This window comes from Capsicum annuum, chromosome 2 (assembly GCF_002878395.1).
Source record: "Capsicum annuum cultivar UCD-10X-F1 chromosome 2, UCD10Xv1.1, whole genome shotgun sequence".
Classification (NCBI taxonomy): Eukaryota; Viridiplantae; Streptophyta; class Magnoliopsida; order Solanales; family Solanaceae; genus Capsicum; species Capsicum annuum.
The window spans coordinates 138,120,399-138,226,997 of NC_061112.1; the positions used below are offsets into that span (position 1 = coordinate 138,120,399).

The 106,599-nt window shown below is 35.9% G+C and overlaps 6 protein-coding genes across 13 annotated transcripts; 1 reads left to right on the forward strand and 5 right to left on the reverse strand.

Moving 5' to 3' along the window:
• The first annotated feature begins 20,632 nt into the window (after positions 1 to 20,632).
• Positions 20,633 to 22,275, forward strand: LOC107859812 (protein GRAVITROPIC IN THE LIGHT 1). Its single transcript, XM_016704924.2, has one exon. It carries the CDS (start codon positions 20,724 to 20,726, stop codon positions 22,164 to 22,166), a length of 1,443 nt encoding a protein of 480 aa, XP_016560410.1. The 5' UTR covers positions 20,633 to 20,723; the 3' UTR covers positions 22,167 to 22,275.
• Positions 22,276 to 23,227: 952 nt separating this feature from the next.
• LOC107858272 lies at positions 23,228 to 24,339 on the reverse strand. Its single transcript, XM_047407176.1, has one exon. The coding sequence runs from the start codon at positions 24,117 to 24,119 to the stop codon at positions 23,529 to 23,531; it is 591 nt and encodes a 196-aa protein (XP_047263132.1). The 5' UTR covers positions 24,120 to 24,339; the 3' UTR covers positions 23,228 to 23,528.
• A 5,775-nt stretch (positions 24,340 to 30,114) lies between these two features.
• Positions 30,115 to 30,978, reverse strand: LOC107861301. The gene has a single exon (XM_016706643.2). It carries the CDS (start codon positions 30,976 to 30,978, stop codon positions 30,175 to 30,177), a length of 804 nt encoding a protein of 267 aa, XP_016562129.1. The 3' UTR covers positions 30,115 to 30,174.
• A 2,089-nt stretch (positions 30,979 to 33,067) lies between these two features.
• On the reverse strand, positions 33,068 to 33,463 carry LOC107858271. The gene has a single exon (XM_016702951.1). The coding sequence runs from the start codon at positions 33,461 to 33,463 to the stop codon at positions 33,068 to 33,070; it is 396 nt and encodes a 131-aa protein (XP_016558437.1).
• A 20,308-nt stretch (positions 33,464 to 53,771) lies between these two features.
• LOC107861300 lies at positions 53,772 to 55,159 on the reverse strand. Its single transcript, XM_016706642.2, has 2 exons — positions 54,413 to 55,159; positions 53,772 to 53,897 (listed from the first exon to the last, which is right to left on the reverse strand). The coding sequence occupies exons 1-2, from the start codon at positions 55,157 to 55,159 to the stop codon at positions 53,772 to 53,774; spliced, it is 873 nt and encodes a 290-aa protein (XP_016562128.2).
• A 3,810-nt stretch (positions 55,160 to 58,969) lies between these two features.
• Positions 58,970 to 105,313, reverse strand: LOC107859811 (vacuolar sorting protein 3). 8 transcript variants are annotated; one of them, XM_016704921.2, is made up of 14 exons: positions 103,881 to 105,313; positions 101,423 to 101,698; positions 100,059 to 100,255; positions 98,159 to 98,300; positions 92,033 to 92,305; positions 91,871 to 91,943; positions 89,051 to 89,099; positions 84,559 to 84,847; positions 84,379 to 84,434; positions 84,027 to 84,095; positions 83,828 to 83,939; positions 80,978 to 81,067; positions 60,003 to 60,173; positions 58,970 to 59,767 (listed from the first exon to the last, which is right to left on the reverse strand). In XM_016704921.2, the coding sequence occupies exons 1-14, from the start codon at positions 104,847 to 104,849 to the stop codon at positions 59,675 to 59,677; spliced, it is 2,859 nt and encodes a 952-aa protein (XP_016560407.2). In that variant the 5' UTR covers positions 104,850 to 105,313; the 3' UTR covers positions 58,970 to 59,674. The 8 variants fall into 8 exon arrangements, 4 of the variants coding, with proteins under 4 accessions (XP_016560407.2, XP_016560408.2, XP_047263133.1 ...); XR_007052438.1 differs by lacking the exon at positions 58,970 to 59,767 and adding an exon at positions 77,878 to 78,052 and having other exon boundaries at positions 60,035 to 60,173; positions 103,881 to 105,311; XM_016704922.2 differs by lacking the exon at positions 80,978 to 81,067 and having other exon boundaries at positions 103,881 to 105,310.
• Between the last annotated feature and the right edge of the window lie 1,286 nt (positions 105,314 to 106,599).

Here is a 106,599-nt window from a genome sequence, read left to right on the forward strand (position 1 = left end):
ATATATATATATATATATATATATATATATATATATATATATATAATTTTTCCTTAAAATAAGAAGATACTCAACAATTATAAAAAGAAACAAATTAATGCCTATTGACACCTCTCCAACCATATGGTTAAAATAAATAAAAATTATCGGGCTTAGCAAATATAAGCACTTAATTAACCTATTTAAGCTTTAATTAGTTACAATTTATAGCATAATATAACTATATTGCCTCCTCGTTAATTACAACTATAGCATAACATAACTATATGGCCCCCTCGTTAACTGTATGTTCCTTGTATTTTTTTTCGTAATTTAATGAAAAAGTTGATATGGTAAGGTCACTGTAAAAAAGATGAGTTATATACTTTTGTAAGTTATATGTTAAATAGAAGATCGAAAACATTTTTCATTGTTAAATGTTAAAATGAAATACTCACAATTTTTGTGAGTTATGTTAAAATAAAAATGGATAACTCACAAAAATTGTGAGTTATGTTAAAACAAGAATGGACAACTCACAATTTTTGTGAGTTATGAATTTTCCAAAAAATCTGCCGATATTTGTAGTCTGTCGTTAAAAATTTTGTGCATAACTCACAAAAAATGTGAGTTAAGCATAGTTTGGTACTTTTTAAAATATATGACATATTTTGGTACAATATTTAGTTTGGTGGCATAGTTTGATTCTGGACTTGAGAAAATGGGGGTGGGCTCCCAAAAATTGTCTGGATTGGAAGTACTCCCTCCGTCCCATTTTATCCGTTTCAAATTGGGATGACACAGCTATTAAGAAAACAATGATTGGTAATGTAACTTTATTATTTTGTCCCTCTTAATTGTGTCTTGTTGTTAGTTCCAATATTGATGGATGACTAATACTAAAGCACCATTTATATTTTTAATGGTGTACTCTTAATGGTACTTCTTTTTGCAACATTTTTCGAGAGTGCTAATAACAAGGAGTAATCAATTACACTAAGGGTATAATGTGCAAATTTTTTTTTGTCTTGTCTTAATAAATAAAAAAAAACAAGTAAAATGGGATATTAAATTAAAAAATTTGAGACAAATAAAATGAGACGAAGGGAGTACTTTGGATTGGACATTAAATTAAAGCATATATATGTACAGCCAAAGATTGAATTTAGAGTGTGAGATCTAGAGAGATCAACAAGTTCTACTGGTGCATATGGTGGTTAGAAGAGATATATAGTTGGATACTATGGTTTATTGAGACAACTCATGATGTTACAAGCTAAGGTTGGTACTACATCATTGTGCACGTATGAGTGGCATGTTCTCTCACTGTTCACAGGTCCACGTACCAACCAAATAATGTTAGTAGTCCTTAGTCTCAATTCATGTGATGGTATTTGATTGGATACGGGGAATTAGGAATAAAAGAAAGTTTATGAAATTTATAGTTTAAAATAAATTATAAATATTTATGCAATTATAAATCAAATTCTAAAAAGAAAGAGTGTAGCTGTATAAATTGAAACAAAAGGATCGAAACCAGAGTATCATTTACACCATGGTTGGTTCTTGAATCGTAATGCGTTTCATTGCATTGACTTTGATTTTGTATGGGCGAATTCGTTTACGTGCATATTCTTTTAGTCGTCTACAAATGTAACCTAAAATTTTAGATAAAAACTATCATAGTTTATCAACAATGATTTCAAGAGTAGTTGCAAATTTGTACAAGTAATGCAATATGAGAACTATTATAGTTGATTCGTAAATAGGACTCCCATATTTGGATGTTCGTGTGGGGTGAAAAGAAGTTTCTAGGATCATAACAATTCAGAGAATATATAATAGAGAATATATACGAAGATAAGCATAAAAGTTTATGAGGTGGTGGACGCTCACTTTGCTTAGCTATAGCTAGCTAGCTAGTAGTTGGGTATTAAATGTCAAATGGGAGGGCACTTGTCACAGACTCACAAACAATGAATTTGTCTATAGGTTGATGGTCCTTTTCTTGACTCTCTCTCCTCCATACCATACTGTTTGGACAAGCTATACATATCTCAATAATTTATGAGAGCATTAATGCACTTCAATGAAGCAAATCGATTGGTAAGAGTTACTTATTTTCTTGCATTACTTGCAACGACAGCTAAATAGTTCATAACAATATTTTGATAGTAGAAAAAATATTTATTTCTTTTCGAATACTAAATTCTATGTATTATATAGTGTAAGAACATTTAAAAATATAACTAAAGCAAGCTCCCACTTGCCTTGAAATCCCAAATATTAGTGGAGAAAGATTAGAGACGTTTGCTTTGATGGGAAGAAAAATTTTGAATAGGGGTAAATATAAGCATCTAGTGCGATGTTCCTGTGTATACTGTACTGTGCCTGCATTTCCTTATATCAAGGAAATAGGGGATGAATAAAGTACATTTTAAATAATTTAATCTTCATTTTTGGAGTATATCTCAGTGGTTAATTTATTCTATCTGAAGATCCGCACAAAATCCCATTTAGATCTCCCTTTTAACACTTTATCCAAGAGCTTAATTATATTAAGTATAGATGTACTTAATTAGCAATCAACAAGAAGTGTCCAGGGATAGCTTTACTTTGTAGCTTAAAAAGGGTCATATACATTGTTCAGTATTTATTCATCACGGAATGACACGTTATATACCTTGTTGCATCTGAATATGTTATGTACTTTTCTTTTTAACTTTTGTTTGTTTAAAATTATTCTTGGCATGGATATTATATTGGTAGCAAGGATATGCTTGATTCTATCTACACCAAAATCATCATACACTATGATTAGTTGTTTTGCAGGAAGTGGAAATATTTGTACGATGCATCCAAAAGTAGTCTAATAAAGATATTCTTGACGTGGAAGGATATGCTCCTATATATCTAGATTCTTCCTACTCTATGATTATTTCTTTTGCAAAAAGTGGAAACTTTTGTTTTATAAAATCCAAAAGGGTTAGATATCAAAGTAAAGGTGTCAAGTGGGCCAGCCCGGGCCAAATCAAAACCGGCCTGTTTAGTTTAACCAGGCTGTGGATTGGTTTCGGTCCAGGTTGGAGTTAGGTGGATCGGATCGATTTTGGGTTCAACAGTAAAAATGTTGAAAACAATCTTGAATCGGTCCACTTAACTCAACCCGGTTAAATCCATCTAAACCCGATTAAAAATCGGTCAAATTCGTTTTTAAAAAAATGAAAAATCCAATATACACTACATACACTACAATTATATACATTATATACACTTCAATATACACTACAATTATGCAATATATATTTTTTAAAATATATATAAACAATTACACATATATACGTATCATTCAATATATAATTATATATGACTATACGTATTACTTTAAATAAAACATATACTACAAATCTACAATAGTACAATATATATATATATATAGTTATATACTAATTTATAAAACATATACACATATATACGTTAAATATATACGCTTATAGAAGATATATACACATATATACGCACCATTCAATATATATGTATTGCTTTAAATAAAATATATACTACAATAAACATATATATACACAACAATATGTATATATATATAATTACATACTAATTTATAGAACATATACACTTGTATACGTTAAAGATATACGTCTATAGAAGATATATACACATATATACGCACCATTCAATAGATATGTACTACTTTAAATAAAGTATATACCACAATATATATATATATATATATATTTACTACTATATATATATATATACTCATATACTAATTTATAAAATATATACACTTGTATACGTTAAAGATATAAGTCTATAGAAGATATAATATATACACATATATACGCACCATTCAATATATATGTACTACTTTAAATAAAGTATATATATATATATATATACTACAATATATATATATATATATATATATATATATATACACACACACACACACACACACACACACACACTTACATACTAATTTATAAAACATATACACATGTATACGTTAAATATACACGTCTATAGAAGATATATACACACCATTCAATATATATGTACTACTTTAAAATTAAATAAACTATATACTACAATATATAGATAGTTATATTATACTAATTTATAAAACAAATACACATGTATACGTTAAATATATACGTCTATAGAAAATATATACACACCATTCAATATATATGTACTACTTTAAATAAAATATATATTATTCTACAATATACATTTATATATACTACAATATGTATATATATATATATAGTTATATACTAATTTGTAAAACATATACACTTGGATACATTAAATATATACGTTAAATATACATGTGTATAGAAGATATATACAATAATATACAAAACATATACTACTTAATATAATAAATTAATAATACTTGATAGTTAATTAATGAATGTTGAATTTTATTGATTGCAAAATGATCCAAAATTTATAATTTACATGAATAAAAAATCTACAAACTATGCATCATTTTTTTCAAATCATCCATGTTAATATTAACGGGAACTTGCATAGGATAGTCAAAGTCAATGGGGGCAAACCCATGCATTAGACTTGATTCTGCTGAGTTCTCCCGCGAAGTCATAATTTCTTCAAGTTTTTGCTCATCATTCGGCTCCGGTTCCATTCCTTGATTTCTTCTTTCTGCTCTAATCCAATCTCTGAGGCAAACTAGAACATTCATTGCATTGCTTCCCAATGAGTGTCGGTTGTCTCCAAGTTGCTGTCATCCCTGACTAAAGGCGCTCTCTGATGCAACGGTTGACATTGAACGTTCAAGATATCTCTAGCTAATGTTGAAAGCACAGGATATTGTGATTCATTATTCCTCCACCAATCCAACGTGTTGATCCATCGTCTGTGATCCTCTGGCGGCAACCGAAGATAATACATAAGCTCTTCCCGATAAGTTGATGTGTAAGCTCCCTCGTCAACACTGTTCCAACAAGGTAAATCATAAAAGGAATCAGGAAAACCACAATGTGCCGGCCTTTTAGAAAATGATGGCACCTCAGGAGGATAAGGAGCGACAGTTGGTCTGATATGTGTCGGTACAACTAAATCAACTAAATCAGCATAGTGGTTATATAATTTATCTATGTAAGAATTCGCATCAGACGTAGCCTTCCACAAATCAGGTTGTACTTGTTCAGAATCATTGTTAGTATTTATTTCTAAGTTACAATAAATAAGAGTACTAAAGTGGCACATAGTATGGTATTTAATGCACGGATTCAGCATAGCACCAACCAAGAAAATAGGGGGAATCGAAAAAAAATATTTTTTAAATTTAGTAAACATGGCTTCAACAACATTTTCATAACCTTCTTTATTTTTATATTCTTTGAGCAAACCAGAAATATCGGTTATATATCCCAAAATATTACAAACAGTAGGATAATAAGCACAAAAAAATTCAACCGTAGCTACATAAATTTTTTTCAAAAATTTAACAAGATCATTAATTACAACCCAATCAGAATCAAGTAGCATGCAATCGGCAGAATCAACAAATGTACCACAATGTTGGTTAAAAGCTAATGTAATAGGAACTCTATATTTATAACAAGTTTTTAAAAAATCATACGTAGAATTCCATCTAATATTAATTTCCTCAGGCATCAATATCGGTGTAAGTCCATTTTCTTGACATTTAACTTTAAATTCTTTAATTCTCGATCTACGATTATTTCCTTGTATAAAACCAGCAGCAAGACGGATTTTTTCAATATAAATCTCAAAAAACTCAAGACCATCTTTTACAATTAAATTATATATATGACATGCACATTTAATATGAAAAATTTCAGGTAACAGTGGTGATAGGTTAGATTTCAACTTTGTTATAGCAGCCTTGTTAACAGAAGCGTTATCAAAAGTGATACATACAATTTTATTTTCGATACCATAAAATGCTGCAACTTTATGTATCGAGTCAGCAATAAATTGTCCAGTATGTTTACGATCTTCATCATATAAAAAAGTAAGAATACGTTTTTGCATCACAAAATTACTATCCATCCAGTGACAAGTAACGGTTAAATAATTATTTTTATTTACAACACGACCAAGATCAGAAGTTAGGGATATTCTAAATTGGATATTTTTTAACAATGTAGATAAATAAAAATAATATTGTACATGAAGTCTAAAAATATCAGACCGACAAGTACTTCTAGGAATACCATTAAACATAGGATTATAAATTGCTTGAATATAATGAATGAAAGCATCAGAAGAAGGAAAACTAAAAGGCAAACAACCTACAATTATTTTTGCTATTTCTTACCGGTCCCTCAATTTATTATACTTCTTCATTACGTGGCCGATTGTTGGGTCCATTCTAGTTTGTGTGGGCCCACCAACAGCCTCACCACCTTGTATAATTTTTAACTCTCTTTCGTGGTCTTCAGCTAAATGTCTCATTAACGTACCCGTACCCTTTGCTTGCCTCCTCTTTTATGCTTATATATTTTTTTGACAAATATTGCATTGCACCGATATACGTTTAAAAATTTCCATGCAACACTAGTTTGTTTACGAGCTCTTGCGGCACGGGGAGGACGGGGAGGGAGATTAATCGATTCGGATCTAACGTTAGCATTTCCTACTTCGGGTGGCTCACCAATATTTTCATCATCTTCATCTAAATCAACCGCATCTACTTCATTTTCTTCTTCTATACATAATTTTCCTAAACTTCTAAATAATCCATATCGTAAGCACCTACTCCTATTTCTTCCTCAAAAGGTTGACTAAGTGGTACCGGAGGCGAAGGCACACGGGTATATCTAGTACTTGAAGTACCTCTACAGCTAGTAATTTGATTTTTGCTATCACTACCACTTTCAGGACAAATTTTTTTGACACTTTTACCGAGGTTTCTTAATTTATCCATATTATAAATCAAACTAAAAAATATTCAAAATACACAAAAAGTAATAAAAATAAATATTCAACAATTAATACACTAATTATAAATTAAAAGTAAGAGATGGAACGACAATACCAAATTTTGAAAGTATCCGAAGGTTGCGACTTTAGAAACTTCCACTCATACTTAGTAATCGCAAAATTAAAAAAATTAAGGTGAGCACTTTAGAAATTAAATATATAGAATATTTGAGAATTGAGAAATAAAATTTGAGAGAGAATGAGATTTGAGACTTGAGAGGACGAAAAATTGTGTGAAAAATGATTTGAAAGTGTAGGGTATTTATAAAATTTTTTTTGGGATTAAAAAATAATTTTAAATATATATTTTTTTTTTATTTGGGCCCAAACTAGCCGTTATAGCCGTTGGGCCAATGGCTAGTTTGGCCCAATTTTCCAAAATCTTAAAAAAAAATTAAAAAATTAAATAGGCTTATCCGGGCTTATCCTGGCCAGGCCAAACCGGTTAACCGGCGGGCCCTAACTGGGTTGAGTTCGGTCCGAGTTAACCGGGCCCAAATTCAAAACCTAATCGGACCGGAATCCGAGCCCTTAAAGCCCTTGGGCTTATCGGACTGGGTCAAACCGGTCCGATTTCCTTTAGTGGGCCGATTCAGATTGGTTAAAACCGGCCGATTTGACACCCTTACATTGGGCCAACGGCTAGTTTGGCCTAATTTTCCAAAATCTTAAAAAAAAATTAAATGGGCTTATCCGAGCTTATCCAGGCCCGGCCGAGCCGGTTAATCGGCGGGCCCTAATCGGGTTGAGTTCGGTCTGGGTTAACTGGGCCCAAATTTAAAACCCAACCGGACCGGGACCCGAGCCCTTAAAGCCCTTGGGCTTACCGGGCTGGGTCAAATCGATCCGATTTCCTTTAGTGTGCCAGTTAAAACTGGCCCGTCTTCTACGTACTTGAAAGAGTTAAGAGTGTCTTCATTTGACACATCAGACGTTCTCCTTTAATATGGAAAATAAGCCCCTCAAGAAAGCAAAATAAAATAAGCTGTTTACTCCAAAATATCAAGGTATTTTGATTTTAAGATCATGAAAGTCATTGATAGGTAAGTCATGTCTCATATATTCTGTAAAATACTCGCTTTTCCGAGGGCGTCCAAACACATCATAAGCTAAATTGGTGCTGACAAATAACCAACCTACAATGAATAGGGAAGGTATAGTAATGCTATGAATGACCCAGTATCGAATATTGGTAGTAGTATCAGCAAACAAATGTTTTCCTCGACTTTCAGATATGCTGAGATCCACATATTCTTGTACAGTGAAAGAGGATCGATTCAAGAGAAATAAAAAGTCATCTAAAAAATTCAAAAGCAGATTCATGTAGAATTGAGAAGGATATAAAAAGGAAAATATTGTCATTTGCTTGAGGATTAATGTATTTTTTTTATATGTGCAAGTATTCATGATTGTTACTCTTATATAGAAATAAAGAGGGTGTAACGACTATTTTGTCTTACTTGAGGATATTTTCGTTAATAACATCAACATTAATGATTTTTTTTAACTAAAGTCTTCAATCAATGATACTTCCACCTGCCTTTTGTCTCTACTGTTTTAGTTCCCCAAAATCTTCTTCCATTTCCATTTTCTCTATTTTCACTTCTCCTCACTTTATTCCCTACGCACCTTGACACCAAAATACATGCTTCAAATAAATTTTTTTGTTGGATTCATTCTACTTTAGGGTATTATTGTTTGCAAGTTGATAGCTAAGAGTAAAGCTAAAATCTTGAGTTAGATGAAGATCTGTCATAAGAGAAGAAACATTCAACTTTCAACTCTGATTACGACCCGAACAGAGGATTGATTAGTTGCCTTTCCAAAAAACTTTGTAATCGTTCTCGCTCAAAGATCAATAAACTAAGTTCTAATTTCAATATGTAAGTTATTTTTTAGTTCGTCTTAATATTATTAGTATTGATGTTGTTTTTTCTTGATTGAGCAGTCACTAATTTCGGGCAATTATGGTATGAGGTTTGTAATTTTGAATGAAGTAGCAAGAAGTAACGCGTGCATTACACACGTCAATGCCGGGTTAGATTTTGTGAGAAGTTGTTTAACATCCATTAGAGCTGGATCTGGAGCTTGAAAGGAGGATGTTAATATGGCATATTTGCAAAGGGTGTATTTTTTGGAATTCCACAAGTTCTTTTGCAGCAATGGATCAAAGAAAAGAAGCGAGAATGACTACTTACGCATTTGGTTTGTTTGTTTTTTTGAGTTTTGGTGATGGATCGTGATGGTTGTGTTTTGATTTTTGTACTTTTATTTCAAATTTGTTATTATTATTGTTCTATTATATCAATTAATTAGTCCAATTTTTAATCTATTTTCTCTAGATCTGTAGTTAATATTGTTATGATACTAACTAATTCAATTATTCTTTGGATCTCTTCTTAGTGTTGTTCTGTGATACTAACTAATTAAAGTTTTGATCTTTTTATATTAGGATCTGTAATTAGCTTTGTTTTTTATAACTTAAATTAAGGTTAAACCTCTATAATTGTTGTTGTTCTATGATGCTAATCGACGACATAGTTCCTAACTTTGCTATATTGTTCATCTTTAAAAATGTCTTTGCTGAAGAATCTTATGGTGTTAAGCTGTGCTTCTTCTGGTTGTTGATTGTCAGATATCCGATGGTTTTATTGCAGATATCTCTTGAAGAAGTCATAGGATATGTTGCTTTCGATGAGCTTATTGAGGTATCTTTTCTATTTTAACTTCAAACATGATGTAATGACTCCCCGTTACGGATAACTTTCTATATTACTTATTTCGAATAATGGGTTGTTCGGATGAATATTTGTACCTTGGTATCTAGAATAAAGCAAGCCTACGCTAATGACAACTTTGTTACCCATACTGGAAGTTGAAGTTCACTCAAGAGTTCAGGTTGTGATGTGATATTATATTCTAGGAAAAATTAGACAGGACATCTTTATAATTGCCTGCTCTATGTTAGCAAAGTTAATATTTTATCAATATAGGTCACTTTAAATTATTTTAACCCCTTATTGTAAATTGTAAAAAATCTTATCCCCTTTATCTAATGATTCCAGTTTATAGGTTTCTTTTGGTTTCCCTGTTGCTGAATTTTTGAAACGGAATCTCTCCTAATATCTCTAATGTACTTGAATGAAATTCCATCAAATGATTAACTACTGTCAGTTTGTTACTTGTCACAAGTTTGATAGCAAGAGGTTTTGTTGAGATTGTAGAAGAAATGTTATCCGTAATTTCAAGGAGTTGAAAGAATTGAAACGCATGCGCAGAGAACCTCATTACAGTAGTTGGTTTTGTGTTGTTGATGCAACATTCCAGTATGAGGTGCGATCAATTCTTAAGTTCATCTGTTTCATTATTCATGTGGTGTGCAAAGTATGAAGTGGACGCACTGCTAAATTTGTGTCTGATATCATTTTTGCATCCATATCTTATAGGGGACTGACATTTGGCTTTTTTACCCTTTAGTTTTTAACTCATTTTACCTTTTTCTTCCACCCTTTTAATTTTTAGATTTATGGATTATTAGTAAATCGTTGCCACTATGGTTTATAATCGTTTCTGCATATCATATCATTGATGGTATTTCAATTGTGAAAAACTCGAGAGTGAATCACTTGCTCCAATTTTTCTCTTCCACTACATCACCCCAGCTACCCACCAAATGCTGAATTAAAAAAGAGCAAAAACTATGGAACCGTGAGGCCTAACATACTAATGCTACCGATCAAAATATGCTACCACTCAGCTTAGTGCATATAAAGTGAAAGTGGTTGTTATATGCCACAAAATTAATGTCATTTTGCTTTCTTGTGTTCAGGTTTCTCTTTTGGGCTTATGAAAACTGCTTCTAATAGAGGGAAGAACTCTGTGGTCACCAAGCTAGCTGGAAATTTTATATATCTAGAACCAGAATATACCAGTAAGCATTTCATTTTCCTGTTAATCTACTCGCAAACATTTGTGGTGATTTCAGTAGTATATTCAAGCTTTTGGTGTTCTAATACATCTTATAATGATTCATTTCATTATCATTCCACATAAATAACAAGGATGGTTGAAAAATTGCGAGAATCAACATCTACACTATTTATTCATTGTGTAAATCTTATGCCCCGTAATTAACTGTGGACAGATGAGATGATTTTAAAAGGGTAGTCCGATGCACTAAAGCTACCGCTATTGAAAATCACAAAGTTTGAAATTTATATTCGTGGACAAATTTATAGTGATGACATTGTTGTATTGTCCTGTGGAAAGTCATATTACAAATGCATCGCAAGTGTTCACCTTGTGAGTTACTTACCTAGAGCCTCGGGCTATTTGTATGGAAGAATTTGTAGAACTTGATGAAAATTTGTCATAGTCTAATAAAAGTACATTGAAGGATGTTATCACGTCAACTCTACATGGCTGTACCTTTTCTTGGCAAATTTTTGTATTAGCTAACTATTTATATTGCAACTTTTTGGTCATGCATTTTAGGTTTGCATTGTACTTTGTATAGCTTCATGAATCAAGTTGATGGAGATATTCAAAGTAGTAGTTGTGGTGGCGGCTATGGTGATGATGAGGGCAGCAGAAGCAATATGGCTAGAATTTCCAACTTCAGCTGACAAAGAGTTGTCATACATGATAATGAGCACTATCAAGCTGATGTTCTACCTACTATGTCTGTTCAGGTAATTAAATAAACCCATGATTGGAATATGTTTCATGCATAGATTTGGGGATTCAGTTTGCATATTTATGAACCTTAGATACAGTTTTTGTTGTGTGTATATATATGAAATATTGGTATTGTAGCTGAAGGAAGATCAGATGTGTAAGAACAATTCTGATTAATATCTTGAAGGCACTATTGACGAAAAATGGAGGAGACAGTTTCAGAATTTAAGTTTTATGAATTTAATATTTAACGTTCTTAGGATTGAACCCATTATATATTTAAAATCGTATGTGTACTATTCATTGCAATTTTCATGAATTTTTACATATAAATTTGTGCTTCCTTTAGAAATTCATAATCTAATGACAGATTTGGAAATGGTTCATAGATATGCTCCATCCACCGCGACAACATTCCCTGCATGAACAACAATGATCTGTGTAAAGAAAAGTTGTCACACCACGAGGTATTTAGCAAAAATGCCACTGGTCTAACTGGTTATTCCCTTTTAGCCTTTACATTTGAGCATATTCGTACTCTGTCTTGTAGAATTTTCCTAGATTGTACAATGAATATAACAGAGTTTGTGCATCTTCTTCTCACTTACAAATAGCAGTGATATATTTTACTTAATAATAAAGTAAAGTATATTGCAAGATGTGGCCATGTGGGTAAGACTACATACAATAGATATTTGTGGTTTGACATTTTTTTGGACTCCGCACATAACAATACTTTAATACACCGGTCTGTCATCATTCTTAATTATAAGGATTGTGTTTGCTACTACCATTTAGAAAGTATTTTGAAAAAAGGAACAAGATTTGTCTATGAAAAAAAAAAGAGCCTTCAGCTAGAAAAATCACATTTCTAGAATGTACATTGGGAAGTTTAATTCACAGCTGATCATTTTATATTTATAAGATTCTCTAATTTTGACTTGATATGGAGTTAATTTAAGAAAGTATAATGACTTTTCAATCTTATGGTCTGCTAGGCTAAAGATATGTAGAATGTCCAAAATAAGTTAGAATCTTATTCTTTCTGAGAAATGTAGGTTGCAGAAACAAAAGGATGGAAAATCTGAATTTCGAAGAACAGTGGAAAAATTCTTACAAAACTCAGTGGCCTCCCTGTTGTCGGTTTTGTAAGAATTTCAAAAGTAAATTATTTAGCGGATCAGCAAAAGAAAAAGAAGTAGAATGTGAATGCGCAAATGACTGGCAACAAATGTACTGGGAAGCACAGTTGCAAAGGTACGAACATCAAATGATCTACTTCTTAGGGCTAACAACTATTTTACATGGTTTCAATTAACCTGTAATGTGATGATTCCATTTTGAGTTTTTGGAATGTTATCCCTGCTATAAGAACTTTGCTTCATTATTTGTTTTTCCTATTCATATATCAGTGTGTCTAGCTGTTCCTGATTATTTGTGGTTATTTTTTGATTCCTTAGTGTTGCATGTTGATATTGCCATGTAACTCTATGGTTCCCTCATGTTTAAGATATTCTTACGTTCAAGCTATGAACTTGACATGTTTTGATGAAAACCTATGTCCTATTTCAAGCGAATTACATGTGAATTCTCCAATTTATGATTTTAGTTATGTAATCATGCAACTCTCTCATGTTTAAGATATTCCCATGTTTAAATTCATGATCCCCATGTGTTTGGAGAATTGCCCCATGTTAAAGTATTAATCCCTACGTGATTGATAGAATGCCCGTGTGTGTTGAATAGAGTAATAATGACATGTTACCATGTGTTCTCATTCATCTACAAGTCCATAACCTCCAAAAGTTTGATAAAATGTCTCAGTGAATAATTATGCTGGAGATTTTAATTTTGATTAATAGATAGAATTTGAAAAACACTATTGTTTTCACATATTTACTTAGTACTTTTACTTTAAAAAAAGCTTTTTACTTACTTTTTAGGATTTCTAGATAGATGAACCAAATATAATTGAAATAACTCAATTTGAAATTGATTATTCTTTTTCAGTTCAATAGATAGAATCTGGAAAACATTATTGTCTCCACATATTTACTTTCTACTTTTATTTTAAAATAAACTATTCACTTACTTTTTGCCTTACAACTATTTTATTTTCACATGTGTCATGTCTACTTTCTTTTTACCTGAAATCTGAATTTTGAGGAAGAGTGGGAAAAACCTTATGAAACTCAATGGCCTCTCCGTTGCCAGGTTTGTAAGAATTTCTAGAGTAATTTTTGAACATTAAGGAATTTGGGATTTTAACTTTGATTACAAACTTTGCGGACTTTTAGATGGATGGACCAAATAATTGAAATAATCCAATTTTACATTGGATTCCTCTTTTTTCAGTTTAATAAATAGAATTTGAAAAACACTATTGTTTCCACATATTTACTTTATACTTTTACTTTTTTTTTTTAAAAAGCGTTTTACTTACATTTTAGGATTTCTAGTTACACATCGACATTGTTCAACAAACTTAAAAATTAAATCTCTTTTTCCATAGAATGACTCCCAATTAATACAACATGCTGAAATGGAGTTAAGAGCTTAAACGGTCACTCAACTTTGAACTTTTATCCCAAAAAGTCACTTAACTTTACATATTTTACTCAGAAAGTCAACCAACTCATTTTATTATTTTTCTAAATAACTTTTGCTTATGTGGAGTTTAGTTTTGTTTCTTGATTATTTCTTCTAATTTGTGTGAGCCTTGTATTTCCTGCTGCTGCTTTGTTACTACCATTGTTTATATTTTCTTATATTTTCTTATAGTAGTGGCTATGGGCATTGATGGTTGGATAGGGTCATGTTTGCGGGGGTTGGGGCGGGCGGTTGTTGTGGGGGCGGGGGAAGAGGAAAGGGCGGGGGTGGGAGGAAGGCCAAGGTTTGGCCTCAAGGGCGGTAGAGGAAGACGTGTTGATAGAGTTGGTAGGCTGAGGGTTGGGTCTTGGAATATAGGGACTCTTCAGGGTAAGTCCATAGAGCTTGTGAAGATTCTTAGAAAGAGGAGGATTAATATTGCGTGTGTTCAAGAGACCAAGTGGGTAGGGTCTAAGGCTAGGGATGTGGATGGTTACAAGATTTGGTACTCTGGGAGCGAGAGGCGTAGGAATGGAGTTGGCATCTTAATAGATGAAGAGCTTAGAGGTCAGGTAGTAGAGGTCAAGAGGATCAGCGATAGGTTGATGACTATTAAGTTGGTTATTGGGGGGGTTTACCCTGAACGTGTGTAGTGCTTATGCGCCGCAAGTAGGCTTGGATGGGGAGGAGAAGATACGGTTTTGGGAGGATTTGGATGAGGTGGTGAGAGGCATGCCTAGCTCAGAGAAGATTGTCGTAGAAGGAGATTTCAATGGGCACATCGGGGCGTTATCGGGAGGCTTTGGTGATTTGCATGGTGGTTTTGGTTTTGGGGAAATAAATGAATAGGGGGCTACTCTATTGGATTTTGCGAGATCCTTTGAGCTGGTGGTGGTGAACTCGGTCTTCCCGAAGAAGGACGATCACCTGATCACCTTCCAAAGTGCGATAGCCTAGACCTAGATTGACTTTTTATTGCTTAGGAAAGGGGATAGGGTGTTGTGTAAGGACTGTAAGGTCATCCTGAGTGAGAATTTTTTGACCCAGCATAGGCTCTTGGTTATGGATTTGGGTATAAAGAAGGATAGGAGGAAAAAGGGTGAGGAGTGTAGACCTAGAATTAAGTGGGACGGCTTGACATCAGTGAATGCGTGGGAGATAGGGGAGAAGTTAGCGGAAATGGGAGTGTGGGAGTGTAGGGGGGACATGGATAGTATGTGGGATAGGATGACTAGGTGCATCAGGGAGAATGCTAGTGAGGTGTTGGGTGTTTCTAGGGGCCGTGCCGGGCATCATCGGAGGGATTGATGGTGGAATGAAGAGGTTAATAAGAAAGTGGAGACCAAGAACGGAGCGTATGCTAAGTTGGTTGAGAGTAAGGACGAAGAAGAGAAGCGGATAAACAGGAAAGAGTACAAATTAGCTGGGAAGGAGGCTAAGTTAGCAGTTACGGTGGCTAAGACGACAGTATTTAAGAGCTTGTATGCGGGGTTACAGGAGAAAGGAGGGGAAAAAAGTTGTTTAGACTTGCTAAGGCTAGGGAGAGGAAGGGTCGTGACTTCGATCAGGTGAAGTGAATTAAGGGGAAGGACGGTACAGTGTTGGTGGAGGACGGCCACATTAAGAATAGATAGCAGTCGTATTTTCATAGGCTCTTGAATGACGAAGGGTATAGAGCTATTGTGTTAGGGGAGCTGGAGCATTCAAAGGAGTGTCAGGATTTTAGTTATTGTAGACGTTTTAAGGTAGATGATGTTAGAGAGGCTGTTCGCAGGATGCGAAGGGGTAGGGTGACGGGGCCTGATGAGATACCTGTGGATTTTTGAAAGTTTTCTGGCGAGGCTGGTTTAAGGTGGTTGACTGGATTATTTAACGAAATTTTCAAGAGGCAAAAATGTTCGAGGCTTGGAGGTGGAGTACTATGATCCCTCTTTATAAGAACAAGGGTGACATTCAGAGTTGCAATAACTATAGGGGTATTAAGTTATTGAGTCACTCTATGAAGATTTGGGAGAGAGTGGCCGAGGTGAGGCTAAGACGTATAGTGTCTATTTCGGAGAACCAGTTTAGATTATGCCTGGCCGCTCGACGACGGAGGCAATTCACCTGGTACGGAGGCTGGTTGAACAGTATAGGGAAAGGAAGAAGGACCTGCACATGGTGTTTATCGACTTGGAGAAGGCATACGACAAAGTCCCCAGGGAGGTGCTTTGGAGATGCTTGGAGGTGAGTGGAGTCCCGGTGGCATATATCAGAGCAATTAAGGACATGTATGATGGAGCTAAAACTCAGGTGAGGACGGCGGGAGGAGACTCAGAGCATTTCATTGTCTTGACAGGATTGCATCAGGGATCCACTCTTAGTCCCTTTTTGTTTGCTTTGGTGATGGATGTGTTGACACGGCGTATTCAAGGAGATGTGCCTTGGTGTATGCTTTTTGCGGATGATGTAGTTTTGATTGATGAGACGCGGGGGGAGGGGGGTGTGAATGATAAATTAGAGGTATGGAGATAAACTCTTGAGTCTAAAGGGTTCAGGTTGAGTAGGAGCAAGACAGAGTATTTGGAATGCAAGTTTAATGACGTGAGGCTGGAGAATGAGGTGGTAGTGAAGTTGAAATCACAGATGGTATGTAAGAGGGATAGTTTCAAGTATCTCGGGGCTGTGATTCAGGGTAACGGTGAGATTGATGAGGATGTCTCGCACCGTATTGGGGCGGGATGGATGAAGTGGAAGCTGGCTTCGGGGGTGTTGTGTGATAAAAAGGTGCCACCCAAGCTTAAAGGCAAATTCTACAGGGTGGCAGTCCGTCTGATCATGTTGTATGGAGCGAAGTGTTGGCCAGTTAAAAACTCCCACATTCAAAAAATGAAGATGGCGGAAATGCGGATGTTGCGTTGGATGTGTGGGCTGACTAGGGGGGATAGAGTTCGGAATGAGACTATTAGGGAGAAGGTTGGTGTGACTCCAGTGGAGAATAAGATGCGGGAAGTCCGATTGAGATGGTTCGGACACGTAATGAGGAGGGGCATGGATGCCCCGGTTCGTAGGTGTGAGAGGTTAGCTTTGGATGGTTTTAGGCTGGGTAGGGGTAGGCCAAAGAAGTACTGAGGAGAGGTGATTAGGCGGGACATAGAGCAGTTACAACTCACTGAGGACATGACCCTAGATAGGAAGATCTGAAAGACGCGAATTAGGGCAGAAGGCTAGGGTCAGTTTGGGTCGCTAGTGTAGGGAATTACTTGGTGGGGGTATTATTCTTGTTATAATACCTTGTTTCATACTTTATTACGAATCTGTTTACTTTTCTCTGTTTACTATTACTTGTGGGTGTCGTATTTATGTTATGCCATCTTGTTCCATGCTTTACTATGAATTTGTTTAGTATTTCGTGTCTCGAGCCGGGGGTCTATCGGAAACAACCTTTCTACTTCTTTAGAGGTAGAGATATGGATTGCGTACATCTTACCCTCCCCAGACCTCACTATGTGGGAATACACTGAATTTATTGTTGTTGTATAAAATATCCATTTAATGAGCTTTTACCCTTTCTTTCATTCTTGTTTTTTTATTTGATACCTACGTTTCAATTTTGAAAAGTCAACCGCAATACAGTCTCCAGCACATGTTCATTGAATTTCTTTTAAAAAATTACGTAATCTACATATTAGTAGCACTAGAATTAAAAAAGAAATAATACAGTTATAGTACTAGTATTTCCATGGGCTGATTTAAGGACTTGCCACTTTCAGTTAGATTTTGTATTTATTTTCAAAAGTTATATAAATATAATTGTTGAAACTAACAAAACATTTGAATGTCATCTAACGTCTGTTAGATTTTGGATTATGGTTTATCTTTTTTTAAAAAAACTTCAAGTTTGCTTAGAAAATCTCTAAACCTAATTTAAAATTAAAAATTCATAAGTTATAATAGCAGAAATAATAAAAAGAAAGTTACTTATTATATAATTATGCCAAAAAAAAAGATAACGGGCGAACATTTCCCATTAAATACGAACTTGTTATTATAATCATAAAATAATATACCACCAATCGTGCTAAGGCCTTTCATTCCGCATGACTCTAAGCTCTCTTCCACTATATATAACTCAAGTCACATACGTGAGTTGTGTTTTATTGTCATGAACTATCTCAATATTTTTTCCATGTTTAGCAGAATACCAGCAAAAGAGTATAGTTAGGAAGAATATATTTTTAAGAAGTGATCATAAATCGTGAGTACGAAGAGTAAAACGATGATACAAAAGAAAGGCTACGGCTCTTTTCGAAACAGTGTGACAATTAAAACATAATAAACAACAGACTATGATAGTATTACAAGCAGGAATCATAATACTATGGCTAGTCAACGACGAACACCAACAAATCTAAACCTTAGAGACGGAAGACAATACTCCTACACGATTGATCTTTTACCCTCGAGATGCAAGACAAAATTTGATGTTGAAATTTAGTATAGATTTCATAAATAAATGTTGATTTCAAATCATAACTTGAAACTGGGGTCTCAACACCTATGGACAAGTACATATTAAAAATAGGATTGAAATTCGTGAATTTATAGGGCTAGAAGTTGAATACGTACATTGTGTGCGTATTTATATCAGTGGGTATAATTTATTTTTAAAATAGTCCTTTTAGCTATAGATACAGAGAGCATAAAACATTTATTATTTATTAAAAGAGGATTTAATAAATAAATTTATAGTCGATTTTAAAAGTCTAAATATTAGAAAAATTAACATAGAAGTGTACTATTATTTACATACATAGTTGAAATAAAAAAAAATATCTTGATAGGATAAATTCCTAATATTAAGACATCTGACATAGCTCAACTAAAAACCATACAATAATAAAAAATGAAGTTGATTTTATAATCTTAAATATTAAGACTATAATTAAATTATAAATTTCTCTAATATGTCTTTCTTTTGGAGGGTAAAAAAGTTGTGAGTATATGGTGTTAGAAATTTCTACTTCTATAATAATCATACAAGATAATACCCCTTTCTTTAAATGTAGGCATCAAATGAAAGAAAGGGTAAAAAGGTCATTAAATGAATATTTTATATTTTTCAAAATTTTGTTATTAAAAAAAAATTTATATAAACAAAAATTAGTTAAAAAATAATAAAATGAGTTGGGTGACTTTCTGAGTAAAACATCTAAAGTTGAGTGAATTTTTGAGTAAAGTTCAAAGTTAAGTAACTTTCTAAGATTAAAAATTAAAGTTGAGTGACCGTTTAAGTTATTAACTCTGCTGAAATGAGACAGAATCAGAATATGTTCAGAATTCGAGTGAAAAAAGTAATTTACCGCACTGATCATACAATCTCTGAAAAAGTCAACATTTTATCCTGTACTGAAAAAGCAAACATCATGCCCTCTCTTTCTGCACCATCCACATTCCATATCAAAGAAGGAAGCAAGAAGCAAAAAAAAAAGATTTCACTTCTTCTGTTGAACAGGCCGAACAACAAAGTGAATGCCAGAATATGCTCAAGATGAAACAAAAAATGAAGTCATCGACTCCAATGAAAACAAAAAAAAATGTTGCCAACACATTGCTTTCATATTATTTCTTTCAATAGTTATAATATAGCTTCAATATAATTTATACTATACTATTTTCTCACTACTTATATTACACTCTCTTTCATTCTTGTTAAATATATTTGTAGGTTGGTGAACCACATATTATAAAACATAATTGTATTACCTGCAAACATATCTTCGTCCGTGCACAGAACGTGCTCGGACTCACTAGTTTTTATATACGTGCAAATGTGCAACTTTATGGATTTCCATGATATAATTGTGATCGTATGAGGCCATAAGTACATTCTTGAATGTTGGGTCAATTATTATACAAGACTATTTCGATTAAATTGGACAACTCAAAATCTTAATAGCTCAATTTAATTGGATTAACTAATGATTGTTTCTTTCTTATACCGTGCTTAACTATTATTTGTTAAACTAGTTTTCCCAATGACTGAAGCACCACCAGATTCCTCTATTGCCATAGATAATAAATAAATGGACTCTATAAAGACCGTACGGGTATATTGTTGCTCCAACATTGTTGCCATTGCAGTGGTCTAAACTCTAAGTCCACTTTACTTCTTCATCCCATGGTCTGAGCCAACTTTTATATTTTAGTCCAAAAAGAGCACTAGAGAAAAGGTATGCAATTTATTCATTTTCCGTCCACAAAGAGAGCAAATTGGGCTTCCATTCATACCCCAATTGGATCAATCTTTCCTTAATTTGAAGTACTCTAACTGGATGGACTCAATTGTAAAATTAAGTGGTCCTGAGTGTAAATAATCAAACTTGATGGCCTTGACTTGTGAATCTCTTAACTAACTTCTCTTTCTGACCATATCCTCGTGGACTGTCAGTCTTCTTTCACTTTTGATCCAAAAATTGTTGTACTTTGTTTGAGTTACTAAAATGGCCAACAAAGTCTCCAACTTCTCGGATCTGATCCAACGTGTCACTGCTTCTTGCTTGCTCCACCCACTCTCCTCCAACGCCCACATCTCCAATGCTCATGACGAATCTGAAGATGACGACAAGTACACTACAGAAGACGAAGAACAAGAAGAAGAGGAGGAAAACACACCGTATAATGTGGAGACTGTGGAAAAGTTTGAGGTGAAAAAGGAGGACACACAAACGGAGAAAGTAATTGAAATGGAAATGCTGTTAGGTGAAGTGTTTGATGCAGTATCGGCAATGAAGAAGGCGTATGTTAGTCTACAGGAAGCGCATTGTCCTTGGGATCAGGATAAAATGCGCGTTGCTGACGTGGCTGTGGTATCTGAACTGCGAAGGCTTGGAGTGTTGAGGGAAAGATTTCGTCGGAATGTTGTTAGAAGTGGAAGCGGAAGAGGAGACTGGAGAGTCGGGGCGGCAACGTTGAGAGAAGTAGTGGCGCCGTATGAATCCGCTTTGGATGAACTGAAGCAAGAAGTGAAGACGAAAGAAATTGAGATTGATGATTTGAAGGAGAAGTTGAAAATGGCGACGCTGGTTAGCAGCAATAGTAATGGGAAGAAAAGTAAGTCGAAACGGAGAGTTAGCTGCAGCAGTCAAGCTCAGGTTAATGTGTTGCCGGCACCTGATTTGTTCGAAGCTACAGTGAGTTCAGTTAAAGAAGCGTCAAAATCTTTCACGAGTTTGCTTCTCTCTTTGATGCGTTCTGCTCACTGGGACATTGCGGCAGCAGTGAGATCCATTGAAGCTGCTTCATCCAACACCACCACTACACCAACGGCGGATTCAATTGTCGGAGCCAACCACGCAAAATACGCACTGGAATCTTATGTGAACCGAAAAATGTTCCAAGGATTCGATCACGAGACATTCTACATGGACGGAAGCTTATCATCACTGCTCCAGCCAGACCAACACCGCCGCGAGTGTTTTACACAGTACAGGGACATGAAAGCAATGGATCCAATGGAACTTCTGGGAATTCTCCCAACTTGTAGTTTTGGGAACTTCTGTTTCAAGAAGTATTTGGCTATAGTGCACCCCAAAATGGAGGAGTCTCTGTTTGGTGATTTGGAGCAGAGGCGTCAGGTGCTGGCTGGGAACCATCCAAGGAGTCAGTTTTACGGGGAGTTTCTTGCGCTAGCAAAGGCTGTTTGGCTGCTGCATTTGCTGGCCTTTTCTTTGGATCCTCCACCAAGTCATTTCGAGGCGAGCAATGGATCTGAGTTTCACCCCAAGTATATGGAAAGTGTGGTGAAGTATTCCATTTCCATGGGGATAGGAGGGAGAATGGGTAGTGGTTTAGTTGTCGGGTTTCCAGTTAGTCCCGGGTTTAAGCTCGGAAATGGATCAGTTGTTAAGGCCAGGGTTTATTTAGTCCCCAAAAATGGGTTTTAAGTTTTTTGGATGGACATAAATTAGTCCATGCACTACTTGCCTTGTCTATGTATTAGTCCTACTAGTTGGTATCAAAAATAACAAAAGGGTACATTTGGCTTTGGGATCATTTTTGTGCAAAAACAATGATTGAAATTATGTCTCTTGTTTACCGGTAAATTTAAAAAGCTTAGTATAATTTTTGCTCTGGTAGACTTAACAATGTAACGTTTGCTCGCCTTTGTGAAATGAATCTATCACCCAAATAACGGTTATCTTCGAACCTTAAATTCCACTTACTAATTTTTTGCAGTTTTTGGTACAACTTCACATATGCCCATCTTTTTTCTGTTTATTTTCTTGTTACTGATACATTGAGGTAATTTTGGACTTAGATTATGATGCTTCGAGGAAGTTAATGAAAGTCCCCTCTTTTGGGGACTAGGCCATAGGGTAGAAATTCTGTGTGCATATATATATATGACGTTCATTTTCTTTTCAAGGTCATTGCTTTTTGAGTTTTCTCTTATTCTCAAAGCTCGAGGATGAGTTCACCAATGTTTATTTTCAATTATACTTATAGATAGCTTCTTTCCATGTTGATCCTATCAAGAAGGTAGATTCAGTGGGAAAGAATATACAACATTAATCTTAACAAGAAAACAATGTTAAGGTTCTTGATTGGATCAAGCTCCGGAAGATAGACTGTTTTAGTCTGTATGCTGTTCTCAGTGTGTTCAATAGAGTCTGCAATGTCTCCTATTTGCTTTGTGCAAACCAGATTCTGTTATTTTGCAATTGTTCTTTACCTGTATCTGCATAAGCTACAGAGTGCAGTGTCTACTATCTCAAGCTCATTGCTGTCATCTTTTTTTTTCCCGGCTCACTTGCTAGACTTGCCTTGTGCATGAATCTTGAATCCATTGACTATCAACCTTCCTTAGGCTCAGAACTGGTTCTGACAATTATTGTTCACTCTATTTCAGGTATTTGAATTATAATCCTAGTAACACAGTTCATGGCGTTATTCATGCACTCTCCTTATATACAATAAAAATATAGATAGAGAAAGAGACATGAAATTGATGTATGCTCAATCACCTGAAGATTGTATATTTCTACATAACAACAAAACTGTGTATATAAAATTTACAGTAAATGGAATATCAACTGCTGATTAGCAGGAGAAAACATTCAGTAGTGAGCTTCTAGATCTAATCAGGCATCTAAATGTTGCTTCCAATCCATCTTCAAAGCTAACAAGATAAGCCTCTAAGCTTTTGAGCTTGGTTTCTAAGCTCATGTTTTCTTCTAGCGCTGCTGGTGCTATGCTTTCTTTGTTTATCAATCTTGAAAGCAGTGACCATTTAGATGGCTTAGGCTTCAAAAGTGGGGCACACAAGAAGGACAAAGCATTTGGAAAGTTGACAGGCATACTGCATTAGCTTTCTTTAGTGCTCTAATCACAGATACTGTAACTTGATCTGCCTCTAGCAAGACCGATACTGCAGTCTCTTGATCCATTTGCTTCAAAGTCGAGACTAATCTTTTGGCGTCCCGCTTGATCTTCTTGATGAAAGAGGTAAATCTTTCAACGCTGTCATCTGTAGTTGAATCTCCTTTTCTCCTTCTGAAGGAGGATTGAAGATCTCTTACATTTTCTTTACATCGTGAGACAAGTTCCTTTATTGTGCCACAAAGGTCAAGAAGCCTCACTGATTTATCCAATAAATCATCAAGCCATTTTTCATGTAGACTCTGGGAGAGGGTTTGAGGTAAGTTGAGAAAATCATCTATGCACTTGTACAATTTCTCCAAACTGAGGAGACCATTGCTCACAGCTTCTGGTGCAGTTGATACTTCCAATGATTTTAGCTTGTTTAGCTCCTCTTCAACTCTCTGGGTGGTTGGGTGTGATCTGCCAGGCAAACTGAGTGATCGAACGTGATTAGGTTTTGAAGAAAGAGCAGCCATTTCTTATGATTTTCTTTCTGATGTGGGGATTTCTAAAATTTGTGTTAGCATTGAAGATTGAGATTTGGTATTTATAGGCAGACAGCCATAGCAGTAGAGACAATGAACAATGGCCTAATTAAGTAAGCATGTGAGTGCTCCGCTGGATGCCGTATTTCTTCAGTTGTTTAGTTAGTTTCCGTCATGTAATAGGTGGCCAGGTAAGGTTGTCTCCTCCATAAATGCTTAAATCCATCAATTACTATAACACAGAATAATTAGATAATTGAGGTATAAATAATTACATACTAATGGGAATATTTTAAGGGGTCAAGACTTTCAAAAGGGGCTAGTTGGTCAATTATAAAATTCATAATGCACGATTGAAGTTTAGTTTATGGAATTGTACATGTATGGAAGTTTTTCTTTTGGATTTGTTAGGTAAGGGGTTGGAATCATATCTCTATAAGCTTCTCAACTAGATGTAATGTTTCCAATAATGCCGGGAAATTCAGAAAGGCCTTATGCATTTTTTCAAAGTAATGAGTGGTTTCCATGAGGAACTTATTAATAAAATGTAGAAGAGCACATATGAGCTGTATAATCTAATTAGTTAAATTGTGTTAAGATATGGTGTACAAGGTGATGTAACAAAAGAATACTTCATCATATGCAGGACGGGGCTTCTTGCCTGATGTCACCCATGCCTCAGTTTCTGGCATAGTTGGTGAGTTCTAATACCTGTGAAATATTGATCTATTCTCATGCTTAATCTTTTATACTCTTGATTTTAGTGAAGAACTAAACAATAAAATATTAGAAACAAAACTAAGAACTTAGAGTATGAAAAGTTTACTTTTCTATAGTTCATCAACCCTCATGTCTGGCACGTGGAGAAACACCAAAAGGTTCTGCGAAGATACATTAATCAAAGGAAGCTGAGTTTTACAGGACACGCACAGATCAATAATACATGCCAGTGCAATCATATCCTGTTAATTGTTCCCAAGATATGGCTATGATTTCCATCCTTTTAATCAGTCCAGCAGTACGTGGCTTCTGCTGGCTGCTCACTCAAGGAAAAATATTCAATCAAATCAATAATGGGAGTGTGTTGATAATTTAAACATTTAATTTTGTGCATACATGTCTGGCTGGTTATTTTCTGCTTGTTTAATGTTTACTAAATTATTGACTGAATAATTGTTCTCCTGTACAACTCACCCTCCAGAACAAAGAGAAGGAAAATTTACATTTTTTCAAACCTTTGCAAGTTATAACCATGAGTTTCACATTCTCTCTGAGATATCTTATTTATTTAAGTATGCTAGGAAAGGAACTCTTAAGAATGAAGAATGAACCAGATGGAGAGAATATATTCAGGAGAGAGCCCCTCAATCTGATCAGGCACCTAAATGCTCCTTAAAATCCATTGTTAAGGGTGACCATCGAAGGATTCCTGCCAAGTTTTAAAGTTAATGTTGTCTGCTTGACTTTCATATGCTGTTCTTAGCCTTGTGCACCAATTTTAAAACAAGAACCACTTAGATAATTTGGCTTTAAACTTGGAACAGATTAGAAGTAGCAAGAGCATTTGCAAAATTGGCTTCCCTTAGCACTACTCTAATCACATATGCAGTGTCCAAATCTGAATCTTGGAATTCTGATTCAGCAATCTCTTCATCCATTTGGTTTAAGAGTTAAGACGAGGACTAACTTTTGGGCTCCTCCTTCATCTTCTTGCTGATGAAGGTGATCTGGTGAATCTGGCTTTTGTACTTGAGTCTCCTTTTTCCCTTCTTGTTGTTCTATGGAACACAGAGAAGAAGAAAACGTTTGAGGATAAAAAAATATTCTGCTTGTTTACTCAGCCAAATATGAGAATATAACTAGACAAAAATACTCCTATTCTATTTCTAACTAGGAAACTAATAAAATTCTATTCTAACCTCAACTAGGATACTAATAAATCCTATTCTATATCAACTTAGATAACTGAATTTCAGAAATAAAATTACTAAACTAAAAAGAAAAATAACAGCAAATAACTCAATACTTCAACACTCCTCCTTGAGATATTTGCTGGTAACTCCAAGTTGTTCATTAAGAGTTTCAAATCCAAGATGTCTTTCTGGCCCTGCTTTATCCTAGTGACATAATCCTTCATCTCATCACCACTCTTGGTGGAATGGTAACGAAGGAGGTCAGCCAATTTGGCTTTGTTCTGGCTGTCTTTATGAATGCCCATCTTCAAGTTCTTTGAGAAAGCTTCATAGAACTTGTTATAGTCCTCTTTGTTCTCATCAATTTCATTGAACATCTCAATACATTTCTTCACAAGGTTCTTTCTAATCACCTTGAGAATGTTGTTCTTCTTTTTTCGAGTTTCAAATGCTAACATAGCAACTTGCTTCAAGAAAACTGCAAGCTCCTCATCTTCAGAAGCCTTGGCAAAAGTTGCAACAAACTTATTTGTACTGTGGAGGTATTCAGCCCTTGAATATTTAATCCAGAATTCTTTTCCTGACATCTTTTCAGGAACAAAATTTAAATATGCTTGGCAGAAAGCTAGTTTCTCAGGAAAAATCTGATGAATTACCTCTGAAAAGCATTCAATCAACAATTACAAATATCTTGTCCTTCAAAGTTGCACCAGCTAAGTTACCCCGTTTCTCTTTCAAACAAGGGCACATAGTCCATTCATCATTAGCTGGGTTGTACGATTCAACTGTGTCATACCACAAGTTTCCAGTTCCACCACCAAATACATAAAATTCTCCACTCAGTTTTGCAACAGAGGCATATGCACGAACTGAATTCATTGGTTTAAGTAAATTTAACACATCGAATGAAGGTAAATACGAGTCCAATGCTGATAACCATGATACACCATCATATCCTCCTGTTACGAAAATCATCTCATGCTTCAGGTGTCTATCATCAGTATGGTCAATCATTATTTCATCAGCACGTGTACAAACAGTATTTGAGGACTCCAACATCATACATCTATATTTTAACTGTTTAATTTCTTGTTCAGCGTGAGCCATCTTCTGCTCCAAATAATTCATCTTACGATTTTTCTCTTCTATAAAAGCTTTTAGTTCTTCCAAATACTCCAGCTGGTCTTCCTTGAGGAAGAGAGTTAATTTTGTTCCTTTGCCCAATTTCTCAACATTTACATCCCTCGTAACAGTGAATGAACCACCTGCTTGTGATTTGTCATTGTTTGCTTGGTGGCCAAAATAACCTGCTCATATTGACTACTTCGGAAAACTTGCTTAGAATTTAAGTTCCAATTCAAAGGAAAACTTCTTTTTATCATTTCAACTGTAATCACTTCTTGGCCGCTAGAATCAGAAACAACACATTTTTTTATCTTTGAACAGTAACATATAATCTCGTTCTAGCATTTGACCAACACTCAATAGATTTTGGTCAAGAGCAGGAACTAATAAAACATCTTGAATAAATTTAGTACCTTTGGGAGCTTTAATTGCCACAGTTCCTTTTCCAACAATCTCCAACGTGGTTTTATTGGCCAACTTGACACTACCTTTGGCAGATTCCAACTTCGTAAAATATTCTTGTTTGCTGGTCATGTGTTGAGTGCAACCACTGCCCAGAAACCATGTATTTTTATTATTCTATCTTGTTGCTGCCATCGCCGTAAGCACAAACTCCTCCTGTTCTTCAACTACCGAAAAGTTGGCTTTTTGAGTTTGTTGGTTGTTTTCCTTATTCACTCTGCAAAACCTTTCAATATGACCAAGCTTATTGCAATATCTACACTGGAGAGGTGGTTTATTCCCCTTAAACCAACAATCATCGTCTTTATGATTGTTTTTTCTACAATACTTGCATGGAGGAAAGTTCTCTCTCTTCTTGACTTCATTGCGAGAATCGCCTTGATTATTTCTACTAGAATTAGTAGAAGTTTCTGGGATTTTACCTTCCTCTTGCATCTGTATCTTCCCTTTGAACTTGGCTTGAAGAGCAGTTTCAGTAGCTTCTTTTAGTCTTAAGGATCTTCTTTGCTCTTGAGCTTGAAGAGCATGTACAAGTTCTGAAGGTGACAGTTTTGTGAGATCCTTCGAATCTTCGAGTGAGGAGATCTTTGCTTCAAATCTTTCCGGCAAACTCACAAGAACCTTTTCCACGATTCTTGAATCTGTAAGCTCTTCTCCCATAAGTCTGATTTGGTTTACAACCTTCATCAACTTGTTGGAGAATTCTTCACTAGTTTCTGAATCTTTCATTCTGAGAATTTCAAACTCTCTTCTCAGATTTATCACTTTTATTTGCCTAACCTTGTCACTTCCGTGAAATTCTTCTTTCAACTTATCCCAAGCCTCCTTTGCAGTCTCACTTGCCATAACTCTAGCGAAAATTACTTCTGAAAGTGTTGATTGTATGCAAGAGAGAGCCTTAAAGTTTTTTGCAACCTTTCTCTATGATTCTTAATTTGCGCTGTTGTTGGATTATCTGGCAAAGTATTTACCTCTCCTCCAACCTCTACCACTTTCCATAAATCATATGCTCACAAGTATGTTCTCATCTTGATAGCCCAAATTGGATAATTCTCACCAGAAAATATTGGGGGCGAAGGAATTGAAAAATTGTTGGAAGCCATAACAGTCTTGACTTTTATGCAGGGTTATTTTTGGGGTCTTCTCTCTCACAGATCCCTCAAGAAATTGGCTTTGATACCAATTGTTGTTCTACAGAACACAGAGAAGAAGAAAACGTTTGAGTATAAAAAAATATTCTGCTTGTTTATTCATTCAAATCTGAGAATATAAATAGACAAAAATACTCCTATTCTATTTCTAACTAGGAAACTAATAAAATCCTATTCTAACTTCAACTAGGATACTAATAAATCCTATTCTATATCAACTTAGATAACTGAATTTCAGAAATAAAATTACTAAACTAAAAAGAAAAATAACAGCAAATAACTCAATACTTCAACACTTCTAATAGAGGATTGAAGAGCTCTGACATAGGCAGAGAGACACTTGTACGTTAGCTTTGCAAAGTCTAGCAAGCCTGTCCATGGCACTATGCACTAGAAGCTAGCCACGGGGCGCCGTTAGGTACGACCAACAGGTAAAAGGGAAGGCTATTAAGCCCCCTGAACATTTTATATGTTAAAACTAACTAACCAACTCCACAATTATGCAATAGAATCCAATTAGAATTGGAAGATTTTAGGAAAGAAATCCATGATACAATCAGGCACTTATGTTCTTTCCAAATTATATTCGAACTTGTCAAGCTGAGCCTAAAATGAGTGCCAGCCAAGTTTTAGCCTAGTCAAGCTCCTTTTAAATCTATATTTGGGGAGCTTGCGGATCATTGTTTTCATGGACTGCTAGTGGACTTTTTGGGAGCAATGCACTTAAGCTTGCTGAGCAAGGACACAATAGTCTCTCAAATTAAACTGATATTGAGTCGAGCAAAATGGCAGTGTTAAATTTTCCATTTAATCATTCGAAAGAGTGCTATGTTTGGCTGCTTTGCCATGCTGATCTGGGGCCAGATCTTTTTGCTGGATCTTGATTTTCTTTTCTTTTTTTAATTTGGCTGAGTAGCTAGAAAAAAAAAGGACTAAATATTAGCCTCCTGATTTTATTTAATGCTTCCGATTATCTCAGAAGACATATGATGAAATCAAGATTGTCATAGTTACAGTGGTCACCACATCTATGGACTAAGATAAGCAGATCATAAACTATATTTCTACTTTATCAGTGATGCATAAAAATATGGTCGTTAAGTAAAATACTGAAGAAGTTATTCATGCTCATTCTGTCCCTTCATTAGCTTGATTTTTGGAGCCAATTACGTAAAGTATGTAATAAATGTACCTGATATAAGGTACATGGAGATACTGTGAAGTTCTTTCTTTGTGCTGAAACTCACAGGCATAACCTTTTAAATTTTGATCTGAGAGAGAGAGAGAGGCGGGGCAATAAGTGGTGTAAAATCTTTCACTTGAAGTTTATGTATTTCTAACATAACTACAAAACTGTTTGCATACAATTACAGGTGTGGAATAACAACCGCCAGATTAGCAAGAAAGAACATTGAGGAGCGAGCTTCTAGATCTAATAAAGCACCTAAATGTAGCTTCCAGTGCATTTTCAAAGCTGTCAAGGTAAGCCTCAAAAGGTTCCAGCCTGGTTTCTAAGCTTGTGTTTTCTTCTTGGACTTCAGCTGCTATTCTGTCTTTGTGTACCAGTCTTGAAAGCAATGACCATTTTGATTGTTTAGGCTTCAAAGGTGGCACAGACAGGAAGGACAAGACCATTTGGAAAATTGAAATGCATACTACATTAGCTTCTCTTAGTGCTCTAATTGTAGCTATTGTTTCTTCATCTGCATCTAGCAATACTGGTACCACAGTCTCTTGATCCATTTGTTTCAAAGTCAACTCTAATCTTTTGGCATCCCTCTTGATTTTCTTGCTGAAAGAGGTAAATCTTTCAGCGCTGTCATCTGTTGTTGAATCTCCTTTTCTCCGTCTGAGAGATGATTGAAGATCCCTTACACCTTCTTTGTATCGTGAGACAAGCTCCCTTGTAGTGCCGCAAACATCAAGAAGCCTCACTGATTTTTCCAATAAATCGTCAACCCATTTAGCATCTACACTTCGGGAGAGGGTTTGTGGCAAGTTGATAAGATCATCTATGCACTTGTATAATTTTTCCAACCCGAGTAGGCCATTGTACACAGTGTCTGCTTTTGGTGCAGCAGGTACTTCTAATGATTTGAGCTTGTTGAGCTCCTCTTCTACTCTCTGGGTGGTAGGGTGTGATCTCCCAGGAAAACTGACTGATCGAATGTGATTGGGTTTTGAAGAAAGAACAGCCATTTCTTAGTTTTTTTTTTCTCTGATGAGGAGATTTCTCAAACTGGTAATTGAATTGCAGCTTCAGAGTTGGTATTTATAGTTAGACAGACATAGGAGGAGACAGGTTGAGCAGTAACCTAATTAAATCAGCATGTGATTGCAATGCTGGATCTTTTTGGAACTCGTAAACCTGCTACACATTTGGCCAACAAAGGTTCTGGTGATTACTTTCATTAGTACTCGTAGTTATGGGATGAATGTGCGGCATCTAATAATCATGTGCGTGTTTAAAAGATTTGATCCTTTTTGTCTCCAGAAATGGTGCCAATACTCTGACGCACAAATTTTTTATAGGTATTATGTGATTGAAGATGCATCAGCTTCAAGGAGCCTGCTTTTTTTTGTTCAGTTGTTTAGTCGGTTTCCGTCATGTAACAGGTGGCCAGGTAAGCTTGCCTCCTCCATAAGCTCAAATCTGTCAACTACTAGAACACAAAATATTTAGATAACTGAGATACAAATGATTAAAAAGTGGTGGGAATATTATAAGGTTTCAAGACTTTAGAAGGAGCTAGTAGATCAAATATAAAATTCATATTGCACGATTGAAGTTTATTCTATGGAACTGTACACGTATGGAAGTTTTATATTTGAATTTGTGAGCTGTATTATCTAATTGATTAGGATGTGTTAAGATATGGTGCGCAAAGCGAATAGCAAAGAAATTTTTCATATTCAGATGTGCACGAGTACCTTCTTGTCTAGACATTACCCTTTATTCAGTTTCTATCATGGTAGGTGAGTTCTAATACCTCTGATATATTGAGCAGTTTTTTTTATGAAGCTTCATGCCTTTAATTTTTTACTCTATGCAACTTTGGAGAAGGTTATCTCATAAACAATAAAGTGAATTTGTTTCCTTTAACAAGGAACATGATTAAGAACTTGCAGTATGACATCATCTTGTAAGGTTTTCTACTTTTGGTATACTTCTTGTATACGGGCAAGCTTTTGCCCTTGTCTAATGAAATTTATTACGTTATTAATTAAAAAGAAAAAGAAAAGAACTTGCTGTATGACAATTTTAGTTTTCGCCTGTTCATCAATCCCGAGGGGGTTAACATGTACACGAAAGGTTCTTTGAAGACGAAATAATCTAAGATGAAGCTAATGAACAAACACAACAAAACTTTACCTATACGTCACACCTAATTAATATAAATTGTGTCCTTGAGATAATTTATCAATTTCTGTTTTGTTTAGGTCCCAAAATAGACTAAATCACTCAATATTCTTTGAATAGTTTTTAGTTTTATCCTTTCTTCTTTATAGAAATGTCTTACTTTTTTGAGTTACTTTTAGATGATCAGCCAATAAGTAAATAAAGATTTTCTTATAAAAAAATAGATGGAAAGATTTACAATTCGGAGGCCAAACTATCGCATGGCTATATCTTTATAGAAAATGACACATAAATTGGAGACTCATAAACTTATCCTGTAATAGAAAAAACCTACGGAGGATTTGCGGTTGAAACAGCCTTAGAAACTTGTAATATGTGAGAATAACATCAGTCTATTGTTAATTTAGATATCTGGTTATTGCACACGGATGGGAACAAAATCATGAAAAATGAGAGACACCGATTAGAATTGTCATATAATCTTTCACTTGTATATTGTCCTTTTCTATCATAACTACAAAATTGTATATACAAAATTCGGTCAACTATATAGTTTAGAAGGAAACTGTATTTAGGAGAGAGCTCCTTGATCTAATCAGGCACCTATATACTCTTTCCAATCCATTCTCAATGTTATCAAGTTGAGACTCGAAAACATCCAGCCTGGTTTTCATGTTCATGTTTGGTTCTTGGACTTCACATAATACTCTTCCCTTATACGCCAATCTTGAAACCAAAGACCACATAGATGACTTAGGCTTCAAGAGTGGCACACACAAGAAAGACAAGAGCATTTGGAAAATTGGAATGCATGATGTGCTGGCTTTTCTCATTCCTTTAATCACAAATGCTGTTTCCGTATCTGCATCTAGGAACACTGATCCTTCAGTCTCGTCATTCATTTTCTTTAAGTATAAGAATAATCTTTTAGCGTCCTTCTTCATCTTTTTGCTGAAAGAGGCAAATCTGACTATGCTGGCTTCTGTGTTTGAATCTTGTTTTCTCCTTCTGAAAGATGATTCTACATCTCTTACATTGTGACACTAATTCCCTTATCATGCCACAGACATCAAGAATTCTCATGCACTGTTCCGATAAATCTTCAAACCATTTTCCATGTTGGGAGAGGTGTGGCGAGTTAAGAAGATCATCAGCGCATTTGTATAGGTCTTCCAAAACAAGTAGACTACTGCAGATAGTCTCTGCTGTTGATGTAGTAGATACTTCCAGTGTCTTGAGCTTGTTGAGAATCTCTTCCACTCTATGATTATGCGGTCTACTGGGCAAACTGATTGACCTAATGTGGAACGCTGTAGTAGCCATGGCTGTAAGTGTTTCTATGTAGTGAGATAATCTGAACTGTGTGATGAACAAGAAGTACCAAGAAAGGTCATTTATATAAGCAAATAGGCATTCAAGACGAGAAAATGTGGTCATGTGGGTATCCCTTGGAATTTGGTAAATTGCTACGCATTTGGCAAACAAAAGCTCTAATAATTAGTCATCTAAATGAATAAAATATGTGGCTTTGCCTTCATATGGGGTTCAATTACAGGCTGCCCTTTCCCACACTACTAAGCGTTGTCGCATCATTTGGTGGAGCAATCACGATGCTAACAGCATGGCTCCATTGGCGCTGTCTCGTTTGGAGGAGCTGGTGTTCATTAATATAATACAAAATACAAATTAGAAGATCTGAGAAGATATTTTGGCCAATATTCAAATGGACATGTTGTGTATATTTAATTTATACACGTATGTCTGGTTGTTTGCTATATTTGATTTGGAAAAGGAAAATTAATTGATTACCAAATTGCACCATGTCCAATGAGTAATATTATTGCCTGAAATTTCTAAGCAACAAGTTATTTCTTATTCTTTTTATGGTTGCAGACTGGAAAACCAAAGGTGCAGTGTCAAAAATAATGTAAGCAATATGGAGGATGTTGTATTATTTACTATTTAAGGAATATGGAATTCAATTTTTATGGTTAATGGATGACTCTATTTTTGAGTAAATCGTGAAGAAAGGTGGTGATTAATATATAATTGTGCACGAGTGCTTAGCCTTCTTATGTCCCTGACATGTTAGCCAAATGGGCCTAAATTATCATTTTCCAGCTGTCACACCCCTATTTTTCACCGCATCCGATCCCGCTAGAGAGTTGGTTTTAGAGAAAATGGATTTTTCCAATTAAAGTGACGTTTTGAAAAGGGATTATTTTATTTACAGAGTCGCCACTTGAAATTGAGTTTGGGTGTTCCAAGTCACCTTATTGAATCCCTATTCAAAAGGAAATGACTCTTTATTTTTATTTTTTGGTCTGCGAACTAGGAATCCGGATAAGGAATTCTGTTGACCGAGGGGAAGGTGTTAGGCACCCCTCGAGTCCCGTGGTTCTAGCACGGTCGCTTTAATGACTTACGTCTGGCTTAAATTAATCTCTTGGATACATAGCATTTGTTGGCCTAAAAGTGACTTCTATCTCGCTTTTATTTATTTTTTGAATATATTTAAAACTGTATTGATGTGTGGCTTACCGATAGTAGTACTTTTCGGTCTTACCACGAGTTTTGGTATATTTCTCACATCTTTAAGGCATTTATGAGTCGTCCCCCCATTTTCTAATCTAAATAAGCACCTAATAGGTTTAGATCTACCTAACCCGATTCAAACGGCTTCAAATGGTATGTTAGATTTTATTACAATGAATGGTCGGTAGCAGGGCTTTCCAACTTCATCGTTAACTTTCACTTATATATTAAACTTTTAGTTTTCTTCTGATAAAAATAAGCTAAACTTATTTTGTTGTAACTTAAATAATCAAATGTAACCTGATTCTACATTATAAAAGTTATTCTACGATAACATATTTGATCAAATCAGCAATACAAATAAATCATCTAAACATAAATATGTGCAAGTTAAAAGTAAGGAACAAACAAAATAAGTTACTACCAGGAATGACCATTCAAGGTTCCTTTTCCTAAACCTAGTTTTATTACTAAGAACTCAACCATCATATCTATTAACGAGATTCATACATCATACAAGAAGCTTTGTATTTGCGGTAATTTCATCATCTCAACTACTTTATATTATAACAAAAATGACATGAATAAGTTGAACGTATACGAATTTGAGCATCTTCATAATATTGAAATCAAGTCTTACATAATCGCAATATCAAACTATACAAGAAAAATTGAAAGATGCCTTTTGAGAAAAATCAATTCACAATAATAAATCATTACAATCTATTGATTTTAAAAGTCGCGAACTTAAAACCGCGAATAAAATTCACGGTTTAGGACGTGAGGAAAATTTTTATTGTTGTGATTGCAATTGTTGTTCATTTGCTGGAACTGTAAAGAGGGAGCAATAATTATTTTTTTTTTTATCCTACTTCTTTTCCTTTTTCTTCTAATTTGTCTAAGCTTTTTTTTTTTTATTCATTTTTTCTGCATGCATGCGTTTGTGTTTCTTTCTCTTTTTCTTGGTTTTTTCGTTTTATTTTCCTACTTTTTTTTCTATTATTTTTTTTTTCCTCTTTGTGTTACCCTTTTTTTTTTCTTTTACTTTCCAGTTTTGCTCTATGTTTCTCTCCATCTACCTTCCTTTCATCCTTTTATATAGTTGATAGGAGTGACGTATGTTATACTCATATACTCAGAATTTAACGATATAAAAATTATGATACACATGCTATAAATATTCGTAATAGGTTAGACACATGTTAAACTTGAGTAACTTTATAATATTTAAATCAAACCCTGTATAATGGTGGTGTTACATAACGTAAAGAAGGATTGAGAGTTACCTCTAGCGAATGGTAATTTACAAACAAAGTCAATACAATTTTCTGATTAAGAAGCCACAAACTTGAAACAACGAACGATAACCTCTAAATTTAACTTGTGTGCTTGTTTTTCTCTTAGTTTTCTTCCCTCTTCTCTAGTTTCTCACTGTTTCTCCTCTCTTTTCTCTCTTTTTTTCTTATTCGTGTATCCTTTGTTTCTTGTTTTCAATGCTTTCTTTTCTTTCTGTTTTTCGTCTAAAGTTTCCTATTTGTTCTTTTGTGTTCTATTCCTCTGTAATGCCCCCCCCCCCCCCCCCCCCCCCCCCCGTGTGTGTGTTTTTCTGTGTTATATAATGAGTGTTGTGTGTGTGCTGAACATGAGAGACGTGAGGGGAGTTGAGGGAATGATGGGAGTGTGTTGGAGAGAAAATAGGGATGTGGTTTTAGGGTATGGGAATGGTAGTCTAGGATTTTTTTTTCTTTTAATTAATATCTTAAATAAAATAAAAAATAATAAAATCTATTTAAAACTAAAAAAATACAAAATAAGTTAATTAGCTAGTCTTAGGAATATGATTAAGAAATATTAATATCACAACATTCTTTATTAAAAGTTGAAAGAAGGAAACAAATATAATTTAGAAAAAATTCTTTCTTTTTTTTCTAAAAATAAATAAACAAATAAATAAACAATAAAATAAAAACTTATTTAAAATGTGACTCTATTTTTGTAGTTTTCAAAATTTTTAACAAATCTCAAAAATAAGATAAATTTAAAATGCCTAAAAATAAAAAAAATTAATTGAACATTAAAATGGTATAAAAACATTAGGTTTGGGTCAAAAATTAGGTGTTTACAGAATGCCCCTCTTTGCTTGGAAATATGGAGAATTTCCAAGCAAAGAAGTAAACATGACTAATTTTTGGCTCAACAATTTATTTACTAGTAAATAAGTAGAAAAGCGGTGCGACCGAGCCTTGGATTTAGACATCCTACATATCTCGGGTTATAAGAGAATCAGGTCACATGTAGTTCAAGTGGGTGTAGGAATGAAGGGATGAGTTGGAGAGTCGATTTGAGGTCCCGTCGAGTTTTCGGTTCGTGGCTCTTTTTATTACCTCAGAAAAATGAAACTAAAAATGAAAGATACAAAATCCTATCTATTCTAATTGTCTTGATTCTCTTGCTTCAGATCTTCTTCTTGGGTCCTCAGTTATCGCTTCACCTTCTTATGGTGGGTACCTTGATCTCAAGATTTGATCTTGAAGTTAGGATTTGAGACTTGAACTTGCAACTTGGATTGTGTCATTGACACTCTTCCAAAGGATGGTTCATAGAATACTTTTGGATGTTTGTTCTCCTGATCAGGAGTTATGCAAATGACTCTTGGGATGTTGGGCCGCTACAGATGCATAGATGACTCTGTATTTTCAAACTAATCATTCTCCACTACTCAAATCAGAGATGGAATGCCATTCTCGACATTAAACCTGTGTTTTACGAAAAACCTGCAAGCCATCAAAGAAAACAAAACAAAACAAACAAAATTTTTCTGCCCCAAGTTTGCACTAGAAAATTTTTGTGAGTTATTAGAAAAACTAGACAACAATTTAAAAATAAATAAATAAAAATGATAGAAATCAAAGCTAGAGATGCAATAAAATAAGATTCTTATTCTCAATAATGCAACCAAAGGAAGTTATGCCGTATGAATGCATGAAAAAGAGTTAGGATATTTGCTTCTTAAAATGCAACAAGATTTTGTATGCCCTATGAAGACATAAAGAAGAAAAATAGGAAGGTTTATTTCCTAAAATATCAACTAGGGGATGGCGCCCCATGAAGACGAAATACAATGTCAACTAGGGGATGGCGCCGTATGAAGACGGATAAGAAAAATTATGAAATGGTGTTTCCTAAGATGTCAACTAGGGGATGGTGCCCTATGAAGATGAATAAGATATCAACTAGGGGATGTCGCCCTATGAAGATGAGATAAGATATCAACTAAGGGATGACGCCCTATGAAGACGAATAAGATGTCAACTAGGGGATGGTGCCCTATGAAGACGAATAAGATGTCAACTAGGGGATGGTGCCCTAAGAAGACGAATAAGATGACAACTAGGGGATGACGCCCTATGAAGACGAGATAAGATGTCAACTAGGGGATGGCGCCCTATGAAGACGAATAAGATGACAACTAAGGGATGACGCCCTATGAAGACGAGATAAGATGTCAACTAGGGGATGGTGCCCTATGAAGACGAATAAGCTGACAACTAGGGGATGGCGCCCTATGAAGATGAATAAGATGTCAACAAGGGGATGACGCCCTATGAAGACGAATAAGATGTCAACTAGGGGATGGCGCCCTATGAAGACGAGATAAGATGTCAACTAGCGGATGGTGCCCTATGAAGACGAGATAAGATGTAAACTAGGGGATGTGCCCTATGAGGACGAGATAAGATATCAACTAGGGTATGGCGCCCTATGAAGACGAATAAGATGTCAACTAGGGGATGACACCCTATGAAGACGAGATAAGATGTCAACTAGGGAATGGTGCCCTATGAAGACGAGATAAGATTAGGATTTTTTTATTTTTAGTTAGAAGAGAAAAGAAAGAAAAATGCCCCAGTTTTGAATATGAGGGGTTTTATTATTATTATATTGATACGAACTTAGAATTATAGGAGTATAACAAAATAGAAAATTTAAGAAAACTTAGCTTTGCTATACTTGTTTTTTTTTCACCAAACTTCACAAGATTGCTTTGCCCCTGTTCAAGCAAGAGAGAGAGAGAGAAAGAATTGTGAGTTTTAAAATTGGTAGTTGGTTTGTGGCCTTGAATTCCTTAGAGATTTTCCTTATCTTTGCCCCAACTTGATACAGTTGATTCAACTAATTGGTTGGCGAGATTGAATCTTTGTCTTTCAAATTCTGTTGTATTTTTGTTTATTTCAGTACGATTCTGTTCTTCATTTTCAAATGCTTCACTCGTAACACTTATCTTAACTGGCTCCCTATCCTTGTCAAGGTGGTGAACGCCCAACAATCTCTGCTCAATTTCACTAGGAGCCCTAGTCAATTTTGCGCGTTTTTCTTTATTTTGCATTTGGTGCGAGACTTACCCATAAAAAACAGAGCGTGTAAAAATGAAATAAGGAAAAATCAAAAGAAGGAATAAAAGAATTATGCTTGAATAGAAGGTATTTCTACCAGTAAAGTAAGAAAGCTTATTTGGAGGTGTATATTGACTTCAATAACGCATGACACACAATTTGGAGTAGATATTTGATCCTTCAAAACTGTCTAATCTCGAATTAGGCTGCACCTTTCAATCAAATCAAATCATCCTCCTTGATCTTTGTCCTGTCATGATAAACTTTGTTTGACTAAAGTCATTCCTTCTGAGATTTTCTCAATTGACCTCTCTAATTTCGATTGTCTCGTTCATAATTGTCTTATGGCGCCCCTGACGGTTTTCACCAATAAGATTTTTTTTTCTTGTGGTGCCTCCATGGGTTTTCACCTACAAGCCCCTCCTCCCCCCTTATATATATATATATATATACAGCACACAAGGCTTGACATTCTCAAAAATTGATCAGAAGGTCTTTAATGGACAAAGGAAAAAGGATTTTTAGGATAAATTACAACTTGAGAGCCATATAAAAGTGACAATAGGATATATATATCTCATTTTTATTTTTTTTAAATACCAAGATTTTTTTTTCTCCTTTTGTCGGACCGAACCCCAAGATAGGGCTGCCTACGTATCCATTTAGGAATCAGGTTGAACGTAGTTCAATGCTAACGCATTATCTTCTTTTTTTTGACTCCAAAGAGGGTAAGCAAGGAAAGGTAAATAAGGCTCGAAGGGCTGACAAGGGATTAATGACATTTAGTTAAGTAGAATGATGGCCTTTCGTCATCTCAACTTGAGAATGTTAAGGACAAGTGTGTCAAATATAATATCTTTTCACTGAATCGGCATTGATAGATTTTTCTGTCAGTTTTCCATCCAGATCCGTAAGTTGCAAAGCTCCATTTGATAATACTTGTTTAACTATGTATGGACCTTGTCAGTTTGGAGCAAACTTTCCTTTAGCCTCTTCTTGGTGTGGAAGGATGCATTTTACAACAAGTTGGCCGGCCTCAAATTTTCTAGGACGTACCTTCTTATTGTAAGCTCGCGTCATCCTCTGCTGGTATAATTGACCAAAGCAAACTGCCATCAACCTTTTTTCATCTATTAACGATAATTGTTCTAGTCTAGACTTGACCCATTCAGTATCATCAATTTCGGCTTCACTAATGATTCGAAGCGAGGGAATTTCAACTTCTGTGGGTATCCCAGCTTCAGTCCCATAGACTAGTAAATAAGGAGTTGCACCAGTCGATGTCCGGATAGTTGTACGATATCCTAAAAGAGCAAACGGTAATTTCTCATGCCACTGTCGAGATCCTTGGACCATTTTTCTAAGAATCTTTTTAATATTCTTGTTTGCTGCTTTGATGACTCCATTTGATTTAGGACGGTAAGGGGTAGAATGATGATGCACGATCTTGAATTGCTCACAAACCTCCTTCATTAGATGACTATTGAGATTGGTTGCATTGTCTGTGATAATGGACTTTGGTATACCAAAACGACATATGATGTTCGAATGAACAAAATCCACTACTATTTTCTTTGTGACTGATTTGAAAGTAGCGGCTTCTACCCATTTGGTGGAATAGTCAATAGCGACCAGTATGAATCGATGCCCATTAGAAGCTTTTGGTTCTATTGGACCGATTACATCCATGCCCCAAGCAACGAATGGCTAAGGAGCAGACATAGGATGCAGCTCTGAAGGTGGCGAGTGAATGAAATCACCATGAATTTGACACTGATGACACTTGCGAACAAAGCGAAAGCAATCTCGCTCCATAGTTAACCAATAATATCCTGCCCGCATAATCTTCTTCACTAAAACATAGCCATTCATATACAACCACATACCCCCGAATGTACCTCATTCATGATTCTTTCAGCTTCCTGAATATTAACACATCTCAACAAGTTCAAGTCTGGGGTTCGTTTGTACAGAATCTCCCCACTTAAGAAGAAACCATTAGTAAGTCGCCTAATAGTCCTTTTTTGATCTGCATTGGCGTGTATTGGACATTCTTTTGACTTTAGGAAGCGTTTGATATCATATTACCAGGGTTCATTATCTGGTTCTGCATCAATTATATTGCAATAACCATGTTGATCTCGTATCTGTATCTCTAATGGGTCGATATGCGTATTTCCTGGGTATGGGAGCATAGAAGCTAGGGTATCCAGGGCATCAGCCAACTCATTATGGGATCTGAGAATATATCTAAACTCAATAGACTTGAACCTTTTGCTAAGGTCCTCTAGGAACTGTTTGTATGGAATAAGCTTGATATCTCTAGTTTCCCATTCACCTTGAATTTGTCGAATGAGTAATTCGGAATCTCCCGACACCACTAGCCTGTGTACATCCAGATTTATTGCCATATTTAATCCCATGATGCAAGATTCATATTTTGATGTGTTATTAGTACAAAAGAAACGGAGTCGTGCTGTGGCGGGATGATGATGCCCGGTCGGTGAGACAAGAACCTCCCCAATTCCTACTCCTTTGACATTGACTGCCCCATCAAAATATAATTTCCACGCATACATATCATCTTGAACTTCTTCCTCAATTGAATTTATCTCTTCATCAGGAAAGTAAGTTTGCAAAGGCTCATAATCATTGTCAACTGGGTTCTCTGCCAAATGATCGGTCAATGCTTGCGCTTTCATAGCAGTACGAGTAACATACACAATGTCGAATTCTGTATGTAAAATCTGCCACTTCGCCAATCTGCCTGTGGGCATAGGTTTTTGAAAAATATACTTTAAAGGATCCACTAGAGATATGAGGTAGGTTGTGTAGGACGAAAGATAGTGCTTCAACTTCTGAGCAATCCAAGTTAGGGCGCAACATGTCTTTTCTAAAAGAGTATGTTTTACCTCGTAACTCGTGAACTTTTTGCTCAAATAATAGATTGCTTGTTCCTTTTTGCTTGTGATATCATGTTGTCCTAAAACACAACCAAAAGAATGACACATCACTGACAGATATAGAAATAAAGGCCTACCAGGTTTCGGTGGGACCAGTACTGGAGGATTTGCCAAATATTCTTTAATCTTATCAAATGATTCTTGATATTCGTCTGTCCATTGGATAGCAGCTTCCTTTTTTAGCAACTTAAATATCGGTTCACATGTAGTGCTGAGCTGAGCGATGAATCTGCTTATATAATTCAGCTTTCCAAGAAAACTCATGACCTCAGTTTTATTCTTCGGAGGCGATAATTCTCGAATGGATTTTACCTTAGAGGGGTCCAATTCAATGCCTCTGCGGCTAATTATGAAACCCAAAAGTTTTCCAGATGGAACTCCAAATGCACACTTGGCTGGATTGAGCTTAAGGTTATACTTTCGCAATCTTTCAAAGAATTTCCTCAAGTCATATACATGATCGACTCGTGTCTTGGACTTGATAATGACATCATCAACATATACTTCTAATTCCTTGTGTATCATGTCATGAAAATAGTAGTCATAGCTCTCATGTACGTAGCTCCCACATTCTTTAAACCAAACGGCATGACCCTGTAGCAATAAGTACCCCACGGGGTGGTGAAAACAGTCTTTTCTGCATTTGTTTCATCCATCAAGATCTGGTGATATCCGTCATAACAATCCACGAAAGATTGGATCTCATATTTAGCACAATTATCAACAAGGATATGAATATTGGGTTGCGGAAAGTTATCTTTAGGGCTTGCTTTGTTCAAATCCCTATAATCAACACAAACTCTGATTTTGCCATCTTTCTTCGGTACGGGCACCACATTAGCCAACCATGTAGTGTACTGAGCGACCCTGATCACGTTCGCATTCAATTGCTTCATGATTTCCTCTTTGATTTTATCGCTCACGTCAGTTTTGAACTTTCTTTGCTTTTACTGGACTGGTGAAAAATCAGGGTATGTAGGTAGTTTGTGGACTACCAAATCCGTACTTAGACCCGACGTATCATCATAAGACCAAGCAAAAACATCCTTACACTCGGTCAAAATCTGGACAATATCATTCCTGATATTCTGATCCGCATGAATACTTATTTTTATTTCTCTAACCTCCTCACCAGTTCCTAAATTTATTATCTCAGTGTCATTTAAATTGGGTTTGGGCTTATTCTCAAATTGATCCAATCCTTTTTTGACTTCTTTATCAGCTTCACCTTCATCGTATTCATCTACCGTTTGGTTTGCTGATTCGAGATTAGACAACTTTTTAGGATCTAAATGTGAACTCCACGTACATGTCATGTTATCGAAGCCAGTATTAACATAACTGAAATAAGATAAAAAAAATAAAAATTAAAAGAGGGAAGAAAAGATAAATTTACTAGAAAACTTGAATTTCATTTAGTTGAATCGGAAAGGATAGGAGGGTTAACATGAAAGCAAAGCAACTAAACTATGTGGACTACAACCCTGAGAATAGTCCAAAATACAGAAGAAAGAAAAACGAAACAACAAAATAAACTACCAAGACTCCTTCCTTGTGGGGAGAGGAGTGACTTTCCAATTAGTGAGCTTGATATTTGGCCCGACGAACTGCATATCTGCATGGCTAGGGCCTTCACCCATCTAAACCATCTTTATTTCATAAAACATTTCCTTGAGACCTTGACATATTTCATCCACATCCTTGTTAGCATATGGGTATTGATTTTCTTCCTTTTGAGCTTTCGTGAAAGATTGGCTAATGTGTGAAACCGGACTTGTCAATTTCCAAGCCTTCTTCTTCTGCTCTTTTGCCCGTTTTCTATCTACTGCGGTAGGCTTAAAGCCTAAGCCAAAGGAGTTGTGGCTACCACATGGATCTACAGGGTTTATAATTCCTTGCAGCGAAACCCCTAATTCTTTTCCCGGTTCATAACCATTTTGTAGCATTTGGATAGCTACCATGATTGAAGTAGAAGAGAGATGAGGCCCTGGAATCGGTGTGTCTTCCACGACTTGATCAGCTGTCACAATTTCAAAGGCTTGATAAATGGAAGATTCACAACCCCCTTTTGTTTTGATACAGGGTACAGAAGGATCTCGATGTATGGGAAGGTCATCCTCTCCATGTACAATGATTTCCTGATTGTTGTGTTCAAACTTAACTAGTTGATGCAAAGTAGAAGGTATGGCTCTGGCCGTATGGATCCATGGTCTTCCTAAAAGTAGGTTGTAGGAAGTATCCATGTCTATTACTTGAAAGGTAATCATAAACTCAGCTGGTCCAATAACCAAAGAAAGATCTACCTCACCAGTTGTGTCTCGTTTTGCACCATCAAAAATCCGAACACATACATTATTGGACCGAATCCTATCTGGGATGATTTTTAATTTTTGCAAAGTAGAGAGAGGACAGATATCTACTCCTGAACCTCCATCGATCATTACCCCTTTTATGTAATATCCTTCGCATTTGATAGTCAGATGCAAAGCCTTATTGTGACCAGAACCTTCTGTGGGTAACTCATCATCAGTGAAAGTGATTCTATTTGCTTCAAATATTCTACGAACCATCCTTTCTATTTGACATACCGTAGTTTCCTTTGGGACGTATGCCTCATTCAACAACTTAATCAATGCCTGACAATGTTCTTTAGAATGTAGCAGCAGGGATAATAATGAGATTTGAGCCAGGGTTTTCCTTAATTGATCGACAATGGAATAGTCTTGGGTTTTCATTTTCTTCATAAATTCCTCAGCCTCTTCGTTTGTGACAGGTTTTTTCATTGGCCCTTCACTATCTTTAAACTATTTTGGTCTCCTTAATTCTTCTGGAACATAGCATCTTCCTGATCGAGTCAAACCCCCTATTTCGTTTGTTTCTTCCATGACCTCTTTTCCTTTGTACATCACCGTGGTTTTGTTGTAGTTCCATGGGATGGTTTTCGAGCTTGTCACTGGGAGCTGTGCTGCGTGTCTTATGACAATTGGCTCTATTATCTTTCTCATGTTGTTGCGCTGTTGGTCGAACCATGCGGGACCACTCGAAACATATAGTTTTGGCCCATCTTGTGCTATTTCCTTTAGCTTTGCAGAAACATACAATACCATCTTTTCTGAATCTCGGGGTCTTATAATGGAACTTGCTCCTTTCACGATCAGTGGTTCTCTTTACATATACTTCAGTGCTTCACCCGGGTTCTCCTTCAAGGTGCCTATTTCCATCAATGCTTGGCTTGTTGGCCTGTAGTCTCTATCATTAAAAATTATCCCCACGACGTGTGTGTTACTGTGATTAGGAAGTGGATTGTCGGTGATATTCGGTTCTTCTTCTTTTTGTATTACGATTGCCTTGCTTTCGATTAACTTTTCAATGGCTCTCTTCAGATTCCAACAATTTTCGGTACTGTGACCTTGGATGTTTGAATAGTACTCACACCTTACATTAGGATCAAACCAACTTGCATTCGGATCCACTTTGAAAGGCAAAACAGGTTCAATCCATCCTAATTTGACCAATCTCCGCAACAGGCTCGTATATGATTCTCCAATTAGGGTGAAGTTTTCCCTTGGCCTCTGTTCTCTTGTATAGTCTGCCTGAACATACGGACTACGAGGGGCTTGTAAATTTGGCTGTCGCGGACGAAAGCCTTGTGGCGCAGGTGCCCGCCATTGTGGACGCTGAGGAGGTCGGGCATACGCTTGAGCATTAAGAACAGTAGGTTGAGGTGTATAATAATGTTGAGGAGGGCTGGGTTGTCCCTTTTGGACATGAAGGTAAGGGGAGTTCCGTCCCCTTTGGGCATTGCCCGGTCCTAATGCCATCATGGATCCTTCCTCCTTCTTTTTCCGATTTTTGAAACTAGCTGATCCACTATGAATGGCTTGTGTAGTGGCCCTGAGGGCGGTTTGGCTCATGATTTTTTCTGATTTGATGCCATTCTCCACCATTTCCCCAATGTTTATTGCTTCGGTGAAAGGTTTACCAACCGCGGTAGTAAATGATGAAAATAATCGGACTCTTGAGTTTGGAGAAAAACGTCAATCAATTCCTGGTCCTTCAGTGGTGGTTTGACTCTAGATGCCTGTTCTCTCCATTTTATGGCAAACTCTCGAAGACTTTCAGATGGTTTTTTCTTCATATTAGCGAGAGAAGTGCGGTCAGGGATAATATCGAGATTGTATTGAAATTGTTGTACAAAATCTTGAGCCATATCATCCCAAACGTGCCAATGGGAGATGTCTTGATCGATAAACCATTTGGAGGCTATTCCCGTCAGACTTTCTCCGAAATAGGCCATAAGCAGCTCCTCTTTCCCTCCTGCTCCTCTGAGTTGATTGTAAAACCTTTTTAAGTGGGCCACTAGGTCACCATGACCACTATATTTGTCGAATTTTGGGGTCTTAAACCCTATTGGCAAATGAACATTAGGGAACATACACAGGTCTTTGAAAGAGACGCTTTTGTGTCCTCCCAATCCTTGTATGTTTCTCATACTCTGCTCCAGACTCCTCACTTTTCTAGCTATCTCTTCTCGTTCTTCATTCATAATAGCCTTCTCAATCACGATATGAGACTCAGGCTGATGAGTGGGCTGATATGAATTTACGGGTTTGAATGTCAATTCAGGAGGATAGACTTGATCATGATTTAGCTCGTTGATAGGCTTCTGTATCATTGATGGAGGATTTATATTAGTTGTCACGGCCGAAATAAAAAGCGGGTTGTTCGTGAATGATGGATTTGGAGGACGCATGGTGGATGTGCCAGCAGCGCTAGACACATTAGCGTATGGACCAAATCCAGGCGGATAAAGTAGATCATCGACTTGGGCTTGAGTAGAACTGGGATGATTTGCATCTGAAAGGCCAGGAATCGAGGAAGGTGGGGCTTGTCCATTCGCCCAGGCCTGATACATTTCCGCAATTTGTTGCTTCAATAACCTATTCTCCTCCAAAGATGCGAACTCTCGTGGAACTAACTGATCTCGACCTTCTTCATTATCAGATTCGGTTCCATCTTTTCGAGTCATCTTCCTTTTTCCTTTATACCTTGTGTTGTACGGGTGAGAGGCCAGCTTAACCACAACCAACCACCTTATTCTCTCTCTCTTATGAAACAGAAACAAATATGTTAGGATTTAGAGCTTTTATGAATATTGATACATTCATAACTAACTCAAATGTCATGCACCTAAGTAATTTCCTTCCCGAAATGGACTTAGGAAAACCCTCTTGTTTCATCCCGGCTTTGGTGAATTAATTTTTTCCCTCATTATTTAATGCCAACATCTTAAAATTGTTATTTGAAACTTGAAAAAATATTTGATCGCACCCGCTGAGGGGTGCCTACGTATCATGTTTTACATGAATCAGATCATCACGTAGTTCATGGATATAGTAAACATATGTATATATTCAGAAATAAAGAGGATAAAAACTTGAAACAAATGCGAAATTTTCCATACATTTCCAACTGTTCTTAAAACAAAGCTTTAATGAAAGGAAACTAAAATTATCTAAAACTAGAACAGACTCAAAATACTGGAGAAATACTAAAAACCTATAAAGAAACTAACTCTAAAAAAATAAGGTCTTTAATAAATATCATCAAGATGCCTTCCAAAGATGTCTTGCAACTTAATCCTCCCTCAGACTTGAGTAGATCGTGGATAATGCTTTTGGAAGATGTGGAGCGAGAGTACGTGCCTGACGGCCCAGATTTTCATCACCTCGGTGAAGATACTTAGCATAAACATTAATCAAGGTTTCACTGAGCTGAAGTACTTCTCCCCTGGCCTCGATCATACTCTTATGGCAGTTTTGCACCCAATGCTGCGTAGTGCGGACGGTATGCTTTAGGTCTCCTTCTTGTTCATGAAGGTCATCGATCAGATAGCGAAGCGCCTGTCGTTCGGTCATCCACTGGTTTTTCTCAACTTCAACTTCCTTCTGAAAAGTCGTGAAGCGTCTCGCTATTTCTCTTTCCCGTTCCATGAAAGCTTTTAGCTGAGCTCGAAGCTTCGACTGTGTACTTATTAGCAAGGCCTTCTCTTTCTCAAAATCACTCGATTGCTGCTCCATAGCACCGGTGGCAATATCCAGGTCTTCTTGTAGGGCATGTATGGCAACACGATTCTCTCTCTCAATCTCCTTACGAGCCGACCTAATTCTGGCCTCAAATCTCGCCTCATGGTGAACCAATTCTTCTCTAGCCCTTTCCAAATCATTATTTAAGATGTGCAGAGTAGACTGATAGTTCTCTTATACCTCTCATCGAGCCTGCTTAATTTTGACTTCGATCTCCGCTTCTCGATCCACAGGCTCTCTGGCTGACCTTTCTGGCATAGCTTTAGGAAGAGGCTGGTCATGAAACCATGGCAGATACCAATAGTCTACCTCGCCCTTGTCGCGGTCTTCCACCATGTGATCGAAACCTGAAAGTACACATCCTCCCCAAATCTTAAGTATCTCAGTCTTCCTTAGAGGGATGTCAGGGAGGAATTCGTACATGAACTCTTTCATATCCTCGAATGGCGGTATATGCTGACGTCGACCGAATTGTCGCATGACTCGGAGTGGCACGTAGGGCTGAACACCTCGGAGACCCATTAAGACGATGAAGGGTCAGAAAGTAGACATATATATCACCTCTTTTGAGGGGAACCAATGATAATTCCACACTATCTTGTCCGCCGTCAACCCCTCCAAGTACTCCTTCCAAGCTCCTATTCCTTCGGGAAAGTTTTGGTCCTCCATCCTCTTCTCATGGCCATTGATATAATCATTCCATTCGACTCGAAAATTCACAACAAATGGATGATGACGAATATGCTCGAGCATCCATAACTGCAATAGAATGTTACATCCTTCAAAATAGTCTGCCCCATTTTTGCACATCGTCAGGACCCGATAAATGTCTGCCAAAATCATGGGCACGAGGGTGACCTTAGGATTCTTCTCAAAAGCGGTAATAAACGCAGTCAGATTGGTGTTGATTTTTCCTCCTCTCTTTGGAAATACCATGATTCCCAAAAAAGCCACTATGAATGCTTCAGAACTGTGCTTTTTCCATGTTCGATAGCACCCTCCGTTGTTAAGTTCTGATCTAAACAACTCGAATCCCCTTTCCTGACCATATCTTTCGTACAAAAATTCTAGACGAACCCATCCATTTTCTAGGCAGCCTCCTATGTTCTTCTTTTTTATGTGCAATAGCTCGAAAAATCTTTCAGAAGTGACATGCTTCGGTATTATGGGTTCTCCTCGGTGAAGGTTCTTTCCCTTTCCAATAAATGCTCCTATTTCCTCCAGTGCGGGAGTGAGCTCAAAGTCGGAGAATCGGAATACATTGTTTGAAGGATCCCAAAACTGTACCAAAGATTCTATCACGTCTCTTCGTGGTTCAACACTCAACAGACTCCTTAAAAATCCCCCATGTTTATATACTTCTCCCTGTGCATAGTCAGTCATATTGTTATACCATATCCGCAATAGCTTTGGAACTTTATCCAGCACCATGAAATGGGGTACTTCGTCATCCCTCGGCCTCTTGTCACTCCTTCCGACTGAGTTCATATTGCCCTATAGGATAATGATGGCAAATAAGAATTCTATTTTAAATATCCTAAAGCAAGACAAAAATAATTTTCGCAAGAAGTTGACGGAATGACATGGAATAAGATTTCAAAATGAGCATGAGAAAATAATAACTGACAAAACAGGAAGTATCCTAAAACATGCTAGAGTAGAGACAATAATTTGATGACGTTTGAACCAGACATATCAGAAATAATTAAATTATTAAAACAAAATAGTGGACCAAATTATTTAACAAAATTTAATTGTGTTTGACAAAAATGGGCTCTATGATATTCCTAAGAGAGATTTTAAAACCAAAGAAAATGGACATAACGAGACCACGACGTTAAAACCACTCAATCTTTTCAGAAAAGTTTTAGGTAAAAATATTATATATTTTCTAAAATAAACCCTTAAAAATTTTTATTTAACCCTTTTTTTTTTAAATCAATTAATTCATTTAAAAGCCGGTCACATTCGATATGGCATTTCCTATAATGCAACAAGTAGCACATAAAATGTACATGATGGTCTCAAAAGGTGACACCTGACCTAGACGGACCCGACCCCAGGGTCGAGCCCCACTAAGTCAAAAATACCCGTGATACAAATAAAACGCAGTCTATTAGGGATAGCCATGTCTAAGTTTCAGTTATGTTAGGTTTAACCTGGTGGAGTTAGGTATCTAGACTGTCAATGAAACGAGCGGACAACTCGAGTCGGCAAGGGACAACTTTACCGGTAGCAGGGCTTTCCGGCCTCACTGTTGGTCCCTTCCCATCCTAAATCATGGGTGACTACAGAATCCTTCCCAAGAGCATTGCCGCATCTCTGGTATCTCAAGCTCGTGAGCGTATACCGCATCTCCGAATATACAGTATCTTAGAAGACTCAGAGGGGTACGCGAAAGAAGACAGTTTATAATGCAATTCAAATAATATCAAAGCAGTTGAACATGTAGGCAAATAACACATTTAGGCCAACAATATACAATATCAAAATTAAATAAAGCCAATTAAGTCAATATAAAAGCTCGAATTCTAATTATGTCTCCCCAGCAGAGTCGTCATCTGTCACACCCCTGTTTTCACCGCATCCGACCCCGCTAGGGAGTTGGTTTTAGAGAAAATAGATTTTTCCAATTAAAGTGACGTTTTGAAAAGGGATTATATTATTTACAGAGTCGCCACTTGGAATTGAGTTTGGGTGTTCCAAGTCACCTTATTGAATCCCTATTCAAAAGGAAGTGACTCTTTATTTTTATTTTTTGGTCTGCGAACTAGGAATCCGGATAAGGAATTCTGTTGACTGAGGGGAAGGTGTTAGGCACCCCTCGAGTCCCGTGGTTCTAGCACGGTCGCTTTAATGACTTACGTCTGGCTTAAATTAATCTCTTGGATACATAGCATTTGTTGGCCTAAAAGTGACTTCTATCTCGCTTTTATTTATTTTTTGAATATATTTAAAACTGTATTGATGTGTGGCTTACCGATAGTAGTACTTTTCGGTCTTACCACGAGTTTTGGTATATTTCTCACGTCTTTGAGGCATTTATGAGTCGTCCCCCATTTTCTAATCTAAAAAAGCACCTAATAGGTTTAGATCTACCCAACCCGATTCAAACGGCTTCAAATGGTATGTTAGATTTTATTATAATGAATGGTCGGTAGCAGGGCTTTCCAACTTCATCGTTAACTTTCATTTATATATTAAACTTTTAGTTTTCTTCTGATAAAAATAGCTAAACTTATTTTGTTGTAACTTAAATAATCAAATGTAACCTGATTCTACATTATAAAAGTTATTCTACGATAACATATTTGATCAAATCAGCAATACAAATAAATCATCTAAACATAAATATGTGCAAGTTGAAAGTAAGGAACAAACAAAATAAGTTACTACCAGGAATGACCATTCAAGGTTCCTTTGCCTAAACCTAGTTTTATTACTAAGAACTCAACCATCATATCTATTAACGAGATTCATACATCATACAAGAAGCTTTGTATTTGCGGTAATTTCATCATCTCAACTACTTTATATTATAACAAAAATGACATGAATAAGTTGAACGTATACGAATTTGAGCATCTTCATAATATTGAAATCAAGTCTTACATAATCGCAATATCAAACTATACAAGAAAAATTGAAAGATGCCTTTTGAGAAAAATCAATTCACAATAATAAATCATTACAATCTATTGATTTTAAAAGTCGCGAACTTAAAACCGCGAATAAAATTCACGGTTTAGGACGTGAGGAAAATTTTTATTGTTGTGATTGCAATTGTTGTTCATTTGCTAGAACTGTAAAGAGGGAGTAATAATTGTTTTTTTTTTCTTATCCTACTTCTTTTCCTTTTCCTTCTAATTTGTCTAAGCTTTTTTTTTTTATTCATTTTTTCTGCATGCATGCGTTTGTGTTTCTTTCTCTTTTTCTTGGTTTTTTCGTTTTATTTTCCTACTTTTTTTTTCTATTGTTTTTTTTTCCTCTTTGTGTTACCCTTTTTTTTTTTCTTTTACTTTCCAGTTTTGCTCTATGTTTCTCTCCATCTACCTTCCTTTCATCCTTTTATATAGTTGATAGGAGTGACGTATGTTATACTCATATACTCAGAATTTAACGGTATAAAAATTATGATGCTCATGCTATAAATATTCGTAATAGGTTAGACACATGTTAAACTTGAGTAACTTTATAATATTTAAATCAAACCCTGTATAATGGTGGTGTAACATAACGTAAAGAAGGATTGAGAGTTACCTCTAGCGAATTGTAATTTACAAACAAAGTCAATACAATTTTCTGATTAAGAAGCCACAAACTTGAAATAACGAACGATAACCTCTAAATTTAACTTGTGTGCTTGTTTTTCTCTTAGTTTTCTTCCCTCTTCTCTAGTTTCTCACTGTTTCTCCTCTCTTTTCTCTTTTTTTTTTCTTGTTCGTGCATCCTTTATTTCTTGTTTTCAATGCTTTCTTTTCTTTCTGTTTTTCTTCTCAAGTTTCCTATTTGTTCTTTTGTGTTCTATTCCTCTGTAATGTTCCCCCCTGTGTGTGTGTTTTTCTGTGTTATATAATGAGTGTTGTGTGTGTGCTGAACATGAGAGACGTGAGGGGAGTTGAGGGAATGATGAGAGTGTGTTGGAGGGAAAATAGGGATGTGGTTTTAGGGTATGGGAATGGTAGTTTAGGATTTTATTTTTCTTTTAATTAATATCTTAAATAAAATAAAAAATAATAAAATCTATTTAAAACTAAAAAAATACAAAATAAGTTAATTAGCTAGTCTTAGGAATATGATTAAGAAATATTAATATCACAACATTCTTTATTAAAAGTTGAAAGAAGAAAACAAATATAATTTAGAAAAAATTCTTTCTTTTTTTTCTAAAAATAAATAAACAAATAAATAAACAATAAAATAAAAACTTATTTAAAATGTGACTCTATTTTTGTAATTTTCAAAATTTTTAACAAACCTCAAAAATAAGATAAATTTAAAATGTCTAAAAATAAAAAAAAATTAATTGAACATTAAAATGGTATAAAAACATTAGGTTTGGGTCAAAAATTAGGTGTTTACACTAGCCTCATTGTAGCTCAATCAAGTTCTGCTTCAAGTCTATATTCGGAAGCATGCCAGGACATTGTTTTAAAGGACTCTAGTAGATTTATTGGGAGTAATGCAACTAAGCTTGCTGAGTGATGTCACTTTACTCGTTCATATAAAGATGATATTGTTCTGAGTAAAGTGGCATGGGTAATTGCTCTCTGTTGGCTGCTTTGCCTGTGATCTATGCCAAATCCTTGTGTTTGTGGCTTCAAAATCTTGCATTTCAATCTTGTTATTGTTTTTGTTTGATTTGGCTTGGGAGCTTGATGAAATTTAAGGATATAGTATAAGCTTATTGCTTAAGTCTACAGCTTCTAATGAACTCGAGAAGGGATTCAAACACGTAGTAAATCAACATGGTCAAGTTACGGTGTTCTCTTAGCTAGTTAGACTATTTAACTAAAGATGAACAGATCATGAACGATATCATCTAATTTATTTGTGATGTGTATCTATCTTCAATGGTGAACTCAGGTTCAAGGAGGCTGATCGAGGGGACCGGCATTTTGATCTTCCTTTATAGCGGGAGGTTTCTTTTATATCAAGAGCGTGTCAGGGAAGCCAGTGGAGTTCCCTGAATCCCTAGGATCACTGTGTCAGCAGATCTCCAGATGCCTGTGTAACGAGAGCTTATAGTGAAGCTGCCTCCACTCGGGACCTCATTCTTCTGCAATTCATGTTATGGATTAGCATCACTCTCCAGGTCAGCTATTTATCCGTCTAACTTCAGTGTGAAAATGCATACGTAACTCACAAAGTAAGATTTGGTGTGAGATTGAGAAATAGATTTTACGTCGGATGAGGAGAACAAAGAAGAAACACTTCATCTGACTGTATAGAGAGGTTTCCTTCATTTGATTTACGAGGCCAATTATGCAGAGAACGAATGTAATCAACGAGCTATGAGTTTCATCTTCTTCAAGACCACTCTAGTTTTAAGACTACCATTTCGACGAATATTTTGGGCTTTCGGTGAATTAGATACACACAACATTTTATATGGAGAGAGATATGAAATTGGTGTATACTCATTCACTTGAAATTTGTATATTTCTAGCACAACTACAAAACTGCCTATATACAATTTACAGTTACAGTGTTTGGAATATAACAGCTGACACATTAGCAGGAGGAAATATTTAAGAGCGAGCTTCTAGATCTAATCAGACGCCTAAATATTACTTCCAATCCATCTTCAAACCTGTCAAGGTAAGCCTCGAAAGTTTCCAGCCTTGTTTCCAAGCTCATGTTTTCTTCTTGGCATTCAGATTCTATTCTTTCTTTATGTACCAATCTTGAAAGCAATGACCATCTTGATGGCTTAGGCTTCAAAAGTGGAACACGCAAGAAGGACGAGAGCATTTGGAAAGTTGAAAGGCATACTGCATTAGCTTCTTTTAGTGCTCTAATCACAGATACTGTATCTTGATCTGCATCTAGCAAGGCCGGCACTGCAGTCTCTTGATCCATTTGCTTCAGGGTCGAGACTGATCTTTTGGCGTCCCTCTTGATCTTCTTGCTGAAAGAGGTAAATCTTTCAACGTTGTCATCTGTAGTTGAATCTCCTTTTCTCCTTCTGAGAGATGATCGAAGATCTCTTACATTTTCTTTACATTGTGAGACAAGTTCCCGCATTGTGGCACAAACATCAAGAAGCCTCACCGATTTATCCAATAAATCGTCAAGACATTTTGCATTTAGAGTCTGAGAGAGGGCTCGAAGGGTTTGTGGCAAGTTGAGAAGATCGTCTATGCACTCGTACAATTTCTCCAAACCGATTAAACCATTGCTCACAGCTGCTGGTGCAACTGATACTTCCAATGATCTGAGCTTGTTGAGCTCCTCTTCAACCCTCTGGTTGGTAGGGTGTGATCTCCCGGGCAAACTGATTGATCGAACGTGATTAGGTTTTGAAGAAAGAGCATCCATTTCTTATGTTTTTTTTTTCTCTCTGATTAGGGGATATCTCAGACTGGTGATGGCCTTGAAGCATATCAGAGTTGGTATTTATAGGTAGAATACATGCATAGGAGGAGATTAGGTGAGCAATGACCTAATAAAATCAGCATGTGATTGCACTGTTGGATCTTTTTGGAACTGGTAAACCTGCTACACATTTGGCTAACAAAAGGTTTTACTGATTAATTAGTCCTCTTAGTTATGGGATGAACGTGAGGCATCTAATGATCATGTGGGTGCTTAAAAGATTTGATCCTTTCTGTTTCCAGAAATGGTGCCAAATATTGCCACACTAAGGGATCGTTTGGTAGTGTTGTGTATTAGTAGTACCTAGTTTGGTATTATTTTTTAGACTATGCATAACTAATACTTGTACTAATTATACACTCTATTGTGTATTGAAATGTGTATTAGTAATACAGATCATTTTCCATGTATTAGTAATGCAAAGTTGACTTGTTAAATGACACTATCACCTCTCAAAATATTTTCGCTTCGTTTATCCCGCTATATCATATTTCCCTGTTCCTTTTCACCATATTAAAAAAGCTGTTCTCTCTCTCTTGTACTTTGCCATGGAAAAGACAGGGGCATCTTCTTCCTTTTCTATCAAAACTATATTTTTAGTGATTCGCTTGTTTTTCCTACCCCTATTCTAGTTTGTATCTTCAAATGTGATCTGAAGCTCCTTATCCAGCTAAGTTGTTTAAATCTGAAAGTAAATTTCAACTTTCACGTTTGACAAAATTGCTCACTTTTTTTTCTTTTGAAGTTTACATTCATTGACCATTTAGCATGTACATATTTTGCTGTTTCTTTTGTCGAAGTACTATCAATTACTTAAATAAAACATCCTGATAAAAATCAAATCAAGTTGAAATAGTTTCAATTCAAATCCATTTGCTCCGCCACTTTGCTTTAAACGTGACAGTGTGTAGTTAGCATTCTTATTTAGCTGCATTCCAAATGCTGCTTTATTTAAAAGGCAAAGGTCAAATTTACCGATAAATTAGCTAAATATATCCTTCGTCATACTTTGTAGTTAAATTTAACCTCATTGTCATACGTTGAGGCCAAATTTACCCCTTTACTTTAAAAAATTGGCTAAATATACCCTTCGTCCTACTTTGAGGTCAAATTTATCCTCGATTTCATACTTTGGAGCCATATTTACTCTCATGGCTCATGGTTATGAAACTTTTCATTTATGTAATCTTCCTTTAACAGAAAAGTCCAAATCAATGTTAAATTTTTTAATTTTTAAAATAAATTATATCCTGATCTAATTTGCCAGTTCTGGCCCATAAAAAATAGGATAAATTACATAAAACAACACCTTAAGTATCCTATATTAATTAAAATCCCATCCCACTAAACTAATTACAAAAATCCCTTCTAAATCTCTAAACAAGTCTTTTATCTAATACATAACACAACTCCTATTTTTAAGCCTTAAATCACGTTGATATTGTTGCAGATAAGGAAAATTTTGTTTTCCTTAGAAAACATGGCTATTAAATCATTAATCATTAAATAATAAAAGTTAGCAATAAATTCAACAATTATTAATTCTCATTGACAAAATTTCATAAATAAGCAAAAAGAAAAAAAGTCAATCTGTGTTATGGCCATTGACCGTCGGAAAAATTTCACAAACAACTTCCATTAACATACTTCTTCACAAGTCTGTTGTTGAAGTCGCAAAGAGAAAATAAAAAGTTGTGAAAAGAGACCCAAAAAAACTCGTAATATGTGTGTTACGGCCATTGTCCGCTAGAAAAATTTCATAAAGAACCTCCATTAACGTACTTCTTCATAAGTCTGTTGTTGATGTTGCAAAGAGAGAAAAAAAGTTGTGAAAAGAGACTCATTACTAAAGGTATGATTTTTATGTATCAGATTGATAAACATTCATATACATTCTATTTATGTATCATAATGTTCAATGAAACAAACGAAACTGTAAATATTATTTATGATACATAGATATTTTTTTGACAGAGATATTACATGTATTCTGATACATAAAACTATTTCTGACAAAGGTAATCAATGATTTCTGATATATTCAATGTATATTTCTTATTCTGATACATAAACATAAAGAAATTAAGTATTAAATTCGTTTTTTGATACATAGATATTTTTTTGACAGAGATATTACATGCATTCTGATACATAAAACTATTTCTGATAGAGTAATCAATGATTTCTGATACATTCAATATATATTTCTTATTTTGAGACATAAATATAAAGAAATTAAGTTTTAAATTCGTTTTCTGATACATGGAAAGATACATATATGTGATATGAGATTCGCCTGATATATCAGATTCTTATAGTATGTTCAATTTTTTTCTGAACGCAGGGAATGAACGAATGAAGAAGAATTTAGTTTTGAAAGATTATGATAAATGAAGATTGATTTGATTATTCAAATTTCAAATAATGAAGTTGTTGAGGATTTTATGTAATTAAATGGAAAATATGTTAAATTGAGTGTGTTAATTCCTCAATTGTAGGAACTTTTAAAGATTTTTGCCTTTATCTCCAACTAATTGGTTAGTAATGTATCTTATGTATAGAAGGTTAAATAATGTATCATATCCGGGATATCATGTAACTAATATAAAAGTTGGGAGAGAGGGTAATTAGGTAGCGAAGTGTTGGGATTTATGTTGTTTACCCTAAAAAATATACAAACAAATATACCTCTCCCTCAGTTCTGTTGGTCGAATTTTTTCAACGAACAAAAATACTTCTCTTTCAACGTGCAACACTAGTAGGTTGTTTACAAATGAACAAAACGTAAAAGAGAATAGGATAACGGAGAAGCATGACACTATAGAAAACGTCTATTATAAACTTTGCTCTTGTTCGATTATTTTCAAATTTCAAATTTTGGTATACAATTCTATGTGCATCAAAATTCTAGAACCAGTGAATAAATTTTCTGAGCAAATGACATAATGAAAAATCTGCATACATCTAAATTGCATATAAAGATATATGAATGAAAAAATGTCCGATTAACACATACGGAGACCTCTTAACTCAATCAATCCAGAGAAATATCCAATGGGCCTAATCTACTGCATTAGATCGAGGTTTGCACTAATGCAGATCTACGAACTAAGAGAGGAGTATGTTTCTTTGTGTTTGCACTAATTCAAATCATTTTTTCCATGAGCTATGCCTGATAAATATCTAGTGGCTTAATCTCGTTGGAAAATTGGCCAATAGAACTGAAGGGGTATATTTATTATTTGTCTTTTTTGTGGCTTGAGTCAGATCAGATAGGTAGAATTAAGGTGTATTTTATTTTTTAAAAAATGAGATATTTAACGTTGATTTGAGCTTTTCTATTAAGAAAGGGTACATATGAAAAGTTTCTTACCAACGAGGATAAATTTAACCAGAAAGTATGACATCAAGGGTAAATTTAACTCTAAAATACGACGAAGAGTATATTTAGCCAATTTTTCAAAATAGAGGGGTAAATTTAACCCCAAAGTATGACAGCGAGGATAAATTTGACTACAAAGTATGACGAAGGGTATATTTAGCCAATTTCTCAAAATAGAGGGGTAAATTTGACCCTTTTCCCTTGTTTAAATTTGATGTGAAGGACGAAATGCCTTCATAATTAATCAGGAAGAACATGTTGAAAGTGTTGCAAAAAAACAGAACTAGTCCAAATAGAAGACAACCTTGTGTGTCTAAATAGCTAAACCATTCTCGTTGATCTTACCAAGCGCTTCTAAAGAGACGCAGACATAGAACAATCACCCATAATTGCATCTCTGGATTTGTATGTTGTCAATACAAAGAATCGGATACGTTGAATTAAAACAAAGGGGCAAGTTTCTTTTTCACTTTCCGTCCCTAACCAAAGGATTGATTTATTCACACTCACAAACTTCAAACAATACAATACTCAATTTCCACTAGACAATATACAGAAAGAAAAATGATCACCTGCCTTGAAAAAAACAAGTGTTCTAGACAAAAATGATGATCTGTCCCAAAGGCTCCGGATTCTCGAAAGAAGATTCCAGCAAAAGACATTTCGACATCTTCACCGCAATATTGCATGTAATTGCTATATTAGAGTTTACTGCTGACTTCCAAAACTGAAGGATGATGTTCAATTCCACACCTAACCGCAGGAGCCACTATGCAAATTCAAAAACGCGGCGCTCTTGAGTACTAGTGTACAATAAATCACTCTTTAGATCTAGTATTGAGTTCTCATGAGTATGCACAGACGAAGACACTACCAAGGGCCTCTTGCACTTCTGTGTCTTCTACTAAACCAAATATACATCAGAGCCACATCATAATCAACTATGGGTGTGTAGCGGGTTCTTGTGAAATGAGCTGCGGGCACATTATAAATTAACCACATATGTAGCTAGGGCTAAAACAAAGCCAGTCCATGCTTGGATCATCCCAATCAAAATTACCAGGTCCTTAGCAGCATCACCTTGTCACTAACCAACCTGGCTTATATAAAATATCTTTCTTAAAATCGCGACCTGACACGGAGGTTGACTCACCTTGACGACGAAAGCACTGCGATGCAAGCATTAGAAAGGATCATGATCTAAATTTTAGCACAATAAACCTTGTAAATTACAAGTACCCCTATCCTTCCACGCAACTTTTCAAGCAGGTCAAATCAGTCGTCACAGATGACAAACATATATCTTTTTAACATGATATATAAATGTTTCTGCAACAAACCTCCCAATCAAACTACAAGTCCATGTCAGGCAAAAAAAATTCAATAAATGAAGACATGACAAACCTTGTAACAGACTATGGTATCATCTGGATACATCGCAAACAGTTTGGTTCCAAGTCGAGCATGGCAAGAATCGCAGACACTCTCGTCATTTATCAAGACATGTCGTGATCTTTCCTCAAACCTTGCTAATCTTGCATCAATATCCAATGCATGAGATAGATTATGGACAATCTGCAGAATCAAATATCAGCAGATGCCATGATCAAAGTACCTCAAGTATTCTATGTTGATTGTGGTAATTAATTAACATGAATATATAGGAACAAAATATTTCCTTTTAGTGTAATTGAGTTCCTACTTAATTATTAGTAAGGAATCGCCTGTATAAAACCGGTTCTCAGGAAATTTGAAGGCATTCTGAAATACAAAGGAAGTCTTTTTTTCTTTTCTCAGACTCTACATGGTACAAAAATCCATTGCCTTTAGAGGTGAGTTTTCCTCCCTCACGGCTTTAGGGTTCCCTCTTTTCAAAAAAGAAAAAAAGGTAAGAGTTTACTCCCTCCTTGAAGTTGTCCACAAAGGCAACTTCCAGTAGAAATTTTTTCAAGATTCTGTCTTCCTTGGGTTCACCTGTCAGTTCTATCCCCCAAGTTTCCGACTTCTCTGATCACCGGGCTAAGATTTCAGTGACACAGCTCTGTTGGCCAATATTTTCAGCTTTTCTTTTTCTTCTCGAAGGGATTAATTTGAAGATAATTTCCTTCTACAGTTCAAGAAAACTTTATTTTTGATTTGAAGTCCTATGAAAACTACGGAGGGACACAAAGGAGTTACAAAACAACTCTCTTCCACAAATCAGCGTTGTTAAACTAGTTGGGGCTGGTAAGTTTCTTACTTGATCAAGGTCTTGTTAGCTCTTATATTCAATCTAGAAAATTGTTTGGTTATATTCAAAATCATGGCTTTTAACTACTACGCACCCCAAAATCAAAGCAATATTTATCTACTGAAAAAAACACTGAAATTCAATAAGCACCACTGCACACTTTCACTTGCAAGGGTAAATATGCCCAGATCTGAGATTCAACATAAAATTCATGTTAATCTATGTTGCTCGGACTCTTCAAAAATGTCAACGGGTGCATGTCGGTTTCGCCAAAGCTAGTGTATTTTTGAAGAATCCGACACGGGTGCGGCATCAAAACTGAAGAGTCCACGCAACTTAGATGTTAATAAGCAAAGTGAGTTGACCATCACTAATTGTTATTCCGAGATAAGTGTGCTACAGCAGGAGATTGGCGATTATCAGGATCTTCAAGCAAAGTGTCTTTAAACAATTGGTTGAAACTTGAAAGGAAGGGTATGATTTTGAAGCGAATTTGAACCAAGGGTATGAGCAGATCAGGGTTCAAGTTCTTGGCAAAGTTCTTTTTTCTTCACTTGAGGATGCATGCTCCTACGTTCAACAATAAGAGAACTGATGAGGTGTCATGCTGTAACAAGCTCCAATAGAATAAGTCGGGGTTAACTGTCTCTCATGAATAGCCAAAAACGATCACTTCTGATAAAGATCACTTGCACTGTGATTATTGTGAAAGGTCGAGACATACGAAGGAGACATGCTGGAAACTACATGACAGACCGCAATACCAACAAAGAGGCCGTAGGGGAAAACGTGTAGGTCCCATCAAGGGGTCTGGCTAATATTGCAGAAAATGAGGCATGCAGGGAAAGAGCTTCGGGAGAAACTAGCTTAGTATTCACATACTCCTTGAACAAACTTGACTCACCTTGGTTGTCACAACTAAGTATATACAAAAACAACATACCCGGTGAAATCCCATAAGTGGGGTTTGGAGAGTGTAGAGAGTACGCAGACCTTACCACTACCTCGTGGAGGTAGAGAGGCTATTTCCGAAAGACCCCCAGCTCAAGTGCAGCAAAATCCAAGTACAAAAAAGAAGAAAAAAGCGGAGAAAACAGAACAACTAATAAGAGAAACAGCGCAAAACCTGCAAGAAAGAAACAAGAACAACAAATTAGTGTGATTGGATTGAAGGGATAGAAGACTTGGATTTGCATGATCCATGTCTGATTGGAGGGAAATTCACTTGGTTCAGGGGGGACAACCATCATAGTGCTGCAAGACTAGACAGGTTCCTATACTCTATGGAGTGGGAAGAAAGTTTCAAAAGCATCAACTGTGTCATCTCACAAGGATTCTAATACATAAAAGATTGTCTTGTGATCTTCTCAACTTATTCCTTTACGCCAAAAGTAGAACAGCCCTAAGCACTTCATCTTAATCTTCTGGAAAAGGTCGGCTTTATCTTCAAAACATCTTTGGTTTCTCTCTTCCCAAATAGTCCACCAAATGCAAGCTGGAATAATCTTCCATTTAATTTTCTGAATTGCATTACTGTATGCTAGCACATCAACTATATTACTTGGCATGGTCCACAGAATCTGCCTGAAGTCAAGGAACATCCTCCATAATTGTTCCGTTAGTTCACAGTGGAAAACAGAGGATTAATTGTCTCAGCTTTCTCCCCACATAAAAAACATCTGAAACATTGATGATGACCTCTCTTGCAAAGATTGCCCTGTGTGGGTACTTTTCCTCTAGCTAGTAACCAAGTAAAACAAGATACTTTATAGGGAATTTTGACTTTCCATATCATCTTCCAAGGCCAACAGCCAATCTGATTGTTGTAAAGATCGAATTCTTTGTAGGCTGATCTGACAAAGAATTCTCCTTGATTATTTCCTTGCCACTAGATGCTATCCTCCGAAGTTGTGATTCCTGCAAATAGCTCTCGAGTTTTGAGTAACTCTGTAAAGCCTATCAATTTCCCAATCATTCAAGTATCTTCTAAAGATCAAATTCCATCCTTGGTTGCTCCATACCTCTCCTAATGTTCTTGTTGTTGAGATAAAATATAGAGATATGGAAAGAGTTGCTTCAGAATGCCTCGACCCAGCTATTTATCTTTCCCAAAATAGTATCTTTATGCCATTTCCAACTTTAAAGCCTACCTTGTTCATGAGTTTAGGCCACAGGTTCCTGATTGACTTCCACAGCCTAACCCCATGAGGACCCTCCGGCCTCCACATTCTTGGTAGTCCATTTACCTTCCATGTCATACTTTTCCTTAATCACCTCTTTTCATAATGGTTCTTCATTACTAGCAAATCTCCATAGCCACTTTAACATCAAACTTTGATATTGGGATTCAAATTTTTTATGCCTAATCCCCCCCTGCCCCCTTTCCTTCTCTTGCTGACTATGATGGATCTCCATTTAACAAGGTCATACTTCTTTTTATAACTGTTCCCTTCCCACAAGAAATTCCTTCTCACATCTATCCTACTCAATACATTCTCGGGGATTGGAAATAATGACATCTATATATATATATATGTATATATATATATATCAAGGACTGAATTAATCAAAATTAGCCTTATCACCCATTGAGAGACATCGACTCTTCCAGAGTGTTAGCTTCTTCAATTTTCTCTACGGACCCCATTCCAAATTTCTATTCACTTACTTTTGGCCTCCAAAGGCATCACTAAATATATTTTTGATAATTCTCCTATTTTACCACCAAGAATATCAGCCAAGGATTGGATCTGGTTTACCTTATTAACTGGATAAATAAAACTTTTGGTCCAATTAATTAATACGTAAAACAGAAGGATCTTCGAACAAATAAAGATTACCCTCAATATAATCACCTGTTCAGATCATCGGCATATTGTAGATGTAAAATCTATAACATGCTGTCAGTATTGTACTTCACCTTGAATGCCCTTATCCATGTGTTTGCCTGAATATGAAACCCCTCCATGGCATTGATAAAAAGGAAAGGAGATAGATGATCTCCTTGTCTCAAGCCCCTCTAAGATTGAAAAAATCTCGACGGTGAACCATTGATCAATATTGAGAATTCTACTGTGCTGATCAAGTACTTAATCCAGCTGACCCATCTACCACCACATCCAGCGTTTTCAAAGTTTCCAGTAGGTAATTCCAGTTTAAGTGATCATATGCCTTTTTTATGTCAAGTTTACACACAATTCCAGGTTCTTGTTCATTTGCAATTAGAACAGCATCCATAATTTGTCTACCTTTGATGAAGGCCATCGACTGCGCACCCACCAATTTGTTCATCATTTTCTTGAGTCTTTCAGTTAGTATTTTAGCAATAATTATTTAAACGCTACCTATTAAGCTAATAGGTCTAAAATCACTCAACTCCTTTGCTCCCACTTTCTTAGGAATCAGAGCCACAAAAGTGGCATTTGGCTGGATCATTAGATGACAGAAGATCTACATCCATTATTTACACTCATAGGAGGGAACCTAATTACTTGGAGAAATACGCAGTGAAGTGCAATTGCAAGATCAAGTGCATAGGCAGAATATAGAGCTATGGTCTAAGGTGTATGTGAGCTTTAGCTACAAAAGTTAACGGAAGAATTGAGATAGTCCAGGAAAAGGAAGATTTTTCTTGTGCTGCCACAACAAAGCTGCAATCAATATAGCTCAGAATCATGTTCAACATGACTGAATAAAGCACATTGAAATTGATCAACACTTCATCAATGAGAAAGTTACTAGTAGCACCTTGAGTCTGCATCATGTACCTTCAGAAAAGCAGCTAATGAATGTGCTCACAAAGGGCCTCAACAAAAGGACTTTTCATACTTCATTTGCATGTTTGGCATGTGGAACATCTTTGCTCCAACTTGAGGGCAGGTGTTGATTGTTAATTAACTAGTGTGATTTCAGGAAACTTACTTTTTCCTAGTGTAATTATAGGAGTAGAATATTTTATTTTATAGTATGGTTTCTTCCTAGTGTAATTATAGGAGTAGAATATTTTATTTTGCAGTAATTGATTCCCTTTCCTTAATTAGTTGGGACTCACTTGTATAAATAACCTTTCTCCTAGAATCTACGACATACTAAAATACAAAGAAGCCTTTTCTTCTTTCTCAAATTCTAAACTATGAACTGCAACTTTACAGCAGAACAAAATAATAAACCAATGGTATCCAACCAAGACCTTATGAAAGAACTATGCAATTAGGACATATACTTTACAATGGCAACCCGAAGAAGAACACCAAGAATTAGTAATCAAACTTATCAAGAAAAAAAATATCAACAGTCTACAGAGAATTTTGTAAACAGCTTTCATTCAGACAATGAATGACTTCTCTGGAAAAAAAAATTGTTGTCCAGAGCTGTCAAAGGCATGTTCAAGGTAAGCTTGAACCTAGGTAGGTTAGTTGATTTGCCCTTAGGATGTAATCTCGATCAGCATTGTGCCCTTTAGCATATCATATTTATCCTAGCATCTAATAGTATCCAGATCAAGAATGCATATACTACCATGGCTCAAAACAAAGGAGAGATGTCATGTCAATTGGCCCTAGCAGAGTACTGCAGACACGTGATTTTTGATCCTCCTCGAATTGTAACTTATTTTTTGATATTAAATATTTCTATTTGACCCGATATTATTTTAATTCTTATTTTATTTTTAATTAAAAAATCTATAACTAAATAAAGTTAAAATTTGGGATGCACTGATTTATTTAATATAATATACAATTCTTAATATAATAAAAATGAACAATTTTAGGCTTTAATATAATTTATCAAAATAGTTTAAGTCAATAAAAGCGATCGTGCTAGAACCACAGGATTCAAGGGGTGCCTCACACCTTCCCCTCGATCAACAGAATTCCTTACCCGATCTTTTGTGTTCACAGACCAAAATAAAAGAGTCATATCCTTTTGATTAGGGATTCAATAAGGTGGCTAGGAACACCATAACTCGATTCCAAGTGGTGACTATGTAAATTAAACAATCCCTATTCAATACCGTCACTTTAATTGGAGAAACTCTTCGACCTCCTCCCTCGAGGGAAAAAGGGGTGTGACATCTCTGGCGACTAATAAGAATTCGAGCTTTTGATATTTACTTTACTTGCTTTAATTATTTTTGATATTGTGTTTATTTGCTTTATGTGCTACTTATCGCTCATTTACTGCTTTGATATTGCTGAACTGTATTTATAAACTGTCTTCTCTTGCGCACTCCCTCTGAGTCTCTGAAATAGGATAGAAAAAATGCAGCGTGTGTATCCTACTTTCTTTTTGAGATAGTCGGAGTGTCAAGACACCTGGTAAAGGATTATTAGTCACACATGTTAAGCGGAGTTCGAATCGACAACGAAGGCGGAGTAGCACTGCTACCAAACACGTTGTCCCTTCCCGACTCGAGTGTCCGCTCGGGTAACCCAATCTAGACACTTATCATTATTAAGCTAAACTTGAAAGAACTGAAAACTCAGAATCTGGTTATCCCTATTAGGTTCCGCTTTATTTGCATCATATGCATTTGACTTAGTGAGAATCGGCACAGGGGCCGGGTCTGTCTAGGACAGGTGTCTCTTTTATATTGACCAACATGTGTATCCTACGTGCTCTCTGACATTTGTTTGGAAGGCTATTTGTTTGTTGACCGGCTTTTAGGCAACTTTTAAATGTAAGATATTATATTATCTTCAAATTTAGTGAATCATTTTATTTTAAAGAAAAATTTTATTTTTAAAAGAAAGGAAAAAACTTTAAAATATAGTAACATAGTTTTACGATCTTTATGAACTATGAGGGTTTGATTCTCACTCTTTATTGAGATACGTAGGAAATCCTACCCGGGATACGACCCTGTATTAAACAATATATTTATTCACAAATTTATTGAAGGATATTTTTGAAAAAAAATAATTATTTTCATGAGTATTATTATTTCTATCCTATTCTTCTTTTTTAATACAAATCCTAATAGACTGAACCTTTAGGGGTCGTGAGTTTAGTTTTTATAAAGTAATAAAATGTGTAAGCATAGATCTTAACAGTCCTAAACCTTTAGAGGTCGTGAGACTGAAATTTTTATACAACTTCATATATAAAACAATCATTTTTCTTTTAAGTGTACGTAGGAGGTATTTTTCTTCCAAACACAAGGTCAAAATTGTCTAGAGGTCTGTTGTTGTAAAATCTTCGATAGAGTCTGTATAAATAAGTGCTCTCTTTTAAAAAAAATAATATATTTTCACATTATTTCTCAATTTTTATTTTTAAATAAAATTATTTGCATCTAAACCTAATTTAGTAGTCACATTAACGAGTCAAATTAATGAAATAAGTTTTGCCTAAGTCTAGACATTTCCTAATATTGTCTCTCTATCCGTAGGTATAACATGTCTCCTCCAGTTAGTGGAAAGAGTAAAAAAAACGAAAAAGGATGGAAGTGTACCGCTTCAAGTTGTGGATTGTACCCATTTGCAGCTTTGGCTGTGGTGGAACGAAATGGATACAATCAATTATGATGAGATACATAAGTATTTGGGTTTTCTGACGAGCATCATGACAATAAACCCTAGTAGAGAGGTGGTTGATGCATTGTTAACTTTCTAGGACCCGAGGAACAATGTATTTCGCTTTTCAGATTTCGAGTTGACCCCGACTTTAGAGGAAATAGCGGCCTATGTTGGATAATGGGGAAATGCATCGGAAAAAACTTATAGCCCCAAGACTCATCTCAATAAACAGGTTCAGCTCATGAACATACGAAACTCAAAAGAAGAATCAATGAAAAAAGGTTGGATCTCCTTGCAATTTTCGTATGAAAGATATGGAAGGCAAGAGGGGTTTGAGGAGTTAGGTAAAACACTCTGTAACAAGGAAAGTTTTGAGGCTTGAAAAGTTTATAGACTATTTGCATTCACGGTAGCCTTTTTAGGCACTATGGTCTTCCCGAGGAGAGAAAAATTAATATTCGTTTAGCTGGAGTGGTACATATACTGATTAAGAAATATTACACTATGGTACCAATGATCTTGGCTGATATTTATCGTGCTCTGACCGTTTTCAGAAAGGAAAGGGTTTTTTCGAGGGATGTAATATCTTGCTACAAATGTGGATTGTGGAGAATCTTTACCGATGTACTATACAGGCAAGGTTTGTTCCTGAACGATTTAATCGCATCAAATATTATGAAGAGAGATTAGAGAAATATAAATGCCTAAAAGGAATTGGAGATTGGGATAAGCTTTTACGTTATCTGACGGCAAATAAAATCACTTGGAATCTCCCTTAGAGGCAAGTCATATATAGTTCTGTCATTCGGCCGTTCTTGTTATTAATGGGTATCAGGGGTGTTCAACCTTATGTGCCAATGCGGGTCTTACGTCAGCTAGGCAGACGTCAAGTAATTTCCATAACAGAAAATATGGTTGAGTTTATATTTGAGGTCAGATCAGAGATTCCACTTCCGGAGGGATTGGCCCAGCAGATTTGGGATGGTTGTCGTATCATGGGAATTGAAGCAATGGTCATACAACGTGAGAAAGGAGTACACCCAAACTACTGTAAATGGTTTGAAAAACAGACGAGTCCACCAGTCAAGCCGGAAAGATCGGTTAAGGGACCCATAGATCAAGAAGCTGCAATCAGGATATAGAGATCGAGAGAGCCATGCGAGAACATCATGAGGCCAACTTAGCTTTGAGAGCGGAATTAGAGCATGCATGGGCAAGATAGAAGAACAACAAAGGCAATTTGCTGAAGAGAAAGCTAAGTCAGCGGATATTGAGGTCGCACTTTGGGGACAAATTAGATTGGCTACCACTAGGGGGTCACATGTTGCAGAAGTCGCATCTCACCGCCAGCAGTTGCAGGATGTTGAAAAGAACATGCAAGAAGAGTTTGATCGAGAGAGAGCTCAGTGAATACGTGAAAGAGGGATATTGCGAGAACAGCTGGAGGTTGTTTCTGCTCGTGAACAACGTGCAAGAAAGATGATTGATTCCCAAGACCAACTGGCCCAAGAATGGCATCAGGCTTTCAGTTTACTTCGAGGGAAGGTCCGTCGTGTAGCGCAGGATACCGCCAGAATGGGTTTAGACTACCAGCAGTTGAATCATGAAGATTTTTTTAGCACAAGTACCAGCTTTTGTCCAGCGTCTCACCACTTTATTGGAGGACATATACTTGGATTTAGGAGGTCATATTAAGCCGAAGTCTCCTTGATTGAGCATGTAGAAGCTACAAGAATCAGTTGAAGACTTTGAGACGTTGGTGTTCAGTTGTATAAGTGGATAGTTGTTTCATTTGTCATAGTTTTTCAATTTTAAAACTTCTTGTTCAGACGTTATGTCCTTTAGCTAATGGTATTTATTTAAGTTTAGTTTTATTTGTCGAATGTCAGTTAGTAGGTTTTCTCTTAGGAATTGGGTTATTTTGTCGTATTTGTATTTGAAAATTATGGAATATAATGAAATTGGTCGTTTATTTCTATATATTAGATAATTTTACTTCACTTAATTTATTTATTTTTCTTTAAAAAAAATCAATCATTTTTGTTAAAATTTTTCCGAACTACGCAAGATCTGATTCATGTCCTGACATGATACGTAGGCAATCCTCCAAAGGGTTCGATCATAACTTTTCGAAAAGTGTGCCTAGAAAAGCCGGGATGAAACATAAGGTCTTCCATGATAGGTTGGAAAATGCATCTAGAAGCATAACATGCAACGTGGCATTATAATGTGTTAAATATGTAACACTCACCCGTTTGCAACTTGATCACAGAAAAGATAAAGTAGTTGGTGGTTGGTTTGTGGCAACACTAGATACAAGGGAAAAAGAAAGATACTGTAAAGAGGGTATAGGGTCTGACAGTGAAGAGGAGCAAAATCAATTGATTTCGTAAGAATTAGCATCAGTGGAAAAGATTAAGTTATTGAAACAATAGATGGAGGAAATGTACCAAGCTTGGTTGAATGGACAAGTCCCGCCTTCCTCAATCCCTGGACTTTCGAATACGAATGATCCAAATCCTGCTCAAGCTCAAACTAGCAATCCATTTTACCCACCTGGATTCAGCCCAGATGTTAATGTGGCTGGCATTGCTGGTACTTCTATCATGCGCCCACCAAATTCGTCTGTCACAAATAACCCACTTTTCACTTCTGTAGCACCAACTATTGTGGGCCCTCATTCGACAGTACAGAAGAATATGGGGGAACCAAGTCATGATCTGTTGTATCCTTCTGAAATGACTTTCAAACCCCAAAATCCATATTATCAAGCTCATCAACACGATTCTCCCATCGTGATTGAGAAGATTGTTAAGAATGAAGAACAAAAGGAGAAGGCTAGGAAAGTAAGAAGCTTGGAGCAGAGTATGAGAAATATGCAAGGATTAGGAGGACCAAAGAGTGTTTCATACAAAGATTTGTGCATGTTTCCTGATGTCCATTTGCCGCTGGGGTTCAAAATGCCAAAGTTGGACAAAAACGAAGGTCATGGCGATCCTGTGGCTCACTTGAAGAACGAATGACAGTCAAGAAGTCAGTTACTGAGGAAGAATATTCACATTTCACAGTAATGTAGAGACCTCGATTATGTCCAGTGCCTTCTACAGGTAATTTGTCGTTTGAGAAAGTGATCCAATTTACCTCAAGGATCCTTCCAACAACTTTTTTAAAGTTGATTCACCTTAATCTCACTGGACACATATGACTCATTTAAAATATTCATTATGGCCTTATGATGATCTTCCGAGTGTATCAATAAAGAACAGAGAAATTTGTGCTAGTGTCTTCCTTAGTTGTTCTACAACAGAATATTTTGGTAGCTTCATCTTCTTCAAGAATTCTTCAGCCTTTTCCACAGTAATTGACTTCTTGACTGTCATTCGTTCTTCATTGTTTGTTTATTCTTTCTTAACTCCACTGGGGCATAACACCTCCCAGAACGGGTTAATCCCCCTACTTCATCCACCTCTTCAATCACTTTCTTCCCCTTGTGGATCACCACAACACGATCGTAGTTTCAGGGGACCGCCTTGGTATTAACTATAGGCAGCTGTTACTGGTTTAATGACAATGGGAGCTATGGGTGCTCTTTTTATGATTATAAGAGAGGCTTAGTGGATTTTCCAAGAACAATGAGCTTTGGTTTTACTTGACCTGACTTAATATTTTCTGGAATCTTTTTCTCTATGACTAAGGGAACATTCAATGATTCGGGCTTTGCTATCACCTCCTCCACTTCTGCAAGTTTTTCTTTCGTCAAATCCACAACATTTGCTGATTTTTCCAAATCAGTTTTAATCTTAATAATGGGCTTGAAGGAAACCACAGCATCTTCACCACTAGGTATCACCTCGAGCATGTTTGTTTTATTATGATCTGGCAATAGATTTTGATTAACATTTGGAGCGTCTGGACTTTGCACCATGATTTGTTGTGTGTCAATCAACTCTTGAATTGCTCTTTTCAAATACCAACATTTCTCTCTATCATGCCCTGAGGCATCAGAACAGTATTCACATCTTCTAGAATAGTCCAAGTTCTTCGGGGGAGGATTCAGGATCCTTCTCTCAATTGGGCTTAGAACATTCATTTTCCTCAACCTTTGAAAAAAGCTGGCGTACGATATTCCAATAGGCGTGAAATTATCTTTGCCCATGTTATCTTTCTTGTAGTTCGCTCTAGGCCGAAAATTAGACCTAGGAGGGCCTCTTTGAACTTGCGAGACTAGTGGATGATTTTGGATGGCTGGTGCACGCCATTGCGGGTAAGAAGGAAACCAAACATATGTTTGTGCATTATAGGTAGAATACTGAGGAGATAGAATGAAATATAATGAATTTTGTGGAGGAACATAGTGTCGTGGATGGTTATATGGGTCTTAGACATAAATTTGGGGTTGAGATTGTGCGTAAAGGTGACGCGCACCTCTCTAATTTTGTCGTGGACCTGGCACAATAGTAGCTACATCCTCTTTTCTTTCCACCAAAACATCCTGAACCACTTTGAATTGCCTGTATTGTTGCTTTCAAAGCGCCCTGGCTGATAATCTTTCCGGACTTAATTCCATTCTTTACCATCTCTCCAACTTTAATGACCACCAAATGTGCTTCCGATAGTAGAAAGCAAATGATGAAAATAATCAGGTTCTTGTGCCTGTAAAAAGATATCAATCATTTCAGACTCCTTTATCGATGGTCTGACTCTCGCAGCCTGTTCTCTCCATCTGATAGCATATTCTCGAAAACTTTCAGTTGTTTTTTTCCTCATATTAGCCAGTGTGGTGCGATCTGGCACTATCTCAATGTTATATTGAAGTTGCTGAACAAAATCCCGAGCCATGTCATCCCACACGTGCCAACGGAAATGTCTTGGTCAATAAACCATTCAAAAGCTATCCCTGCCAGGCTTTCTCCAAAGTAAACCATGAGCAATTCTTCTTTTCCTCCAGCTCCCCTTAATTGATTACAAAACTTTTTCAAGTGAGCCACATGATCGCCATGACCTTCGTATTTGTCAAACTTTGGCATTTTGAATCCAAGCTTTTTACTTTCCTAGCCATCTCCCTCTTGCTCTTCATTCTTAACAATCTTCTCAATCACGATGAGAGAATTGTGTTGTTGAGCATGATAATGTGGATTTTGGGGTTTGAAAGTCGTTTTAGAAGGATACAACAGATCATGACTTAGTTCCCCCATATTCTTCTGTACTGTCGAATGAGGGCCCACAGTAGCTGGTGCTACAGAAGTGAAAATGGGTTATTTGTGACAGACGAATTTGGTGGGTGCATGGTAGAAGTACTAGCAACGCCAACCACATTAACATACGGGTTGAATCCAGGTGGGTAAAATGGATCGCTAATTTGAGCTTGAGCAGGGTTTGGATCATTCGTATTCGAAAGTCCATGGATTGAGGAAGGCGGGGCTTGTCTATTCAACCAAGCTTGGTACATTTCCGCCATCTGTTGTTTCTATAACTTAATTTCTTCCATTGATGCTAATTCTTGCGAAATCAATTGATTTTGCTCTTCCTCACTGTCAGACCCTACACCCTCTTTACGGGTCATCTTTCTCTTTCCTTTGTATCTGGTATTGTATGGATATGATACCAATTTAAACCACAAACCAACCACCAACTATTTTATCTTTACTGTGACCAAGTAGCAAACGGATGAGTGTTACACATTTAATACATTATAATGTCACGTTGCATGTTACGCTTCTAAATGCATTTTCCAACCTATCATAGAAGGCCTTATGTTTCATCCCGGCTTTTCTAGGTACACTTTTCGAAAAGTTATGATCGAACCCATTAGAGGGTTGCCTACGTATCATGCCAGGACATGAATCAGATCTTGCGTAGTTCGGAAAAATTCTAACAAAAATGATTGATTTTTTAAAAAAATAAAATAAAAAATTAAATTAAGTGAAGTAAAATTATGTAATATATAGAAATAAACGACCAACTTCATTATATTCCACAATTTGCAAATACAAATACGACAAAATAACCCAATTCCTAAGAAAAAACCTACTAACTGACATCTAACAAATAAAACTAAACTTAAACAAATACAACTAACTAAAAGACATAACATATGAACTAGAAGTTTGAAAACTGAAACTAAAAAACTATGACAAAGGGAACAACTATGAACTTATACTGAACCCCAACGTCTCAAAGTCTTCAACTGATTCTTGTAGCTTTAACATGCTCAATCAAGGAGACTTCGGCTTAATATGACATCCCAAACCCAAGTATATGTCCTCCAATGAAGTGGTGAGATGCTGTGCGAAAGTTGGTACTTGTGCCAAAAATTCTTCTTAATTCAACTGTTGGTAGTCTAGACCCATTCTGGTGGTACCCTGCGCTACACGGCGGACCTACAATCGAAGGAAACTGAAGGCCAGATCCCATTCTTGGGCCTGTCGGTCACGGGAATCAATTATCTCTCTTGCACGCTGTCACAAGCAGAAGCAACCTCCAGCTGTTCTCGCAATATCCTTCTCTCACGTATCCACGGAGATCTCTCTCGGTCAAATTGTTATTGCATGTTCTTTTCAACTTCTTGCAACTGCTGTCGGCGAGATGCGGCAAGTTCTGCAACATGTGACCCCCTAGTTGTAGCCAATTTGATTTGTCCCCGAAGCGCGACCTCTATATCCGCTGACTTAGCTTTCTCTTCAGCAAATTGCCTTTGTTGTTCTTCTATTCTTGCCCTGGCATGCTCTAATTCCGCTCTCGAAGCTAAGTTGGCCTCATGATGTTCTCGCATGGCTCTCTCGATCCCTATCCTGATTGCAGCTTCTTGATCTATGGGGTCCCTTAACTGATAGTTAGATTTTTCAGGTCTAACTGGTGGACTCGACTGCTTTTCAAACCATTTACGATAGTCTGGGTGTACTTCTCCTTTCTTACGCTCTATGATCATTGTTTCAATTCCCATGAGACGACAACCATCCCAAATCTGCTGGGCCAATCCCTCCGGAAGTAGAATCTCTGATCTCACCTCAAATACAAACACAGTCATATTTTATGTTATGGGAATTACTTAACGTCTGCCTAGCTGACGTAAGGCCCGCAATGGCACATAAGGTTGAACACCCCTGATATCCATTAATAACAAGAACGGTCGAATGACAGAACTATGTATGACTTGCCTCCAGGGGAACTAAGGGAGATTCCAAGTGATTTTATCTGCCGTCAGAGAACGAAAAAGCTTATCCCAATCTCTAATTCCTTCTGGGCATTTATATTCTCTAACCTCTTTTCGTCATCTTTGATGCGATTGAATCGTTCTGGATCAAACCTTGCCACTGTAAGACATCGGTAAAGATGTTCCACAATCCACATCTGTAGCAAGATAATACATCCCTCGAAAAAACCCTTTCCTTTCTAACAAACAGTCAGAGCACGGTAAATATTGGCCAAGATCATTGGTACCATAGTGTAATCTTTCTTAATCAGTATATGTACCACTCCAGCTAAACGAATATTAATTTCTCTCTCCTCGGGAAGACCATAGTGCCTAAAAAGGCTACCATGAATGCAAACCGTCTATGAACTTTTCGAGCCTCAAAACTTCCCTTGTTACAGAGTTATTTACCGGACTTCTCAAACCTCTCTTGCCTTCCATATCTGTCATACAAAAACTGCAAGGAGACCCAACCTTTTTTCATTGACTCTTCTTTTGAGTTTTGTATGTTCATGAGCTTGTAGAACCTGTTTATCGAGATGAGTCTTGGGGCTATAAGTTTTTTTCGATGCATATCCAACATATGCCGTTATCTCCTCTAAAGTCAAAGTCAACTCGAAATTTGAAAAGCGAAATACATTGTTCCTCGAGTCCCATAAAGTCAGCAATGCATCAATCACCTCCCTACTAGGGTTGACTGACCTGATACTTGTCAAAAAAAAACAAATACTTATGTATCTCATCATAATCGAATGTATCCATTTCGTTCCACCACAACCAAAGCTGCAAAGGGGTACAATCCACAACCTAAAGCGGTATGCTCCCATCCCTCTTCCTTTTTTTTACCCTTTCCACTAACTGGAGGAGACATGTTATACCTACGCATAGGGAGACAATATTAGGAAATGTCTAGACTAAGGCGGAACTTAATTCACTAATTTTGACTTTTTAAACTTGACTCGTTAACATGACCACTAAATTGGGCTAAGATGCAAATAATTTTATTTAAAAATAGAAAAATTAAGAGAAACATGAATGACAACATTTTTATTCTTTCTAAAAGAGAGCACTTTTTTAATCCGACTCTATCGAAAATTTAACAACAAACTTCTAGACAATTTTGACCATGTGTTTGAAAGAAAATTACCCCTAAATACACTTAAAAGAAAATGACTTAGAAATAAAGAAAGAAAAATGATTGTTTTATATATGAAGTTATATAAAAATTTCAGCCTCACGACCCTTAAAGGTTCAGGACTGTTAAGATATAAATATACATTAATTTATCAAAACTATCTCACGACCCCTTAAGGTTCAGGGCTATTAGGATTTATATATTTTATATTTTATTTTGTAAAAACTTAGCCTCATGATCTCTAAAGATTCAGGGCTATTAAAATATATAATAAAATTAAATTTGAGGATAAAAGGAAAGAACAAAGAAGAATGGAAAAAATAACATAAAATAATAATACTAACGAAAATAGTCATTTTTTATTATTTTTATTTTTATTTTTATTTTTATTTTCATTTTTATTTTTATTTTATCAAAAAATATCTTTTAATAAATTTGTGAATAATAATTTTTAAGATACAGGGTCGTATCCCGATAAGGATTTCCTACGTATCTCCCTAAAGAGTGAGAATCAGACCCTTGTAGTTCATGAACTTGAAAAAAAATAACTATGTATATGTTTTAATCTCTTTGAAAAGGATATTATTAAATTTGAGGACAATCTTCTCTTTACATTTTGCCAAGTTGCCTAAAAACCAGTCAACAATCAAATAGCCTTTCAAATAAATGTCAAAGAGCACGTAGGATGCACATGGTGATCAAAAGAGGGACACTTGTCCTAGACAGACCGGGCCCTCTGTGTGAGTCCCGCTAAGTCAAATGCATATGATGCAAATAAAGCGGAACCTAATAGGAATAACCAACATTTTACTTATTTTCTTATATGATTTCCTTTTTTCAATTTTAACTTCTTGGCTCAATACTTTAGGATTAGATTGGATTTAAAGATCAATCTGTGAATTCAACATGCATATCACATCACTAGAATCACCATAGAAAGAGCTCTCTAAAGAAAAGAAAGACAGTCAAACAATATATAATGAAAAATAAAAAGGACACACATTTGTTGACACAAAGATAGAAGGATTTGAATAGAAATGACAATAAAATAAGACAATATAGATCCCAAACTCCAACACTAAAATAATTCGCGTAGTAGAAAGAAAAACAAAACAGATTACTAAAAATCTTTCCTCGTGAGGAGAGACTGACTTCTAAATTGTCGAACTTAATATTTTAGCCACTGATTTGCACGTCGGCCTTAATGGAGTCTTCATAACCATTGCTACATAATCTGTGTTTTTTTCTTTTTGAACCCAATCATTTTGAATTTATTGCCATCAAACTCTCTCCAAAGTAAGCCGTCAGCAGTTTCTCTTCCCCCTACTCCTCTTAATTGATTTCAAAACCTTGTTAGATGAGCCAAAGGATCACTTTGGCTCACCATGACCCTCTTACATGTCCAACTTTGACGTTTTAGACTCTAAAGGCAAGTGAACATTGTGAAATCTGTATAAATTCTTTTAAGGAATTTTTTTTTAGTATTTGCATGTTTCTCATATTTTGCTCCAAATTTCTCACTTTCTAGGCTATTTCTTCGTATTCCTCATTTCTAATAGTCTACACCAACTCATCTCAGATCTTATATCATTTTTATGGGTTGCCTGTTCTTTGGACCTGCTGTTGCATGGATGAGAAGCCAACTTAGCCACAAACCAACCACCTTAACACTATTTTGATTTTGGTGAAAACCAATATGTCAAAGTTATATTTTTTTTAAGATCACCGAATCCATGAAGGACTGCCTACATATCTCATTAAGATGAGAATCAGGTGTGCGTAGTTCATGAAGATGGGGTCGTGCCCGAAAAGGGCTTCCTACGTATCCCACTAAATAGTGAGAATCAGACCCTCGTAGTTAGTTCATGAAGACTTTAAAAATTGTCTATCTATTTTTTAATTTTTTTGAAAAATGATTTGTTAGATTTGGGGACAAAATATTTTCTTGTGTTTCGCGAAGTTGCCTAAAAGTCTGTCAACAATCAAATAGCCTTCTAAACAAAAGTCAAAGAGCACGTAAGATGCACGTGTTGGTCATTATAAAGTAGGTCACCTATCCTAGACAGCCCCGGCCCCTATGCTGAGTCCCGCTAAGTCAAATACAAGTGATGCAAATAAAGCGGAACTTAATAGAGATAACCAGATTTTGAGTTTCAGTTCTTCTAAGTTTAGCCTAATAGGAATAGATGTCTAGACTGGCTTACACGAGCGAGCACTCGAGTCGGGGAGGGACATCTTGTTCGGTAGCAGTGCTATTCCGCCTTCGTTGTCGATCTGAACCCCGCCTAACATGTGTGATTAATGATCCTTCACCAGATGCTTTGACACTCCAGCTATCTCAAAAAGAAAGTAAGATGCATACGTTGCATTCCTTCTATCCTATTTCAGAGATTCAGAGGGGGTGCAAGAGAAAACAGTTTATAAATATGGTTCAACAATATCAAAACAGTAAATGAGCGACAAGTAAGGCCAACAAACACAATATAAAAATAATTAAAACAAGTAAAGTTAATATCAAAAGCTCGAATTCTTATTATCCCCAGTGGATTCGCCAGAGATGTCACGCCCCTTTTTCGTCTAAAGAGTCGAAGATCGAAGGATTTTTCCAATTAAAATGACAGTTTTGAATAGGAATTATTTTTATTTATAGAGTCGCCACTTGGAATTAAATTATGGTGTTCCAAGTCACCTTTTTGAATTCTTAGTCAAAAGAAAATAATTCTTTTATTTTGGTCTGCGAAAACAGAAAACCGGGTAAGGAAATCTATTCACCGAAGGGAAGGTGTGAGGCACCCTTCGAGTCCCGTGATTCTAGCACGGTCTCTTTTATTAACTTATCTTGACTTAAATTATTTTGATAACTTATGTTAGGGCCTAATTTCGCTCATTTTTTTATATCAAAAATATTTGTCTACAACTCTTATATTAAATCGGTAAAAGTTGATTTTAGAAAAACATTGGTCGAGGTGCATTGTTGCATCCTCAAATTTTAAAATATTTAAGAAAGATGTGTATGCTGCATTCCTAATTGAGACAAAAAATTTTAAACTTGCCTAAAATTGTCTAGCGTTAAAGGCATTAGCTCGTCTTATTATAAATTCAGAATGTTTTTTTAACAATAAAATAAAGCAATTTTCATTTAAACTAATTAATTAATTTAACGATAAAAATTATCAAAATTTATTAATAACGAAAATAAAATAAGTTTGCCAACTCGAAATTCTACCTGATTTTGAATAATAAATTTAAGCAAAATTAATTTAAAATAATTAATTAATTTGATAAATAATTATATAATTTTATTGATAACAATGAAATAAGAATAATAAAATAATAATAATAGAATAAATAAGAAAAATATACACAACTACTCATATTCTGTCAATTTTATTATAATTCCCCTAAAATTAATTTCCTTAAAATAAACCCCAAGTCACAGATCAGGAACCAACTCAACCACGATGATCCCAAAATTTGATTCGAATAAAAACCCATTTAAACTACTAAATAACCCAAGACAGAAATTACGAAATCTGAAAAGCCCATACATGATTTTGTCAGAATTAACTCAAACGATGAGTTTTAATAGTTCTGTTGTTGGATCTGAATTTTTCTGACAGGCTTCTAATGTTTTCCAACGATGGAAAAAGAGAAAAATGACGGCGCGACGGCTGCATGTGTTGGGTGGTTGTCGAATTTTGGAATAGGGCGGCGCGCGGCGAAAACCGATGGAGGTGCACCTGTAAAGAACAAAGCCTACCTGCCGGGATTAAATCCAACGAGGCATGGCCGTGGTAAGGGTTCGCTGGCGTGGGTTTGCTGGCTGTGAAGGGGAAACAGGGAATTTCACCCTCGGCAGCCACTAGTGGCTGTTTTCCGTCGGCTGGAGCAGCGGCAACAGTAGTTTTAAGTGGATTGGTCGCCCGGTGGCGGTAATTTCCGGTGAGATTCCGACTAAACTCAACGGGACTCGCCGGAATCCGAATCATATTTGTTGTCTGTTATTTTCTTTTCCTCTCCCGAATTTTTCTCACTCTCAAACACCATTTTTCAGTTCACTGATTTTATTCTATTTTTATCAATTATTCTTCTCGATTTTTTTAACTAACTGTGGCTATTTCGGTATGTGCACTGCTATATGATAGTGTGCAGGCGTTCCAGTGTAAATTTTTCTCTATTGTGTGTGGTGTTATACATCTATATGATTCATTGATAAGGGTATATTAATACAAATTTTTTCATGTACAAATATAAATATACAGTAAACTTAATTGCATAGCACAATAACAAAAGTTCACATAATTAATTGACTACACATTAAATACTGCAAGAAATCACTTGAACATTTTCATTCAGTTCTTTTCATAAAAATTAACATAAAATGGTTCAAGATTGAATAAGAACCTGTGATTGCTTGAACTGGATAATAAAGCAAGAAACAATCGTCCCCGAAAACTTCAAGCAGAAACTCTAAACTTTAAATCTTTTCTTTCTTTGTTTCTTTCTTTTCCTGATTTTTTTTAACTCTGTGTTTTTCTTTACTTTGGTCTGTAGTATCTGATGATGATAGTGTATAGTGCAGAATGTACGTATCTTTTCTGGTGTGGATAGAAGACCTTAAATAAAGGGACTTTGGGGGGACAGTTATATCTGATAAAGGGGGAGATTTTAAAATTTTGAATTTATTTATTATTATTATTATATATTTTTTATGTAGAAGATAATAATAATGACAAATAAATAAAATAATAATAATAATAAATATAATAATAACTAATTAATTTTTATATTTAATAAAATACAATAAGAGTATAAATAGTCGAAAATAAATATAATTAAGATAGTATTAAAACTGCTAGCTTATTTATTTAAAATTTAAAAAGAAGAATATTTTTTTTTGAATTTTTGTATTAATTTTTAAAATTAGAATAAAACAAAATAAATATCCCAAAATTAACTTTATTTAATTATTTAATTTTTAACTAAAAATTTATTAAAAATAAAGTAAGAATTAAAATAATATCGGATCAAATATAAATATTTAATATCGAAAAATAAGTTAAAATTCAAGGAGGATCAAAAATCACGTCTCTACAAGTACTACTCAAGACCAGTACGTTTACCTTTCCAGCGATACTCATGCTTAAGTTTCAAATCAACTAACATAGACAAAGCATATGTTTTAAGCCCCCCCCCCCCCCCCCCCCCACCCAACCAGGTGCTAACATATTGAATATAATTATACTACTTAAAATAAATGCTCAAGACCAACAGAAATTTTCACCCCTATAGGTTAGAACATACTTGACCCTGACGATGATGGTGATGTCGAGCTCTCAACACTCTTAATATTGTCTCAGAAGCAAGCTGAAGGGGCATATCTTGTGACAATCTCTGCAAAGTGAAACCTCAACTCAGAGCGAGTAACATTGACATCTCTAGCGACTTTTCATAAAGTAACTTAAGCCAAATAGATGTTATTTGCCTTCTCATCACCTGATTCCCTTCAAACAGCACGAAAAAAATCCCAAACAAATACAGCATTGCCTAGTTATCTGAAATGATTTCGAGCCTGTTTGGATAGGCTTAGAGCTTATGGTCATAAGCCATAAGTTAGGAATACTAACTTTGACTTATTTTTGTTGTTTTGGCTTGAAACCAAGTTCTTAAAAAAATAAACAAAGTACTTACCCAAAAACTACAGAAGTGCTTAAAAGCACCTAAAATACGCCAATCCAAACAGGGTCTTAGACAAGTAACCTGAACACTTGGCAAATGAAACTACAAATATCCAGCCCTTCATATACCCCAGAAATTTAGAAAAAAGTAACCTGAACATAAATAGACCTATCAAGTCATGTCACCAAGGTAAATCTTTTTTTGGCCTTTCAAAATTTAAAATCACCATAAACAAAACTCAGACTTCCTCTTTCACTATAGAAAAGGCTATTCTAAAAGTTGATATCCAAAAGTGGTATCACTATGTTAATAGATGCATGATGAAATGTTAGGAACAAAATAAAAGGACCACTTCTAATGTGTAATGCACTAGGTGACTGAATATGCACCAACAGCTAAAATTAGGACTAGAAAACTTCAAACTTTCCCAGCGGAAAAAGAATATATTCCAATCCTTCAGATTTAAAGAACATGTTCCCGGTTTTGATAAGTGACAAGAAAATATTTCACACATTGCTAAAATAGCAATGACCACAAAACCCAAAGTTTTCAAGAGTAAAAGATTGAACATCAAAATTTCTGCTTTAATGAATGATGAGATGTTTTTCCCTTAGAATAAATTTAAAGGATGACTTTGTTTCTCTCCGCCATGTTCTATTTTATAATTTTGGATACGAACCATAAAAAAGAGATAGTTCCAGGTATCTTGGGCTTACTATCAAGGGAAATGGAGAGATTGACGAGGATGTCACTCGTATTGGTGCAGGGTGGAACGAAATGGGGCCTAGCATCTAGAGTTCTGTGTGATAAGAAAGTGCCTCATAAACTTTAAGGCAAGTTCTACAGAGTGGTTGTTAGACCATCTATTTTGTATAGGGCGGAGTGTTGTCTAGTCAAGAACTCGCACATTCAAAAAATGAAAGTGGTGGAGATGAGGATGAAGCAATGGATGTGTGGGTTAGCTAAGAGAGGAGGGATTAAAAACGAGGATATCCGAGACAAGGTGGGAGTGACTTCCGTGGAAGATAAGATGGGGAAAGTGAGGTTGAGATATTTTGGCCATGTGATGAGGAAAGACACATATGCCCCAATGCGGAGGTGTGAGAGGTTCGCTATAGATGGTTTTAGGAGAGGTAGAGGTAGACTGAAGAAGAATTGGGCAGAGGTGATTATACAGGACATGACCTTAGATAGGAAAGTGTGGAGGGTGTGAATTAGGGTAAAAGGTTAGTTGATAGGAGTGCATCTATAAATAGATAGGAGTTCATTGTCTTGTTTCCCTTCTTAGTAGTCGTAGTGCTACGCTTGTAGCTTCTTGTTCTTCAATTTTTGTTGATATTTGTTGTTTCATATTAGAGTATTGTATGCTACTATTTGTGCTTTTACCACCTATTGCCTCTAGTACTTCAATTACATCTTTACGTCTTTTTCTAAACTATTTTGTCTTGAGCCGAAGGTCTATCAGAAACAATCTCGCTATCCCACCTCTGGGATAAAGGTAAGGACTCCCCAAACAAATATTGTGAGAATACATTGGGTATAACGTTGTTGTCGGTTCTCCTACTATAAATACAATGAGAAAATCAATCAGATATTTGCCAGACCAATCAACCATGTTACTTAAAATGATATGGTGGATAAACGTATACTCCCTCCATCCCAATTTATGTAGCCTGGCACAAAGTTCAAGAAAAAGGAAAGACTTTTGAAATTTGTGGTCTAAAATAAACCTTAGACATTTGTAGCTACAAATCATTTCATTAAGGGTAAAAGATTAATTTTAAAGTTAAATTGTTTCTATTCTAATTATAGAATCGTGACATTTTTTTTGGGACGGACTAAAAAGAAAAGTATGTCACATAAATTAGGATAGAGGGAGTATTTGCTTTGACAAGGTATAATTTATTGAGGTTTCGAGATAATGGAACACTGTAACCAAATAGTACACCAAAAATTAGAGAAGATACAAGAAAATATTGTTTTCAATTAAAGATATCCGATCCTCTGTACTAATAGGGATCTTGTAGGTGCACAAAAAAACTATAAACAAAAGAGAAGTCTTAATCTGTGCACATATTCCACCCCCCTTGAATGCTTTTCTGTTCCTTTCCCTCCAAACCAACAACAGAATTGCTAGTGAAGCTACACTCCATAACAGGATAAAATATTAAGCAAAAAATAAAATGTAGCTACTTCTTTTCCAAGCTTGCTTCACATTTCCTCTCCTCATTGACCATTTTCTTACCCAGAAATCCCCAAGGATCAGTTGGCACACGATTCTAAATTTTGTAGATGATGGATCCCCTCTACCCTTTCCATTTAAATAACAGACTTTTGCTTGCTCCGCTGTTAGAACACGTAAACATCACACGTTGTAGTGTTGCCACTAAATCAAATCCTGGGGGGTAGAACAAGGCTTTTGTCTCCTAATTGACCATTACACGAATAATAAAGCAGGAGGATAAGTTTTGGTACCTCCAAAACTTGCAAAGGGTCTAGCATTTCTCCGTGAATGTGCAACAGGCGGACAGCAGCTTTGAACATGGGCTCTTTGCCATTCATTGACTCCAAATACATTTCAAGCAGCCTAAAAAGAGACAAGGTATGAAAAGGCTAAGAGAGCTTCTACTAGACCAATAATCTGAAGAAACAAATGAGAGAATACTGTACTAACTGCATGTAAGCATCTGGCCTACCGATCTCGGCACAATACTGTTCTGCAGCTTCACAGTCTTCCAGCTTCCTGTCAGGTGAACACAACTTTATATTACAATCCCAAAGATAATCATTTATTCAGATTATTTGCAGATTCAACAATAAACTACATATTTAGCAACAATGTGGGTACTAAGCTTTCAAATATTTTCGCATGTTTTACGTGAGGAACTTCACATGTAAAGCAGCAGTAGAGTATGTCAACCATACATAGCCCAGATCCGGGAAACAGAACGTTTCTAGTTGTTCATTAGTTATGATAAAGCCTGTTGTGATGTACCCAAGCAATAATCAAACATTTATGAACTTACAAGGCAAGAATTTGAAGCACTAATGTTTCTTGACCGAGCTTCCTGCAAAGAATAGCCTGTAATGAAACCATCAATAACACAAGGACTGCAAATCACAAGGAGAATCAGACAGTTAAAGCTGTTAACCAGCAGAGATGCATAGGGCATTATTTCTATGAAAGGCCTAATTATTTTACTGACCTTCTCAAGCCATAACTCAGATCCTTCAACCAAATCAAGAACTTCATCTGGATCATACAAGTCAGACGACTGTAAAAATATTTGCAATCTCTCTCTGACATGAGTTTCAAATATTGAGTTGTTTCCACAGTCTGAGACATTTATCTCCTTTTGATTTACACCTTCAAAATTTTGTGTAGTATGTTCCTTTTCATTGGCATCAAGTGCCGATTTAGAAAGCAAGAGGGCATAAGTTGTATGGAACCGCGTGTCACCGGAGTTTTGATCTTCAATTAACCACTGGAGATATCTGCATGACAAAACTTCCAGCTTATAATTCGCAGAAACATATAGACAGCTAAATACCTCATTAAAATAGAGATACATCTTTATAAGGTTATATTATCCAACCAATTAGGCACCCAAGGACACCAATGTTAAGAAAAAATAATTTAAAAATATCCAACAAATTAATTGTTAAATATGATATCATTATTAGATAATGTAGATATGAGAATATCTCTATAATAAGATAGTGTAGATAAGGGAATACCCCCAAATCCCCATAATTAAGCACTTAAAATATTGTGTAATATTCTAAATAGATTCCTTCCTTATTTATTTACATTCACTGTAACACTATTTAATCCCACTAGCTTGAGGGAATAATCAAGACACTAATTCCCAAACTCTCTTCTCTTCTCCTTCTAATTTCTCATGATATCAAAGCCCTCCTTTCTCTAATCATCCTTCTTTTTCTTAAAACAGATTCTGCAAAATAGAATTGCAGAAACAGATTCTGCAAATTAGAATCGCAGAAACAGGAAAAAGAATCTGCAAAACAGAATTGCAGAAACGGATTCTGCAAAACAGAATTACAGAAACAGATTCTGCAAAATATAATCGCATAAACAGGAAAAAAAAACTGCAAAACAGAATTGCAGAAACAGATTCTGCAAAACAGAAAATAGAAAAAAAAAATCTCTACATCTGATTTCTACATTTTCTTTTTTTGGTGATAAAGCATGCCTCCACACGATAATGACCACCCTAGATACACAAAAAATTTGGCTCATAACAAAAATGGTATTTTGCCCACACCTGATTTCAGGGATGGGTCATCTATATCTATCACTTTAACTGCAACAGCATCAGACTATATTGACTACCTACAGTACAAAGCATCAAAACAGCAGTCATCAACTTCATCAGCTGCTTGCACAATGCAAACCTGGTAACTCCTTTGCTTATGTCATAGTCTTTATCTCAGGAACAATGAATTCTTGATCCTGGTGCTTCTTACCATATTTCTGGTAACAAAATACTCTCCTCTTCCTACCCCTTCTATACTCTCTACAGTGACTTCGGCTAATGGATCAAATACTGTTGTAAAAGGGATAGGTATAGCTCATCCTCTGCCTTCCAGACCTTTAATGTAAGTTCCTTTTCCATTGAATGTTCATATAATCTTATTTCCATTAGCAAAATAACCAAAAACCAGAAATGTGTTATAACATTCCTTGATGATTTTGTTCTTCTGTCGGACCGGAGCACGGGACAGATAATTTAAATGAACATGAGTCACAAGGATTGTAACATTTTGTAAGACACTGGTATGTTGGACTGCAAACATATGGACACACCCGTGGATCTAAATACTAAGCTTATTCCAGGATAGGGTAGCCTCTGAAAGATCCTAGCAAACATCGGAGACTTGTCAGCAAAACTCAACCATCTTACAATCACACAATGAGACATCTCATTTGTTGTTAGTACAGTTAGCCACTTCCTACAATCACCTTGCGATAGTCACTAGAATGCATCGCATTCTGCGATATATCAAAAGCTCTCCGGGACAAGGTTTATTATATGAGGACAAAGACAAACTGCTTACAAAACATTTAGTGTACAGTTGTAAATTTTCAAGTCATCTCATGTTACATCACTGTCAAAGTTCCTACGACTGTGGCCGAAGCATTGTTTCATCCAGGTTGGCGTCAGGCTATGATTGAAGAAATGACTGCTTCGAGTGACAGTGGTATTTGGGAGCTTGATCTTTTACCAAAAGGCAAAACCATTGTTAGTTGTTGTCGGGTATCCCCAGTTAAGGTAGGTTCAAATGGAGCTATTGATCATCTCAAAGCGAGAATAGTTACTAGGTATTACACTCAGATTTATGGCATTGACTATGGAGATACTTTCCCACCTGTTGCCAAGATGGCTGCTATTCGTCTCCTCATATCTATGGCAACAATGAGACATTGGCCCTTTTTCCAGCTCAACATAAAAAATGCATTCCTTTACGGAGAACTTGCTGAAGAGGTTTATATGGAACAACCACCAGGATTTGTTTGTTGCTCAGGAGAGTCTGGACTAGTATGTAGACTTCACCGATCCCTTTATGGTCTCAAGCAATCTCCTAGAGCATGGTTTGGTCGTTTTCGAGCTATTTTCCAAGAGTTTGGAATGATTCGAACGGAAGTTGATCACTTCGTATTTATAGGCATTCATCTAAAGGCAAACACATTTTTTTAATTGTTTTATGTTGATGATCATGAAGGAATTTCTCAACACCTTTCAAGTCACTTTTAGACTAACGATTTGAGCAAGCTAAAATACTTTCTAGGAATTAAAGTGGCACCGTCTGGCAATGGTATTGCTATTAACACAAAGAAAATATGCATTGGACATTTTGGAAAACGCTGGTATATTGGATTGCAGACATGTGGACACTCCCATGGATCTAAATACAAAGTTTATTCGAGGACAGGGGAGCCTCTAAAAGATCCTAAGATCCTAGCAGATATCGGGGACTTGTTGGCAAACTCAACTAATGTGAAGATTTGATAAATAGTTTGGTGGTCAGTATGGATGGAAAGAAATGGGAAATGCTTCGAAGACGAAGTCATGTCCATTAATGATATAGAATGGAACTGCCTAGTCACACTGTTTTTTTGGTGCAAGGAGAATTGTATAAAGGAAATAGACGAATTTGTAGATTTCTTAGGAGCCTTGTAATTCTAGACTCTAAGTTCTCTTTTGTAACTATTTTTGGAGGTGTCCAGCATTACTAATGCTGAGAAAAATAATAGTACCAGTTTTCCAAAAAAAAAAAAGAAGAGTCTAAGCAACTTAGTATAAGACAAAAAGAAAGTACAGTTAGGGTGTGGTCGGTACAAAGGAAAACATTTTCTAGAAAATGTTTTTCAATTTTCCCCTGAGGACATGACCCTAGATAGGAAGATGTGGAGGGCGCAGATAAGGGTAGAAGGTTAGTGTGAGTGTGTGGGTTGTAGCAAGTAGTTGGTGATTAGTATTCTTTGGACTGTGTCCATAGGTAGGAGTCTCTAGCCAGGAGAGTTTGGGTGTGGTGGGTGTCTTTGGTCTGTGTGTGTATGTTCCTACTTGGTGGGTGTCCTATTTCTTAGTCCTTATTTCGTAGTGCTCTTATTTCTCTTATCTCGCATTTTCTATGATTTCTATTTTTGCTATTTTATTCCTTATTTCTATTATGTCATCCATCCTACTGCTTGTTTCATTACGACTTTGTTTACTATTCTTTATCTTGGGCCGAGGGTCTATCGAAAGCAGTCTCTCTACTTCTTCGAAGGTAGCGATACGGACTGCGTACATCTTACCCTCCCCAGACCCCACTTTGTGAGAACACACTGGGTTTGTTGTTGTGGTTGTTGTTGTTTTCAATTTTCCCCTGGATGGTTGGTCAAGTATTTTGGAAAACATTTTCTCTATGAAAACAAGCTCTTTAAAATGAGAAACATAACTTTTTCCTAATGAAAGTAGGGAAAAACAAGTTCCACTAGTAACATTCCACATCGATTGTGTCCTTACACCCTCCAACATACCTCATCTTCACCCCCACACCCATAGACCTTGGCCCCACCACCCCATACCCCTACCTCCCCACCCCTATCTCTCATAGGATTTGTCTAAATTATATACAAATGTTTTTAAGATAATATTTTTTGCTTAACTACAGAACACCCAACAGAAAAAAGCGACCCACTTATTTTCCTGCAAAATATTTTCCTTCATACAGAACACACCCGTAGTCACAGTATGGCAGAAAATCTAACTTCTAATCTTCTGCAGCTCCTTCCAGATTCATCTTCATCATCTCCTTCATTTCAACCGCAAACATGAACTATCATCACCCAATTCTCAATCATACTGTTCTCAGATCAGGTCTACAATATGCATTTGACATCAGAAAAAGGGGGCGGCAGAGCAGGACCAAAACAAGCTGCTTATCATTCGCAATGTGATCCAGCACACAGTATCTCAAAACACATGTTAACGGGAGGAAGAAAGGAAGAACTACACTTCTTGATGGATAAGTAAGCAATCTCCAAAATGGAAGCATAAAACTTGGACCAGAGTACAATCAAAAGTTGCATACAAATGTTCCACTAGCTGCCAATCCTCAATTGAGGAGAGAGACAGCAGTAGATTTAAAAAAAGTGGGAATGCAAGTAAAAACCACAAAACCACTTACCTTAGAAGAATTTCGACTTTTCTGGGATCAATCGCTGCAATTACTTCATCTGTGATTGAAGGCTTGCATTAAAAGAACGCCACTTAATGAAGACACTACATGTTATAAACAAGCAAACGAAAAAATGTGCATGCTAAACAGTCATTAAAAGTAAATAAGCTGATAGTAGTATATGTGAAGAACGTAATTTAATATTTCAATCTCATCTTACACAAAAAACTGATACTTCCTCCACAATTTATTTGGTGGAGTTTAAGGGGAAAGAAAAGACCTTTGAAACATGTGGTCCAAAACAAGCACCATAGAAAGCATGTCTCACTCAAGATAATCTAAGCAAAAGGAACATATAGATTATCAATAGATGATATATGTGCCTACAAGATACAGAACCTATCAATAAGCTTTTCATTCAGTGAAATTTGGCAACTGATATTTGGAGCATGTTCCTTTCAATTTTTTGGACTCAATTCGGTCATGGCACTTTTAAGAAGGGGAACCTTGGAGTAACTGGTAAAGTTGCTGCCATGTGACCAGGAGGTCACAGGTTCAAGCCTTGGAAACAGCCTCTGGCAGAAATGTAAGGTAAGGCTGCGTACAATACACCCTTGTGGTGGGGCCCTTCCCCGAACACCGCGCATAGCGGTAGCTTTAATGCACCGGGCTGCCCTTTTAATTCGGTCATGGCACTGAAAACCAAAGATGCCTTTCTCTCTTGGTGTTTATGGAGAGTTGATAAAGCCATCAAGAAAATCTGGGTGATGATATCTGCAAAACTATCTTTTGGTGTGAATCGCAGATGTTTTGATGAGTCTCAACTTCAAAGCACACTCTTAAACCTAGATATCTACTTAATTTGTTTAGTTGGGATAGTCTTAGCATTGTAAATAGCTCTAACCAGTTTTATGGATTTTGTAGCTCCCAGAATCTAGTGTAGTTGTTCTATATGTACTGGAGCTGACATATATCACTCCTAGCATCTTTTGTATTTTCTGCATCTTCTTGATGCCTATCAATGAAAACTTTTACTTCATCCAAAAAAAATTTTTTTTTAGAAAAACATGTCAAAGACGTGTGTAGCTTTAAATCATCTCATTAAGAGTAAAATAGGAAACTCAAAGTTAAATTTTTTCTAGCTATAGAAAGATCATTCTTTTTGGGACAAACTAAAAGTTAGTGCTTCACCTAAATTGGGACAAAGGGAGTTTACTTACACCAACCACAGAAAAAAAGAATTTAATATGGGGGATAGTTTACACAACAGTTTGGTACCATCCATAGAAGGGTAACTTGTATTAGATTTTTGTATAAATTCCTTGGCAAGAATTGCAACTTCTGTTGTTGAGGATCATATTGTGTGTGTGAGTGTGTGAGATTTGAACTTGGCATAATTAAACTTCAATCTTGCATTTCAGACTCTGATCTTAAACACAGGGATGGCAATGGGGCGGGGCGGGTTTTAAGCTATGCGGGGCGGTGCGGGTTTTAAGTTATGCGGTGAGGTGCGGGTTAAAGTAAGTTTTTTTTTTAATGGTGCGGGTTGCGGGTATATGCGGGTTTAAATTAAAAAAAACTAAAAATTAGTATTGTTCTCGTGAATATACCTAAAATTATATGTATTTTTTACTTAAAAATTGATGATACTTAAAATGACATGTATAACACTACAAATAAATAATTTTATAATAGCTTTTTTAACATCTCTATTCGTTTTAATAAAAATATGTTAATTGATCATTACTTATACACGTATTACTTTTTGACAATTTTTAGTGAAAAGTGATATAATAGAAATTAGTTATTTTTTTTCTAGTTGTAGATTTAAAAATATTATGATTTTCAATGAAGTTACGATATTTTCAAAAAAAAAAAGGAAAAAATAAAAACATGGGGCTGGGCGGTTATGCGTGGGTATGAATGTGGGGCGGGTTTATGCGGGTTTAAAGGTGATGTGGTGCGGTGCGGTTTTAAAACTTGCGGGTTTAGAAAAAACCCGCACCGCACCCGCACCGCACCATTGCCATCCCTACTTAAACATAACTGAAACATAAATAGCTGTAGATGAAGAAGTATAACCACATTGCAGGTTAAAACCCATATTTGCTAGAAAGTCTTCTGCCACGTTGGTGCACTAATACAACGTAAACACATGTCGGCAGATGTATAGTTGACAACCAAGATATCCCCGATCACATGTAGTGCACGGTTCGAAACTCTGTTTAAGAGGTGCCCCCTATCCTTTTCCACTTGAATATCAGGCTTGTATCTACGACAGGGCTCAAACCGTGGAATGCAACTATGTGTTATACATGATCACAGTTAATTGCGAACAAGAAGATGCGTAAGAAATGAGAACTGTAAAGAAGAGACTCGATGCACAGGAATAATGGTAACAGTTAGTAGACTGCATGTTTAGTCAGAACACTTTAATGACCTTTTGGGTCAGAATTGGATAGATATGTTTTTCGCAAATAATGGTAAACGTAGAAAAGACCAAAATATTTCACATGGATACCACATATAACATCAGGTGCTGTATTCATCTCAAGTTGAATAACCTGAGGCTATAAACAGTACCCAAAATTTTTAATGATGCAAAGATTATCAAAACCACAACTTCTGACAAGGAGTCAACCTCAAAATGCACTACAGTTTTGGGGTAGGGGATATTTACATGGCTATTTTGACTTTACTTTTGAACCATTGAAAAGGAAACATCTTTACAAGAGTTGCATGAGTCCAAAGCACACTCAATACTTTCGAAGAGCCATTTTTGCAGATGGATATGCAATTTGAACATCACTAAATACCATGTAAGCATACCTGGTGGGAGTGGATCTGTTCTTTTCTCTGATACGAGTACTTGAACAGCTATCAGATGATTGATGTCTGCAATCTAAAATGGAAACAAATAAACTAAATTAGCATGCTGAAAGCAGAAAGAATGCTGAACAATGCTGAACAACCAAAATAGAATTATCATACCCATCCTAGATGTTGCAGTACTAACTCCTGATCAGATGACGCCTCAAGAATTTTTGAAGCCTCCACTACAGCAGACTCCTGATCAAATGAAACATCCTTTGTGGTATCTTGTATGTGGTTAGCACCATGTGAATCATTCAAGTAGCTTGATGAATAATTCCGAGCCAGCACACGCCAGATTGAAAGAGACTTTGAACTCATTCCTTTGCTGGCATACAGAAAAGCAAGTGTCCGCAAATGCCCAGATTCACTCAGCAGTGATTCCAACTCCTCCTGCACCGTCCATTTAAGTTTTATGGCTATCCTTAAAAGAAGATACCAGATCCCAACTTCATGACTAAACTTTTACTAGAAGCTACAGCAACTACAACAACACCTAAAGGTCTACATACAAACATTTCTTTACCTTATTCAAGAATAACCTTTCAATAAGTAAGCTGGCATCATAGCATTCCTAAAGTTTCCCTAACAAAAAAGTGTTTTATCTATACCCGAGGGTGAGACCTAGCGATCTTAAAACCATGAAAAATCAAGGTTCAAATCCCAGCAGAGGAAAAAAACACTAGCTGATTTCTTCAAAGATATGAGATCTCAACTTTAAGATTCAACTGTAAATTGCAGAGACGCTAACTACTACAACACCTGAAGGACATACACACGTGTTCCTACATCAAGGAGAAACAACCATTTTCTGTAAATTGAATGTTGAGAAGAACGATGATAATGTGAATTGAAAGTTTCAGAATTTCATAATGTTGAAGGTCAATTTTTGGTGCTAGGTCGAGTAAGTGAATTAAACATTGTATTTCTACAGCTAGGTAGGTACTCAGTATTAGTGAAAGGCAACCATGCCGATTTTTCAGCATTTGGAGAGCCGTGAGGCAGGGAACCCATTATCTCCCATGTTGTTCATCTTAGTTATGAAGGCACAGGGTAGAAGGATGGATAGAGTTGTGATGGGTGGATAGTTGAGGAGTTCCAAAACCGGAGTTGGGGTCATAGTGCTGTCAGAGACTAGCGGGAAACACTCTGGCACTTAGTGATGAGGACAAAACTCGGTTAGAATACTTGAGACATGTCTTAACATGTTTTCAGGTGGTGTCAGGCCTCAAGATCAATCTCAAAAGTGAGTAATCATAATAGTTGGTAAGGGGAGGATATTGCATTGCCAGCACAGATTATCAGCTGCATGGTTGGAGCTCTTCCACTACCTATCTTGGCTTGCCACTTGGTGCTTCAAACAAGGATCAAGAAGTGTGAAAACCGAGTAACTCAGAGGATAGAAAAGAGGCTCGCAAGACGGCAGGAGAGATATTTATCAAAAAGGGGAATACTAAGAGCACATTATCGAGCATCCCCATATATTTCAATTTTCATGTCTTTATTTCATGCTCTAGCTAGCATAGTGTCACCCTGGTGTCGGAAAGAGGTCAAAGAAGTTTCCTTCGAGACTCGCCAGATGGGATAAAGAAGCTTTACTTGGTGCGATGAGAGACTACCACAACTCCTAAATACTGGGCAATTTGCAGTCAGAGGCCTACAGGTTTAGGATTAGGATTTATTAGGTAAATGGTTGTGGAGAGCTGAGAATGAGGAACTTACTTTTTGGAAAGAGGTTATGTTGCTTGTAATGTTGTCATACCCGGATCCTCCAAAAGCATATGCACTACTTTTGGAAGATCTGTCACGTACACGGAGGCATTTATGAAGAGTCCAAGCAACATCGGAGAAAAGTAATAGGGAAAAATACAGGGACTTGGAAAGGAGGTGAAGGACAAAATGTTTCTATGCCTTATGGATGTGGTTTGTGAAGGAACTATAACGGCCCAGACTTTTAATAAGGGGTAAATAGGTAATTTAGAATATACTATTAATATTAATCAATAGAATTAAAGTGGGCAAGCAAAAAGACAAAACCCTCTTCCTTATTATTGGGGATGCACGTTCTGTTTAAGGAGACAAAGGCAGGGAAACGGTTTTTTGTTTAGTTTTCATAAGCACCATTTTCAGAGGAGTAGAAAAGAAAAGAATTAGGGCAATTAATCTCCTTACTCTTGAAAGAGAACAAGACAACGACGTAGAATAACATTAGCGAGCAACACTTGTGAATCATCATATTTATAAGGTATGAGTTATGTTCATAATTCTTTAATGTGGAAACTTTTGTCTATCGTTGTAATAGATATAGTAGTGATTGGAGTAATGATTAGAGAAATATCTATCCATGATGTGATAATGATAGCTGGATAAGTAATTATTAGCCAATGATAATGATGGTGGAATCTTCTTTTCGCAATTGGAGGTTGGCCACTGTTGGCTGCTATGCGGCTATATAGTTGCTATTGAAGTACAAATTTCTTTTAAAAAATTTCCATGCACAATTCGACTATATGAGATTCGGAGTTAATTTATTGGATAGATGATCTATTAATGGGTGGTGTTATACAAATAAGTTTATCTTTAATTCTTAGTTTCGCCTAAGTTTGAAAATTAGGGATATGAGAATTGGCCTCTACTAGCATAATTAATATCGTCAATTAATATTTTTGCATAGATTGACGCAATTGGAAGTTGTTTGGTTGGTGTTCTACGTACCGCAAGGTTGAAAAATTTGTCATTAGTGAGGTAAGTGAGAATTTAAGCTTTGGGTGCTTGCTTTTCAAATTTGTTTTTAAAATATATTTTTATCTGTCCGGTCCATGTGTTGGGACGAGCATGTGCTTGGCAGAATCGACGGTCTTTAAGGCCGGCCGCATATACTTTATGTTTAATAATACTAATTTTCCCTTTATAAATTATTTCGTGATGTGATATGATCGTGTACTGTGAAATTGGGGCATTGTGTATGCTTCTTAATTCCATTGGGACATCGTGTATGCTTCCTAATTACATTGGGGCATTGTGTATGCTTCCTTGAGCATTGTGTATGCTTTCCTTGAGCATTGTGTATGCTTTTTGATTTTATATGGGATATTTTGTATGATTCCCAGTATTGTGTACACTCTTGATATTTGGTACATTGTGTATGTGGCCCGGAACTTCTGTGTTGGGTAATTACATTGATTTCAAATGGTGATAAGTACTTGGCATAAATTGTGTTGAGATATACAGTTTCTGATGAATGATTGTTGGGTCTCGTTGGTCACCTTATTATGATATAATTCCAATGTGTAGTAATTTTATGCTATAGGTGTTATTGTATTTTCTAATACTTGTCTCAGGAGTACTTAAAGTAGCGAGTCAATGATCTTACTGAGTTATATTTATATGTAGCTCACTCCTTACTTACATGTAAGCAGATACTACTATGCAAGGTGAAACTAGTGGGTGGCGGATCCTTCATAAGGATTCTATTGCTAAGGTGAGCCTTAGCATTGTTCATGGAGGCTTTTTGTCTCAGCTTTGACTATCTAGTTTATGCTTCTTTTTATTGGGTTTCCATGCCCGAAGATTGAACTCATGTAACTCTATTTTAGATGTTATATGTCTTAGTGTGGGATTTGGGACAAAGATTTAATTCTTGAATGATTGCTGAATTTATAGTTTGATTATGAATTTTTTGTGTGAATGATTCTTCGCTATTTATTAATGTGTTGGAGTTGAACATACCTTATTTTAGTGCTTATTAACTGGGAAAGTGTAAGGAATATTAGTTCTCCCGACAAGTGGTGTTAGCGGGAGCTAGTCACGTCTAGGAATTATTTTGGGACGTGACAGGAACATGTTCAAGTGTTCTTTGGCAATGTGTTTTAAGGTAAAGAATGTGAGAGTGTGCTTTTAGGGATATAGGTGGTGTGGGGATAGTACTTTGAGAACTACATTCTCATACATTTATAGAACTTTATACTCTTACCTAATGGATCTTTTTTGCTGGGAGTCTATTAGAAACAACCTCTCTATCTCACATTTAAGGTAGTGGTATGGAATGCGTACACTTATCCTCTCCAGACCCCACTTGGTGGGAATATACTTGATATGTTGTTGTTGGCAGGGGTTTGCAAAAACCGAACTGACCGATAAACCAAACCGATAAAAATGCTATTGGTTATTATTATTTTGTTATTGGTGCGGTTCGATTCTTTCTTATTGGGTTATTGGGTAAAACGATAACCCAAAATATGTGTGTGTGTGTATATGTGTATATATATGTGTGTATATGTATATATATGTGCATGTGTGTGTATATGACTTAATAAATATTTCTCTTAATTTCTCTTTAATTTCTACAAATTAACAAACCTATTATTTCAATTATACAAACTCTTAATTTCTCCTAACAACATTTGGTCCAAACTTGAAGATTCTTTTGCAAATCAAAACACATCATGTAGGATATTTGGTTGCAACTAAGATTCGATTTTTTTTTTCATGTTAGTTACTACTATTTCTATTTTATGAGTAATTTCTTATTGGTTAAACCGAAAATCGAACCGTTAAGGACTAAAAATCAATAAACCGATAAAAAATATCATATTGGTTTGTTTACTAGTTTAGCATATTTAAAAATCAAAAACTGATAAACCGAATCAGTAATAGATAAAACCGAACCGAACCAACCGATGCACACCCCTAGTTGTTGGTGGTGGTGTTGTAACAAATGGAGATGATAGTCCAAGGAGCTATGTCGCTCGGACTCTTCCAAAATTTCGACAGGTAGGTCTCAGATACTCCAAAATTGAGTATATTCAAAGGATCTGATATGGGTGCAACAACGTTTTTGGAAAGTCCGAGCAACATAGGCCAGGAGGCTACGAGGTGAAGGTTTTTTGGATTTGAGGTTTAGGATAAATTTTCAAGAGGGAGAGGTTACAGAGTTTCAAAGCCTAACACATGATAGCCAAGATGGGTGGGAAAAGGTTGAGGAACAATGGGTCTTTTATGTAAAATCTTATTATGAGAAGCTCTTAAAGAGGGAAAATGTTGTCTTTCCATATCAATCACTTTGGATCTCTAAAACCACGATGATCTTGACTACTTGACTACTGAGAATATAAAGCAGAAAAAGGTTAATTATGATGATTGGTGCTTTATGTGCAACGGTTGGGTAAAGATGCCAATCATTTTCTTCTACATTGTCAAGTAGCATCGAGGCTATGGTGGGAATCTTGAGATGGTTTGGAGCAGAATGGGTAATGCCATGCCTTTTGAATTTTCAACTGGAAGTTTGATAGATAGGGAGAAGACGCAGGGCATGGGATTATGCTCCACTTGCACTTAAGTGAATCATATGGGAGAGAATGAAATATAAAAGCTCTTGAGGGTGTAGAGATAAATGTTGTACAATTGAGAAGTAGAATGTTATCCTTATAGCTTTTTCATGCACCCATGAAGTTTCGTTATGTATAGGTAATAGGGTGTAAATAATACAAAACCATGTCTTTTAGTAGGTTTCCTTTTTCCTTGTACACTTTTTGTAGTGTCTTGCTTTTGATTTCAATCATAATCTGTCGTTTATGGTGTTTTGATTATTGCACTATTTTGTGTTGTCACTATTTCAAATTAGTTACTATATTTTATACACTATCGTATCCTTTTCCAATCCAACTTTGATTTGATATACACATACACGAGTTGAGGGTCGTCGAATAACAGACTTTCTACCTCCATGAGGTAGGCGTACACACTACCCTCCCTAGACCCAACTTGTGGGATTTCACTAGGTGTGTTGATGTTGTATCAATATATCGTTATCAACTTATACTAAGACCAATAACTTTACCTTAAGCCCAAAAACAACTACCACCAGAGTTATTCCTATGGTTTGCAACAAGTGTTTGATGGGCAACCTAGGGTAAGGCTATTGTCAATAAAGTGTTAAAACCATGAGAAATCAAGGTCCAAAGGAAAGAGAAAAAACGGTGGGTAATTTCTTCTTATATGTCTTAAGTGTTTAAGCCTTGCTGGGAAAGTTACTTGTGCCAATAGGAGATAGCGTATTAACATGTGTTGATGGGATAGTCGAAATGCGCAAAAGCTAACCCGGAGGCCACACCATTAATAAAAGAAGTATTGACAGCACATACATTAGCATATCAAAACATGAACTACATTTTCCTTCCCACACAACCAAACAAAAAAAGCAATCAACAAATCATATATTAGACAAGATAGAGTATATAGACATACCACTATGCAATTGTTCTCAGATGAGGCAAGTTTTTCCATGTCATCAACACGATTTAGAGCTCTGTAGAGGTACATTAAAAGAGTGTCAACTCCTTCGCGTACTGAAGGAGTTAAATCTTTATGCCGTGATGCTTCTAAAAACCTGTTATAAAGTAGGAGAGGGATTAAGGACCAGAGAAGGCAAAGGAAAGTAAAACCAGCTTGCACATAAAACATTAGATAGAAAAGTTTAACAAACTAACTTTGTGTGTCCCACAAAATAAACCAACTTAAAAACTAACTCACCCAAAATATATTACAGAATGCAATTAACAAAAAGGACAGAGAAATATATTGGCTTCAATTTTGCCATTCTAAACTTCTCAGTTAGTGTAAACTTCTCAGTTAGCACCAAAGAGGCGATGCCAAAAGCATTTTCTAACATATTAGCATAGATGATCTCTTTGTGGTCATTTCCTTATGTTCTCAACTTATGAAAAGATGATGAAGGTACAGGAGAGACACTTAACACAGTTCAACTGGAACTTACACTTGAAACTTAAGACATAACCTAAAGGAATAAAACATGTAGTCTACCATTTCTCTAAGGGAAGGACATTTGAAGGGGCCGGTCATAGCTTTCTCTCGATCGTACCCCGGCAGTATTCATCTCAACCTAATAAACCTAAAACCAAGTCCCTCTCAATTTATGGTCTTTGCTTAACAGGCTTTAAGAGAAAATTCTATCTCAACCTATGATACATATACTCGAGAAATGCTATGAAGCTTTGTATCTGAATGAAACCATTCCTCCATAAATTAAAACGGAGCTAGAGTTTTTCTATTTATAAAGCTTACATTAACATAAAATCATTTTTACCTTCCATCACGTTCTCACAATAGTTGCAATAGCTAGTTATGTATACTTAAATCAACCAAGCTGAGGTATGAAGTGATATATGCATGCTCAATTCTCAACAAGTTACGTCCTGAAATTGCCCCCCACCTATTTTATATGAAAGAAGTTTTATCTTTTATGAGGTCAGAATATTATTAACAAAAAAGGGTGTTAAATAGTCCGCATACAATTTATATGAAAGAAGTTAAACAGGTGTTTCTTTGGATATGAAATTTTCAAATGTTCCAAATATATTTAACAGTAATATTGTGATTTATAGATTTCTTTATCTATACTGTCTCATAAAACTTGAGCAGCGTCCATATTCACTAAAAAATTGAACACGTTGACCCTTACATCCTAACACCATTCTTTTTGTGACAAAGGACGTATGAGCATATAATAAATATACATTATCCATCGGACAGGAATTCATCAAGGCAAATCAAGTCCTATAATATCAACATCTACTGATATATTCCTTCCGTTTCAATTTGTTGTCTTAATTTCCTTTTTAGTCCGTTTCAAAAAGAATGTCTCTTTCCTTTTTTGGCAACTCTTTAACTCTAACTTTCCACATGGCATGTTTAAGATCACAGGATTAAAGCGAATTTTTGGTACATTCGACATATCTTTAGTTTAAGACCACAACATTCAAAAATGTTCTTTACTTTCTTAAATTTCGTGCCAAATCAAAACCAAACAAACAAATTCAAACGAAGGACCTATGTAATTATGATGTCCCTCAATGAATTTACTGCTCTATGAATGTTAATTGTTAAGCATAGCATTCTTAAAGTCCTGTGAATATTGAGGACATTAACATTCATGTCCACTTCTCCTCTTTGGCCTCTTATACCCACAATAGAAGTGTCATATAATCATTCACAGGATTCATGTGAATGCAAGTTGGATTGGTCACCCGTTATTTAAAAAGAAAAAGAATCACTCGTGAAAAATCCTGAGAAAAAATCAGTTTCAAAACAACCCGGGAATAAATAATACTCCTTATCAATAGATAACCTGGTCATGTTTTTAATCGCAGACTCCAATAAATCAGCTCTGCTTGGTGGGTTCTGAAGAAACTCGTCATCAACTGCAGTCACAACACCTGCTTTCTTAAGGAAAATAGCTCTTTGAATACCAGTTAAGCCATCGTCCACAACTTTTTCAAGAAGTGATGGAGGAGGATGCAAGCCCCAATACCTATTCCTTGGAACCTAAGAAGGCAACTCCAGTGAGATTAAGAAAAAATTTAAATAATACAGCTTTCCTAGTGGAAAAAGAAACACAAAACCGAGAATAACACATCACGTGAGAAGCATCAAAGGGCCAATATATGTGACCGTGAGGATCATATTGTTAGGATCTTTAGGGAAGGATTGATTTACAGGGCGATATATAAATTCAACTCGTTAAAGGGAGGCTGAAACCTTAGAGTTAATGGAAGAGAGACCTCACTTATTGATTTATTCTCAAAAACCCCTTCATATAGGAGTCATGTTACAGTAATAGCATAATCCTTAAGAAAGTAGGCACCATATAACCCTATCCTAGAAAGTCTAATCCACATGAAAGTAGGAAACATAAAACCTATTCTACACTACTAACATAGCTAACATAAATTTTATTCTAGAATAATAAATAAAGCTACTTAAAATATAATAAAAAAACTTAATTAATTTTACTTCCGCGCATCCACAGCACACAAATTTTTACTGAATTACTTTTAGAGTTAGTTTGGATGGATAAATTTCGATTTAATAGAGGATGTCAAGTTTTAAGATTTAACATGTCAACTGTCATATATAATGAATCCAAACTAATAGTCGAAATAATTAACTCTGGCCATTGAAAGTTAGGGAAAACTCTATTGCAAAGTTAGACATTAAGAGGGAAATGGACACTGTCTGCCGCTAGAATCAGATATGCTGCGGACATGTCCCATTACATTATGCATTCCCTGCTAACAGAGGAAAGATATTGCTCAGACACTACAGGAGCGAGAAAGCACTATAGGACTTGAGCAAGGAAAGAAGAGCTTCAGGGGTTTTTCATATAATCTCTATTATGGACAAAATAATACAAGTCGGTGGCATATTTAGAGTAAGATCATGTTTACTTGAGAATCCGGAGAAACAAACCAAAGGTCAGTCTTTTGCATGACAACGGTAATCAGAGACCAAAGACGAAAAAAGATTCTAGAAAAAGAGCAAATGTACTTAGTATGACTTGACGGACTAACTAAAACTAGCTTGACTCATATATAACTAACTCAAAGATAATGTTGTAGATTTATCAGCATAAGTACCACCATAAAAGCTGGAAATCCATGCATTAAAACATAAGTGCAGGCACAGGACAGTCACTGATACACCAGCACATACCAACAAGGACCAACGATTTGGATCTCGCATGATAAATGGGAAAACTTCGGAAGGATCCATTGTTTCTGAAAGCAAGAAATGATCAACTGCTTCCTCAAAGTTTAGGTCAAACAGTAAAAGGAATCCCACTTGAGCATGGACAAAAGAGAGTGTCTCCCTTGTCATTTCACCTTCATTTTGAAGCTCTTCAACCAGTATTATTGCTTCCCTAAAGTTTTTCTTTCGCAATAGCTCTTTTATTTGTTCTTCCGAGGGCACCTTCCGATAACACATAACCTGCCATCAATACACAATAAGCAATAAACCAGAAAAAATCTAATCAGGAAATTTTACTATGTTCCTTTTTGTTCCCAACAATCACGGTGCTTTGTAACTGTAGTGGTGGCAAATGGGGCAGTTGGGTTGGGTTCGGGCAGGTTGAGTAAAATGGTCATAACCCAATCCGCCCATATTTAAGAGGGTCAAAACAGTTTGGGCAATAAACGGGTTGGGTCAAAAGAGGTCCGACCCTTTTTATACAGGGGTCATAAAAACTTTATTTGTCAGATTTCATACATTCCTAATTATGAAATTTTAGCATTACTCTTGTTAATAGACACACTTTGATACCAAACTTATTTAAGAAGTTGCACATTTGAAACAATTATATATATCCGATGAAGGTACACCAGTGTAAATGTTATATTATCCTATGTTGCTCGACTTTTCAAAAATGTCAACGGATGCATGTTGGATTCAGCAAAAGTAGTGTATTTTTGGAGAATCCGATGCGGTGCGGCATCACAAGTGAGGAGTCCGCGCAACTTAGATATTAAGTATCCTTCAAGACTAACCAAATACAGTAGGCAATTCCAAAATCATCAGTATAACAGACTTATACTAACAGATGCACCAAGTGTGATTACTTCATTCTCTACTTGACACCATGAACAAATAGCACGATTCGTGCAAAATAGCTAAAAAATTTACTTAGTTCCTTGCAATCACATAGATGACAATAACTAAAGAATTACTTCTTTTCCACAGTAATAATTTTCATATATTATACTATATATAGATTTAAAACAAACAATAAATATCTACATGTGCTTGAATACAAAAACGACCTTGTTCTAAATGAGGCATTTCATAACAATTACATAACTTAATATATTTTAAACTAATATAAACTGTTGAGGGTCATTTGGTAAAAAGGATGGGATAAGCAGGGATATCCCATGAATTGGGATATATCCATGCGACTATTTATCCCATCTTCCGTATGGAAAATCACCATTTTAGAACAAATGGCGGAATACAATAGTCTCCGGATAAGCTAATACCTCACTCCAAATATGTGATAAAAGTTAATCTCAAATTTTATCCGAGATTATTATCCTTATCCCACATACCAAACGACTCCTTAGTACTACTATAAATTTTTCAAACTTGATGCTACAGCCTTTTGACAAACTATTAAATTTATTACAATTAAAACTATCATCTAAACCACTGATACACCAAAATATATACAATTCTTTATTCAAATAGGATTAGATAATTTGGATTTGTGTTTCACCTTTATAGGAAAAAAAGGTATGACTAATTGCTTCTTGAGGCGGAATAGAACATTTGGACATGTATGAAACCTCAGAGAGCTAATAACAACATATCTCCCCTATAATATGCCAAGTGCAGACTATTTGTAAAGTTGAAGCAAAGAATTTTAAAAAGAAGTACCGAAGCAAACTCAGAAAGAATAAAAAAAAGTGAAGCAAAGACTTCAAAAATACACTAATCAAATCATATCCAGCTGTCCAAGTGATTTAGCCGCAATTCACCCAAATCTGAACCATAAATAACCCGTGGAGATCAATTTTTTTAGGGTTTATGAATTGAACCCAAATTTTACCCCTTTTCAATATCACTTGACCAACCCAATGAATAACACATATAATGAACAACCCAATGACAGAGAATCGGAAGAAATGGGAACATGCATCTACAAGAAAAAATAATGAGGCATTCCCAAGAGTAAACAGAATTTGCTTTCATAACTTCATCAGACACCTCAGTAAAATAAATGAAGCTATTTTCTTTTTCCTTTTTTAGATGGGGCCAAAATAGTTCTTAAAAATGGTAACAGTAAGGTCAACATAAGCTATCAAAAAGATCACCCTGAAAGTCTAGCTTAAGCAAGTGTCTATTAGCGCGTTCACAGATCTACAGACCCTCATGGAGCACCACTGGTCTATTCATGATATCACATTACTAGCAAGTTATGCATGGGATGTTTCAGCAGAAGCAAAGGTTTAATTACCCCTTAACCAATTAAGTGCATTGGTTCTTAAAGATTAAAACTTAATCCAGAAAGCATCAAAGTTCATACTTTTTATGATTTAAGTTATAAGAAGTTAATATGGTTTTGCACGCAAGCTAGCATGGACACACCATCATCAAGGAAAAGAATGTATATTACCTTTGAGCCTGCTGCCACAGCGACAAGCTTTCCTCTTCCATCCTCCTCATCAGCCACAACACAAGGATTACCTACTTCCCCAACAAATTGAACTCGCTGAACGTAATTCCCCGATTTCTTATGATACAGCTCCAACTTCCCACTCCTTATCACCACTACATATGCCCCTATCTCCCCCATGGTCTCTGAAGCTTCGCGGAAAACTAAACTACCACCCACAGGCTGCCCTTCACTATCCACAATAACACCCACATTATCCACCATTAACATCACCTTACACTCCTTTGCTAACAACTTCATCCTTGGGAGCACGGACGGGTCGGGCAATGAGAATATCATACCACATTGCCCACTTGCATACGAATACAAATAGTAAGCACTCCTAGTTCCGAAAATAACAGACTCATCTACCCATGATACACACATTATCCCGTCTGCAAAATCACCCTGAACTTCCTTCAAAATTACAGGAGAACCACTCAAAACGAGCTCAACTAACACCAACTTCTTCCCCACTGAAGCCGCAAAAAAACAGCCATCTTCTTTTCCTTTAATCTCCTCATTTCGTCGACTAAAAAATCTCTTGCTTACAACATTAACATTCTTCAACAGACTCAATTTTTGAATCGGTTCGAGTGAATTCAAGTCAAGCAAATAAATAAAACCGTCGGAGAGAACAATGAGTTTTCTAATATGAGTAATAACGTGGATCGAAGTGACGGGTTTACCAATGATGTTGACCCGCAGGTGGAGTGATAAACCAGAGTTTGGACTCAAGGCGAGGGAAATAACGTCTCCGGAAACTGTCCCGACAAAAACTAGGGTTTGGGAATCGGAGTTTGTGGTGATTGCTAAAGAGCGAATCGGGGGAAGTTGAGGAATTGAAGGGTTTAAGCCGGCGAAAAGTTCTAGAACGTTCCGTGAATGAGATTTGGGTTCTGATACCGGTTTGAATTTCGAATTCGCCATAGGTGAAGAAGCAGAGGAGCTAGCAATGACTAAATGACTAAACTCTGGACCATGTGAAAAGGCAAATTTCTCTCTTTTTCTATAACATATCTACTTCCCTACTTTCTAGAGCAATCGATATCCGCTAGTCTTTTGCTTGCTTGTCTCTTCTCTAGTGATAATTCTCACCACCCAAACCTGAAGGGTAAATAGAAATCTGCACCTACCCTCCATCTCCTCTACTTCTAATCTTGGCTCTTTTTAGGAGATTCTAGAGTTGAGTATCTTCTCCTCTCCACAATATTCCCCAATAACTTCAGATTAGCAAAATTGGAGCGATAAGCCCATTAACGTAATCCCAACAGACTTCGGCAGATTTTTTTGTTCAATAGCCCACTGTTAAAGGTTAGAACAATCGGTCGAGGCAGGCAGTGCAAGTTTAGACATATGCGGTCTGGGCAGTGCCGGTTAGAGTTTAAACTTCTATATTTGTGTTTGCTTTGATCGTGGATTATTTAAGAGTGTTGTATTATTTGGTGAGTTTTATTTATATTATTTATTTATTATTATTTATGTTATTTTGAAAATAATTTTTTTATCTCATTTTAATATAGTGATATAAATTGTATATACTTATCATATTCAGAATTTATTTGGTAAAAGTATATTGAATTGTTGTTATTATTATTCTTGCTTTCATCGTGTTAAATAGAAACTTTTTTGTCTACCCTCTAGATAATGAGATCAAAGTAAATTTGAATGTCATTTTTCATAGAAGCGTTTGGCCATGTTTCATGAAAATATAAAAAAGTAGTTCTTGTTTTCAAAGTGAAAAATGATACTTGAAAATTGGAGTTCTGTTTGGCTATAAAATAAATTAGAGTAGTTTTAAAATTTTTGTTAATTTGGAGTGAAAAAAAAAAGTGAAAACAATTTTTTGTTGTTTTTAAAACTTTTGAAGATTCTTGAAAAAAGTAAAATTATTTTTTTCAAATTTTATGGTCAAACATGTTTTGTGGTGTTTAACTTTAAAAAATAAAAATATTTCATGATCAAATGAGCCCATACGAACTTCACAAATAAAATAATATCTACATGATCATTTTTATTTATTTATTTTTAAAACTGATAAATTATTATTTCCATTTAACTTCCCCATAAGAAAAAGTAATCTTAATATAATAGCTTACTTGACTAAAACAAGATTTCGTTATCATTTCATGTACAAATGGATAATACACACATAAATTATGTATTTTAGGGTGTTAAATAGGCGGATTGAATTGAGATTAAAGATATTAAATTAATTAATTAAATTGGGTCATGATCCGTTCAAATATATCTTAGATTGACATGAATTAAGTTGAAATGGCTAAAAATCGAATTGAATATTAACTCGTCTAATTTAACCTGCTTAGTATAAAAAATATTAACATATTCATACTTACCCTTAATAAATTTAGGATTAGGGTTCATGTAAGAGTTTAAAAAAAAAAAGAAAAAATTAAAACAAATAATTTTTTGAGAAGGGCGTATGACATGGGGTTGGAGGGTGATGGGAGGTTGGGGTAAGAATTTCATTTAAAAAAAAAATTAAAATAAATAAAAAAAGAAATTTAAAGAAAAAGAAAATTTAGAAGGGGTGATGGAGGGGGATAGGGAGTTTTTGGGGTGTGGGGACAGGAAAGGAATGAGAGTTGATATAAGAGTTTTCTAAAAAAAAAAGGAAAAAAGTTTTTAAAAAAAGAAAAATATTTTTTTTTTGGGGGGG

What these genes read in the sequence shown, in the direction of transcription:
- LOC107859812 (XM_016704924.2), top strand. Translation starts at nt 20,724, where the DNA reads ATGGCCAACAAAGTCTCCAACTTCTCGGATCTGATCCAACGTGTCACT.
- LOC107858272 (XM_047407176.1), bottom strand. Translation starts at nt 24,119, where the DNA reads ATGGCTGCTCTTTCTTCAAAACCTAATCACGTTCGATCACTCAGTTTG.
- LOC107858271 (XM_016702951.1), bottom strand. Translation starts at nt 33,463, where the DNA reads ATGGCTACTACAGCGTTCCACATTAGGTCAATCAGTTTGCCCAGTAGA.
- LOC107861300 (XM_016706642.2), bottom strand. Translation starts at nt 55,159, where the DNA reads ATGGATGCTCTTTCTTCAAAACCTAATCACGTTCGATCAATCAGTTTG. An exon ending in GGTTTGAAGATGGATTGGAA is followed by an intron (nt 53,898 to 54,412) that starts GTAATATTTAGG and finishes CATGAATTGCAG; the next exon opens with AAGAATGAGGTCCCGAGTGG.
- LOC107859811 (XM_016704921.2), bottom strand. Translation starts at nt 104,849, where the DNA reads ATGGCGAATTCGAAATTCAAACCGGTATCAGAACCCAAATCTCATTCA. An exon ending in GCGATTAAAAACATGACCAG is followed by an intron (nt 98,301 to 100,058) that starts GTTATCTATTGA and finishes ACTTTATAACAG; the next exon opens with GTTTTTAGAAGCATCACGGC. An exon ending in GTGCTTCAAATTCTTGCCTT is followed by an intron (nt 84,096 to 84,378) that starts GTAAGTTCATAA and finishes TTCACCTGACAG; the next exon opens with GAAGCTGGAAGACTGTGAAG.
- LOC107861301 (XM_016706643.2), bottom strand. Translation starts at nt 30,978, where the DNA reads ATGGCTGTTCTTTCTTCAAAACCCAATCACATTCGATCAGTCAGTTTT.